Raw genomic sequence first — 119,513 nt, 5'->3', positions numbered from 1 at the left:
CTGTGATTGGTCGTTCAGCAAAGCGACACAGTGTTGATTTTTTAAAACTCTTGCAATTCCTGCGAAATGTTTAACAAAAACTGTCACCAAATTGTAGCAGCATCAGCAATAAATTTGTTTGCTTCTTTGTAAATCGGTAAATCCTCTGCAGGATAAAAGTCGTATAAATGGATCGTCAGAGTATTTCCGAGGGTGCGGCGTTTAATTTATTTTAATTACTTAATAAATTTGATTTATTTTAATTAATAATTTTAATTTAATTTATTATTATCAATGGGAGGAGCAGCAAGAATGGTAAATTTAATCAAATTAATTAGTTCATATTATTTATACGAGTACAATGGTAAAACATTAATGCCTGAAGCGATTCTATTTTATAAATTCGTGCATATTTTGTCAAACGTTGCATATACAGGCTGTTCTCAAAATACTGATTCTGAGCGTAAATCTGCAAAAAAAAATTCAATCCTGTCATTAGATCTTAAATTAGAGCAATTCAGAGTTTACCTACCACAATTGTTTATTACACAACTTTCTTTTGGCGACATTTTCAGATAAAAAATAGTCCAACCTGTAAGTTTTCTGGTGCGTCGTTTTTGGGAATTTTGTAGCTTCTTTCCTCGAGGTTTTAGGTCTTTAATTCGATTCTGTTATTTCTGTCATCTGGTGAACACACTGATGAACAGGAAATCTAGTAGAAATTGGCACTATTAACCGCATCTGTGAGCAGAACCGGCGACTCCACACTTTTTCATTTTGATTAAAATGTTTGTGCATTTGGAGTGATGCCCTTACAAGTTTCCCCCTTTGAGAAAATCTCGGAGTTGTCTCGCATGAATACGTCGTTAGTCTGCGATATATCCTTCTTTTCCTTTGCTCTTGAATTTCTCGAGATATTGACACTTCACACGTGCTGGTATGCTAAAGTGCACTTGACCCTTTTACGTCTTAGTAGGTTCTAATATGAACCCTACAATTTATTTAATTAAAATACATTTCGAGCAATAATTCCACGTCGCAATAAATGATAAATTTCAGCTCGCTACTACAAATGGTGACATTCTCCCTCGAAATGAGGTCATTTCGAGTCATAAAATATCATAGATTTTATGACGTACGTCACAATGAATTAATACCAGACGAATTTCATTTATTCTCAACAGGCTCTTGGTGCAACGATGACAGCTTTGCAACCTCCACACTTTCCAAAATAAACGCTCTTAGAATTCTAGAGAGCAAGAAGGCTTTACGTGGAACGATTTCAGAAATTATGCTGATTCTCAAGCTGATGCCAAAGTTTCACTCACTGTGTAACATTTAAATCGGAAACTTAATATCGATCTTCGATTTTATGATGAAAAGGGCGTTTCCGCAAATCTTATAATTTTAGATTCAAGACAGTTTGCATTCGCGTCTCTGTCACATTTAATTTTAAACCTAACTTATGTAACGTCGTAATCTCGGCCCGAGAAATGTTTTTGGAAATTATTCAGACGTCGACGGGAATTCGGATTTGGTGCGCAAATGTGAGATTTATTTTAAAATCACAAAGAAAGTTAATTCGTGGCTGTTTGAACTAAAAAACGTTATATTGGGTTCCACCCTGTATATGTAATTTTTGTCAGGTCCGTGCTTGGCAACAGGTTCACAAAAGGTCTCTTATTTCTACAAGAACTTCCAAGTCATCTGTCGCGGCAATCGAACTTCTTGCCCTCCAAACTTCTCCAAGTAAATTGCCTGGAGATACTTGTCAATGGAAGCAAACAATACGCATTCCGGAAAGTTGATCCAGGCGCTGTGGCTTGCGGATCCCATAATTTGAAACATAATCTATTCATTAAAACACCGCTTTCCCAGTTGCGTGTTTCAGTTACCATATTTCGTGTATATTTCACATGGTTGATGCATGATAATGTGGAGTTTCAAGGAATTCACTTACATTAGACGCAGTTTTCTAAGACAGAAAAAAAGAGTTCTTTTTTGTTCCATTCGTGGAGTTTGCAGGGAGTTGTAGGCAACCAACATTTTCTAGGCGTTTGCTCTGAAAAAATAATCCGAAGTTATTATAGCAATCAGAGTTGTATAAGACAGATTTCCCGAATTTTATTTCAATTCCTGGGAAAAAATGGGGCTATTGGACGACTTCCCATTTATTTTCCCAAGCGCATCTTGTAAATATTTATTACCGGCGCGATTATTTCCTTCAAAACGTCGTAAGCAAGCAAAGAATACTTCCCAGAGAACTCAAATCATTTTAAGCTAATTAGGTGGAGAAATTAGAGCCCGCTTTTAATGAATTCTTGAGGGTTTAACTTGGCAATTTGCGAGTTTTTAAGTAAATGTATTTTGAGGGCTTGTTTATTGGAATTGTGACGAGAAGTAATTATAAATCCCAGGGCCAAACAAAAAATGGAGTTTCTAACATAAACTCGGTCGGAAAAATATGCAAAGCACATAAAAACGGCTGAATTATCGTATCTCTCTGGATAAAATCCTAATAAACATAAACCTTTATTTGATCATGTTTACAAAGACCACGGTAAAACTGTTATCTCCTCAACTTTGCAGGAACATCGATCAGCAGAATTTAACTTTAGCAAGTAAATAGGGTCTTTATGTAAAGTGCGTCTCTAATATTTTGGCTTTTCGAGGAGATAAAGAATGATGTTTCCTTTGTTCGCCTTTTAATCAATCATTTCACAGATCAAACAACCTAATTTAACTTTGACCGAGATTTTTGGCTCGCGGAGAAGATGTCTTATAATATCTTTAAGTGACATTTCCTTTGATTAGTAAAGTTGGACGTTAAACTCGTTTAAACTTGGAGTAATCGAATGGTATGAGTGACTTGTATGCGGTTAGAATGAAGTGTATAATCATCAGCAGCCATCTTGGTCACAAATGATCCAAGGGAACTGATTTGATCAGATTTAGCCCTTGGGGGAGTTAGTCCCTTGCTGAAAGACCCTCTAGAATAGAAATATTCTTCGATTAACCTTTCGATATCTCCAGACGTTAATAACAGAACTGATGGTGTAAGCTTCTTTTCTCCTCCTTTTATTCCCTGCTAAATTAATAACTGTCCCAAAGCAAAATTTATAAACATTCGGCAGAAGATGAACTCATCGAACTTTAAAAGAGCCGTTTAATTGGGTTTCCTGGCTCTTTTTATTATTTAAAAGCACGCAAGGCGTATTGATTAGAATGGTAATTATCAGTATCTATCAATTATGCGGTGGAGTTAATTTTAATTAATTAATTTGCGACGGTATTAACCCAGCGGGTAACCACGTCAATGGAGGAAGATAACAATCAACGGACTTTTTTATCGATTTTTTCGCCTGGGACGAAAAAGTGCACATTTCAAACCCGTCAAATAAAGTTCGTGTACGATTTGTTGAGTTTAAATCTTCCTTTGTATAAATATTGAAGCACAGAGCGGTTATTTTAAGATTCGCCAACACAAAACATTTCATGCACAATTGCTTGGTTTCCTGAGCGCGGTGGTTTTTTTCAAGCTCTGTTTTTGTGGAATTCCGAAATATCGATTTTATCGCGGGCTTATCTCGTGTAATTTTCAAATCTGCAACATTGCAATATTGTCGAATCGTAAAAATGTTATGAATGTGTTTCAATAAATTTATTGGAATGAATAAAACGGTTGTCATACGACAAATTTTGATAAATCGCCGGTTGTAAATCAATATTTTGTTGTTTTACAGTTGTAATTTCTGGTGTGAAACAGAAATCGCTTCCACTGAAATTGGAGTGGAAGTTGAAAGCCGATTTTAAGAAGACGACGTCGCGTCCAGATCTAAAGGTTTAAAAAGATGACCTGCTTAAAAGGGTTTCAGACTTCAAACTTTTAAGCTATAAAACACTCTTCTTTAGTTACCGGAAATCATTTACTTTTTCCTTTCACTGAAATATTTGATTTGGTAATGGAGGCTTTTGTTCGAACGAGACTTAATATTTCTTCCTGGAAATTGGATTAATGCTTCTAAATGGAGATTTTAACGTCGTCATTTTGGAACTTTTGTGACTTGACCCTAATTAATGTTTTGTTTTTGACACTTTGTGTTTCTAACCAGATTGTGTTTACTTAAACCCAACAACCAGAGTAATTGGTCAAAGCTGGCCACAAAAATAATTTCTCTAAATTTATGCGACCTCTTCCTGAAATTCGCAATTTAATTACGGATTTTACTCATTGCCCAAAGCTGACATCCTACCATGAAATTGTGATGTTTATTAAAAAGAATGTTGCGGCCATATTTCTTTAGTATCAGCCCAACTCGTGCAATCATCATAGAGGGAAAGTCGCTGTAAATTGGAGTTTTTATCAGAAAAGCGACATCCATATCGCAATAAATTAATAATTATTATAGGCCATAAGCGCCCGAATATCAGAGCGGGCGCCGTCAAACGAAGCGTGAAGATGCCGTGATTCTTCGGGATGATTTCTTTTCTTCTTCTTTGTTCACATTTAGAGGGCTGATTTTATAAACACCATATTGGCCGTCTCATTGTTATTCCAGGCTGCTTGACGAAATTATTTCGTAGTTGAGAATAAATTATGCATTTATAAATTCATGTATTATAAATTTATGGAGGGTTATAATGGAATATGCAAAATGTGGATTTTCTGGCAAATTACTGACGGTTTACATGTTCAAACTTTGAAAGGGATACTAAATAGCCAAGGTTATTCGCCTATTCAATTCAAATCGGCGCGATTATTCGCCGATAGTTTTAGGTTTCGGGTTTAAATTCGTTGAATTATAAATGCAATTACGATGTTGTCTTTTTTTAAACAAATGCAAATTTTAAATTACTGCTCGTTGTTTTAAAACTGTGGAAAGCAATTTTCTTTGGAAAAACGAACACAAAGTGCGCTCGTTTCGGTTGTCTATTATTACGGTAGTTTTAATGCAATTCTATTCATTTCTGTTATTGTTATCTCCCCAATTTTATGTAGTCTAGGGCAATTTTTTCAAAAATGGTGGAGGCGCCGGGAGTATAAATTAAAAAACTACATCTGTTGTTACGAGTTTTTTTTTAAACCTCTACGGCCCTGGAGAAAAGCTCAAATTGCTCGTGCGGAAACTAATTTTCTTGAGAAAAATGAAAACAAATTCGTATTATATTACAGACTTTCATAATGACATTCTATTCATTTGTGTTAAGCATTAACGTGCCTGTTGAATTTTGCTGGAAACGAAAAACCGGGGAAATGTTCCAATATTAAACATTCTGTTCTATTCGATGGTTTTCACTAAAAACAATATTTTACGTTTAGATCACACGTGCCTTGGTGTTATTATCGGCACTATTCCGTCTTTATCAGGTAATTCCATGTGAAACGTGAACAGAATTCATAAAGCAACCCTCAAGATATTTGCTCGCATATCATTTGATGTGTACACACACGCACCTATTTGTACGTGCTTTGCAAACTCGGAGTCCGAAATCTCCAACAAAATATATTTAAAACTGTTTTATTCTATAATTGAAAAGCCTACCCTTTTGTGGTTGTTTGATTAAGGGGGTGGCAAATTTCGTGAATGATTTATGAGGAGTTCTATTCAGAGAGTTAAAGAAAAAAGTTTACGAGGTGGAGTAGTTCGTGCGGAAAATCTGGGGATTTTTTAAATTAACCGTTTGTAGGTTAAAACATTCTTTTCTGTTTCAGATGTGGGGGCACAGAACCTGGGAAAGTTCAATTTGGGTGAGTACCTAACTTTTTTTGCGGTTCATGTAACCCAGTATTCGTGAATTTTGAGGAATTGAAAGAATTTCTCACATCTGTTTAATCTCCTTCGATTAAAACCTCGAGACGACGCGCAGTGAATTTTTATCCCCCGAGCTCTGAACTTGCTCGGTTTAATTATTTTGTCTTCGACGTCACTTTGACAGTTCCCTGTAATTAATAGCTTTTCTTGTGGGAAAGCTTTTCCGGGCACTTGTCCCAAAAAAATCATTACGATTCGATGTAAACAAGAACTGATGTAAATTTCTAATGAAATCGCCCGTCAACTGCACTTTACACTGAAAAATATTGAAACTGAAAGGCAAAAAGCAATTTATCTTTGAAAAGCTTTGCACCTAAAGCTTCTACGACACTGTCAAGTTAAAAATAAATCGCCCTTTATAAAATCAGTAGAAACAGTTATTTGCTGAATGTAACGATAACGCACTCAATAAAACACAACGTGCATTTGGAGATACACCTTTTACAAATGGGTTTTAGCGAGCGGAATGCAGATTAGGTAACAGCAGTATTGAATCAGTTTTTTTTGTGGATATTCTAGATGAATGCCAGGCTATACGTTCTCGAACAATTCAAATACGGACGTATCTGACCCGGCAGTTTCGACGGCAAAGCCTTAATCCGACGTATCAACTTCAGGGCGTTATTGGAAACTCCTCGCTCATTTCAATTCAACAAAAATTAGACAGACGAATCGAATACTGTTTTTAGGAGAGCATCGTGTTTCTCGTACAAAAGCCAGACGTTGGCAACTCTAATCGAATTCGAATAAATAACAGCAAAAATACAACTGGTTATCTTAATTTTGAAGCGTTTGCTTACTTAACTATTTATTTATAAACGGGTTCGTACCAATTGGGCATTATAAGAGGGCGACATGACAAGAATACCCGCAAATTTTATTTACTAATTTTTAATAATACTTAGAAGTGTCTCACCGACGGTTTCAACTGAATTTTTGATTCTTCCGCATTTAAAGGTCTTTTTACACGCTCAAGCCGTTTGCGCATTTAAATTGACTTAGTGAAGTTGATAAACGACTTTAGAGTCGTAACTTTCTCAAATTTCAAAGCTGTAGCTCTAAAATTACCAACTTTAAGAATTATAGTCAAAAATTTTGGAAATTTGCTCAGTCAAAAAAATAAAAATTTCCAAAATTTGAGTCTTTCGCTCTGCAATTTTTGCAATTTGGTAGAGTTAATATACAACTCAAGAGTAGTAACTTCCCTAAATTTCAAAGCTGTAGCACTAAAATTATCAAAATTACGAATTTTAGTAGAGGATATCGGATATTTATGCTTGGTCTTAAAAAATAAAATTTCTAAAATTTGAGTCTATCGCTTTAGAATTTTACAATTTGGTAGAGTTAATACACGACTCAAAAGTAGTAACTTTTACAAATTTCAAAGTTGTAGCTCCAAAATTATCAAAATTACGAATTTTAGTGGAGGATATCGGAAATTCTAGCTTCATTTTAAAAATAAAAATTTCTAAAATTTGAGTTTGTCGCTTTATAATTTTACAATTTGGTGGAGTTGATAAGCGACTCTAAAGTAGTAATTTCCCTAAATTTCAAAACTGTAGCTCTAAAATTACCAAAATCACGAATTTTAGTCAAAAATGTTGGAAATGTTTGGTTAGTCTTAAAATTGAAAATTTCTAAAATTTGAGTCTTTTGCTCTACAATTTTGCAATTCGGAGGACTTAATAAAAGACTCAAATGTAGTAACTTCCCCAAATTTCAAAGTTGTAGCACCAAAATTATTAAAATTACGAATTTTTGTGGAGGATATCGGAAATTCTGGCTTCATCTTAAAAATAAAAATATCTAAAATTTGAGTCTGTGGCTTTATAATTTTACAATTTGGTGGAGTTAATAAGCGACTCTAAAGTAGTAATTTCCCTAAATTTCAAAACTGTAGCTCTAAAATTACCAAAATCACGAATTTTAGTCAAAAATGTTGGAAATTTTTGGTTAGTCTTAAAATTGAAAATTTCTAAAATTTGAGTCTCTTGCTCTACAATTTTGCAATTCGGAGGACTTAATAAAAGACTCAAATGTAGTAACTTCCCCAAATTTCAAAGTTGTAGCACCAAAATTATTAAAATTACGAATTTAATGGAGGATATCGGAAATTCTGGCTTCATCTTAAAAATAAAAATTTCTAAAATTTGAGTCTGTGGCTTTATAATTTTACAATTTGGTGAAGTTAATAAGCAACTCTAAAGTAGTAATTTCCCTAAATTTCAAAACTGTAGCTCTAAAATTACCAAAATCACGAATTTTAGTCAAAAATGTTGGAAATTTTTGGTTAGTCTTAAAATTGAAAATTTCTAAAATTTGAGTCTCTTGCTCTACAATTTTGCAGTTCGGAGGACTTAATAAAAGACTCAAATGTAGTAACTTCCCCAAATTTCAAAGTTGTAGCACCAAAATTATTAAAATTACGAATTTAATGGAGGATATCGGAAATTCTGGCTTCATCTTAAAAATAAAAATTTCTAAAATTTGAGTCTGTGGCTTTATAATTTTACAATTTGGTGGAGTTAATAAGCAACTCTAAAGTAGTAATTTCCCTAAATTTCAAAACTGTAGCTCTAAAATTACCAAAATCACGAATTTTAGTCAAAAATGTTGGAAATGTTTGGTTAGTCTTAAAATTGAAAATTTCTAAAATTTGAGTCTCTTGCTCTACAATTTTGCAATTCGGAGGACTTAATAAAAGACTCAAATGTAGTAACTTCCCCAAATTTCAAAGTTGTAGCACCAAAATTATTAAAATTACGAATTTTTGTGGAGGATATCGGAAATTCTGGCTTCATCTTAAAAATAAAAATATCTAAAATTTGAGTCTGTGGCTTTATAATTTTACAATTTGGTGGAGTTAATAAGCGACTCTAAAGTAGTAATTTCCCTAAATTTCAAAACTGTAGCTCTAAAATTACCAAAATCACGAATTTTAGTCAAAAATGTTGGAAATTTTTGGTTAGTCTTAAAATTGAAAATTTCTAAAATTTGAGTCTCTTGCTCTACAATTTTGCAATTCGGAGGACTTAATAAAAGACTCAAATGTAGTAACTTCCCCAAATTTCAAAGTTGTAGCACCAAAATTATTAAAATTACGAATTTAATGGAGGATATCGGAAATTCTGGCTTCATCTTAAAAATAAAAATTTCTAAAATTTGAGTCTGTGGCTTTATAATTTTACAATTTGGTGAAGTTAATAAGCAACTCTAAAGTAGTAATTTCCCTAAATTTCAAAACTGTAGCTCTAAAATTACCAAAATCACGAATTTTAGTCAAAAATGTTGGAAATTTTTGGTTAGTCTTAAAATTGAAAATTTCTAAAATTTGAGTCTCTTGCTCTACAATTTTGCAGTTCGGAGGACTTAATAAAAGACTCAAATGTAGTAACTTCCCCAAATTTCAAAGTTGTAGCACCAAAATTATTAAAATTACGAATTTAATGGAGGATATCGGAAATTCTGGCTTCATCTTAAAAATAAAAATATCTAAAATTTGAGTCTGTGGCTTTATAATTTTACAATTTGGTGGAGTTAATAAGCGACTCTAAAGTAGTAATTTCCCTAAATTTCAAAACTGTAGCTCTAAAATTACCAAAATCACGAATTTTAGTCAAAAATGTTGGAAATTTTTGGTTAGTCTTAAAATTGAAAATTTCTAAAATTTGAGTCTCTTGCTCTACAATTTTGCAATTCGGAGGACTTAATAAAAGACTCAAATGTAGTAACTTCCCCAAATTTCAAAGTTGTAGCACCAAAATTATTAAAATTACGAATTTAATGGAGGATATCGGAAATTCTGGCTTCATCTTAAAAATAAAAATTTCTAAAATTTGAGTCTGTGGCTTTATAATTTTACAATTTGGTGGAGTTGATAAGCGACTCTAAAGTAGTAATTTCCCTAAATTTCAAAACTGTAGCTCTAAAATTACCAAAATCACGAATTTTAGTCAAAAATGTTGGAAATGTTTGGTTAGTCTTAAAATTGAAAATTTCTAAAATTTGAGTCTTTTGCTCTACAATTTTGCAATTCGGAGGACTTAATAAAAGACTCAAATGTAGTAACTTCCCCAAATTTCAAAGTTGTAGCACCAAAATTATTAAAATTACGAATTTTAGTGGAGGATATTGGAAATTCTGGCTTCATCTTAAAAATAAAAATTTCTAAAATTTGAGCCTATTGCTTTACAATTTTGCAATTTGGTGGAGTTAATAAACGACTCTAGAGTAGTAACTTCTTTAAACTTTAAAGCTGTAGCACTTAAATTACAAAAATTACGAATTTAAGTGGGGAAAATCGGAAATTTTTGCTTCATCTTAAAAATAAAAATTTCTAAAATTTAAGTCTTTTGTTGCCATGAAGACCGAAATTATGTTACTAAGTAACTGTCAATCAGGGCTATTCTAAATGGAGTTGCTTTAAAACTAAAGATATCGTTAATTTTATCTGTCTTTAACAAAATTAAAGCTTTATTTGTTTATCATTGATTCTTATCATTGAGGACACGTTCTTTAAGTTTTGCGTTAAATTTGATAACTTTATCTAATGTCCTTAAATGCGATTGTGAACAAACCCGATGTGCTTTAATCTGACTGTAATTTTTAAAGAGAGTTGGCTGCAATCACACTCATGTCATAAATTTGACGACAAATAAATTAGTCCTTTGCTGTGACGAGTAAGTTTGGTCAAAGAACCACTAAGCAACAATTTGAATTTCTAATTAATTACCTAGAGAAAGACAGGTCTCACCCTCTTAAAGAAAATACGTACAACGAAAAGTGGAATACGCTTGTGCGGGAGCTTAACAGTTGCGGCATGGGCCCAGCGACGTCCCTAGCTCAGTGGAAGAAAGTCTTCACCGAGCTTAAAAATAATACGAAAAAAAATGATCGGCAAATAAAAGAAGACCTAAACGCAACTGGCGGAGGAGAAAAAAAACAAAAATCCTTACTGGACTACGAACAGCGATTACTTGGGCTTTTAAAAAAAGTCACAATTGAAGGAGCAGACCTTCTGGAACCTGGAATCCCGACTTCACCCCCAAACATACCGCAAGACGAAAATTTAGAGTTAGAACGGGAAATAGAGGAAGCTGAATTGGTACTTTTTGATCATCAGCCGAAGGCTCCCGAAATAACGCAGCTACCAAAAAATATTCAACCTCTAAGAAAATTGAAAACAAAAATTATTAAAAACAAAATCAGAAAAAATAATAGAACTTCAACTTTAGAAAAAGCAGTAAGCGAATATAGTTCAGCCGTCGTGAGAATAGTTGAATCCAATAAAGAAGTTGCTAACGCTATTGGGGCACTTTCTAAAAATTTAGAAAAACTAACAAACGTGTTAGATAATAAATTTAATTTAATAATTTAATGCTGTTACACATTCTGTGAAATTAATTAGTTTAAATAAATTATATTATGTTACCAAAATAATTTCTAACAACGTGTTCCCTTAACTAATCTGCCTTCAGCTAAAACATTAATACGTCGAACAGGATGTTGAACGACAAGTGCATTGTCGTCGTTGATTTCCTCTTCTTCGTAGTCTTCTTCTTCTAGTTCTAAATTAAATTTGACGGCAAAATTATGAAGAATCATACATGAATATATGATTTTTCCTGCACGAATTGGGTGGTAATGCAGACATCTGGCTTTAGTTAAGCATCTAAACTTCAATTTCAAAATTCCAATACAGCGTTCAACTGTATTTCTTATACGAGCATGATGGTGTGTGTACTGATATTCAGCAGTACCTGGTACAGTACCTTCAATGGGTGTCAATAACCAGGGTTCAACAGGGTATCCTGAATCACCCTAAAGCCACATATTACGTACCCCATGTCGATATTTGTTAGACATGTATCTTCTAATAACAGATGAGCCCCATATTGCCGAGTCATGATTTGCACCAGGAAATCTTACATTTGCTGATAAGATTTTCATATCAGAATCACAAATAATTTGGGTATTGATGCTGTAAAATCCTTTTCTGTTGTAATATACTACAGCAGGATATATTTCATCTTGAGTTGGGGGAGCATTAATAGCAATATGCGTTCCATCGATGGTGCCAATAATACCACCCATATTAAATTTTTCAAAGAAACCAATTTTTATACGGTCAAACTCTTGATTGTTTTGGGGAAACTTGATATGTTCATTTAATAAGTGGTTAACAAAAAGGTACATCTGTGATTTCTGCAATAGATTTACTTATCATCGGTTGACTCATACCAAATGTAAAATCTTGTCCAACCAAAAAGCTTATTGTTGTTAATATTTTAAGTTCGTTAGGTACCTGCAGTTGACGTATATCTGCGATTTTGCATAAAAGGTAGAACTTCATCTATTATCTGCCTCATCATGTCTTTCGTAAATCTAAAGAGTTGTTTAAAGTGGTAATCTGGAGTATCAAAAGCATCATAATGATCTCGAATACGACGTCTATGTACATTCAATCTGTGTCTGCAAAATGCATTATTATAAATATTAGGCAGAATAGTGCAAAAATTTTTGTTTACCTTCGTTCTAATTCTTCCACTTCTTCCACAATTAGCGCATCTAAAACTCCAAATCCATTCATTGTGACTTTTCAAAATGCCAAATATTAAAGCAATACCTTTTAACCATATTAAAGCCACTATTTCAGACAGCCTTAATATTAGAGTATTTATCTTTAAAATTAAAGACCTCTTCATCAATTTTAAAGCATTTGGTGTAAAATAAAATTGACTTTATTGGTTGTGTCGTTAAATATGCAGTTAACGATGTCGCTAATTTTAACGAAATGAATTGGAATACTGCTGATATGTTAAAAAATAATTAAATAAAACGTTAGCAATTCGTAAACTTTAAATTGCTCTAATTTAAAATCTAACGAGTTTAGATTTCACAGTTTTATTAACGAACCTGTTCTTCTGAGACACCCGTATAAATGAGTCTATTACGTCTTTTCTGATGAGAATTGTTCATCAAAGGAACAAATAATACCAGAATTTTTGAAGGCGCAAACTGCACGTCGTAAATTTTCAAAAAATTGTCAATAACCAGTTACAAAACGAAATAAAAGCTTTTCAGTATCTCCGTTTTTCCGTTAACAATGTACGTGAAAACGCTTTTCACAGCGGCGATTTTCCCGTGATGATTTATAACTATTTGTTTCGAAAATTTTAACTTGGTCATGGTGTAAAAAGAAGTTTTATCATCTCGGGTATATCTAGCTTGCACAGCTTCTCCCTTTTTCATGTACCGATATTAAATCCCACCACTGCGACTTGGAACGAAGAAAGATAACAATTTCATGATTCGAAATGAAATCGAAAAATTTTCTCCACCCGTTCCGATATTGTTCGTGAATTTTTAATATTGTTATATTGCGACGCAAAACTATAAAATATAAACAACGCGTAATCCTTCAAGACCTTGAATTATCCAACGTCAGACGTATCCTTCTTGCATGATCATGTTGACACGGCGAGAGCCTCGAGGGGAAGTAATCAATTCGCATGTTCATATAAAAATGAGAACCTCTAACCCCCCGGATATTTATTCAATAAGGGTGAAGGTTGAACGTTTGATCAGCTGACTACGGAATATTGTCTTCCAGATATAACCGACACTGATAGCCGCAGCACTGCAAATAAGAGGCGAAGGCGATGTTGAATTTTTCGTGTTATTAATAAATCATTTTATAGATATGCATGTAAAATGGGAAAATAAGACCAAAGAGACTGTCGATAAATGAAATTCAAATTAGAATTTTTTAAGATCGCGGATAAACTTAATGGATGTTTTGTGGAGATTTTTATGTTGAGTGCTTCAATTGGGATTTGGCTGGTCTTTGATTTAAGTGGTGTGGAAGACCTTGGGGTAAAAAACGCAGGACACGCCACCGAATACAAGCAACCAGGTCAGATTCTGGATTTCTCTCCAGTTATCCCAACTAATCCATTTTTTTTGTGGGGAAAAAAGTAGGCACTGGGGTATAAAAACCCATTATTGTTTGCCCTCTGGTTAGATTATTTAAATATAAATTAATTAAAAAAAAAGAACTGTGAAACTGTGACGTCACCGTACCGAAACAAAGAAAAACCAATTTCCTTTGTTTGATATTCATTTAAACCAGACACATGACCGAGTTTGTAATGAATGAACAGAGGATCGAATGTAACAAAAATTTTGGTTTTGATAGCGTACGTGGGTCGTTAAATCTACGTGTTGATGGCCCTCAAGTATTGATTCTACTAATGAAGGCGTTGTTGTTTTAAACAAAATAGTTTCGTTTTCTTGGAGCTAAAAATTCCGCTTTTCTCTCGGGAATTCCACGTTCTAATTTCTTCTAATTCCACCGGTTCAAGTGGGTACAAGTTTAGAAGTTGGTGAAAAACTTTATCACTCTACATATTTAAGTCACGGAAAGTGCAAATAGGAAGCTTGTTTCTTGCGCGAATTTTTTTATTACCTCAAGAAGTACGTGGCGTGAATAAGTTTCAACGTCCATTCCGAACGGTTTTGGTTCAATCTCCCTAAGGGACGCCTGTCTGATATGAACTCGTTCGTCCTTGATAAAAAATTAATTCATCCTTCAATCAATCGGAAAGATTTGTGCGGAGATTCGGGAATTTCATATTCAGGAGTTGTTATAATTAATTAGTTAAATGAACCTTATAACATCAAGGATGGTCTAATCTGGCTATAAATAAAGTCCTCGAGGATTATGCGCTATAAATATAACCACGAAGGTATATTGGAGTTTATGGACACCTTTCGCGGAGCAGAATTTAATTTTTTATGGAAGGGACAAAATTAAGTGTTTTCCATAAAAATCTCTGCGTGAGCATCAACAATTCCAATATGAGTTTTTGTAAAGACGGAATGTAAAATTTTCCTCTAAATAAGATGCGAAATATTGCTTTTCGAGAATATCTTCGCCGGAGTATAAATTTTTATCCTATATTTCTCACAAAATGTTTGGGTCTATATCAGTTACAAGAGGCTGAACCAGCTCATAATAGGCTCTCTTTCAAACGTATTTACTTCTTTCATAAATCGAAATCGAATTTTTGTGGGCCGCGATTTAACAAGTCAAAGCTTGGATGACGTCATTTTAGGGACATTTCGTTCAATTACTTGATTTCTGAGCACAGTCTTTCATAAAACCCGCGAGGATAATTTGGAACTTAACATTGAAAATCGCATCGTAGTCAGAGAGCTCCAAACCCACATCTGACATTTGACATAGGAAACTCGAAATCCCATTTTCGCCACTATTCTCCACATTACACAACTGATGGTCTTTTGTGCGTATCTGTTGCATACATCCCCATGTATTATTATCATTAATTTCCTGCAGAGACATATTTCGATGTCTGGAAGCGGTGCAGCACGTTCATTCGCGATAAATTAGATTTTAATACAGTAAGTTGGTAAGAGAGCCAGAACGCAAATAGGAGAAGTTTGCTTGCTTCAGATGATGCATTGCCTATCGTGTTGTGCTCAGCAAGAGCTCGACAAGAACGTCGGCCGTTTTTTTAAGCTACCATAAATCACAATTTGTGCAATAAAGGTGGAGCATTTTGATTTTTTGGTGGTGGTCGCGCGTCGCTAAAAGACTCTGAAAAATGCTTTGAATTACGAATGTCGACGAGGCGATACAAGCGCCGCAGGGGCGAAAATACTCTCACCATTAATTCCTGCTGACAAGTAGGGGACGGCGGGGAAAGAACGGAAAATGGAATCGAATCATTCTTTTAGTATTCAATCGGAAATGAACATGTGACGCCGCTGTTGGTAATAATTGAGTTAGAAGGATACCAATGCGACATATTTAATTCACATTTCAATATTTCTAATCGATAAATGCTTTCAATTTAGTGAAACAATCGCGTCATTTTCGGCGTAACTTTTAATGAAACTAGTATTTTCGATGCTTTGGTGTTAAATACTAAAATATTATCGTTTTAGGAAGTTCGTATTTCAGTTTATCTTTGATATTGGATACTGCAGCGCAATTTTCGCCAATTGAGAGGTGCCATTAAAAATAACGACGCTAAATTCAAACAATGTTTAAAATTCGAAAAACAATTAAAAAGTTGAGCACCTTTTCACGGTCTCGAATTACAGTTTTACATGTTATTAGAGTTGTACGGAAAGTTTCTGATATAAAGAGCTTTTCACTGTAACACAACAAGCAACTAACTTCCCGTCTAACTTCTCTGCAATTTCATTAAAAAAACTATATTTATTCTCAGTGGAATTTTCCGCGCCAAACTACCCCATCTACTCGTTTTGTTAAGTAACTTTAGTTATCAATTTATTTTATAGTCCACCAGATAACTGGTTAATCACGAGCAATTTCCTCTATCAGCAGGATAAAATCGAAGCGATAGAAATCCATCAGCTCACTACCCCGTCGGAAAATTCTCCCTCTATATTTCGTAATTTTGCGGTCGTGTAAAGTTTTTGTGGGAACGACGTAACCGAACATGTTCAACATAGTTGGACGAAACTATTATCGTGCGTGCAAGTAATTAAAACAAGATCTTGGATGGAGATAGGGACAAAAAAGGGACGAAAAAATTTATATTAACAATAATTGGAACCCGAAAATGTCATTTCGTTTAATATCTGGAAACTCATATTTTTCAGCGATTTTCTGGTCAATCTATAGCAACGTTTATTGATTTAGGGTATGTTTTTCAGTTTTGACCTCTGCGGGCAGTTTTCGTGTCGTTCGTGTTTCACTTATTTGATTTAAAAATAATTACTTTTTAAAATTAACCGCAATGTACTTTTTAATCAAATAACGCAGTAAATTCAGTTATGCACAAACTACTTACTTTCCAAGGTTGAAATTGAAAGGTGTTAAAACCATCGCAATAAATTTTGTTTGTTTGTTTATAATTTTATGAGCACGCTAAAACTAAAAATTAATTTTAATGAAATTTTATTTTTCACGCGCTCACAGACTATGCAAAATTGCAAATTTCTAGAGCAAGAAAAAATTCTTTCAGATATTTTTATTTGTGAAATTTTGTATTTTTTTTATAATATTTTGTACTTTGACAGTTTTAATGTCAAATTTTTAAAATTTCGAGGTCAGTTTTATCAGTTGTACAAAATTACAAAATTAAAAAAAAATTGAGACGAAGCAGATATTTTAAAATTTGGAACTGTGGCAGTTTTAATGTTAACTGCATCAAATTTTAAGGATTTATTATTTTAATCAGGTCTATCAACTGTAGAAAATTACAAAATTTTTGAGCAAAAAAAACAGATTAAATTTTTTTTTATTTTTGGGACAAACCAGAAATTTCACAGAAAAAAATTCAAAAATTTTCTAAAATTATGTAACTGTGGGAGTTTTATTATTTATTTATTATTTTAGTCAGGTTTTCAAACTGTACAAAATTAGAAAATTTTACAGCAAGAAACAACAATTTTAGAAATGTTTATTTTAAATATTTTTCAACATATTTTAATTAAATTTTATAGCCCTGGCAGTTTTGATGTTAAGTCCGTAAAATTTTGTGGACTTATTATTTTAGTCAGTTATACAAACTGTTCGAAATTACAAAATTTTAGAGCAAGAATCAACAATTTTAGAACAGTTTATTTTCTAATTGAATTCGATATTTTCAAAATTTTTTATAAAATCATGTAACTTTGACAGTAATGTAAGAACCGTAAAATTTAGAGAATGACGTGTTTTTGACACGCCTAACAAATTACAGCAAAGAAGAACACTAAAAACAGTTGTACAAATGTTTATTTTCCAAATTTCATTTTTTTTATAAAATTTTGATTTTTAATATCAAGACGATAAAATTTTAAGGAATAATTAGAAAATTAAAATTTATACTTTGAAGCAGTTCCCGAAAACTGTTGCGAACGTTCCGTCCTATTCAAAAGCAAATAAAGACTTATTTCGCATTAACTGCAGGTGCCCTTAGATTTACGCCTTTTTTATCCTTGAAAAATTTAATAAAGTCAAGCACTAAACTTTCTAGAAGTATTGAAGATTAAAATTTATAGGCCAGAAACTAGCTCGGACTTTCGGGGCCCTAAATGCAGATGTCAAAAGGAACGAAAGCAGTAAATCACCTCATAGTTACAATTCCCGTAATTTGTTCATGAAAACAAGAGTTTGAGAAACTCCTCCCAATAGGGAATTTCCTCAAGTCCGAAGTAATATGAATTTAATTTCGGGCTTAATTGGAGCATGTTTCGTACGTAGATCGCGGACTTGGTAGTTTTTAATTATGCACTACTTAAGGGTTGAGTAAACTTGAACTTAGAAACCTATTAATTGGAGGAGCACACATTCACTTTAAAATGATTAATCTCTTGTTTAACTTTAAAACATGATGGTAGTTGGCTGAAATTAATTAATTCCAAAACTTGCCTACGCCTAAATAAAATACTTTTAAACGGTTTAATTAAACAACCAGAATAATTATATTTTCAAAAGAAAATGAATGGAACTGGGTTTCATTAAAATTCAACGTTCTTTTCGAATTATCCGATTTAGAGACCTGTAATCGGATGAATCCGCATAATTAAAACTCCATATAGAAAAGTCACCGGCTCTAACGAGAAATTTCGACGACTTTGGAAGTTAACGAGCTTAATGACGGCTTCGTTTGAACTTTTAAAGTCAAGTTTAACTTATAAACATTTTTTTTAAACCGCTAGTTTGGTTTGCGTCAACGATTGAACTTTTCCACGTCAAGAAATCCAATAAAAGTTTATTAACGTTCAAAAATGACATGATTGTTGTCCTTACTTTATGAAGTTATCAAGAACTGAAATGCTTCTATTCAAACAAACAGTCAGAAAAAATAAGCAAAACCGCCGAGTTTGGTGGCAGTTCTAAATTAAAACGATGATTAATAGTACATTGGAACAGCGGTATAATAAACTTTCAAATATCCATCTAGAATTCCCTGTTTTATATAAACAGTAATTTCTGGAGGATCCACTCCATTATCCCGGTTTTCGCAATTTATACAGTTACATTAAATAAAAACTTGCGCAATCAATAATCTCGTTATGGGTTCTTTCGGCGGTGCATCTAATTCTCTTCGCAAGTGATTGTTAATAGAAATAGAGGCGTGTAATTAGCAGGAGACTTCTTTTAAGAAGTTAAAATCTACTTAATCTAGAAGTCAGTAGGGCTAAATATTCGCTGGAGTGACTTTCAACATTTTTAAAGCCGGTGAGTTAAAAACTCCTCTTTAAACACTCGGTATTTTTGTATTTACACGCCATTAACTCGCAACCTAAGACGTTAAAATTAACGTTTCAGATTAGAGTGCCACTTACCATTGTTTACGTGAGTTTGTTTACTCAGATTCTCCCAAAGTCGCGTCGTCTCATAAATAATGAACACTAAATTGATTCAATCTCAATTACCAAAATAAAGAATTAATAATCAAACGTAACGTAACGCAAACGTATACCAGTTGCTCGTACGTTTGGATGCTGGGCAGGGCCGTATCGCTGCGCTTGCGTTAACCAATCTTATCTTTCAGACGCGCGGGTTGCCTGTTTTCAGTAGTTTTCAGGATGCGAGACGAGCTTTCGAATTGTTGCATTTGGCGCTCAACTTTCTCGCAACTGTATAACTGAGCTTTGAAAACTTTTTTCGATTTAATTTCTAGTGTAGTCGATGTAAATAGGTTGTAGTGAAAACTCTGAATGGATGTGTGGAAATTTTATTCAAATCGTCGAAATATATTAGTGCATAAACATGTGACTTGTATTGATACGTGAATCATTTCTTCTTTCACAAACTTTGCACAAACTTCCTTTTCCTGTTCACCGGACATGGAAACAAGGTGAGTGGAAAATTGTGACTTGAAAAAATTGTAATTAATGTTTTGTTAACTACCGACTCCATTATCTCGGATGATTTATCTATAAAGCGGAGGTAAATATTATTGGCACCCGGTTGATTCAGACGAGACAGAAAAACGTGTTGATTGATTTTAGTTTTTTAAGTGAAGATACACCCGTCATGTTCAATTTCGAACAAAATTAATTTAATATCGACCTCATTTTCTGAAAATTGTTTCTGAATTTAAAAGCTTTTCGGGCTCAAATATGGCTGAAATTATGAAGGGAATTTGAAGGGGAATTTTAAATTATTTACAACCTAAGCAATTTACTTCTATTTTACATAAATTTTAATAAGGCTAAGCTAATTAAATTAAGTCGTTTGACTCGAAAGAAAAGTTATTAATGTCAGATGAAATATCGCACGATTAATTCGCTTCAGTTTTATATGTACTCGAAGTTAAAAATCGCTCTATTCTCCCTCTGTTAATTAAATCTGAGTAGAGTCTGACAGGACGACTTAAATTACAGTAATTACTTCGGGAATTGAAACTTTTTACAGGAATTCCTGCGAAAGCTCGTTGTCATTTTAGCGTCAAAAGCGCGTAAAATGCAGGATGTATGTCGCTTTAAAGCAAAATACGCTGTTTCGTCACAATTGCATTTCAGACATCTGATGCTTGACGAAATTTATTATACAGGAAGCCAATTTCTTCACTCTGATTGTGTGGCAATTTAAATGTAAATGATTTACAACGCAGCAATTCGAGCGAATTACAACGGAAAATTTAAATCTCGTGTGAATTTAAAGCAGAAGTGACAAAATTTTCTCCCATTAATAATGAAAGGATTTTTAAACTCGCTTCTGCGACGGAAAGTTTGGGGCAGTCAGACTTAGACATTATACCGATTCAAATATTTAAACTCTATCGATCATCGAATGAGGCGATTTGAGGGGTTAATAATTTAAATGCGTATTGGATATTAGAGGTTCCTTGAGGGGAAGAACATGCATTTTTAAACCGCGTCCTTGGAGCTGCTTGTGAATTTTTAAACGAGTTGATTTTTGGGACACAAAAAATTTGTTAACTACAATTTAAATTAATGAAGGTGACTTGTCTTCTACGTTTTAAATTATTAAGTTGGATCGGGTAGCGTCGCAGCCAGATGGAAAAAAAACACGATAAGTTTGGATAAGCATGATTTGCAGAGCAACTGTAATTAAAGGTTTCTAAAAGGGATATCTTTGCATTTGTTTAATGAGTAGTGCATGCAAATTGTAAAAATTTGCATTTTGTTTCATTTAGATGGAAATAGCTGATGTGTGCGGTTTCGAAAATGTGCACAATAATTTAAATAAAGTAGGGATTTTGCCTGCAGACTATCTGGAGTGTTATATTTTATTTCAAAATGTATAGTGCAGGTTGGGGTATAAATAAGGTGAAGTGGCTCATAGAATTCCGAACTTGTGTCGTAGCTCATCTCGTTTCATTCCGCCAATTGATGAGTTCACGTTGAGTTAATTTAATATCAAAATGTGTATTGCAGTAGGTCATAGAAACCCGAACTTGTGTCGTAGCTTATCGTTTGAGTTAATTTACGTCCGTTTAAATATGTTAAAGTTCCGAAATCGAACGCTCCGCCCCAAACCCGTGATAAATAACCGAAATACGTTGACAAGTCCCTCGTTTCCTCGCAGCAAAAAAATGTAAAGTAGCAGTTTGAGCGTAACTCGCGTGAATGAGTGACGTTCGACTTTTTGTTTTTTGATGATTTTTCTTACTTTGATGTATTATGTACAGGAATTGGGTCCGCCGATCAGGTGGTCCATAAAGCGTTGGTATTTGTTGGGAGATTGAGTTGAATCAGGAAAAGCTCCGGCAGCGGCATTTTCATCATCACAGTAAATTTCGATGAAATTTATCGATGATTTGCGTGACCTGTATGAAGAACGTCCCGTGAAAATTTGTAGCTTTTATTACTGGCCGCAGATGGGGTGTGTTTGTGAATTATTCGGGGATTGGATTGAAGGGTTCGGTAATATTTTAGGGCAAGAAGCAAAGACCATGGGTGTTTTTAGTTGGTTATTACCGTTTCATGAACTAGCCAGGATGTGTTTGTGGATAGATACCCGCCCGAATTAATTATGGAAATGTTGGTTTAATTGCCTTAATTTACCCTAAACCCGAACGTGGAAGTCGGTCGTGCCAGCATGAAGACAATAAACACATATTGTATCTATAAACAACAGGAGATACAATCCTGGGGAAATTTAATCGCCTTTTTTAAGCACCTCGCTAATTACGGTTTAAAACAAAATTATGAATCTGAGCTGAGTTTAATAAGCTCCAAATTAACGTTTCTGCAGAAATGTTTTTCGATGTGGAATATTTCCAGTATCAATGGTTAAACGTGTTGTTTACTACCTACGACCGAAAAATCGCGTGGGTCCCACTGTATAATCGGTCCAATTAAAAGTCCATTTGAATTTCGCGACGTGAATTACCGGTATAAATATTCTTAACCGCAACAAAGTTACAGTTTTTCGTTATTAGATGGAACAATTTTATATCGCATCCTGATTTATGAGTCGTTAAAAATTATGATCGCTAAAATATGTGAATGTGATTTTTTACTACGCACTGCTTATTTTCCTCCGAATATATTAAGTTTTCACCTCGAGATTTTCACGGTGTGTTATTCTTATTTGATTGCTTTTTCGCTACCGAAATGTTTAATTTCTTTACTCCCATAAATCAAACAATAACATAAACATGACACCGTGAAAACGCACGAATGATATTGTTTTCTTTTATTATTCAACCGAAATAAAGCCCGCAATTTGGGTTTGTGTCTCGTATACGCATATTCCCATCGAGCCAACTTCACGGGTTCATCTTCTGAAATGGCTTTAAAATCTTCCCCGCAATAACGGATAAAATTTCGAGTACATCTAAAAGTATTTACCGACAACGAACCAATCGGGTTTTAATTCTGGCTTTATCCTCGTTAATTTATTTTTATTTCGTTTTCTAGTGTAAAGGTCTGGTTTAATATTTCAAGGTTTAGCGTCATGGTGACGCGGGTTTTCGAGGACAAAAAATTGCGGTTTGTGTATGAAAATACTCCTTTCACTCTCGGGGTGTTTATTTTTTCTTGTCCGTTATTTCCCGCTTTGTTTCAACGTGATTTCCAAGAAATTTAAAATTCGTGTGATTGGTTTTTGTGATTGCTTTCCTTCATTTTTAAAGGGGTCAAATTTCGGGTACGTTTTTTGTTAGAACGATGTTATCACTATAAATTACGTTTCTTGTTGAAGAAATGATAAATCCCTCCACGTTTTAGGATAGCAACAAATTCTTGTAACTGAAATTTTCCGGCCGTCGCAGTCATTAATTTCCCCGAAACTTTGTTATCCTTAACAATTTAATGTTAAAATAGTGTTCAGAATGGGTCAGCTGCTGCCAAAAGAATCCATCACAAACCGCATCATAAAATCATGTCATGTTCAGCCCGTTTTCCGTGAGTTGTATATAAAGATTTCTCAAAGAAAGATAAACGCAATATTAACTGAAACAAGATAAATTTCTCAATCTGAAGAAAATCGCCGCTACCTCTCGATACGATGGGTATATTGCTGGAGGTGCATCACCCGATTAAATCTAATGAACTAATCACCATGAAGTTCATCAGATTCAATATTCCCGAAGTTGAAGATGCAATATGCGCTTCGGGTGCATTTCATAGTGGAGTTGTACGGTTAATTAGGCAAAGAAGAGTGAAGAGTCTGTGCTTTTATCGAAGAGGTTTTACGTGTTGTAGTTTTCGCGATATCTACCTACCTCACAAGTCACTCCGAGAGTCATTAGCAAATGGGTAAACTTTCCGTGAAGACAGTATGGTCTAACTCTCAAATGCTTGGCGCTCACTTTAACCCTCTTGTCAGCCACACCAATCTCGGTTAGCTTAGCAAGCTGTGTGGATCAAATTACACTTTTACTTCCGTGCCGCCCTCCAGCAAACATCCTTCGTCTGTCTCTATTGTTATAATAAACTTCCGCGTCGATATGTTGGGAAATTTTTCTAGTTGAAAGTATTTTTTTTACCATGTTGACGGAAAATCCGCAACTATTGACTGCCTTTCTACAAGATTAAAATCCATAAATCTGTCAGAAAATATTTTGTTGATTTGTGGCGAAAATGCGACATTTCTGGCTTCCTCCGTCAATAAAATAACTCGTGAAGCAAAATCAATACAGCGGACAAGAGCTTAATCATGTAAATATTAGGATTTCGTTAAAATGTTTTATTGGCATGTTTATGGGGTAAAATGGGCCAATTATCGATGATGTCTCCAAAGATTAGTTTTTGATACAAATATTGGCTTTAGGCGGTGCCTTTATTCATTCATTCAAATGTCAATTTTATTGGGGATTTTAATATAGGTATCTAAAGACCTTTATTGGTGAACTATTTCAATCGAAAATGTAGACTTAATTACGCTTTGAATCCAAACAATACACACATTTGATGCGTATTTAGTTTGCAGATGAATTGCGCATTGTTTGTTATCCCTTTCCGCAGTGAAGCGTGGCCAATGCTTTGTTGTAAAAATATATGAATTATGTAACTTTTTGCTAAAGTTATATTTGTTTTACATTAACAAACCAAAAATAATCATTGATATAAATGAGGATTTACCCAACAAAATAAAAAGTTATTTACATGTAACTAAAACCCATAAACGTATAATCAAAGGTTTTTTAATTTTTTTTTTAATTACGTTGGAGTAAATAGCCCAGAGATTTTGTTGTTGATTTTAAAACATTTGTTTGAGCTGTACATATGTAAAATTTTAAAAATAATTCGTTCCCTTTAAAACATACACTTTTGGAAAGTATAAATTATATCTGCCATTATAAAATTCTCATATTTTCCAACAACGTTGCTATGTTATATGAAACTGTGTTATTGTTCTAAGCAACTGATATTTCACTTACGTGTTACGTGTTCCACCACATTTTATCAAGTTGTGTGATAAGAATTTCTATTTCAGTTTTTGCCATCAAAATATTTGTTATCTTCGCACCTAAAGCTTCCAATATGTTTATATTAGTCGCGGAATTTATTAATCGAGTTTATTTGGGAATTTGCGAATTAAGTGCTTAATGGTGTGTAGATAACGAAATATGTTGATGTTTTCCATATTTTCGTCTCAATCCTCAACCAGTAGCACGTGTCAAAACAATTCAGAAAAATATTTCTTGCAGCAAATTTTCGGATTTAAATTAGATAAGAACCTCTTTTTGATGTTTAAAGATTTTTCTTCTGTTAGATTTTGTACTCAACTCCTAAGCCATGACTAAAAAGGCAAACTGGAAGATTTGATGAAATGGAATTTTTTCAGTCAGCTAGAAATTCAATGCGACGTCAATTTTAAGTTTGGTATTTTGCAACTTTCATCTGATGCGAATTTTACGAATCACAATTCAAAAACTGGGAAATGTAAAGACATTTTTCTCAGATAAAATTTTTAATACTTGTACTGATAATATTTTGATGAAATGACTTTTTTTGGAAATGAGTAACGTCAAAAGAGTGACGCTAGACTAACTTATCGGTCAGAAATTTGATGTTTTAAAAAAGTATTGTCGAGAAAGGATATCAATACGAAGTTTTGTACTTTTAAAATTATATCAGATGAGATTTTTGTACGCGACTAGCCCAAATTTGAAAAATGAGATTTCGAAAATACGACACGACAGCGTTGGCAAGCTATAAATAATGCCAAAGCTTTAGACGAGCTTTTTTTCAAATTTAATCGTAGATAAAACGCTGTACGAAATTTTTTTCGCAACATTCGTGGCTTTTAAACGAGTTTTATGTTAATTACGGAATCAAGTTCATTAATTTTCTAAGTACTTTACTCTGCGACAGGTAATGGGTATTTGATAAATGTAAGAGTTCCGTGTGACATGTCGCAGGATTTGCAGGATTTAAAAATGAGCATTGTGTAAATCGCTTTGCTGAGTTCCACCAATCACAATCTGCATTTTAAATTTGGCAAAAAGTCCGCTGCACGATCAATGGACTAGAGCTATCTAATTTAATTTGCGTTGAAAAATGTTAGTGATTTGTCTCAATATCCCAGTACTGATAATACTGTCGCAAAATAAAGTGACAATCGTCGGCAGTCAACTGCTAAATAAATAAGTCTTTTACTTACAAGTTGGTCTGTTATTAATGACCGTCTGAGTCGAGTCTGTGATTTATTCCCAGCTGGTAACGTTAAGTTTTCCTGAGAAATTGATTGAATTACCGGTTGGGATAAACTATTCAAGTGGTATCTAGCATCAGTTGGTTTGTGAGGAATGTAATATTTCAGAAGGACATTAACTTTTTACTGCATCTTTCGAGCACACGTTATGATTCTGTGATCAATACAATAGTAGAGTGCAGAGTTCCGGCGTGGATAAATGCTAAGTAAAAAGATTTAGAGCACTCCCATTCGTTAGCAAGGCAATGAAGGAGTTAAAAAAACGACTGAGTATTTATCACGAAACCCCACATTATGTTTCCGGTAAACACAAAACCGGGATATTTCAGCTAATTAGACACAGACTGATCTCTTTCAGAAAACGATCAATGAGGAATACGGATTGCTCACCTATTTCACTACGTTTTCAAAAGCAGTCATTGATTTATGTTGAAAATTTCACGACTTGGCCAAACAAGACGTTGATGAATCCGCAAAGTTCGCGACTCTATTAAAGTGGGCAATATTATTCCGGAGACTGCTTAATTCGTTCACTAATCATTAAAGAAACATCCACAAATCACAACATGTTAATAACCCCGACAGTGATGGAATCTAAGAGTAATGTGTGTTTAGGATCCAGTTGCTTGCTAAGCTGGAAACTTCAGACTCCATCAACTCGTCGATAACGAGTTCCTTCATCGTGACCAACCGGTGGTTGAGCCATTTTGCTATTCTTCCGCTTTTTTGTATTTTTCGTGTCTTTTGACGCTTTTCAAACAATGCACGAAAAAGAACTAGAAACCCTTTTTAATTCGGGCACAAATTTATTCGTCCTGGCTCCGACACCATTGTTATAAAGAAACTATTAAAATTTACTGGCTACAATATTACACTTTTACCCGAGAGTTTGAAAAAACATGAGAAATAGGAGAAATAACTTGGGTGAGAAACCGTTAGTGTTTTTATATTGTCTTGCTCTTTGTTTTCGCAAGCTTAATGTCTCGAACGTTTTGCTATCGTAAATCATGAGGGATCGTATTTGTCCATTTTGTGCTTTCAAATAAATTTTTTCGAAAAGCTACTCACTGACGGCTCCTTACAGTTAACATACAGTGTGGAAATTTTAACTTCACACTTAATAATTTAATTGTGACCCTTTCCTAATTTAGATCTGACTTCTCTGGGATCTTTCTTTTCGTTTCTGGTAAAAAAAAGACTGAATACCTAATCAAAATGTTAAATTCGGGTTCCCTGTCAACTGGCGACATTCATTGCATATTAATCTTCGTAAAAGTAGCAGTTTTAGTTTAAGAAGCGATGGGTTCACTGTTTCATATCAATTTGTAACTCTAATTAGGTGCGAATAAAGACCATAACTTGAAAGTGTAGTACTATGCTTTATCTACGACCATTTAGTGAAATAAAAGGGCAAAGATGACAAATTTTATTAAGGAAAAATGTATTTAAAAAATAAAAGATTCAAGTTACGAGACTGTGATTAAGTTGATAATGATAATGATGGTGTTTTTTGTGTTAAACCTACAAAATCAAATAAATTAAAAAATTAAAATCACAAAATTGTTTTAATTTTTCCAGAGAGCGAAACAAGTGCAAACATTTTCAACATGTTTACTCATGAAATTTTAATATGTGCGTTGTTTAAGGTAAATACACAAAGATTGACCGAATGGAATGATTGTCCAATATAAATTGACATTTCTTTTCATGACTCACTTCGCCCTTTTTGTACCGATGTACTCTGGTCAATATTAAATAATTTTAGTCAATCAGATCTGACGATTTTATTATTACGTCGGACGTAATTACGAATTATTAAGTGGTAGTAGATAAAACAACTGTAAATCACGAAAGAAGGCGCCTACTTCAATTAAGAATTAAGAGAAGACGAACGTCATTGCCTTGACGTTGTGAGCTGGAAAAGGAGATTTAAAAAAAGTACGTCTAAACGTCATAAACCAGATCATTTTGATTGACAACGTCGGCGCCTTCTCTTGTGATTAAGAGTTCATTCTTGTAGATTTAAGTTAAAAGAAAATTGGGACCAAACTTTCGCGTGACTGCTCACAAACTTTGCTGTGTAATAAAGGGAAACATGATGGTGTGTCACTGTCCAAAACCAAACAGCTGCAATATGGATAATTAATTAAGAAAAGTCTGGCTTTGACTTTGCTGTCATTAAAAAAAACTGGTTAAGGTAATGATTTGTGGACGAGCAAGGACAAATTCTGGTTTTTTAAATGTCTCCTTTTGGAGTGATCAAATTACTTCGTGATTAATTGAAATTAGGTCAGTTCAATTGTTCCTAAAAACATTGGAAACGAAAATTATGCAATGAAGTCATAGAATTAGCGATTTGATTAAAATATTGATATAACCATAGCAACCGCAAAAAATGGTGGATGCGCGGGGCTAAATTGTAATATATAGGTGCATAATAATAATAATTAGGTTGTAATTATTACATAGATTTGAATCAGGCGAGGAGTAAATGGATGTACTCAGCAGCAGAAGATGAGTTCTTAGAGGATTGTCTTGTTGGTTTCTTGTCGTTTTTGTTTTCTATTGTGAAGGTTTACTTACGTAGCACATCCGGTTTTTGAGTTCGCTGAGGGCTTGTTGCAGCTCTGTATTATTACATTAGCATTTGTAATACGTTGATGATAAGTTTTTGCGCCGTCCTCGGCACATTTCCTGTATTGTTGAAAGTGACAATACATCCAAAGTAGATGGAATTTCGCATGACGAGATTCGCGGACCTAAAACACAAATAAATGCCATTGTCAGCGAATAAGAGAAAAAAGGGCCAGTATAATCCTGTAAAATGAAACCCTAACATTTTGTAAGCGCCTTGAAAACTTATGAAAGATGTAACGTGTCACTCTTCCCTGACAGATAGTTTTGCTGGAGGCGGCGGCCCGTATCATTCTTCACCATCACGTGTGTCTGTCCATCCTTACTTCCCCGAGCTCCCTTTTTCCCAATTCAATTAGCCGCTTCGTCTTTGTTGTTTTTTCCAAGGAGGAACCTCTTTTATTTTACGCTCTATGTAAAAATGTGACGGAAAGTGTCGAATTACTGCTGCTTTTAAAAATAATGGGGACATCTGTCATCGGTGTCAACGCCATCGGTCTTGAATAATGGCGTTAGCCAGCCATTAGTCCTATTAAAGTATGATAAACCACAGACTGATCATTCATCACAACGAGAACAGTGAGAACAATACGTACTGATTTTTTAGCGAAAGCAAGTCTCTGATCAAACACAATAAATAACGTGTAGCGTGGAAGAATGGACAGCGTGCTTTTGACAGAGAGGGCGAGAGTCACGTTTACTGTTTTTTTCGAACTCATCACGCGCGTACGTTTTCGTCTCCATGGTTTACTCGACCTCCAATTTATGCACTCTTTTGCATGCTTCACTAAAAGAACCCTTATTTGGCCACTTGCCACCGACTTTTTTCCTCAACAAGTTGTCTTTCATTCATAACATCGTAATTCAAGCTCCAGTTGGAAGATCGGACGGATTCTGCTTTAATTAAGCATACGGCTACTGAATAGCAAATATAATTTACGATATGTTGCTAAATTGGCTGCCGAGGCGGTTTTATGTGTTTGCATATATTATCCAAGTTACTAATTATCACGGGACAATAGTGATAATGGTAGGTAACCACAAATTTTAATTAGAATATATTTCAACCTGACAATCTCCAAGAGATTATGTAATTCAAATCAATGGTTTGTTCGGGTATTAGTTTATAGATAGCTAAAATAAGAGAAACATCGAAAATTGCTACAACAGTTGGAGCATTACTTTCCGCAGCAAATTGCAATCCAATTAATGAAATTATAGTCTTGGCATTCCAGTAGTTGATCGCATCAAATTTAGATGATTTCTCTGTTCTCATTGTTTTAATACTTTGACCGTTTTTTAGGCTTTGGGAGTTTTCCTCAAACGGAATGTTTAGTCAAGTTGCGGTGGGGCATTTATTTGATCTTTCGGTCGTCTGCTTCTTGAAATCTCACTCCGTATACTTGTATTTGTTTTTGTGAGGACGTCTCGTCTAAGCTGCTTTTCAAGGTGCCTTTCAACCAAGGAATTATGATGACTTTTCGGTAGTTTGTATTAACTAAGAGGACGACAAGAGAGTTGAAAACCACATCAAGTGTAGAGTTTCACTTGAAATATTATTACAACTCGGCAAATATTTGCAAAATACATTTTAGAGGCAGACGGATGAAAACCTCATTGCAGTAAATTGAAAGTGGTGTATTCCCCGATGCAAATTATATGCACGCGTAGGTATTAAACTTTCGAACAAATACCAAATGTTTACATTAGCTTCGACGATTGTTGAAGTTGTTGTTTATGGAGTATGAGATGATGTTAACAACTTTTTATACAGGGTGATGCATGATGGTATGCAAATGTTTAAATGGGGGGAAGTTTATGCTAAACGGGTACTTTTTATTTGCGGTATTAACTTGCTACAGGCGTGGAATAATAAGGTGCCCAAAAAAGAGCAAAATGAAGTCTATAACTAGAAATTTGGAAAATAATAAGTCGTCTGCTTCGGCACTCTGAAATTAAATTTCGCTCCTTCAAGTAAATAAAGAAAAGCGTATTTTGGGTTGTTTGTATTTAACTAAATAGTTAATATTAATAGAAATTATTGTTCAACAAATGCAAATGACGATATTTATACTTTAAGGCTTCTCTGTTTTACTTCAAAATACACGAGCAGGATATTTCACTTTTCTGGTTCTCGTTTTCTAATATTGTTAAAAAAAATAGTTACTGATTGGACTATAACTTTCAACTTTATGGAGGTTACTTTCTTGAATGCCCTTGTTAAATCTCCCAAATTACCAAATTTTTGAATGAGCGATAGAGATTTTGAAATTTTTTTTATTGAAGTAACCGGAATTTCGAAATTTAAAATATAAAATAAGTTACTTACTGAACTATAACCTTTAAGTTAATGGAGGTTACTGCCTTAAACGTGGTTGTTAAATCTTTTTACAAAATTCTTGAATGTGCGAGAAAGTTTTTTTATGAAAATTTCTAAAATTTTGAAAATGAAAAATATAAAAATAAGTTTATGATTGGACTATAATCTTCAAATTTATGGAGGTTACTGCCTTAAACGTGTTTGTAAAATCTACCACATTACAAAATTTTTGAATAAGCAATAGAAATTTTAGATTTTTTTTATAAAAAAAGCAAAATTTTGAAATAAAAATTTGTTTCTGATTCGACAATAACCTTCAAATTTATGGAGTTTAATGCCTTAAATGTGCTTGTTAAATCTACCAAATTACAAAATTTTTGAATGAGCGAGGCAGATTTTAGAATTTTTTTTTGTAAAAGTAAATAAAATTTTGAAATTATTTAAAAAAAAATAAATATTGGTTATTGATTGGACTATAACCTTGAAATTTTTGGAGGTTACTACCATAAACGGGTTTGTTAATTTTACTAAATTAAGAAATTTTTGAATGAGCGAGACAAATTTCACAAATTTTTAATTATGATTTCAAGCAAAATTTCGAAATTAAAGCGCTCGGACCAGAAAAGTGTCTTCTCTCCCTTCGTATATAATTTACTATTCTAAAACTTTTGACGACCTATGTCTATTAATTTCTAAATCTCTGTTTACAACCCTGTCTGTATATTTATTACCCTCAAAATTAGTAAAATAGTTCGTAAACATTCCCGTCCAAATGAACATACCTATTTTAGTTTTATTTGTTTGTTAGCATGCTTCCATTGTTGTCCAGTTACCAACTTCTGTGATAACTGTATTTAATACGGGATTTGGTGTTTATTTTGTCAATATGTTGTTTCAGGACAAAACAAATTTACGTCACATGCAACCAATCCCCGACATAAATTCGCAAGGTGATGGTTTCTTTACAAAATCCTTCTCCAAAACATTTGTTCCTTTAATTACTTATTTCCACACCACTTTGAGACTTTGAGAATGAACTCATTAGTTGTACGAGTGTGTTTGGTTAATTTTCAGGACTGTTGTAATTTTCTAAATGTGTAGCTGAGGCAGCTTTTTATTAATTACGGTTCCGTCGGGTTCACCACGTTCATTCTTCACCGAATGGATTAAATTTAAATAAATTATATTTATCCAAGTAATGTATAAAATAGAAAAAGCGGCTTCTCCCATGAAAATATTAGTCGAAAACGGGCGAAAGGATTCAAATCACGTACAACATAAAGATCCATAAAAACTTTATTTTATCTGGAACGAAATAAAAGAAGAATATTTCGAGCGTTTCACGTCATCCTTAAACTCAGCTGTCATTACCTCTTCTAAAAAATTGAGGAAAGGTGACTCGACGTTTATTATGACAAATTACGGACCGCGACATCTTCGCCGTTTAATGAAGCACGTACTTTCGTGTTGTTTCATTGTCTTTTTGGCAAAAGCATTCTCGTTTAAGGACCATTTTCTAACAAAGTTACAAACTACGTTTGTGTGAAATGAATAAATTACAAAGTTTTTTTTTTGAATAATTACGCAACGCTGCTCCGAAGTTTCATCGGTCTGTAAAGTAATTCAGAATTGCATCGTTCAGGTCATAAAATAAATTCGCTTCTTTATTGCTTTAGTTCACGAATTTCCATATTTTAACAAAGATTTTGCCCAGAAGGGTTGGTCATTGCAATGTAGATTTTAGTGAAAACATTATTGTTGATAGTTTGAATTTTAATCTCATCAGGGGTGTCTCGATTTTTTGTCTCGCTAGTGAAGTTTTAATTAATGTTGTAAATTTCAGATTTAATTAAACGCGGCTTAAACTGACTTAATGATGAGGTGGTAACAAAAAATCTTAATTTTCCGGACGAAAAGGGTGAAATTTTTCCTGATTTTCCTCAATCAGTTTTGCGACATAACTCTGTGTGGGATAAGGAAATCGGGTGTTGGTTTTCTATTGTCTGATTCTTGTTGAAGTGAGCAGAACCCCATTAATATCGGCGATCGTTAGAAGGAAAATTCGCTAAAATATTCGGAATATTTCCTCCCCGAATTAATTATGCATTATCCTGATCAAATTGATCTGTAAAGTTTGGGGCACGTCTCCTAAGGTTAATTAGCCACTTGTTGTGTGATGCACCCTCATCACGATGATTAAAAATTAGCGGAACTGTGGAAATAAGGTGAGAAGGGTTAATTGGACACTTGTTGGTTGGAAAATGACCTCTTAACCTTGTCGAAGGTTCCTAATTTTCTTAATTACTTTTTTCCAATTCTTTATCATAGGACAATGCGGCTTTTCATTGTTAAAGAACAACAAGGCTTTGTCACTAGTACTTGATTGAAACGCTATTATCTCGTCCAGATATAGGCACTATGAGGGCTTCAATTTTCTCTCTAATTTGTAACTGTGTTTCGTGGATGTTAATATGTCACCTAGACTCGCGTAGTATAAGCTTTTCAGACACATTCTATTTAGAGATTTATGCGCCTAATTAGTGAAGTGCTTCCCCAGCTGTTAATTATATTATTCCATTTAATAAGCACCATTTAAATACATCAGGGAAGCTCTGGTCGCTTAATTGATCCAACAAGCCAACGGAGGACTTTGTAAAAACTCATTTCAGGGCTTTTAAGAAACTTTCATAAATTAGAGGCAAATGAATTTGCACGATTAAATATCACCACACCACATAAAAGCGTTGTTGGAAAGAAAAAATGGTGGATGCGCCGGGTTAAGATGATTTAAACGGTCGTTTTGATAAAAGTTTTCAACAATGTATAGAATTTCTAATTGAAAAAGTTGTTTTGAGCGGAAATTTAACAGTTGACATTTAATAAATTACAAAATTCTGGAATGAGCGAGACAGATTGAATTATGAATGTAACCAAAATTTTGAAATTAAAAAAAATATTAAATCTTGGTTACTGATTGGACTATAACCTTCAAATTTATGGAAGTTGCTGCCTTAAACGTGCTTGTTAAGTCTACCAAATTATAAAATTTTAGATTTTTTTTTATAAAAATAACCAAAATTTTAAAAATAAAAAATATATATAAATAAGTTATCAATTCGGCTATATTTTTTAAATTATGGAGGTTACTGCCCTAAACGTGTTTTGTTAAGTGTTCGAAGTTATAAAATTTTTAACGAGTGAGATAGATTGATTTTAAAATATCTTTTATGAAAGTGATCAAAATTTTGAAAAAAATGTTGGTTACTAATTGAATTATAACCTTCAACTTTATAGAGATTACGACGACTTTGAACGTGTTTGTTAAATCTATTAAATTACAAATTTTTTGAAGGAGCTCGCCAGATTATAGATTTTTTTTTAAAAGAAACCAAAACCTTGAAATTAAAAAAATATATATCTTGGTTACTGGTTGGACTATAGTCTTCAAATTTATGGAGGTTACTGCCTTAAACGGTGCTTGTTAAGTGTACCAAATTATAAAATTTTTGAATGAGCGAGGGAGATTTTATAATTTTTTTATGAAAGTGATCAAAATTTTGAAAATAAAAAAATAATTAAATTTTGTTTACTGATTGGACCATAACCTTCAAATTTATGGATATGACTGCTTGAACCTGTTTGTTAAATCTACAAAGTTACAAATTTTCTAACGAAATGTGCTTGATTTTAGGTTTTTTTTATGAAATTAAGCAACAATTTGAAACTCAAAAAAAAATAAATTTTGGTTACTGATTGGGCTATAACCCTTAAATTTATGGAGGTTTTTGGCCTAAACGTGCTTGTTAAGTCTACCAAATTACAAAATTTAAATTATTTTAATAAACTTTCATGAATTAGAGGCTTCCGTACACTAAATAGAAGCGTTGTTGGAAATAAGAAATGATGGATGCGCCGGGTTAAGATAATTTAAACGGTCTTTTTGATAAAACTTTAGAAGAATGCATAGAATTTCTAATTGAAAAATTTGTTTTGACTGGAATTTTAAAAGTGGACATTACCATCCGCCCGATTATTTTGCTTAACATTTCAAGATTATATTCGAAAGTTGTATTTCTTTGTTAATGAAGTTTCAAACTCTGTCTTTGAATTGATTCATTGCGTTGGTGGCAGATCTCTCTTTTGTTTGCCTTGAGTTCCAAGTTTTTTGGTAACTTCTCTAAATTATTCTCCATTGTTTAATTCAAACTCGCTTCAACTACTCAATGTATGTACGTCTATGCCCTGGGCCTTACTTAAGTAAATAAACTCAAACACAAAGTTATCACTTTGTTAGATAAATTCGAATCTTTTTAAGAGCTTCTTAACATTAATTAAACTGTGCGGTTTTGTGGTCACAGAAGTGCACTCGCAGGAAATACGCCGAGATAATGTCAGCCATTGCTGAAAATTGCACTTAAATCCTCCGCAGCTAACTATTTAATGGTTGTGTGGATTACTCTCACGTTTCCGGAAAAATTATAGTAGAGAAAAGGCGCCAATGAACAGTTTGAATGCTAAATCAGCGATTATCCGAACCGAAAAAATATCGTTCTGTTGACATTTTTCGTTGTCAGTGTTTACGTAAAATTTCGCAACGCAAACAATACAAATAAAAATCAACGAAATAAATTCGGTCCAGTGACCAGTCTGGATGCCATACGTGAACAATCCAGTTGTGTTATTATTGGGGTAAATCTCGTAAATTTTCGGTTGCTCCAAATTGGCTGCATTTAAACCGGTATTGATTCGAAAAGTTATAACGGAACTAACACTAATCAGGGGAATGAAGGAGCAAGTTTGATGGTTAGCAAAGAAATACGATGAGATGACAACGACAAGAGCAACATGTTCGCAAGTTGTTACACTGAATCGATACTCTTGTTTCAAGATAAGGTGGCAGACATAATATAAACGTTGGTGAAATGTTATACCACCACGCCTTCAATGGCCATTTTTCAATCTAAATTGGTAGACTCGACCAGAAATAGGTGTAGTAAAAATGTAAGTCGTGGACGAGGAACGCGCGTCCATTTTTGATTGGTAAAAAAGGGTAAAGACGTCAAAAAAGCATCGAGCTTTTATAACACAAATAAATGTGACGGCGGTTGCACGTATAAAGTCACTGAATTCCACGTATCAATATTCCTTATTGAGCTCTTAGTGTGCATAACCGAATTTATGCAATACCCGGAAAAGCCCCAATACACTTGTCGTGCATAACAAGACATGCCAGTGAAAACCACAAGAAATATTTTACTTAACGGATGCACTCACAACTTGCATTGGATTAGATGCAACGCACGTTCGCTTTTATTGGTAAACATTTCTCTTTATTCCGTATAGACCAGCAGCGACGTTTATTTGGTAACTCGACGGTTTTATTTTTCTATCTTTCGTTATCCATGTTGGAACGCACATAATTCGAAGAATTCTCTCATTCGCCTCGACTATGAGATTATTGGCAAATTATTTTGCTCGGTTTAATAAGCTTGATATTTAATAATTCAAATTTAATTTCGTGCAAGCGGCATTCTTCGTTTTAATGAAAATTGGAAAATTACTAATCACCTTAAAGTAAGCATGTTAAAATTTGATCGTGCTCAACGTAGCGATCGATTAAATTTGGTACACAACGCGACTCGCGACTAATTCTTTAATTCGTCCTTTTTAAGTCATTAAGTCACATTAAATTTCGTAATCCGCCTGGAGCATCATCAGGATTAAAGCGTTTTTTTTTGCGTGAAAAAATGTCCGAATGAATCGTCGTGTAATTGATAACCAGAGTGCAGTGTGAGATTTTTAATATTAAAGACGTGAAAATCTGTGGAATTTATAATGTCATTACAAAAATCGTCACGTTTTTCGAAAGTTTGCACGATTTAGCGACGCGACGGTGGAAAATCTGAAATTTAAAATCACGCCGAAAAGAAACGCGGGATTTCGCGCCGACTTTACACAAATTACAAGACATGATATAACGAACTTTAAGCTCTAATTACGTCGACGATAATAAGGTGCTTGGATTTATGATTTTTGAGTTCAACGAGCGATTATGCGGGGAATTACCCATTTCTTCCGGATCGTTATTATTACGCTTTATAACTTTTTGTTTAATTTTAACGTCATTTTCTGTCGCTTGTTTTTAATGGGGGTGTTTTCTAATTAGGACATTTTAATTAACCTTTCAATCGAGATTGCTATTTTAAGATGCGCTAAAAAACAAATAACAACAAATAACACTAGTGCTACATCAGGTCCGGTTTCAGAGATTTTTTTAGTTTATAATTTTAGTCCAAAACTTTCTTTTTAAACTCGTGTCTCGGGTACTTTTTATTTTACAACATTTATATTCGGCAGTTTTACTAACATTCTTATTAACTGTACGAAATAGCAGGAATTCAGAACAAGAAAGGGTAATTTTAGAATTTTTTATTTCAAAGAAGAACTAGAAACGTTCTAAATTGTCGATGAAAACTTGGTAGTTTTGAAGTTACAACACTCAAATTTAGATGTTTTACTGTCGCTGATACTCTTATTAGTTGTGCCAATTTGCAGTATTTTAGAACCAGAAAGAATTTTTTTAGAAATTTTTGTTTCAAGGATAAATCAGAAATATTCAATTTTTCTTTTCGAACATCTCGAGTAATTTTTCTTTTACAACATTCAAATTTAGCAGTTTTACTATTTCTATCACACTTATTAACTGTACGAAATAGCAGGAATTTAGAACAAGAAATAGTTATTTGTGTACCAAGGCCAAAAAGTGTTTCTTTCTGGCCAGAAAGAAGGCGAGGGCAAAATGGCACTTTTTGGCCGTGATACACACAAGATTTTTTAGGCGACATCATTAAATTTACTAGTTAATTAATTTTTACTTATGATTTATTGATTTAATCATTTATAACAACTAATAATTGGAAATATTTATGAATCCTTTAGAAAAGTTTATATTTTTTTTATTTACATTTGCAGTTTCGGCATGTGTAGCTTCACAATTTGTATGAATTAGATTTGATGTGGTTTTTGATGTTGTTGCAGCAGCACTGCTATCCATGTTCATTTTCAATAATTTAACACGTCTTTGTTGCATTTTACAGCAGTTTATCGATTTGATTTTACCCAAATAATTATAAAATTGAGGGTAATATCGGTATCTTGATGTAATATGCAAAACTGTGGATAGATGGCGCCACCATAGATCGGCCGAAAATGTTTGCGGCCAGAAAGACTCACTTTTAGGCCGCTTTTGAGGCCTAAAAATTTCATTTTCAGTTTAAGTCGCCTAAAAAGATAATTTTAGAATTTTTGATTTCAACGACGAACTAGAAATGTCTATGAAAACTTGTAATTCGGGTAGTTTTGAGGCTAAAACACTAATTTAGAGGTTATACTGTCTCGCATACTCATATCAGTTGTGCCAAATTGCAGAATTTTGGAACGAGAAAGACAAATTTTAGAATTTTTTTTAAGGACAAACCAGAAATGTTCAAAATTTACTGTACGAAATTGCAGAAATTTAGATCAAAATAGTGTAATTTGTTCATAATTTGTTGACTTGTAAAATTTAGTTACATATTCACACTGTGTCTACATATGAATAACAAACAAAAGCATTTATTTAAACATAATTGTAAAATTGCTGCAGATTAATTAAACATAAAACGTGAGTTATCTGAATATGCATAAAACAACACAATATATTTCAATATTATTCAGCATGTAACGACAGCTAGCGCTCGGCAAGCTTATTACTCCCTGAGAGCGATATTTCCCTCTTTTTATCGTTTTTATATTATTAAAAATTCAGCTTGAACATTGTAAGCGGAAAAAAATAAAAATTCATCATGTCAGAATGGGGTGGCAATGTACTAAGTACATGTAGTCATTTGTACAATTTGTTTTAATTTACACAGCAAGCAAATAATACCCGAATTTTAATTTGGTTATTTATGGAGCCATTCGTTTTATTTTTCTTTTTTAATTAGCGAAAACGTTTATAAAATGGAGACGAAGAGATCGTGGTTCATTTTCAAAACACATTTATGTATGTATTTTATTCCGAAAAAACACGAGCATTCATTTCCATATTACAAAAACATCTGCTTTTTGGTTGTAATAAATTTTTATGATTGATAGAATTAAAATTTTCGTGCGTTTTATAATATTCTCTTTACACGTCTGAACAAATAAACAGTTCTATTTATTCATGGTTTAAAATCACTAAAACTCGGTTGATATTCTGTAGCGTCGTAGTTGAGTAATCTACCGTGTGTTTATTTATTCAGCGTTTCCACAATACACGAGACATTGAAAGTGAATAAGGCATTCGATGATTACAGTGAATTAATGTTAGATAATGGGGTAGAATTTCTAATTACGAAAACATGAAGGTTTATTCGTTAAGTAAAGCGTGAAAGCATCCCATGGAAGTAATCAATTGAATTTTCCATTATCAAAATTTTGTGTTTATTTGAATTTAATTTAACTCTTCAACACTCTCTATTAAAAGTTTGTGTGGTGGGTGATTGACAGGCGCGGAACTAGAGCTAATTCGAAAAGTGATGGTTTGCTTTGAAAGCAATGTGATGCTTCCAAATTAAACATTATCAACGGAAGCATTAGGCTGTTATCTCGTACCCAATCAAATCAATCACTTCAGATATATTTTGAGTGGTTGTTCCCATACTGCAAACGTCTGTTACGACACTGATACCACAATTACAATGCAAATTTATGGCTAGAGCCCCACTTGCCCTCGGGACCCAAAATTATTGTTAACAGCGTTCAAATATTCAACATTGATGGAAAGCAAAATACTCTTGACATAAAACCAATTTCGATCCTAATTTGAATTTTTCTGTATCCGTGGGAACATTATTTCAAAGGGAGCGAACATTTTTAAAAACACAAACTGACCGTTGTCTTTGTGCAGCATATGAAGTTGATTTAATGTCGCCGGGTTGTGTCGTAATAAAGGAGAGATGAAGTTTCAACCGAAAAACGAGCAATGTAACATTCCCCGCCAAAGGACTGTTGGTTTTGCGGTTACTTACAAGGGAGTCCTTTGGGCGCCGTTATAGTTTCCCTCATGACCGACTGACCCGCCAGCTTGTTGTGGTCAGTTAAAAATATCCGAATTGCAAAAAAAACGTATTTATGACGGAGATGAGGTTTTAACGTAATAAGGGTTGTCTCCACGTGCGGCGCCTACGGAAAGGATTCTCGTCCTTCGTAATTACGCTTTTTTGGAATTCGTGACGGGTTACACTAATTTATCATTGGATAATTATAAATTATGGCGAGTTTTAGGTTTAGACACGTTATTATGCAATTAAAGCGACAGGAAATCGAATTTTTTCATATTCATGCGGGATGCAGCTGTGTCGTTTTGGTAGTAATCCATAATTTAGTTTTAATTAGTACTGATTGATGATGAAATGTTTTAATTAAAACTTAATGGAACACTGTGCTAGATGCAAAAACATTCTGTTTTGGGTTGTTTTGACGTCACGAGTGCCAACATTTTAACTTTACCTATTTTCAAAACAATTATGAATGACTGAATTTTTATTTAAAATATTTTTTGCGGGACAATTGAGCGCATTGGAAATTAATTTCCGGAAAGCAAAATGTAGTTTGTTAATTAGAGAATTTGTTGTTTTCGACAATAACTTAATTACATTTCGCGTGGTATTTTCCAGGAAATCGACCCAGAATGTTATAAAAGAGTTGACAACGAGAGGAGTTAATTTCGTTGATTACTGTTTAGCGCGGCGTTTATTCTTCGTCGGGATTTCCCCGTACATGTTCGAACCAAGGATGGAGAAACACTGATTAAATAGCGACAATCTGATTATTCCAATATTGGACGCGTCAAGGAAACGCTTTGTTTTTATCATCGCTTTATTTCGAGTTGATTCGAACTGCTGATGAGTGAGGAAATCGAATTAAAATCATTCAATTATAATAAACCAATTTCCTTAATTAATTTGCCATGTCTAGGAGGTTGTAAGGGAGGATTTTCCGAAGACGGGGACTTGAATTTTCATCGTATTATTCGCAATTTAAAACAAACAGACAATTAATTTTTCCACGAAATGCTTTTAGTTGAGGTTTTTCTTTGACAGACTATTAGCTTTTTAATTAAGTTTATCCGGCTTACGAACATACTTGAATATTTCAAGACGTCCTGCTGGCTACGGTTATTAAATGCGATCAATATATAAAAGTCAAGAGTTTTTTTAAAGTGCACATTTGTCTCTGGAAGACGTGTACAATCCAAAATCTTAAGCACTTTTCCTGCAGGAGCTTTATAAAATACAGTTTGCAACGGGAGCTTGCATGCAATTTCCACGTTTCTGCTCCCACACAACAAATTATAGGTGAATGAGCTCTGGGTTGCATCACTGTCTTATTGTAGAATTGGGAAAAAATTTTGTACGGAATCCGAGGCAGAAGGGAATGAATCACTTTCCCGGCTAGTTTCATAAATAGCCATTAATCGCGCCGCAATTACGTAAAAATTAACCGCCAGTTTTATCTACGTAAACCATCATTTGAAATTCACAAGCGCTTTTATGAAAAGCGATATGTATGAGCTTTTGTAGCAAAAACAGCTAGTTAATCTGTCAATTAAAATGCGAATATTCATGTCATATGACACAATTTTATTTAGGTTTTTGCTTTTTGTGGGCATTGAATTTTTTAATATTCAAATGACACTGTGAGCTATTCACAAGTCTTGGGCGTGTGTTCATAAATACAAATACCACTTCTAAATTAAATATTTGCAGGCATTGAATCGAAATTAATTTCAAATGAAATTTAATATTTAAATCGCGTCCCTAGAAATTTACTTTTAATTTTAAAAATTCCATAATTTGTGATGTTTGGCGCTGCGTTCGATAATGGTGTTTGATTTCTTGCTTCACCAACATTATCAGACTTCTAATCCGGTTATGTCAAGCTTCTCTCCCGTAACACATTTCCATTAAATAAGAAATGATTGAAAGCATAATAAGATCCAGATTAGAAAAACTTGATGAATAAGGAAAATTCGGGGAATGAAATCGAATTTTTCGAGTCCATCAATGAAAAATCGAGCGTAATTATTTTGTTCTAAGGCGTTCAGATGGCTTCGACTTCAACATTAGTTGATTGCTCGAAAACGTATGAGAGGGTTTTTGAAAAATTGAAAAAGAATGAGGCTTTTACATACGCTACATCAAGTGTGAAAGGCAGTCGAAGCGTGCAGAACCGCTAATGGCATTTTCCCATTTAGATTTATCGAAAAACTTTGGAGAAATTCAAACGGAAGCTGGTTTTAATAACGATAATGCGTTTGTCGTAAAGTTGTTAAAACTCCATCGTGTTGTACTTGTTTAGTAATCTGTCTTAGCGATTTTCACTCATAGTTGCTCCGAAAATTGAATAATTCACTGGCAAGCTGACAATGTCGCGACTCTCCGTGTAAATTACTGTGAGAATTAACATATCGTCTGTGTTAAATTGTTAAAGAAAGCGAGATATTTACACGAAACTTGAACTTGATTTAATATTTTACGACAGTTGAGTAGCGTGGACTCACTCTTTTATCTTTTAAGCTCAACGATGTAATTAAATATGCAAAGAAACTTAACAGGACCAACTTTATGAAAAACTTCTTTAAAGAACTCCGGTATAAATAGAAGCTCAATTCCTGGAGAGGTTAGAATTATTAAAAACCCTTCATCCGATTATGGTTCCTCTTTGAGATTCATTTCGAGCTCACATATTCGAGAGATTCTTCTATTTAGGACAAACACGACAATATGCAACATTTTAGTATTATTCTGGCGTGCATTCAAGTACATGTTGGATTTAAAATAAACGATGACTTTTCTTTGACGTGATAAATTTTGCGCCGTTGGTACGAATATCGAAAACACGAAAACTTTAAATCTGCAACATTTCTCTTTGAAATAGGCTGAAAAAGTTCTAAATAAATAATATCTATACTGGAGATACATTTTTCTACAATCGCTAGATGAAGCCGACGTTTTGGTTGTCAATTTAATTTCGAAATGACACTCTTTTAGACACTAGTGCGTAAAAGTGACATTTGAGTGCGTAAATAGTATATTACAGAACGTGTTTTATAATGGCCAACTTGGTGCACGAGGTCCCGGTGTACAAAACCAGCCGTAGGCGTGCATCAATGCGAGGAGTGCACCAATGCCATTATAAAACAAGTCCTTTATACTATTTTTTCGAATTTGCACCCCTTTTTTAATAATAAAATTAAATTTTAGAATTCTAAGAGTTTTCGTGTTACACAATTGGTAATGGTTTTGTAACCACGCCTTGCCACTTGATTTTCAAATTCAATTTAAAATTTGACATTTATTGAGTTTCACTGTCACTGAATTTTGACATAACGTAACCTAACCTCACAGCCAGTATTCATATCTATTATATTTAGGTACAATTATTGTTGGCCGCAAAGGACAGTACAATTATATTCATACATTTTTATTCACGCAGCAATTTATTAAACACAAATCGTAAAAACCAAATTGACCAAGAACTTGACAGGAGACAGGTGACAGTTAGACTAATTAGTTCTGCCAATTCTTAAAAAACAAAATTTCCCACTTTGAGTTCTTTTATAGATACCTATAAACGACTCCAAATTGAGTACTCTAATGGACCTATTAAAGCGGCAAATTCGAAAAAGTGATATTAAGGGTGGAACACAGTAAAGCAAAATTTCAGTTTTCGTAACTATGCAACCCAACTTGCAGTCGAACTGACACCTGTCAATCATCAATAAGGGTGCAAATCCTCTGTTAAAATTTTCTTTTGGAATGTTGTTTTGGGATCCAAATTTTCTACCTAAAACTGCCCTGTCCCGCACCCACCATTTTACACAATAGAGTAAATGCTGTAAAAAATCGTTAACTAGCCGCAAGTGTGTCGTTCAATGCCAGATGTTTGTATCTCTTTGGCTTTTAAATAACTACGAAAGATTTGATGTGTTAATGAATACATAATACATAGATATTTCGCGAGCTGAGAATTACATATAAGGTTCTCATATATCGTCACCTGAGAACTATAAGTTTCTAACTAACATTTGCATTAAATTGATCAGTGTTCACGTTATCCGTGATATCTTTTTACTTTATTAAGCATTTATTTAAAAAAATGGCTGGATCTATTTAAGTCATTTTGGCTTGTTAAAATATTAACTCACTTCTTTTTTATACATGATAGAAAATGTTTAAAAAATTGCAAAACAGACAATTTAAATTTTCACAAAAAATCACTTAGAACCTTATAATTCTCACGCCGCGATATTTTTAATTTATTAACTATTTAATTAAAAACGACTGAATCTATTACATAATATCATTTTGGCTGATTAAAGTATTAACTTACTTCTTTTTTATACTTGATAGAAAATGTTAAACAAAATCGCAAAACAAACAATTTAAATTACATATTACAAAAAATCACTTAGAACTTTATAAAGCCCGTTTTTTTATTAAAAAACCACCAACACCGCACTCTCCCACCACTTTACAACCGGCAACATTGTCGATGGTGACTTTTTGGTGATAAAATCAAATAGGTTAGCTGCTTAATTGACAATTTGATTACACACACATAAATCCTTTGATTTGCAATTCAACAGGCTGCAAAAGAAACGTTTTTAACGGAAACACTGCCTAATTTTCAGAAATGTCAAAAATTTGACAACTATTTTCTCACCAAAAATCTCCCTAGGCAACGTTGCCGGTTGTAATGCAGGAGAAAATTGCGGTGTTGGTGGTTTTTAAAAAAAATCGGACTTTAGTTCTCAGATCGCGAATTATGTAACCAGTGGGATAGAGACATCATTATAATTATGAGTGTGGTGAGTTACTAAACCTTCTAAATTTCATTACAATCGCCTTAAAAATACCTAAATTACGAATTTTGTTGAAAAATATTGAAAATTTTTGATTGCTACTAGAAATTTTTTTTCTAAAACTTGTGTTTTTTATGGGAAAATTTTAAAATTTTGCACAGTGAATAAGCAAGCTAAAAAACAAAAAGCGTCCCAAATTTCATTACAATAGCTTTAAAAATGCTAAAATTACAAATTTTGTTAAAAAATATTGAACATTTTGTATTGCTTCTTAAAGTTTGTTTTTTTATGGGAAAAATTGGAAATTTTGTCCAGTTAATAAGCAAGCTAAAAACTGTAGACCTCTCAAATTTCATTGCAATCGCCTTAAAAATGCCGAAATTACGAATTTAACCTAACTTACAATATTTATGTTTAAATTTTGCATTTTGTTGCGATTGAAAAAAAATTTTGTCGTAAAATATTACCATTTCGCAAGTTGTTGCAAAATAGCCATTTTGTGTGTTCACAAATCGTTTAGTAATAAAAAATCGTGTCAGTTTGTCTGCGACAGTTCTTTTTAATTTCGTTCCTTTGCGGGCCGTCTCAAAGTCAAAAAGACGAACGTGCGACCTGAGCTCAAACTTTCCTCATAATTATTAATTAATTTAAATCGACGTTCTCAAGAATTCTGCTGAAGTATTCAATTTCGCTGCTAATCAACGAATTTAACTACTAGGTCACGCAAACGTGTTCACTCCGATCTTAAATTAATGATCTTGGCGTTAATTTAGATGATAAATTTTCTTCTTGTGGCTGCACGATGGATGTGCTTGGCAATTTCCAGCAATTAGTTTGATATCTTTTCGAGTCAGCTCGGTGATATAACGCAAAGTTTTTAATAAAAGGCGATCGCCGAAAATTTATATCACTGAGAGGGGATTTTCAGTTCAAAGGTTGACTATCCGGTATTTGCGAAGAAATTAAAATCCGGCGCTCGAGATCTAAAGAAAGGAGCGGCATTGTTCTTTGATATCGTGGTTTTATTGTAGATTTTTTCAGATTGTCGGGATTTAAATTAATCAGTTTGTAGCTGCGGTAATTAATCGTGGACGAATATTTGACCCAGACTTAAATAAATAAAGAGAGTTCGATATGTGGCCGCCGGAAACTTAATCAATAACTTATCTCGGGGAAATATTTGATTGCTTTCTGGAGCACAAGCGAATTAATTTCGAGTGTCGTTGGAGCGATAGAGTCAATTTTTGCAGACTCGGTCCATCTTGGAGGTTTTAGTCGCAATTTAAATGAAATTTCCTGTGTATTTTCAGTGACAAGTAAATATTTGCCAAGTTTTTGTCAATAAATGCGAGCTCCGTGATTTATGTGGAAAACCATCGCAATTCCGCAATTCCACTTTGTCTTTGATGTGAAGGTCCTTTCACAATAACGTTTGCATTAGCGTATGCACGTAGGTTCTTTCGAACTGAAATGAGCGAATTTTTCTTATGTTACGCTTCTTCTTTTGAGTTAGCGAGGTCATCCTTGGCGCAGGAAACTAACAGGAACAGAATTTTGTCCTTTTGTCGTCGCATCATTAGTGCCCTAATGACACCTCCGGCATCTTGACGCTGAAAAAAGAAAAAAGCTCGCGATAACGAGAACTGCCAATACCAACTCACACAACAAGTGTTGTTATAAACCTAAAATAGGTCGTATAATGGAAGATAAGCCCAAAAAATGATTGAACCATCACATCTTTTGCTCTTTAGTCTCACGTTAAACTTGTTAAGCCTAATGAGGATGCGACTAACAAAGTGAATTGGCAAATAACTTTCCCGTTCGAGTTGGAATCATTTTAATTAGGACGTTGTTCAAACTAACTTTGAATCTATATTTTGATTCCATCGCATTTGTATTCGTTATGTTTGAGGTAAAATTGACAAGGTCGCTAGCTCTCGACCTTATGACTTGGTTAATGCCTCCCAATCAGGCGGTCATAAAACCCCGTTCGCCACATAACCCCACAAATGCGAATCAATTAATCAGTGGAATGGAAACGTTAGCAATTTGAAACGTTTATGGGATCTGGAACGTATAATTCAGTTGGTTTATGTAGTTTGACTGTTTGAGTAAATACTTCAAAGATGAGAATATCGGATGTTTTTGTTCGAGCCATCGGCGGAGGTATTGAGAAAACAAAGGACATTCCAAAATTGTGAATGTTTTCGGTCTTATTTTTCGAGGCCCTAGACACTTTCATTTATAAGTAAAATTGATCGGAAACGGTGTGCGTCCATCACCTTTAATATTCATTTTATGACCTTCAAAGTTACAACTCCGTTCCCATTAGACATTGGAAATTTATCTGAATTACAAAGCTAAATTAAATATTTATCGATTTCTGAAAGCAGCGTTCAGAATTAACAGATTGCCGTCATTTTTTAATTATAAGAGGCACTTTTTTGCCCGCTTTAGCATCGGGAAACTTGGAGGGCATCAAAGAGCCAAAATTTTGAAGCTCCAGAAACGATTTTGCTCGATATCTTATATTAAGAAACGGTTTTGCCATTGTTTTTCTCGTAATTTTGTAGCTCAAAATGTGTTCTTAGATTTTCCGAAAGTTGAAAATTTGATTCCGCGAAATAAAAAATTTATGACTAAAACTACAGGGTGAAGAACCGATTTTAAAAATTTAAAAAACAAATTAAATGGTTTTTAATTTACTAAAACAGATGATTTTAGAATTTTTCTAATCGTCTTGACATCTTTTGGGCAATATTCAACTTTCTTATTTTAAATTGGCACCCATATTTTTTTTTTCGTAATTTGAAAGATATTAATTTTCTCGATTTAGAAATATGTAGTATTTCCTACTTTTACAAAAAATATTTTTAAAAAAATTATCAAAAATGAAGAAATTTAGGCAATAAAAGTTAATAAAATCTAGGTGCGTGCTGTCAAATAACACAATACCATTTTTGTAATGTCCAAAAGCAGCAAATAACAGAAAGGATTGGCAATCTTTTTTGAAATTATTGATAACAAAAGACAATAATAACTACAAATCAGAAAAAACGTCTACCTAATTTAATTAAAAAGCACTTAGATTTTATTAACTTGTATTGCCTATTTTTTTCAATTTTGATAATTTTTTTAAAAATAATTTTTGTTAAAAGTAAAACATATTACACATTTCTGAATCAAGAAAATTAATATCTTCCAAATCATGCAAAAAAAATATAAGTGCCAATTTAAAATAAGAAAGTTGAATATCGCCCAAAAAATACTAAGACATTTAGAAAAATTCTAAATTCTTATAAAATCAGTTTATAGTAAACTATTTAATTTGTTTTTTTAATTTTTGAAATCGGTTTATAAACAAAAATTCTACAACGCCTGCCGTTTTTAAAAATCACCCTGTATATGTCAAACTTCTAGGTTCGATATCTCGCTTTTTTTGGAGCTTAAATTAAGGAGTTGAAAATTTAGCATGGTAATCTCTGTGGCTAAGAATAAAAAAGAGCACCACAGAGTTAAATTTGTATTTCACATTTTTGAAGTTTGCAAAATGATCAAAATTTGGTCTCGCCAAAGAGGTTGTCTTCCATTAGAAGAATTACGGTAAAATAGAGAGCATTTATCAGAAAGACACAAAATGTGGTAATCGAGGACTTTCAATTTAGGCCTCTTTGACATAGTTTCTCTTCTAAACTAAGGATGTTCTTGCTTAGTTCGTCTCTAATTTACTCGAAACTCAGGAGGACTAGGTAAATTTCGCTTGATGTTACTTGACCTCTCAATATTTGCACAAACTTCCAACTCCTTAAATGTTCACAGTATCAAAGGTCGAAACAGCAAAAGGAAAGTAAAGTCGTTTACTTTATAAATGTACCCAAGTACTCATGTCAAAAATGCTTTCTCACTACAAACATTCGTGGCGTCGTAATTTACTGCACGCTCCTTTATTTGAATAAGTCGTTGTGTTTTTAAATTTCCCGAATTTTTCTCTTCGACCAAAATCAACAAAAATGCGCATCGTTCCTTCATGCAAATATTTTTCGAACAAATTGAAAGAAAGTTAGGAGCGGTTTTAATTAAAGATTCTTAATTTACTTAAAATATTTGAGAGAAAAAATACACCTTAATTAAACTAAAAAGAAAGTCAAGAAAACGCTCGAGTTGGAATCCTTGATAGTTCTTAAGCTATGCGAATTTTAGTTCCAAGTGAAATTTTCAAGTCTGTATAGTAAGAGCTTTATTTCATATTCGTGTGAGGCACGAGATTTCATTTACATCTAAAAGGGCGCCGGCATGCGGCAGCGTTGCTACATAAGTTTTTACTGTTTACGGAAAGAATTACATCGGGCATAATGTCAGCGGTGCATCTCTCTGAATGCCGAGGGAAAAAAAGGATTGAAACTCATGAATACCTGAAGAGAGTTTGAAACAAGTTGGGGAGTAGCGAAAACTTGAAATCGCACTCAATTACTGGAGATATTAACGACTGACTTCTCAAAATTCTCCTCCAGTGACCTTTGCGCTTTAAAACTCTGTTTGCGTTTAGGATTTACATCTCCTTCTTTGTGAGTTCACAAAGGTTTAATTCCGACGAACTGCAATCTCTCTTGCTGCCATTTTCAAGTACTGTATTTTTCAGTCATAAACCCCTCAACGTTATTCGCAAAGTAAACAAGTACACAATCGATCCAAAAGTTAATTACGGGCTGATCCGGTGTCACTTCAATCCTTTGGACATTTACATGCGGGGTGCACATTTAAACCGAATCAAATCAAAATATGTCAATTTATAGAACGGACGCCTTCCAATTAGCAGCGAACGAACAATGCTGTCTGGAGGATGATGCGACATGCGTTCATTTGACTGGGTTTCTTTCGGAAAATAATGAGACGAATCTCTATGATTTTGTACACAGGTACCTAAAAATGCGCCGTGTTTGCCTTAAGCGAAATGAGAGGTTGTTATTTCTATTGTACAATTCCGAGTGAAATGTACTTCACGGAAGGAGTTTCAAGTAATTTCTTGAGAGGTTTTCTATTAGTGCAAGGCTCATTCTATTATACAGCATGAACGAGTTTCAAAATTAACTCTTTAAAGAACACGATTGTCTTGCTATGCATTATTGAATAGCGGACAGTTTGTCCCTGGCAATTGGTCCCTAATCTTTTTGTCCCCGACTTTTTTGTCGCCGGTCAATTTGTCCCCTTGAAAATTCGTCTCCTGCAAATTTGTCCCTGAAAGCTTTGTTTACATGCGCTGTTATAATAATAAGAGCATCAACTGCACGTATTTGCGGTCACAATAAAAATGTAACAATTGTAGCCACCCCTAAAATTGTCGTTAATAAAAATAATTTATTTTTTGTCTGGTGAGAGTTTAAACAACCATTTATTTTATTGTAAACTAATTTGCGGTGGTGTTTAGAACTATTCCCTTAAGTAAAAAATTTCGGGAATTTACAAAAAATTTATTCAAAAAATTCATAACAGGGTGTTATGAAATTAAATACACAAAATTTAACCGGTTAGATATTTTCCTTTTCCTTTTCTAGATATTTTTTTTCCGTCAACGCATTTTGATTTTCGATTTTTTCCACCCTTAATTTGGCGAGCCGTTCGATGTCTCTAAACAAATTCACTTTTATTTCCGCAACGAGTTTTTTTGACTTAAATCTTATCACAACTTCCTACAAATCAATGGTTTTTGTTTTTTTCGCATAGATTAAGGTTAGTATCCTTGATGCACAGGCGGGTAACGATTTTCACTGCAAATTTTGATTGATTTAGTTCGAAAACGAAAGCATTTTGGATTTTTTTTATTAAGAAAAGTTGTTGGATATGGTGAGTTCTATTACCAGTTTAATTTTTCGCACTCATTTCCATAACACTCTGTATTGTGTTGCAGCTATCAATTTTAAGAAAAATTTTATAAATCACATTTTTTAATTATTATCAAAGATCACACCAGGACGAATTAAACTGGATGCAAATTGCATTGGGGACGAAAGAGCCCGGGACGAATTGACGGGGGCAAACTGTCGGCGACGAACTGGTCGTACTTCAGCAACAAATACTGAGCTGGCCACTATACATCTCGATGGCAATACATTTACTTTACGACCAAGTTGTGACTGTACATAATGTGTCGATTACTATTTGTTTTACGAGTGGTGGAAATCGATTGAGTCTGCTCCACTAACCTTGTATCTTTTTTCTGAATAAAATATTTAATAATAGAGGATTTTCCAGCTAGTCGGACATCAAACGGAGAGCTCGCTTATTTTAATTACACTTTTAACTAGTAAAAATAAGTAGCGTGACCGTGGCACATCAACATTAAAAAATTGCGACTTTTTAACGGCCACAAATAGAACGTCCTGTCTAAAAAAGTGAAGTGAAAATTAAACTGAATTATGAACCCTTTGATTTTCCGCAGTGTTTCTCGCTGATTTTCACAAAGCGGAATTTTCCACTAGTATTACAAGCTTTGAAAATCAATTCGGAAAAACCCGTAGAAGCATGGTTCGAATTATTTCAAGTGGCAGTTTTTCATTCTTAATTTGTCTAATATTAAGTGGGTGAAACCGAGAATAAATGTAATAAAAAGCTAAGTCGAAGGGTTGTACTCCGAACACGTTTCGCCGCTTACAACACTAACTTCTTATAAACACACGAGGCTTAACCTTCTTATATCACGCGCGCATTTGAGGAACATTGTTGTAATTTTTTCTTGTCATCGGCGCCCAAATAAGGAGATAAAGTATAACTGTCACAGTTTATCACTATTTCTCGGAATTACTTTCAAATTTCTTTCATCTTCCTCGACCGCAGAGAGCCTCCAACATTAATCATACTTCTTTGCATTTCTTCTTGATTTAAATGCTTAATTTTCCTTATCATTTTCTCCATTGTTGGCGCGGATAACATTAGCTTAATGGGTGGGTTGTTTCGCACATTTTTTTCCATTTTAATTAAAATTACTGATGATCGTCATTTTGCAAAAAGTGCTCGTTGTGTACATGCGATCTTTTATTTTATTGTGTTTAATAACTCAAAAGCGCTGATATTAATTCATTGACTTAATCTCCGCTAGCCATTTTTCATGTTTAACATCGTTTTTTTTACTTGAGATTCATTTATCAGCATGATAAATGCTTCAACAGTCTTGGGTACATATCGATAAGTCAATAACGTGTGATCGAATGATTTTTAATATCGATACTTCGTTCGGTTGTCTTGTATAATCTGACTGTATCTTTATCACTGTAATTACAGTTAAGAATATTGCTAATAAAAACACAATCAAGTCTCAAGTGTACTGTGGCTACTACAATGTTTTCTATCCTTCTAGCTAAAATCAGTTTCATCTCTCCATTTTTATATGATCCTTCATTATATACTGTCGTATATTTTACGGGCGGTCTTTTATGACATTCACATTTACTAGGTGTATAAAATAAATATGCTTTTATTAGTTCACACTTTATAAAAATTGTCAATGATAATGCGTTCAGCAGCAAACTTCACTACATTGCAAATTTTATTACAGAATAAACTAGTTAGTATAAGTTAAACGTGAAAGCTTTCGCAAAGGTAAATGCGAAATATTTATCGGTGAAACTAAATTTCAATAGCTGAAGTTGGGAAACCGTGTCCATATTTTCGCTAAAAGTTGAATAGAGTTGACAATGAATATTTTATTAAAAAATTCCAAACAGAAAACAGGGAAAGCTTCAAACTTTTCCATTAAACTATGTATTGGGCGAACGAAGTTAATGGATGCATTTTTTAGATCCTGGGTTAGCACTTTTGTGTACCCACCGAAGAGATTAACCTGATTAGCAAATGTGGAGAGTAATCGTAACTTCAACGGGCCCAGTTTGATGAAAAAACAGGTGTCAAATAAATGATTTTAAAAATTCGAAATTTTATATATGTAAGTTTGCATTATTCTCAAAAATTAATGACTAAAACTATGCCAAACTTAAGTTATTATACATCAGTGTACGCAGAATTTTCCGCAGATTCCAAATCTGGGATTTAAGTTTCGGAAAGTTGTTTTTTATTTTTCCTCATTTTTCGTAATTTTTAAAGTTAAATATCTCGGAAACTATTTGAGATATTGAGATGCGGTTTGCGGCATTTTTTTCTCGGCTCATTTTTCGTTAAAAAATGTTCTCAAAAGCCCAAAATTCGATGAAAATAGAAAACGATGAAAATTTTTAATTTTTTTTTTGCCGTAGCTTGCAAACTATTTGTTCGATCGATTTCAAATTTGGCCACTAAATAGATTTTGAGCTTCTCTTTCAACTGATGCTTAATTCAAAGCTATTAAACCTCGTTTTCATTTTGAAAACTTTGATTGAACATCTCTAAAATGACGTTTTTGGCCAATGCCTCGTTTATTTATTAAGCAAACTCAACAAATTTGGGTCTCATTTTACGCAGAATGTCACGCTGGATCCAAAAACATGAGAATTTTTGAATTTTTGTCAACGAATAACTGAGTTATGGCCGTTTGAATTTTTGGATTGTCGCCAGAGGGCCAAATTTTTGACGGTTCGAAACAATTCGTGCTCGATATCTCAGAAACTATTACAGATATTGAGATGCGGTTTGGGCCATCGTTTTTCTCGCGAATTTTAAGTTAAGAAAACGTTTTTAGATTTTTCGAAAGTCGCAAAACCTATTTTTTTCAAGTTTGTTTAATTTTAGATTTTGATGATTTTTATCTATTTTAATAAAAAAGTATAAATGGGAATGAGAATTAAGCTTTAAAAATTCAAATGTTGACCTGAAAATTTCCAAACAACTGTGCATCCAATTCAATTTTTTTAACAATATGTGCATCAAATAAACGGATTATTATACAGCAACGAGAATCACTGAATGTTTGATTATCCCCATTTTTACCCTGATTTCCATCATAAGTTTTAATAATTCAAATGAAATCAATGTATTTCGTTGTTACCGTGAGAATCGAACATAACTGGGTCAACTTGCATGGACACACGAATCATCATTTTCTGTAACATTCGTGTCAGTATTACAGGAAGATTATCGTTGAAGATCCAAGGCTTAGATTTGTCACGCTTGTTATATTTTTCACGGTTTGTGTGCTTTTCTAACTCACCACTTTTCCCAACCATTGTCGACTTTGGTTTTCGCTCAATTTATTCCGCGCCGACGATGTTTAATTTGTTCTTGGTGGAAGAAAACTCGATAAGAATGCCTTTCCATCCAAACGGTTCGATAAAGTAAACCATAAAGGAAAACATGGAGACTAAGAAATGACTTTGCTTGGTAAATAGTTGGGAGAATGAGAGATGTGGTATAATTTAATAACAATTAACTGCGATATACAGAGTTTACAGAGATACAAACTCATTTCTGTTGAAGAGCTGCGTAAACAACATTGGCGAATTCTTTATCATTAATTTTCTACGTTTTGGTTCCCATTTATTAATTTCCCAATTCGTTTACGGTCGAGAGTACTTGAAGAAAGTTGAAAATAAATTATTGCAATGAGAAGAAAATAACATTTCTGAATGAGTGAACAATATCAGGTTTTTTGGAAAAGTGATACTGACGCCAGAACGTGATATTGATTCTAGGAAATTCCGGTTTAAAGTATTAATTACACGGAAGTGAGCGAAAGAAGCGTAGATTTTATTTTCTTGAGAACAGAAATCGCAACGCTAATTGGCTCAAGTTTCAAGAAAAGGTGTATAGAAATAGACAATGCAGCTTTCATGCAATTGACTCGATAGAACGGTTTAATAACCATTACAAAGGACATCGCTGCAACTTTATCTAATGATAACACGACAAAGGGATGAGTTCGTTATTGCACTACTTAATGCACTTTGGCCCGCTGAGTATTATTTACTTTACTGCGATTATTACTTTAATTTAATTATGCATGCCCGTGAGCTCTTGACAGAATTTTGTTCCTCTTCAGTGCATTAATGTCTCGGATTTAAGTTGGCTTTTGTCGCTTTAATTGCAGCAAGAATTTGCATAATCGCTGCAAACCTGCGGTAAACAAGATATTACAAACACAGAAGGGCCGCGTGCGGAATTATTATCAAATTGTTAATTAATACACAACATAGGCAGCACATAATACCTGCCCAACTTCAAGGTAAATAACAACAGAAAATTGTGGGCGTTTTTATGAGGGGGTTGACGAATGCGCCACAAACCCCTGAAATTTAATTTTCGTAATTCGTTGAGATAAAGCGGTTGCAATGGTTTTATTTTTATTCTGAGTTTTTTCTCGGGAGGCAAGTTACATAAACCGAGCACGGACTCATGCCGCAACTACTCTCTAGCGAGAACAACCCGAATATCGGAAAGTTAAGGAAAACCTAAAACGGCCTCGGGGCGACGAGTTCGTAATACGAATCAAGGGATTTACCTTCAATTAGAAAAACCGTCAGAACAAACAAATTTGTAACGCAAAGACCGAACGACACACATAAAACAATTAGGGGGGAATCTAATTTGTCGTGCGATAGTGCAGGCAAACCTTTATTTTGCGATAATTCGGTTTGGCGCACACACAAAACAGTCGATGTTGAAATGTTCTTAATTAAGGAACACGTCATAATATAGGTACACCGGAGCGCAAATGCGATCTTAAAACGATAACCTTTAGTTGGGTTCCGAAAATATTTACGTTTCCTCGGATGCTTTTGTTAGTAATAATTTTAACTCGCTTAGGCATGCTATGATCTGGTTATGTTATTTGAGTAAATCTTCGTGTATATATGGCTTACGTGCCGGGATCATGTTTTATTTTTGAAAAAGGACTGTGTAAATAGACGTGACCAACAATGCACGAAAGAGCCTACGGAGGATTTATATTCGGCAGGTTGTCTTAGATAAATACATCTAATTACTTAGGAAGAATGGAAATGAGACGCTGGGAAATTGCATGCCAGCGAGATATAAAATTTAATGACGAATTTTCATCTTCTGCTTAGATTATTACAAAATTCATGTCACGTCAACATGCTCTATTAAATTGTTGGTATTCTATTGGGGTCAATACTGTATAGAGATTTCCATATAAATATTTATCGACTGTTCATTTCGGATGCATTTATGGTTTTTCAAATGTGACGAAAATACACACATTCGCGTCACTCGGCGAAGTTTATACAGGCTGGTTCACGAAAAGCTTCTCTCATAAAGTACAAACGATGACTGAATTATGGTCGTTTGAAGTTTTGGGTTGTCGCCAGAAGGTCAAATTTTTGATGGTTTGAAACAATTCGTGCTCAATATCATTTCGTGCTCGGAAACTATTACAGATATTGAGATGCGGTTTGCGCCATCCTTTTTCTCGCGATTTTTTACGTAAGAAATAGTTCTTAGATTTTTCAAATGTCGAAAGTTGCAGTTTTTTTGCGAAAATTTATGCCTAAAACTATGTCAAATTTCTGATATCGATATCTCGTCTATTTTTTGGAGTAAACTTGAGTTATTATACATCAGTGTACGCAGAATTTTACGCAGATTCCAAATCTAGGGCTTAAATTTAGATTCGACAACAGATAACTGAGTTATGGCCGATCAAATTTTCGGAAAGTTGATTTTCATTTTTCCTCATTTTTCGTAATTTTTAAACTATTTGAGATATTGAGATGCGGTTTGCGCCATTCTTTTTCTCGGCTAATTTTACGTTGGAAAATGTTCTCAAAAGCCCAAAATTTGATAGTCGATTTTTCGCGAAAAAAAATTCCGACTCAATCGATAAAAATTTTACAATTTTTTTAATATTGGCCGCAACTCGTAAACTATTTGTCCGATCGATTTCAAATTTGGCCAGTAGTTAGATTTCGAGCTCCTCTTTCGACTGATGTATAATTCAAAACTACTAAACGTCGTTTTCATTTTGAAAACATTGATTGAAAATCACCTTAAAATGACGTTTTCAAAACAGTTTTTGGCCAATGCCTCGTTTATTTATTAAGCATACTCAACAAATTTCGGTCTTATTTTACGTAGAATATCACGCTGTATCAAAAAACATAAGAATTTTTGAATTTTTGTCAACAAATAACTGAGTTATGTCCGTTTGAAGTTTTGAGTTGTCGCCAGAGAACTAAATTTTTGAAGGTTTGAAACAATTTGTGCTCAATATCTCGGAAACTATTACAGATAATGAGATGCGGTTTGCGCATCGTTTTTCTCGCGATTTTTTAGTTAAGAAAACGTTCTTAGATTTTTCGAAAGTCCAAAAACCTATTTTTTCTATTTCGCGTTCGTATTGAAGATATTTCGATACGCGTTTTTCGTATTTTACCTGCCGTCAACGTTGACAATTTAGATTTTGGTTTTGATATAGTATATTATGAAACGCGTTTCATAATGAACATTTTGCCGCACGCACGTTTGTAGGACACAATCATAAAGTATCATCATAAAGTAGTAAGTGCGGCAAAATGCATTATGAACAAGTATCATACGCTATTTTTTCTATTTTGCCTTATTTTAAACGAAAAAACTTGATTTCGAAATCTAGGGAATTTTAGAGTAGTTGGGCATTTGCAAAATGTTCGGGAAAAAATTCGAAGTAGCCAAATCCAATTTCAGTCAGTTTGACAGGTGTGACGTTTTGAGGTTACTAGATGTTGATTATGATCATGATGGTTCTCTTACAACCAAAGAGTTTTTCTCATATGAATTATTAAGCCAAGTACAACAAGAAATAATATTTGATAATATTTCACAATATTATATTGAGATTATAATAATTGATCGATTTATCAAGGTTTTACAAAACCAAAATCTAAATTGTCAACGTTGACGGCAGGTTGACGGTTTGTCTGCTACAAACCTAAGAAAAATATATGTTCCTGGGAATATTGGCATGGGATTGGTTCATTACGATACCGAAATACGCTCAAACGCGTATCGAAATATCTTCATTATGAACGCGAAATAGAAAAAACCATTATCAAAATTACAATTTATTCCCAAACACCAAATTTGTGACAAAAAATGTTGACGCGCGTTTCGATAGCAATGCTATCATCATCAGAGCGATGATTAAACTTCCAGTTTTTTTTTTGGCAAAAATTTGTGTTTGGGAATAAATTGTAATTTTGATAATTTGTCAACACCAAGAACTGATCCAATAAATTTTCTTTGTTGATAAACCATGATAAATCGATCAATACACTATTATTTCTTGTTGTACTTGGGTTAATAATTCATCGGAGAAAAACTCTTTGGATGCAAGAGAACCATCATGATCATGATCAACATCTTCGCTCTCTTGGCTCCCTTGCGCTCCGGTAACCTCAAAACGTCACACCTGTCAAACTGACTGAAATTGGATTTGGCTACTTCGAATTTTTTTCCTAAACATTTTGCAAATGCCAACTACCCTACAATTCCCTAGAGTTCCAAATCAAGCTTTTTCGTTCAAAATACGGCGAAATAGAAAAAATAGCGTATGATACTTGTTCATAATGCATTTTGCCGCACTTACTACTTAAAAACGTGCGTGCGGCAAAATCTTCATTATGAAACGCCAAAATTGCTACCAGCTTGTATGAACTGAATATGGAAAGTTGTTATTTTTTTAGGGCTTGTTGACTACCCCTCTCACTTGCTGCTAAAACCATTTAAAAAACATTTAAGGTATAAATCAAACGGTAAGATTGCAATTACAACGCCACATTCATTTCTGGCCCGTAATGAGTTTTATAATGGTCGAATTCAATTGACACAAACCAAAATGTAACAAACTTCCAGTAGTCTTAACATTTCTATCTGAACCTTTCATGGTCATAGCTCCAAAGTAAAAAGACAAACAAAAAGAATTGTAATTTGGAATCTTTCGGATTTAATTATATCTACAAAGAAACGACAAGAGAAGACAAAGGAAATCAGTCTTTATTTGAAAATACACAGAAGTTGGGAAGATGTTATAAAATGCTCGTTAGAAGCCGAAACATATTCGTAGGATTTTTCCGTTTGGAGTTATCATGTCGGGTCAAAATTATGCTTTTGGGTTTAATTGAGTTTATATTAAAAGCAGAGGTCCCCGGAGCTAAAGCGATTAAAATCAGAACGTGGGCACGTGTAATTCCTATTTTGAAACAGATAAATACGTCAAATTTAAGGGCGGAAAATTAAAACACGACACAATTCCGTGCAATCGAGCGAATTGAACACGAGCTTCTGGTAATGGTTTATGATTCCTACGCCAAAGCGGTGCAACAAGCACCATATATGTGTAAAAGACATTTACGATCAATTCGAGGCTTGAATTATAGGAGCATTGTTAAATTTCAATAGTTTAAGTTGGATGGTGTCATACACGAGCGAGTTTCAGTGTGCGTGAAATCCGTCGTATTGTTCTTTGATTAATTGGAAATTGTTTCGTGTCATTAAGTTTATCACTTTTTGAGGTATTGTTTCAATATGTTAAGCTGTCACCAAACTGATTCATTACGTTTGCTTCCACTTCCTCGGTGAAATTTCGCCATGTCGGCAAGATTCTTGATTTCCACAATCGAATAAGAGGCGGGACGCTCGTTCGTCTATATAACTCATCTATAATTCAGGAAGGGGAAGCGACTTCGTCAAAATTAGCGTTACCTCAAACTGGGGAGATTCTTCTCACTTGTATTATTTTAGATTCAAACTCGAAGGAGGAGGGATATTTTTGATGTTAAATCATATTAATATTAAACTTTCCATCGCTAGAAGGCTTATACCGGTTTGTCAAATCCCAGCCTCCTTAATTTGAAACTGAAGCTTCCATCTGACATCTTTCCCGTTTCAGTCCTCAATATCAATGACTCATCTATAATTCAACACGTAGAAACCACTTCATCAACATTCTTAATAAAACACGATGCAACTCGATAAAGGCTCACGTATCCGTAAGCAAACTTGATCATTACCAAACCTCTGTCATCGTGTATTATTATGAGAGAAACCCCGTCTGAATTTTATTGCGTCTTTATGAAACTCAAAGCATCGCCTTTCATTCTGCGATACCAAATAAGAATAGGCATTTCCATTATTTACTTCTTGTTTCCTTTCAATAATTCACGTTCGTCATTGTTCATCACCCGGAGTCCGGGACCGCCTCTGAATTTATCTACCCTCTCGTCAATGACGAATTGAAAGCTGCTACTCTGTTTTGCTTTAATGAAGTTATTGCTTATTATGTGCGATTCGCAAGCTGTTCGCGGGACAGAATACATAAAAACAGCGATGATAGGGAGCGAAATGTACCCATAATCAAAATCAGAAAGATGGAAATGTGGATGTTTCAAATTTTATTTCTAGCAGCACTAATAACACTAGTCGCTAGAGCAGTGGAATTTGTAAAATAGAATTGCCTGCTAAGCGCTGCATGGGTGAGCGAGCTTTTGCTATGAGCTTTTGGCGAGAGTACTGTTTGATTGTTTTGGTCATCTCAGATCAACGAAAATTTCAACAATTTGTATTTTTTGTTCTAAAATTTAGAAATTGAGTACAGTTGATAAGTAGCTCAAATGGAGAAACTCCCCCGAATTTTATTAGCATTAGCCCGAAAACTACACAATTTTCAAATTTTTTATTCGTACAAAATATAAAATTTTCTAGAATATAACTCTTTTGCTCTATACTTTTGAGTTTTGGCTCAGCTGACAAGCGACTCAAAAATAGTCCTTTGGGCAAATTTCGTCGCTGTACCGTTTAAATTACCAAAATTACACCCGTTTAAAGATTTTTGGAAATTTTTCTTTGTTTGAAAATTTCAAAAAAAATTTTCTTTCGCTTTATAACTTTGCGATGACAGTCGTTAAGCTACTCAAAAGTAGCAACTTCACCAAATTTTATTACCGCATTGTTAAAATTACCAAAATTAAACGCTGTCAAATTTTCTTTCGAATGTTTTGGTCCTTCTATACCAATGAAAAATTCTAAAATTTGTTTTTTTTTTCTAAAATTTAGAAATTTACAACAGTTGATCAGTAGCTCAAATGGAAGAACTAGTCGCTAGAGCAGTAGAATTTGTAAAATAGAATTGCCTGCTAAGCGCTGCATGGGTGAGCGAGCTTTTGCTATGGGCTTTTGGCGAGAGTACTGTTTGATTGTTTTGTTTTGTTTTGTTTTATCAACAAAAATTTCAACAATTTGTATTTTTTGTTCTAAAATTTAGAAATTGAGTACAGTTGATAAGTAGCTCAAATGGAGAAACTCCCCCGAATTTTATTATCATTAGCCCGAAAACTACCAAAATTACAAATCTGAAGTCACAACTTTCAAATTTTTTATTCGTACAAAATATAAAATTTTCTAGAATATAACTCTTTTGCTCTATACTTTTGAGTTTTGGCTCAGCTGACAAGCGACTCAAAAATAGTCCTTTGGGCAAATTTCGTCGCGGTACCGTTTAAATTACCAAAATTACACCCGTTTAAAGAGTTTTGGAAATTTTTCTTTGTTTGAAAATTTCAAAAAAAATTTTCTTTCGCTTTATAACTTTGCGATGACAGTCGTTAAGCTACTCAAAAGTAGCAACTTCACCAAATTTTATTACCGCATTGTTAAAATTACCAAAATTAAACGCTGTCAAATTTTCTTTCGAATGTTTTGGTCCTTCTAAACCAATGAAAAATTCTAAAATTTGTTTTTTTTTTCTAAAATTTAGAAATTTACAACAGTTGATAAGTAGCTCAAATGGAAGAACTCCCCCAAATTGTATTAGCATAGCCCGAAAACTACCAACATTACAAATTTAAATTCAAAATTTTTAATTTTATTCGTACAAATTTAAAAATTTTTAGAATTACTTTCATTAACTCTACAATTTTGAGTTAGGGCACAGCTGATAAGCGAAACAAAAGTAAAAATTTCGTCGTGGTTGGTTCAAATTGTCAAAATTAGACGCATTTAAAAAAAAATTAAATTTTCGTTCGTTCTGTCAATAAAATTTTCTCTTCCGCTCTCGAATTTTGGGATTTGGCACAGTTGTTAAGCTACTTGAAAATAGCAACTCTTCCAAACTTTATTACAGTATCGTTCAAATTATCAAAAGTACGCGTCCTCAAATTTTTTTTGGATGTTTTGGTCGTCCTTTATAAACAAAAAATTTTCTTGTGGAATTTATGATAAATTCTCTCACTTTATTTGCAGTTTTCTTCCTTTTACTATGTCTAGATAAGAATAATCGGTTGTTTTGATTTTCCAAACACGTCCCGGATAGACAAAATACCCTTCATAATTTTCTAATCCTATCACGATAGTTTTTCCTCTCGTTCAATTTTTCATATAAAAATTAATTCCCTCAAAAATTCAACCATCGCTTGTTTGTGATCTCCAGTCTGGACATGACAGCATTGTTTATTCATCTTTGAGCAGATCGTTTCTTCGATAATTTGCTACTTAAAATAACACAATGGCAATATCGCCGATCCATTTTAACAAAAAGTCAACGACTTTGATGATATTTTCAATTTAAAACGAATAATAGACGCGAACAAACAGAACATTCACCAACTAATTGATTTTCTTTTGCCGCAGATTTTCAAGCGACCAGGATGTCCTTCCGGAAGAGATATGAAAGAAATGTAAGTACCTACCCCATAATTACGTTTCTTTGAACCATAATCTGAATACGCCTGAAAACTTCAATAAACGAGAACTGGGTCACACTTTTGATGTGCCACTATTTCTTTTTAAGAGACAATGTCATTAAAACTTTTGTTTGAAAACATCAAATCTGAATAATTTCAGAGATCAGAAAGCACAATCAGCGTTTTCAGGGCTTTTTAACAAAGGAAATTAAATACAAAACATTGTGAAGAACGCTGATCATTAGTAGACGCAAAGCCCAAAACATCCACTAATCAAAGACGTACGGTTTTTCACAACGGCTCACTTCATCGTGTAATTTTCTAGATCGCGCGTTATTTTGTTCGATTTTCGAGCACCCTCTAGAAAGATAACATGTGCAACGTACGTATATTGGGGCGGTATTTATCTTAGTCTTTAATAACACATCGTGTATCTACGGAAAATATAAAACCATCATTAATCACGCTCGATAATACTCCACAGATCCACTAATACCTATGAAAAATGATTGTAGAGCCGGCGTTACGCTGCGAGAACATTAACTGAAATTTTCATTTGGTTATATCAGTAGAAATGGGTCGTCTGTTAACTGTTAACTCTCCAATGTTCATCTGAAATGTGAATGGATCAAATTATTATAACAATTATCGACTGTTTATGTCGTGGAAATGATTTTAATGACCTGTGCTCTCATATTAGTTCGCGAATAATTAAGCAGGACGACGTAATTAAATTTAATTCCAAATTTGAAAATGATTAGTCCGGCGCATCCACCATTTTTGCTCGGCAATGAATTTGAATCTAAGTATATTCATAGTCTTGTGATCTGAAAGTGTAAACTTCTCTTTGAAACGCGCTCCTCAGTTGTGGCTGTTATAGAACTTTGTGCATTTATCTTTGTTCCGGTGGTAAAGACAAAAAGTTCTGTATATAACATTCAGGAATGTTAGAAATCTTCGAGTTTGCCAAGAGTTTCCTCCAACCTGTTGTTTTTCCTTGTAGTACACAAAAGATCAATCCACGTCAATTGGACCACGTGGGAAAACATTTATCTGTTTAAAATTATACTTTAAAATGCGCTATCCATTATCGGTGGCTCGGTTTTCCCTTCTTAATTTATTCGCATTACATAATACATTGGAAACGTGGAACGGAACCGATAAGAGCAAGTAGCGCTATAAATTCCACTCTGGTCATATTCGTTTCATTTTAACACATTTTTAATGCATACGAGATTTAATGCAGCACAACACAGTCGCGCTATAAAATTGTTTCAATGCCCGTAAAAATCTCCTCTTTATGGACGTTACTAATACGAACGTGTAACAACGTTTTGACAATGACAATCTCTCGTTAATGTCTCAAACACTTAGCCGGGTTGCTATTTAACAGATACCAAGTCTTTGTTTCCGGTCAATCCATTAACTTCTCATAGATTAGATAAGTCTACAACTAAGCGGACTTGCAGAGCTTGAAGGCATCACAAAGTCTTTGTAGTTTCACGTCCGACTGTAATTCTCAGTGAGCGCGTTAATCTACAATTTACATACAGGGTGTTTTACTCAAACCCGACTATTTGCACTAATTAATCGCACTCTGTCGAAATAAAACGATTAAAACGCTCCCGACAAATAAATTAACGACGAATGGGGTCTGTACACACAACGGTCGTTTCACTTGAAAAGGACACTGATTGTCGACGCGTTTTACCTACACCAACATGTTTAATTCGAGGATTTTGATCTGTGTTTTAATATGTTTTTCAAAATATACGATCAAACCGATCAAGTCTGTTTATCGTTCTACTGTATGTTATTATCACTAAGTGTTTGTATATTTTGTTTTTCACCGACCACTTGAGTTTGTTTTTAAATGTAATATAACAGGAAATTTCACTGAGTGCTGTATAAACGAACACTGGGAGATTAATATGACGGAGGCTAAATTTAAATGCGGTTCGAGAGATCCTAGAAAGTTTTTCGTACGAATCCAAAAATAGTTTTGATGATACTATTTTAATGTCAATATTGTAGGCAACTCTAAAGTAATATGAGCGTGTTAAAAAAACTGCCTATAGCTTATTTTCCTGCAGAGAATTTTAAGGATCGGCAGGATTTGAAAGGACTAAGTAATGGACGCATGTGTCAAGTTTATTAATAATCGCAAAATATGTCGATGAAAAGCATAAAGTTATAATAAGATACCTGCTAATCTGCACTCAAAATAACAAAACAGAAACTGATATGACAGTTCTTGTTTGACATTCCGCAGGAATTCTCTGCTCTTCGAAACGACCAATCATAAGGTTGCTACAAAAAATCTCTGCAGAAAAAATTGCCATTTATTATTTTGTCAAAATTATTTGAGATTTTAGTTGATTTAAAAGATTTATGGGTATTTTTGATTGCTGAGTGGAAAGATTTAGCGATTTTTCCATTGGATTTAAAGGATTAAAGATGATTTATGTAAATTTAAAGTAAATTGAGAAAGAAATTTATATGGATTTAAACGGATTTATGTTAAAACGAAATTAAAAATTATTACTCATATAGTAGCTGGTTCTCGGTTTTCAGTGGGTTTCACACTTTGCTTTTTTCGTTTCCTTGGATTTTCGTTTGTGATGTGATTATTTATTTGTTATGTTATGAAACATAAGGGAGCATTTTTCCTTCGACGGTGTTTTAGGTGATAAAAATTGGTCAAAAGGGAAGTTATTTAAAGTGATTTAAACTGATTTATCTTGATGCATACGTATGTATTTTTTGGCAAATTCTATGGTTTTATGTATGTAGAAACAATCGCCAACTTAAATTTATTCAATTTAACTATAATAAAAAAATTTCAGTTTGATTTTAAATTAATTGCAAAAGTGTGTTAAAAATTTGAGGAAAAAACGCTCATTTATCTATTTAGTTAGAAAGTAGTCCAGTCACAATATACAGGGTCCGGCAACACTTGTGTCCACCCCCAAAATCGTCTTTAATTTTAAAGTTACAATTTTGAAAATTTGCATACGCTCATAGTTGACAAAGCTCTAGAAACTGACGCAAAAATTTGTTTTTTTATCACAGTTTGGTTGGCGTCGCGACGCCTAAGTATAATTTTTAGCGATTTTTGGGTTTTTGCAGAAATATTCGCGAATTCAATTTTTTTTCAACGTAACTGTGATACAAATATCTGAGTTTTTATTTTAAATCTAATGCAAATTGTGTTTAAAATTTGCGAAAAAAACGTTGTTTTATCAAGTTAGTTTTCAAAATTATGACAACGCAGCGGCAAACTACGTTTACACCAAAATTTCACAAGTCACTTCATTCACTCTTATAAAGATTAATTTTGATTAACACGGGCATGTTGCACTTTATGGACACCAAAAATCGTTAATTAACATCGACAAAGCGACAATTTCACCAAGTAAGACTTTTGTTACAATCTAAAACGAGCCAAAGGATAGATGTCATTATTGACACAAGATCTTGATAGATGGGTGTAAACGTAGTTCCCAATTTTGACGTAATGAAATTGGAAACTAACTTGATAAAACAGCATTTTTTTCTCAAATTTTGAAGACGATTTGCATTGAATCTAAAATAACAACTAAGATATTTTTAACACGTTTATATTGAAAAATAAATAAATTAGAGGTTGATATCACAAACCCTCACAATTAACTAAAAATTACATTTTTAAGGCGTCGCGACGCCAAAACTATCGGTGATAAAAAACAAATTTTTGCGTCAGCTTCTACAGCTTTGTCAACTGTGAGCGTATGCAAATTTTCAAAATTTTATCTTTAAAATTAATGACGATTTTGGGGGTGGACACAAGTGTTGCCGGACCCTGTATAGGTAAAAGCAGCTTTTCGAATCAAAGTTTTAGAAGGACCATCCTGTACAATTTTGTTTAATATATTAATTAAAAGCTAATATAATATTAAAGATGAAACAAACCGCGCAGTTAAATTGATGGAATATTTAAACCGATAAATCCTACATCTGATATTTACGCACGCTGATATAATAATTGAAAATAGTGATTGCGTATTTGATTGTCAGTCCAATAAAAATGTTATATTTAGTAGAGCACGAGTCGCTTTGGCGTTAATTTAATCACAACATTGATGTTGGTATTTATTAATAATTTCCACACTAATGGAAGTTGAATTCTAGCAGTCCACATTATAACTTTTAGTGCATCTACACAGCTTACCGCTCCAATCAGAGGGGGATTATAGTAGTAACTTCCCGAAATTTACATTTTCGTCCAACTTATAGTAACTTCATTGTAAGGATTACTGTTTATGAATTCTTGCAATTAACAATTTCCGCAACATTAACTTTCTCAAATTCAAATATTGGTGAAGACACCTCCGTTATTCCATTATCTAGTATTTAGTATAAAGAGGATTCCACTGCTCACATTTTGTTTATTTTAATCTGGCAGGTTTCTGGAAGATTACAAATTCACTAGTTTTACTTGTGTTAATTATCTTATCGCAGAGACATATTGCAGGCCTTCATTTCCATTAGTCTACATAGTTTAAGTGTCATGCTATCGGTATGTTTGTGTAGCTCTTAAGAGATGACATATGCTTCTGTTTTGAGCACTTTTTTGATCATTTCCTGTGAAGCTTTATGATCCATCAGTCTAAAGTTAAATTGAGGTACCTAAGCGACAATAGCAAACAACTTGTATGTACAGTGGTTTCCAACTTACAAAGACACTTAACCAGAATTTCAAAGAGAGTGCCGTGAAGAAGTAATTCAATAGAAGACATTGGAATCGAGGAGAACACTTCAACATGTCAATTCCAACAGTCTGCACTGCATTGTGCAGCATCCACTTGCCTCGAAACGACCATAATAGCAAACTTTCACAATTATCGGGAAAGTCCGCACGAAAAACCTTCGCGTTTAAAGACGTTTTTATCTGAGTATTGCACCGTGAAAATGCATTCAGACCCATGAAGTCATAAAAAAGACAAAGTTTCGCCGAAACTCGAGATCCACTGTATTTATCTGTCAATTAGTCTCTTAGGACGGATCTCGAAGATAGCAAAGTTTTTATTGTCAACGGGAGACTATAAATTTCTCAACTCTAACGCTCAAACGTAAAAATATTAAACAAAGAGAATTGATGAATCTGCAGGATACTATCTTTTAAAGGATTTATTACTGCCGTGATTGGTCTTCATTTCCCGTGATAGAGAGAGACTAAAGGTTCCGATCATTTCGCCGATTTAAACGTTTATTTTACTGTTAAATCCGGTCGCTTTATGATCGCACAATGACGGACACGGTTGATTAAAAAAGACGAAATGGAAAAACGGCAAACGATGGAAACGCACTTTTGGCCTACAGAATTGTAAAACAGTTTTGCGTTGCACACATGACATTTGGGGTGGTTTGACTAATTCTTTTTCGGCTTTGACATTTAGGGCTTAGTGACAAAGTTAGTACCAACACGCATTTGGTAACATTACTAAACTATTTTTTAATAAAAACATTATAGAAAATGCAGACAAAACATCATGTACAGTACTCTCGCGAAAAGCTTATAGCGAAAGCGCTCACATTTCCGCTCGTTTCGTTTGTGGTTTTTTTCGGCGCTTATATTGTATCTAAAATTTGTCTTTTCGCGGTTTTATTTTGTAATTTGGAAGGAATTAAACTTTGAAAAAGAAAACTTAAATTTTTGGCAGGTTCAAAAATTGAAAATTTTTAAAATTTAGCTTTTTGGGTCTATAATTTTGAAATTTGGTGTTATTGTAAAACAGGTATCAAACAGTAACTCCGCAAAATTTCAAGTTTCAAGTTGCAAGAAACAAATTAGAAATTTTGATCTGTTTCTTTAAATGAAAATTTTCTAAATAATTATTAAAAAAAACGTTATTTGCTTTTTAAAATTTGGCAATTAGAGTACCCTCATTGTAATCGATGTCTTTTTGAGGCCCATTATAAGAAGATACAGGCCCCGCTCGGCGTTAAATCCCCAATTTATGAAAGCAGCAATAGAAAATCGGTTTCTCATGTCGTTCATTTTCCCAATACTGTCACAACATATTGAAACTTATCGCCAAGTGTAAGAAATAATTTTTCGATTATTTACGAGCTGCCGACTGCACGAATTAGGTTAAGAGGAATCGTCCATAAAACAATTTGCCGAGCGTGTTTAACACGGTTGTAAAAACAGTAGAGACAAACTATGTAGTCGCGGAATTTTATTGACACGATAAATTCGTGGGCATGATCGTAAAAATGTTCTAAGCAAAAATGATTTAAATAAACGACGGTTTAATTCCAAGTGAAGCTGGAATTCGGACTCATAAACGAGCGACACAAGTGTTTTTTGTGTTTGAGTTAATAGAGACATTTGATGCCAGATTTCATAATATGTAGGATTACAGGGGATGATGGCGAAGAGCAAAACTCTGCGAAATACAAAATGCAAGTAGGATGACCTACATTAACCCACAGCTAGGTAATCTCGGAGCGGACACGACCCTAGAAAATGTGGGATGATTTGCGAATAAAACCACAAGGGCTGATTTTGCAAAATTGTACAAGAAAGCGTGTTAAGTTTTTATGCGAAAATCCGGCTATTTGTCAGATTGTTGTCAGTAAACATAATAAAATTGCAGGTTCTCTTTGTGAGAACTGCACTTGTGCGTTTGCCCGTTCGGATTCCTGCTGGCGTAAAAAGATTTACTTTTCCAACTCCCTGATTTTATTATGTATCAGACATATTCTTCTCCACATTGTTGGCTTTATGATGGGTCGCATTTTATCTCAATGGAAATTTCCTCCGACTTAACGATGTCTCAATCAGATATTTGAAAAACTAACGAACTGACAAAAACTGTAACTTCTTATCTTGTTTAATGACATTATACCGTTTCAAAGATTTTACTGCTTCATAAAATCCCAACTTTATAACTCGGAGGCAAAATGAATTTATATGACCAGAGGAGAAAACCACTTTTTCCCACACGTGGAAGTTGCAAATTATTCGGCAAACGCAACTCACGGCCGTTTGAACTCGTCGAGATGTGTAATTTAACGAATCTTTGGGTATTTTCGAAACGTAATCGTTCGGAAATTCTTGTGTAAATCAAAAACATAATAAAATCCGAATTTCCGCCGGGCGCTATTATGCGACACGATTCAAAATAATTTATTTTTCTCAGGGGATTAGCGAACAACGGGGTGAGTTGTTTAGTAATTTCTTTGCCTGTTTCAGCGAAATCAGTTTGTCCCGGCACAGACTGCAAACAAAGATTTGATATTTGAATATTGGTACAGGGCTTCATATCAGATATAAGAAGCAAGTGAAGCGAAAAACGGGTCAAATTCGTTCAGGGATGAAACGAAATAAGATAAGATGCACCGCAGGTGCACTTTTAACTGGGTCACAATATAGAAACCGAAACGATTATAAGAATCCTTTTGAAATCTTAAACTTGTTCCGAACTGTCTTATCCAGCGAACGTTGCGGATTTTACCTCAAAAATGTTTTAACTTCTTATTAATTAAAATCAAGGAAAACTCACCTCGATTCGCTGTCATAATATTGATAAATTAAACCGTTCTGCCAAAGTTTCCGGAAATTCGCGGAATTTAATAAACTCGAACCGTATTTTTATCATACGAAACTAATCCGTAATTGGATTAATTTATTTCGTGGAAATCCCCTGCCATTGTGGCAACTCTTAATAATCTAATTTAGAATTCGATTTTAATTGCACGAAACAAGACAAATTGCCTTGAAGGCATTGAAAAGAACACTACGTTTCGATAAATGAATTATCCCATTTGTTCACTGGCGGTTAACTCTAAATTAATAGAAGCTACTCGTCGTTAATACAGGGTGTTCAAAAAATGGCGGACCAACTATTCACTACGTGAATCTTCAGATAATAACTAGTAGCTAAATTAAGTTTTTTCAATTATTGAGTGCTTCGTTGGAAATCTACAGCCACTTAATGGGGCGCTAATTATGGCACAAATTTTTTCTTATAATGAACTCAAGGTTTACAAAATTCTACTAGAGTTCATGTTTTTTAAATGCCTTAAATGTTGATGCAAAACGTTATTTTGTTGTGTTGTGTTGCTTTGGTCTCAAAATTATACTCCTAATAATTACCGAAAGAATTGAACACTGTTGCCGTTTTTCGCAATATTTAAAGTAATTTTGATCTCGTACAAAGCTTCAAATAAAAATTTTAAACAGCATTTTCATTACAGCGACTTAGAATTTGACGTTTTTATCAGTTGGTCCGCTATTTTTTGAACACCCTGTATGTGCGTGATTCTGCGGTAAGAGGTTTCGGTTTCTCCACAAATTCCAAAAAAAAAACGTTAAATTCTTGTGTATAAGGTCCATAATGTACGAGTGTAAAACTATGCTTTATTTACGACTATTCACTGCAATAAGTTTCCTTGTTGATTGTAAAATCTGCTTAAATTGTAAAACACTTTGGCGTGGCTCTATAATTTTGAAATTTAGTACACTTCTAAAACTGGTTTAAAACGCTTCTCAAAATTTCATTGTCGTTGCATCAAAACAGCCGGAATTAGAAGTTTTATGAAACAAAATAGAACTGATTCGAATGAAAATTTCTAAGATTTGTTGTTTTGGCTTTATAATTTTAAAATTTAGTACACTTATAAAGCAGGTCAAAAACAGTAGCTCTTCAAAGTTTCATTGTCGTAGGATCAAAACTACCGAAATTAGAAGCTTCAAGAAACAAAGTACAAAATTTTGACGGATTTTTCAAATCAAAATTTCTAATATTTTTTGATTCTACAATTTTGTAATTTTGCGTTTTTTAAAGGTCTTTGTGGAGTGTCAAATCTACTTAAACGTCCTCTGACTGCAATTATTATATGTTCGGCATTGTTATTCATGTAATAGAAATGACGTTATTAAACATGTCAAGTTTCATGAATGTAATAAAAATATAAAAAGCAGTGAAGGATGAATTGCAGTGGAACGGACAACCTAACATTGAATGTACAATGCCTTTTTTACTGTCTGTTACACATCATTCTGAATCCCATTTCCCTAAACGAAGGTCCGCTTTATATCTTCTACGATAAATTAAATCTTAAATATTTCCGAAAGAAAACGCTTGCTCCTGCGGCTAGTGGCACATGTTACAAAAAAAACTCCAATATCGCCCCCACAACTGTCACCCAATAAAAATTTCGAAAAGAACTGAATTAACAAAGTTTGCAAATCGATATTAAGTCGTTTCTGATAAATCCCCCGCTATGTACACTGCTCACCCCATCATAATTTCTCAGACGTTTACTAATTGCCTAGAGGGTTGCTACACCTGCGACACAAACCTATTTTCACACCTTGACAGAAAAATAAATTTTCTCCCCCGGAATAGAGTTGTTTACGAATGTGTGACATCACCGCGTTTATTTTTGAGGTTTTTAGTAAAGTTGTATTTTGCATTAATTACGATGACAAATTACGTTGAGTTTAACAATTCATTGTTTGGTCTGAAATGTGTCAGAGAAAAAGCGGCTCCGGTTTAAATAAAGAGAATATGTAATTACCATTATGAATAATGGTAATGATATGGTTCCGCTTCTTGCCCAAAAAATTACCAACCGAGAGGAAACAGACAGTCTGACCGTAATTAATTTAAATCCGAGATTAGTCAAATTGCACAATGAAGTAGATTAAAATAAAAATTGGTTAAAAACGCGTTATGACGGATTGATGGATGGTCTCGGCGGCAAAGAAAACACTCTCATAATGTAAAGAGAATTTTATTAACATAAAAATGAGATGTTTCATCATTATGAATAATTTATTCCCCAATTTCTGGAAGAGTCTGGAGAGCGCAAAAAGAAGCCCACAAAACATAGTTGTCTTTTACGCTTCCACAGCTCCCTGTTATTAAAACTGAGAAATACTTCATTTAAAAAATGGTGGATGCGCCATAATTAAAAGTCGCAATGTTGGTAAAATTTTTCGCCGCCCCTATTGAAAGGTTTATTTTAACAATAAAAATTGCTCCCTGAACCCGAACAAAAGTTCGACTTCGTCCTCTACCAGCACATTCGAAATCTTCGCAATTACGAAACCGGAATTGGATATTTTCAGAATTGTTCATTGTGTCACCAAACAACGGCGCTCATTGTAAACTACCGAACTAGTCCTCATTTTAACAAACCTCTGGTGCTTTTTTCCTCGTTCTGTCTGAAAGAAACCTAATAAACAGTTCATCGGAATTCGAAGCTTTTATCAATTGAACCCGACACAAAGAGAAATTTTATTAGAGAATGTTGTTTGTGCCAGATTGTACAATTAAGAACGATACAAAAAAAATATTCGATTTATTACATTCCGATGTGTTTGTCTTATGAGAAATACGACGCTATTTGAATGTGGGGTTTGTTTTTATTGTGCGGGCGGCGGCCATAAACCCGTTTAAAACACTAAACAATCCATGGGACTGCAATGGTTTTGAGCAGACAGTGAAAAAATCAGCATTAAAACATTTCCTGTAATTAAAAAGCGATTAAAGCCTTCATTTAACGCGGGGGAATTCCAAGGATTTTAAAAGTTAGTCGGTTTGAAGGTATTTAGACGAAAACGAAACATTTCCAAGTATTTGAGAACGAAATAACACGTTTTATTTTGTGCGAAAATGACTTGGTAGTACTTCGCCGGCGGGATTATTCGGTCTGTAATTTCCTGCTGAGGATTATCTTAGACATAGTTTTCAGAGGGCTTTAATGAATCATTAATTTCTTTTTCGTTGACTCGAAATTTCTTCAAACGTTTAATTTATTCCAGATTATGAATGTTAAAAACGCGACTTGAATAAATTGTGAATGCATGAAGTCGACCTCTTCATAATTTTTATCCAGCTTCGCTCGGCGCAGTAAATAAATATGCAGTTTCAGCTTTTAACGTTTCTTTGAAAGCCACAATTTCCCTGTGAAATAATGAAGAGAAACGCTGGCCTTTACAATCTGTTAACGAAATGGGAGGTGCCGAAATAGTCAATTACGAGCGAGCTTTTGCTATGAGCTTTTCGCGAGAGTGCTGTACAGCTTTTTTGACATTTATGCCAACTAGCAAACCGAAACAGAACAGCGAGTGATTTTGTTGTAATAAAAACCAGAATAATGAAGGAAAATCGGCTTAACAGTATGTAGTTGACAGTTTTCTAATTTAATCCAGAAAGAAAATGATAATTTAAAAGCAATTCTCAAAGACTAAGAAGCTTATTCTTGGTCTCAAGAAGGTGAGGATAATGACAAGCAGCTTTCGTCGAGATCAAAGTGATTTTCTTATCCCCGTCGTCTCCACGTCGGAAGAAAAAAATCTCGAATTCGAGTTGGAATTTCGCGCTAATTAACTGATTAACATTATCAAGCTATCAATTTCATACATTCAACAATCAGCAGCAATCTCGAAATTGCTAAAATACGATAATTTTATGCATTACTCCGACAGTATAATTAACGTTATCTGTTTCGAAAACAGAAACCAATAACAGGCGTTTGTAAATGCGCCACATAAACTGCAGTAAATCTTGTTTATTGTCCTCATTTATTTAGCGCAAGGTTTGATTTGTTGCAGACGTGTCCTTAACGAGAACCGCATCTGAGCTGCATGATGGGGTCACGAACTAAGCCCAGCTGCAGTTGGAGCGGCTCAGCAGGAGCCACCATCTTCGTTATCATCCTGCCAGCGGCCACTTCCGCCGCCTCTTTAAAAGGTGCGCAAAGTAGAGCGAATCGCGATTTCCTTCGTTAAAGATGGGCGAGATTAACAATTTTTTTTCTTTGCAGTCCTCTACCTTTTCTCACACGCTGCCAAGGCCACTCCACTTGAAAACTACGTCGACGGGGAAAACTGCACAGACCAATGTAATTGGGAAAATGACACCTCAAGTCGTAACAACACCATCAACGGCACCAGCACTGACGGCGGCGGCGGCGAGCCTCTGGCGGATCTCATTCTTATGGGAGTCTTGTCAGTTGTGCTGGGGCTCATGATCCTAGTGACGGTGATAGGTACGTACTTTTTGTAAGAAGAGAAAAATTCGTTTGATGGAATTACTTCGTGTTTAAAGCTCCACGTTTTTTCGAATTTTGTGGAATTAGGCGTCGAGAGTGTTCATTACGCGTATTGATAAAAGGAAGATTTTAAACGAAGCAATTTCGGTAGATCAGATTCCGTTTGAATAAATTGATCCAATTACGAAATATTTCTGCGTATTTTTTAAGAATGACGAGGCAAAAGATAAAAGAATCCCATCTGTCGCATTTTGAATAAACAATACCGACGCAGTTTGATCAAAAAACACATTTTTATTATTCAATATTTTTTTATTCAGTTGGCAAGCGTTGAATCAACTATGGTATTTAGTTTTTGTCAAACAAAAACCGGAAAACTGTATTTTTCGTTACTTAGGACAATATTTTTTCTACAAATGTAATTCTGATTTAGCAATGATTTGAAAACAAACTCCGGTGTGCTGGGAATAATATTACGTGCATGACGAGTCTCGGACATTACAAATCCGTCGACATTAAATCTGGTTATTACGCCGCTTCTCCTTTAGCTTCTTTTAATTAAAAATGTCTCGAGTGGCTCTAGAGAAAATCATTATTTATCCCAGAGTATGATTACTACACAACAACGCTAACGTTACTGAGATTCTAACCGAAAAACGCTAACAAGGGAAAGCGTACATGATGCAATAACAAAACGCAAATGAGAACTTCTGGCGAGACACTAAAAGAGACCGTAAAATGTGAAGAGGTACGTAAATGAAAGATCTCGGATTATTCGGAAATTTAACACTGAATGCATGGAGGAATTTACGACTTAAATAACTGAGAATTAGCGATTTATCACGAACACTGAAATTAAACGTTTTCATTTGTATCTTTCAAGTTCTTTTTCTGTTTCCGTGCAAATAACATCTCTTATTAGAGATTATTTCCAACATTAACATGGTTTGCGTTTGTTGGAGATGCGCTCAAGCAAAAAACCTCGAGTTTCGTCATTTTAGTGCTATGCAAATGAGAAGGCTTTTATAAAATACTTTCACGAGCAATTGCATTTCGCCGGGAGGAATTTCCTCATCGAAAAAACGAAACATCTTTTTAAAAATGTATAACTCTGTAATTCGTCGTTAAAAACGGGAACAGTTTCTTAATGAATCCGACGGATTTCTCCTCAGCTCAGTCATGATCATGAATATTGACTCTATAGATGATCGATGAGAAAGCATTGTCACAGCGTTCCTCCCCCGGGGATGTGAGCGGTTTATTTAGTTTATTTGTTGTACGTATTTGCATCGGGTTGAATCAAACTAAGGGAAGGAGGGGCCACTGGGAATCGATCGACGTTGAAATCGAGTAATTAACTGTTCCAGGTGGAAGATCAAAGAAAAAAACAATTGTTCATTTTACGCTTTGTACAAAAAATTGCCATTTAGGACCATTTTATGTTCATCTCAGTTTCTAAAAGACGATTTACATGAACATAAAAGCCCATGTCTGGATATCTTAAATTGAGTTTACTGCCCCGGCGCATCCACCATTTTTGAATATCGGGGGAAAATCTCGGTTTCGGGAACGTGTCTCACTTATTTCCGGTGTTAGTATTACCAGTGATCGTTTTCAAGTCGCGAAAACGATTTAATGTTTCTGCGTTTCCGAATCTATTTACATCGACGTAACTTTTTAAGTAAGAGACGAGGGAGGTTTGCTCACTTTCTTCTCAAAACCGTGTTTCCGAAAGACTTCAATTGAGTTGTGATGCTCCGGTATTTGTAAGACAAAATTGCTTTTATTCACAATTAGGCGATATGTGATTTCCAACTTTTTAAAAGGAAAGAGTTTCGAGGACTTCGCGACTTCCAAATGTCATATAACTAGATTTTGATGAAAAACGGAGGCGAAATCGTCCAAAAATTGCAGAGGTTCGTCGATTAATTTATTGCTAAAATGGCCCTTGGAAATGGGTGGATCTCACTTTTTTCGTGGACCTCGCTTTTTCGTGACGTGGAATTGCTGGTTCGTTCAGGAACACGAATTTTCCCCAGTGGTGCGTCCATCAATCGATTAATAAACTTAATTAGTTCATAAAACAGATGAAAAATTGGTGTATTTGCTCAGTCGCTATAAAATTCAGGAATCGTCGGAGTGACTCCTCGGAAACGAAATTAAATCTTTAGTTCAGGATGATCCAAATCAATAAAAAGTTGATTACATTTCGGCCCGAACAATAAGTGAACGAACGACAACAATTAAAGAAAATGTGTCTCTGCAGACCGTTTACAGGAGTTGGGATCATTAAATCGTATTTAACTCTTACTTTGTAAATTTTATTAGATTTGCGAAGAAGGAATTTAAAACTTCCATGTTTAGAAGAGTTCTATTAGTCTAACAGTACACTTTGCAGCTTGCTTTGCATATTACGCTTCCATGTTGAGTTCGTTTTTGATGCACTTTATGTAGTGAGTGCCTGAGAGTGTCGTTTGTTAAGATTTTGTTATGTTTTGTTACAGTGTCTATCCTTTTGTTTCAGGTAATGTGTTCGTGATAGCTGCGATATTGCTGGAGCGAAACCTGCAGAACGTGGCGAATTACCTGATCGTGTCTTTGGCTGTGGCTGACTTGATGGTGGCGTGTCTTGTTATGCCTTTAGGTGCCGTCTATGCGGTGAGTGAAACGTTGTCATTTATTTATTACTCTACATCCCTTGAAGACGATTATTGGTTGTGCTGAAACGGCGAAATCCCCCTATTTACCGGATATTACGATGTATTACGACACCTTTTTCAGCTCAGCGTATATCTTGTTCATAATTCAGGCCTTTGGAAGCACATATTTACACCCGCTTAAATTCGAATGGGACATACATAATACATGAAAATTGTTAATCGCGTCATATTCTACGTCTCTTCGGCCCAACCGCAGATTATTCCGTCCCTTCCACCGGCGAAAATTAAATTTCTCCCTTAATAAAAAAATCCACAGCGTCCATAGAGCCGCTCCAAATTCGTAAATACAGAGCTCCCTCTGCTAATAAAATAATCTTGAATTTCCCCATTCTGTTTTAAACTGATTGTTCTTGGAGTTTGAAAAGAGGTGCTTTGAAGGTAGCTAGTTCGACTCTCGTCAACGGACTTTATCGCGAAACGAATCTCTCTCTGGATCTCCGGATTCTTCGTGAAAACTTTCCGGATTGATTGGAATCTCCCAGTTTGAAATTAAAATTGTTACAACGTTACCTTCTTCATTAATCAATTGATCGCTGGATTTAAACCGCCCGGATTTTTACCATTCGTTGACGCTATGATGAATTAACCGCTCGTATTTCAACGTGACGTGAATGCATGGCTTTTACATCCGAACAATTCGATGACAATTACGCCACATTAATAGAGACAAAGCTACAAGACTCGACCAAATTGACGAAAGCAGCTGTTGGATGTTAAATTTAATTTCGCGGAAGGGACTAAAAAACAATGCCAGAAACCGAGGATAAATATCAATTCTAGTCGACAGACGATTCTGTACACGGTTGACCCTTTTCTCTAGCGAGCGATAGATTCACCTCCTAAATTCTTCACATTATTTCGACGACCGAGCGCGATTGGATAAGCGAAATTGCAATAGTTGGTACGGTAATGTCGTAAAACGCAAATCGGCGCTGATACGTTGATTGGGGAAATTGCGATTTAAGGTTGCTTGTCCTGGAGAAACTGCTTATTTACATTACACGATATTGCGAAAACTAAAGACCCATTAAATTTCCATTTCTAACCAGACCCTGCGTTTTGAACGTATGTCGGCTTCTTACTCAAAACCCGTCAAATTTCTAAATCTCGCAATTTGACAAATGTGACAGTTCTTGTTTGACGGTCCGGAAGAACAGATTTTCGGAATAACCAAACACAGAGTCGTATTTTAAATTTGGCACCTAAAAACAATTCTCTGAAAAACGCTTAATATAGGCAACCCAAAATCCGCCTTTTTGTCTACTTGTAGGAGCGAAATTTAATTTATCAGTTCGGACGCGGCCGCCATAATGACATGTTCTCAAGCCAGTGAAAAACAATGTTAACGTTGATACAGATGCTTCGTCATCAGGAGCAGAGTCGTTATAGAGCGGACTGGGATAAAAGAGCGCATTCGACTAACATGTCTCTTAAAACGGCATCATTCTTTCCAAGTTGGCTGAAATGGCATATTTGCGAAGTTTTATTGCACGAGAGATGCGCATGATACACAAAACGGACAAAACTAACATTTATCACCAATTAAAAACTAGGTCATGTCATGAATTTTTTTCCATCTCTGCGCTAAATCTTAATATTCTCGCATCAAATGTGAAGATGCATCGTAACGTTGTGCTGCACGTAATAAAATGCACGCGACAAATGAATTTTTTATGGTCGCATAACAGTCTGTGAGCGATAAGTAATGTATTAGCATCAAAATTTAAGTGGCTATTTGCACAGAATTCACTTTATCGTCGAGTTTATTTTTTCGCATGAGAGATAGATTCGTTCGTTCGAAAACTGAATATTTACTTAAGCTGACGTTACGATTAACGCATTCGTCTGATGATTGGAGTTTATTTTAGATGCACAGAAATGGGATTGAATATCTCCCTACAAAGTAAAAGATAGCTTATAAGTTGAACTAACTTTGCGGTTGGAAGGTATAAGTTTGGGCTTTATGAGATTTAGTAGAATTCAAAGTTGAACAGAGCTTACGTCTCTTGAAATGCTCGAAACAAGTGGAAAACGTCTCCACCAAGCGGGATTTTAATACAATTTCCGCCGATAAACGCCTCGAACTTAATTTTGCTCGTTTGTCATTGGTACGAATTGACAAGACCAAAAACGTTCGGTAAAGGAGCTTAAAATGCGAAAGGGCCGTGTTTGCAGACAACTCAGCTGTCCAAAAGTGCAGAGCCTGTGTCCAATTATTACGGGATTATCCCGCACACCAGAACGAACCTTCCGGAACGGTAATCCTTTGCCCATGGAAGCTTTTACGTTCTTACTTAACCGACCGCGATCAAATTTGACAACGACACTTGTTAGACGCGAGTTATGGCCACTTTACCACGACTGCCAAACTTTTATTTATCCGATTCTTATGTAAACAATGGATTAAAAATTGAGGAGAAAAAAAGGAATCTCTGAGGGTGGTTCGTGTTTAAATAAAAATGAATGCGCCGTCAGCAATGGGAAGTTTTAAGCTGTCTAATTAAGACATATAGCGCCATCCCCTGGAAGACGTCCTCAAGTTGTAAATAAAGTTAGAGCTTACACACAGCGAGCGTCCCTGAATAATTTAGGAACAATGCACAATTTTTAGAACGAGCCCCCTGTATTTTTTATAAAGTGATGTATTTTCATTTACGGTTTCACGGGGATATGAAGTTTAATCCTTTGATTTATTTCTTTATGATGTTTTGAAAATTTATCGGAGATTTTTAACAGAAATTTAGGTTAAGTCCATTGACATCGTAAACAAGGTTTATAGGGAGCGAGCGCAGCGAGTATTAATTTATCGCACCCCGGTCTAAAGCAGATGCTTTATGGAGTAAATAGGCGTTCGATTGCTACGGTTCCAACAGGTGCGTTTCCATTTAATGTAGCATATTGATCTATTGTTTACAATCTATTACGTATTCTAATGTTGCTGCAGTAAATTTGACCGAGACAGCGAACGGAATAATGGGAACGGAAGCGAAACAAAGAGATGCGAGGACAGCCTTTGAACAAAACTAATTTTCTGACTATAAACTTCAACATTTAAATTTTTGCTGGCTGGTGGTCAAACGACGTCAAAAAGCGGCTTTGGCTTCTCCATTTATCATTTCTTAAAGCCCATAACTGATTTATTTCGTTAGGATTCTTGAAGTGACAAAGGCTGGCTTTAGATGCATCTCAAGAGTGACATTCATTAACTCGATTTCATCTTTCTCTTCTCGCACAATATCATAGAATAAATCCGGAACTGTTGAGAGTTTTCATTTCACATCTCTTTCCGTCCTCGGACAGAAAGCTTTATTTCGTCAGATGAAAGTGAACTTTTATTCCGAAATACGAGACAACGCATTATCCTTTCAACTCGAGTGGCAGTTATGGCACGTCGCCTCGACGCGACTCTTAAATACGCAAGCATCTTCATTACATTAAAAGAGTCGCAAGAAAGCATGTTGTATCAATTATACGAAAAGTTTATCAACTGAGAGAAGAAAGCCAGTGCAAACAAGGACGTTGAATAAAAGCAAACACGTGTGAAGGAGAAACGAGAAACGGTAGAAAGATCGGACTTTATGCAGGATAAATGCGTCCTATAAAACTGATAAAGGTTAAACCAAGAATCAGAAAAATGTTCTTTAATTCAGGACGGATAGAATAATAGGTATCGACTGGAGTTCTACAGTTCCGGCTCACGCTAAATTCCATTAGCAAAATGGACTTTTAAAACAGAAGAAGCTGCTCGCTAGATCAGGATATTAAGGAAAAACGAGAGAGAATCCACAAGACGACCCCTTCTAGCCCTAGGACAATACGATAGCCGCCTTTATACCACTTTCCCGCGCTTGTTTGCCTTCACGCACGCAACACCGATGGAAAATCAACTTGTTACAGCCCCTTCAATTAAGCCAAATAAATAAAAACCGAAGAGGAAAAACTTTGCTTTTGCGCCAAGAATCAACCAAATAAATGGGGACATTTCAACTCGCATTTTAGTGCAGTTGTAAATTTTCCATGATTTTTTTTCATTCCACCGTTTGATGGATTGTATAATGAAATTTCATTTTATTGCAGCTGTAACGGCAATATTGCAGTAAATGATAACAAAAGGAGTACAAAGTCTGACACATTGATTCGCGTTTACACAACTTTAAAGACTTTAAAACGACGCTATGTCAGAGCTGTCTCAGAATGGAAGACATTAAGGTTCCACTTTCCAACTATTGAAGTTTAAACTGCATACATTCGATAAAATAGTTGCAAAGTTTTCCACCGGAATGGCTGTCATTTACAAAAATTGCTAAATCTTCTAGTTGTTTATGGAGAATTGTATTCACAACTTGTTCCCAGCTCTATTGATTTTGTTCCTACAACTAATAACGTTACATAATTACACCACTCATTTTAGTTGTTTAATGAACTCTATTACATAACTAGTGGTATAATGAAAAAATGCGTTCGCTAGAGAATGGCGCTAGTTTACCAGAAGATGGCCGTTTCGTAAAATTGCTAGAATACGTAAATTAGGGAGAACTGTCATCCATTTGTTAGGCCAACATTACATTCTTCGTGCCTAGCAAATTGAAGTGGCTCTTTATTTCACCGCAATTTTGCTTACACAAAAGCTTTCGGGATTGGTTTTCACTTTTGTATTTTACTCGGAAAATATTAAATTTAGGCAATTTTTATTTTCGAATTCAATTACATGTATTGCCATCAACACCTTCCCTTGTTTTCTGGACCACCCTGTATAATTATATTACTCATTTTTCTCTATTTTGGTGACATTTGACTTGCCAAAAAAAATTATGTAGTTTTGACTGTTAAATCTGCAAGTTAGATAAAACGTAGATTAAAAGTTGTACTTCACGCGTGAGCTATAGCACATTAACATTACAATACTCGTAAAGTAATATAAATAACTAAATATTATATGCACAGGATGTTATGGAAATAAATACACAAAATTAAACTGCTCATAGAACTTACCATTTGCAATAACTTTTCTTAATGAAAAAAATCCGAAAAGCTTTCGTTTTCAATTAAAAATTATTGAAAATTTGCTGTGAAAACCTTTTCGCGCTCATGGATAAACAGACGCAGATAAAAAACTTCCGCAAAAACCAGTAAACAAACCGCATTATCTTTTGCGGTAGGTCAGCCCAAATATTATGTTTTTTGTTCTTTAATTTTATAGCTCTTCAGTGGTAAGTGGGCGACTCGTCAAAATATGGGGTGGAAATAAGTTTATTAAAATGCGATTTCGTAAAATTGTTACGAAAATTTGTTGCAAGTTGGTGAGTTCTCTTCCCAGTTTAATTGTGTGTATTCATTTCCATAACATCCTGTATACAGGGTGTCCCAGAACTCATGCCTAGCCGAAAACCGGGGATATCGGGAAAAGATGTGAATGTGTAAATTGCTGAAAAAAAAGTTCCAGCTCCAACAGAAACTGAGAAAAGACATGACAAAGTTGACCAATCACAAGGCTGCGTGGAGATGGTCTGGAGGATACACTGGCGTGTTGCTAAGAAACCAGTTTAAATTTTCTCCTTTGAATTTTGTATGAACAATCTGGTCCACTATAAATTTCACTGACGTTAGAATGACAGGCTTCAATAAATCTAACTCATATTGAACTTAGTGTGCAGAAACGGCTCAGCGTACTTTAGAAATTGACTAGAGGGTTGAAGACTACTGGTTGACGAGCGTTGAATGACAAGAGACACACCTGGAGGACAAGTGACACAGTGAAAATCCAAGTGGAGTGTGAAACGGCGTTTCTTTTGGTTTCCCTTGCTTGCTGGTTTCCTAGTTGATGTTTGGTGGTAACAAATATCCTAAAACTGCTCAGGAGTACTCGGCGGCAGAATGTCTCGAAATGCGTCTTATTTTTGAAGAGTGCTATCGAAATTAGTATTAGCAGCAAGAACGTACCGAGGACGTTTTCCAGGTGGTGATTATTATCCGGACAACAAAACGATTCTTAGTGTTGTTTCTCGAGCTGGACACACTGATCAGTTATTAACAGATCGGCGCGAAGTTGGTGGAGCACCAAGACAGGCCAGAACTGTTGAAAATGAAGAAGCCGTTTTGGAAGCGGTTAATGAACGAACACTCCACGCAAAGTATCTCAACTGTGGCACGCCAGTTAGAAATCGGAAAACCTTCTGTACAAAAAATTCTCGCGACAGATCACCGGCACCCGTACCGTGTCAAAGTTTGGTTAGAAGAGCTCATCTGTGTGTCCAAAATAATGGTGGTTTGTTCAAACATTTGATTTAACTATTACATCATGTGTCTTGTTCTGTTTCTTGTTGTAATAAAAGGGTTCTTTTTAGAATCGTCATTGTGTGGTTTTGATCTGTCAAATTGACATTAAATGTCAGTTATAAAAATGTAGTGGACCAAATCAATTTTCCTTTTTAGGATTTAATTATGAAACCTAGCAACGTTAATATTATTTGTGCTTGAGCGTCTGGGATTGGTCAGTTTCGTTAAGCAATTTCTCAATTTTAATGCACATCAGGACAAAACAAATTGCATTTTTGGCGTCCTGATTGCTGTCGGCATCCGCCCTTTTTCGGCTAGGCGTGAGTTCTGGGACACCCTGTAGAAACCGAAATTCTTCGAATATTCGGGATGCAAAAATGGATTAGAAATTGGTTTATCTGTAGCCGAAGTTTACATATTAATTTTTTCAAGATGTTTCTAAATTCTTTAATATGCAATTTTAATTTGAACTTGAACTCTAAAATGTCGAAACGTCAGCGTTAATAAGTTGTGAATAAAACAGAATAGTTTAATAGTTTAAAATTGTTTCAAATTTAATCTCATACATTCGAGAAAATTGATGAATGAGCTATTATAACTTGTGATTATGATTATGAATAAAATAGTTTAGAAACCGAGGCGTAGCCGAGGTTTACATTTTTATTTTTAATATATTATTCAAAATTGTTTTATCTTTTTCATTTCATTATCAATTTTTGTCACAATTGTGAATAAAATAGTATACAAACCGAGGCGTAGCCGAGGTGTACATTAAATTTTTTTGAAAGTTTATGAAAATGGCTAGATATTGGAAAGTTGTGAATTTTAAACATGATTATTTAAGTAAAAATAATAAATATTCCGCATTAGAATAGTAGAATAGAAAATCCCCCATGTTGAGCTTCGATTTAAGCCATTTTATAGTCCTGGAGGAAATTCGCCGCGTTGACCCAAGCATCTGATGGAAAAATGGGGAAAGTGATTGTGGTCTTATCAGATTGGAGAAAAACTACAGGATGAGGGAACAGTTGGGAGTAACACCTGCCTCCGAGGATTAAGAGGATTGCACCCTCGACATAGGTCACTTTCTAGTGCTATTTTCTAGACGTTGAAATCCTTTAAGGATACCCGAGAAGGCTGGTTTTGGGGTTGCCTTGCTTACTTGATGTGGTTTTAGTGACTGACATGAATTTACTTAGTTGCCAAATTTAACAATCGATGTCCTAGACTTGGGAGTTAATCACGTTTAAGCTGAGGATCGCCGTGATGGATGTGGAGAAAATTGCTCGAAGAATGAGATAATTGCAAAAATTGAGATAATTAGTTGGTTCAAAAAAAAACCTTCGCTCCCAATTAAATAATACGAGTAGAATAAATTTCATGTTAAAAGCCAGTTCTGGGGGAAATTGCTTTAATTGCAACACTAAGACCTTGTTTAAACCTGAAATAGCTGTTTTCTGTCAACATTTAATTTCCCTGAAAACAGTTTAGAAAATTCACGAATTCTCTGGGAATTAAACACACAGAATAAGAGATAAAACTAATCTCTCCAGAACAATAAGCAAAGATCATCTTTTTGATTCGGGAACAAAGTCGGCGCGTAGATCTAACAAGATAAAACTATACACTTCAGCGAGTTTATCTGGTATGATATATTTGACGGAACAAATTAGTATCTAATGCCGAAAGATAGTGATATGTTTGGAGTTTAAGTACCCTTAAGGAAAGGATGGGTCTGAACATCGGCGATTTTTGGGCCAAACAAAATTATTATTACTATTATTAGTAGAATTACATTGTGGCATTAGCTACGTTTCACGCGCTCGAAATCATAGTTTAAATTGAAGAAATGTTTTAATAAATTGGTTGAATATTATAAAAACACCAAAATTAATGACTTTTGTAAATACTTGTAAGTTTAAATTAAAAGAAAAGTGATAAAATCTTTTTAAAAAACATGTTTTTAACTAGAGACTTAAAATTTTACATGATGTGTTTATTTTAATTGCGTAGCAAAAATGGCCATAAACACCGCAAAATATCTAAGACATTCTTATGGATTATAAAATTCTCTACAAAAAAGTCCGCGATGGACCTACTCCAAAATGCATGGTTTAGGAATAAGAGAAGTGAAAAATATGACATTGTTGCAGAGCCTCTTTTGGATTTCGCGCTGGCTTATCTACTCAACTAAAAGTGAAAAATCACACTTTTTAATAGGAATGGTCAAAAACATTTTGCCCATAAATTGAATAGCTACATCAATTAAAAGAATATTCTAACTAATTTCAGTTTTAAGAGTTTTTTGATCGTTTTTTTTTTAAATTATACAATAGAGATTTGAAGATGTTTAGATATAACACCTAATTATTATTATCATTATAACTGAATTTAGTTTTATAATCTTTATTTTAATGTGGCTTGAAGACAATAATCAGTGTCATAATTACGCCATTTTAAAATTGCTAAAATATGATTCAATGCTTCTAATGCAAGCGCGCGCACAACAAACTATTTTTGCAAATTATAACATTGCAGTAGAGTCCAGGGTTAAACCATCATTGGGTTACGAGAAGCATTAAACTGAATCCTACTCTGAACACGAAATGAGTTTTAATTTATGATTGTGGTCTCACTTTTTTTGAGTGATTGCCGGAATACCTACAATTTTATGTGAAGACAAAGATACTGAACTCACTATACACATATCTATGTTAAAGTCATGTCCTGGCCAGAAAAGAGCGCACAGTCCATTGCTATGTAGGTGAAAAAAAAACAACAAAATTTTTTAAAATGTTTTTAAAAACATACAAATAATAAAAAAATTATGGTGACAGATGGGAGAATATAGAAATAGATTTATTCTTCTAAAAGATTGTTAAATAATTAAACATAAATATTATTTCTAATTCTAATCTGGGTGATTTTAGAACAGAGTATTCACAGTTAAACAGCCTACCTTTAGTAACAAATATAATATACATAGTGATTTTTTAAAAAACGGCAGGCGTTGTAGAATTTTTATTTATGAACCGATTTCAAAAAATAAAATAGTATATTAAAACACCGAGTTTCATAAGGCAATTTATTAGGCACGAATCCAATTATAATGGATGGGTGCCTAAATGGCCTTATGAACGAGGTTTTTATATTATTTTTCCTAATTTGTTCTTGTAACAGAGCTATTTTCGCTATTTTCCAATTCGTTTTCAGTGCTAGAATATCCATTTCGATACGGAATGTCAGAATAGCTTTGTTTCCATAGCAACTTGGGAATGTTTAAAGTACAAATTAAGAAAAAAAAGATTAAATGGTTTTTAATTTACTGTAAACTGATGAATTTAGAATATTTCTAAATGTCTTAGAATCTTTTGGGCGATATTCAACTTTCTTATTTTAAATTGGCACCCATATTTTTTTTTGCATAATTTGGAAGATATTAATTTTTTTGATGCAGAAATGTGAAATATGTTCTACTTTTACAAAAAATATTTTTAAAAAATTATCAAAATTAAAAAAAAATAGGCAATAAAAGTTAATAAAATCTAAATGCATGGTGTCAATTGTGCAATGAAAAAAACGGAATGGCGTTTCAACAGTATTTTAATTAAATTAGGTAGATGTTTTTTCTGATTTGTAATTATTATTGTCTTTTGTTATTAATAATTTCAAAAAAGATTGCCAATCCTTTCTGTTATTTGCTGCTTTTTGACATTACAATAATGGTATTGTGTTATTTGACACCAAGCACCTAGATTTTATTAACTTTTATTGCCTAAATTTTTTCAATATTGATATTTTTTTTTTAATATTTTTTGTAAAAGTAGAACATACTACACATTTTTGAATCAAGAAAATTAATATCTTCAAAATTATGCAAACAAAAATATGGGTGCCAATTTAAAATAAGAAAGTTGAATATCGCCCACAAGATACTAAGACATTTAAAAAAAATCTAAAATCATCAGTTTATAGTAAATTAAAAACCATTTAATTTGTTCTTTAAATTTTTGAAATCGGTTCATAAATAAAAATTCTACAACGCCTGCCGTTTTTTAAAAATCACCCTGTGTAACATATACTTGAATATTTTTATAGGATTTAGCAGATTTTACTGTTTTTATAAAAATATTTCAGAATTTTTCTTTAGTCGTAAATAGTAGAAATTAAAAACTGTTTACTCTGAAAACCTTCGAAACTTCATTTGCCATGTGTCACTCAAATGCATATTATTTTAAGCACAAAATTATAAAGCACTTTTGTGTTTGCTGAACGTATTTTATCTATCAATGAATAAAACGTTGTTACAATTTACAGCATTACCTTGCATGCCGTTGTTATTGTCTATCTAATTATTCTATTGCAATTAACAAATAATGTTTGTTGATATAGTCGTATGCGTCGGTTAAATTATGGTGTGAAAAGTTATTACAAATCTTATTTCAAAGCAGAATCCATTTATTTATATGAAATCTTTGAAGAGTTCGTTGTTATTAGTTGCGTACGATAGCGCGCGTTCATGGCATATTGGATTAGTCGCACGATACGCGATGTAGGTGATTAACGCTTGGCCCACGGCACGACGAAAAGTGCTCAAGAAAAGCTAATTGTGCTTAATTTTTAGAAAAGCATTTTGGAGACCATTTTGTAAACGATTTATCTTTACAAATGTGTGTTTATATTTTAGTTTTAGAGTTTGCTTATAGGTGATCTCGAGTTATACCCAAAATCTCACTTTACAAAAAAAATTAATCCGTTGTAAAATCAACAAAAATATTGAAGAGGACCATTTTCTATGTTGAATATGAAGCGTCAGGGAGTATTATTTATATAATTTAAGGACTGGAAATACTAGATCTCGAGTTATAAATTTTGCGCATTTATACCACCATATTTAAGGTAAAGAAAAAATTCTGATATCGATTTATAGATGTTATTGGTACTTTACTAAGCAAAGGTACATCATTACACAAAATTGATGTAAGAAATAATTATCCAAACCTAAACGAAAGTTCAGAACCAATCTTTCCCGTGCAGCCGTAACTAGAACAAAAATTAAAAATCGACTGCGGATAATGTCTAGATTTCCAAAATTGATAACTGAATGAGCTATGGCAATTTGAAAATTCTTGATTCTTGCGCTGTAATTTGCCAAACTAGAATGTTTGTAAGACAAGAACTATAAATACTTGAACACTGTTAAGATTTTGACAAAAATTTAGAATTTGGAAAATTAATTATTATTCTTATTGATAATGCATTTCTGTATTTTTTCGCCTTCTTAAAAACAGCAACATGCAGTTCAAATTTTTTTAGTAAAAGTTACCATTCGTATTTGTTTAACTTCCAGTCACCTATTAACTGTAAGCATTCTTTGTTTCCATTTTCAACAATTTATCGATAAACTCTACAATATATTGTGCCTAATATTATACGTATAGAAAAGTAACAAATTATGATTACAGACATCAATTTTAAAAATTCAAAATTCGCGCCAAAATGTTTACTGTTCGAAAGGTGTTTCTACAATATGTCCCTACACAAAAACAATATTTTCCATCTTTTCACATTACAAGTGCTATCAAAAACCTCAATGTATTATTAGCACGCTTAACAAACGTCCTTAAAGCTGTGACACTGACAGTGTCAGTGTCTTGAAGCCCGACATTCGGATTTTCAAAGCATACTGGCCAACAATCGACATTTTCGAGTTCGTCCTTGGGCCCACGGACTAATCGTCGCGGCACGGCGCCACCAAATAAAATTCAAAAAAAATTAAAAACGCTACATTATTTAAAATCTACATCTGTCACAACTTTTGATAAAGGTTTCTCTTTCTAATTATGTATAAATATACAATTTTTGGCGGTTTTTTACATTTGTTCAAGTTTTAAAGCCGAAATTAATTTTTGCTCAAAAAGCAAAATTGCGTTCAAAATTGAGGAAACTAAAAGATGGGACCATTTTGTACGACTAAATGGTTTTAGTAAACGGTATTACTTGAACATTTTAAGGTTCGGAAATAGTAGATCTCGAGTTACAGTTTAAAATTTTATTTTGTCAAAAACGACAAATCGGCTTGAAAATCGAGAAAACTAAAAGAGGGGACCATTTTGTATGAGTAAAACGAAGTAATGTGTGGTTTCGTTAATTTTTTTTAAAGTGCGGAAATAGTAGATCTCGAGTTATAAATCTTGGGTATTGCGGATGCCGTGTACAAATCACAAGGTAATGTTGAAAATGCAAACTTCTTTTAATATCTATGTAAGACTACATAAACAGTCATTATATAGCCTTTGGAAGTAAAAAAAATTATAACCCAAATCTACCTGGAAGTTCAGACCTAGCCTTTTCTATTAAGGCCTCCCTGTACCTTCATAATTAACTCTGCCGTTGTTATGGAGTGTCTAAACTAAATTAACTCTCAAGGAAATCCAATTGCCATAAGTATAAAGACAATAAACTTTACGGTGCACTGTTAAACTATCTATTTTCAGTTTTAATTAACCCTTTTGAAGACAGTTAACTAAATTAGTTGGTGAAATTTATTATCAATAAAATAAATTCTACCTAAATTGGCGTAATAAAGAGAGCGTAAATGAAAAATCTCGATTCCATGCAATTCTCTAATTAATACCTGCGGTTACATTCCTGACTCTGCCGACAATGTGCAGCAGCCGACCTGCTGGTATTTACATGGCAAGTCAATTACTCAAAGCAATCCATCATAGTTGATCGAAGTGACAGTTGGTAGGATGGGACTAGGATAGTGGCAAGCCTTATTAGGATATATAAGGGGTGTAAAAACAAGCTCCTTTCAAAAATGATAAATTTGTTATCAAGAAATTCCATCCGCTATCATCGCATAAAATTAATAACCACATTTGCGTATAATTTGCGGTTCGGCGTTTCCTCTTAAACACTCCAGCGAAAAAATTTGCATGTTGAAAAGCCTCTGCGGGCTTTGTTAGTCTCGTGGTCGTTAGCAACCATTGTAAAAGTCTAATTAGAAGTTTAATGCGTATTTGGTAGTTGGGAAAAAGAAGAAGGAAATTCAGTCGTGTTGTGGAAATTTGCATAAACACCAAGACTTGAAATCTCATCCACGTTTCTCATTTTCGCTCGAATCCTATGGTAGTAATTTCGTTGCGAAGAACAAGCATCAATTTAATTACATGTTTGCCGAAGTCGCTATTTGAATGCTCTCCACCTGAGTTATCACCCTTCTAATATCAGAATCTACATAATTAGAGTCACGCGAACGATATTGGGTGACGGAATAATTTACAGCTGCGGTCTATGCGCCGATCAATTATTAATAATACAATATTGGCCCTTTAATATGGGGCAGTAAACGACAACTATTCAATAATCCGCCGCCCTTCGCTTAGTCGTTATTAATATAAAGTTTCTGTCATATAGGTGCGATTTTCGCTCTATCATTATTTATCTCTAGACCGGTATTCCGAGCTTTTATATTCGACCATAACATTTAATACATAACCACGATATGTCATTTATCAAGACTCGGTTTTATTATTGCTCAACTCCATCTCGATTTATTTTTTTCGCTCATATTCATCAAAATTCTTCCTCCACGCAAAGCCCTCATGACAGCACCACATCAATTTTTATCTCTTAGAGCGTATGTAAATGCATATTTATACTTGTTTATTCGGAAAATTGCTTCTCGTTTTTTTCTTTACTTCACGTCAAATATTGAACAATTTAATCTTACAAAATGACTCGGTGGCTTTCACAGATATGAGCCATCAATTACCAAATGCGATTTTTATTCCTCACATTCGAGGTAGCTGTTACTTTGATTTTGACGAAGTATGGCTCTATAAATGCTGGGCGATAGGAGAGAGCGGTTCAAATTTGACTGCTGGTGATTTATGGCACCGTGTTGCGCTGAGAGTATCCAATTTTAGAAAGAAAAATTTATCTACACTTTTTACACCAAAAGACAACGAGAAAAATTGACAAGTCCTCCTTCAATATCAACATTTTAAATTATTTTTTACACGATCAGCCATTTTCCGGGCGGTAATACTTTATTAAAACACTAGTATTATAAGACACAGGCTGTCATTTTTTGGCGTTTTTTAGAAAAACAATTTGAAGTCTCCATTTATGGACATTTCCTCGAACGGTTATACAGGGTGATTTTTTTAAAACGGCAGGCGTTGTAGAATTTTTATTTATGAACCGATTTCAAAAATTTAAAAAACAAATTAAATGGTTTATAATTTACTATAAACTGATGATTTTAATTTTTTTCTAAATGTCTTAGTATCTTTTGGGCGATACTCAACTTTCTAATTTTAAATTGGAACCCATATTTTTTTTTTCATAATTTGGAAGATATTAATTTTCTTGATTCAAAAATGTGTAATATGTTCTACTTTTAACCAAAAATATTTTTAAAAAAATTATCAAAATTGAAAAAAAAACAAGCAATAAAAGTTAATAAAATCTAGGTGCATGGTGTCAAATAAAAGAATGCCGTTATTGTAATGTCAAAAAGCAGCAAATAATAGAAAAGATCGGCATTTTTTTTTTTAAATTACTAATAACAAAAGACAATAATAATTACAAATCAGAAAAAACAACTACCTAATTTAATTAAAATACTGTTGAAACGCCATCCCGTTTTTTTTATTGCACAATTGACACCTACGAGAAATGCATTGTGCATTGTAAGGTGTAGCCCCATCTTGTTGAAAGAAAACTTGTTCTTTCTGTTATTTACTGCTTTTTGACATTACAATAACGATATTGTGTTATTTGACACCACGCAACTGAATCAAGAAAATTAATATCTTCTAAATTATGAAAAAAAAAATATGGGTGTCAATTTAAAATAAGAAAGTTGAGTATCGCCCAAAAGAAACTAAGACATTTAGAAAAATTTTAAAATCATCAGTTTATAGTAAATTAAAAACCATTTAATTTGTTTTTTAAATTTTTGAAATTGGTTCATAAAAATTCTACAACGCCTGCCGTTTTAAAAAAAATCACCCTGTATTATTCTTTTATTATTCTTCTTGATTATTAGATTGATTACGTAGTTTTGACAAGTAATTGACAGCAGTTCCAACTCACAAAACAGTGCTTTAACGAGTTTTTTAAAACATCGAAAACATTTGTAGAAAAAGCAGGATAAAATATGGTGTACATTACTCTCGCGATAAGCTTATAGCGAAAGCTCGCTCGTTTCGCTATGAATTTTTTCGGCTCTTGTACTGTAATAACTATTGAACTTAAACTCTAGATTGTGGGAATACGAGCCATCATCGTGAATAAAATTGTATACAAACCGAGGCGTAGCCGAGGTATACCTAGGGTATTCCTTACCTAATCGACTACTTTTGACTTCGACTTTTTTTGATTTGACTGAAACTTTTTTATCCTTTTCTACCCTGTGAGAAACGGTTCTCTGAATTTTTTCAAATTTTTGTTCTCAACCCAAAAAAAGTTATGAATTTTTTCAAAAAGTAGTTTTTATACTTTTTTAAAAAATTAACTTGTTGATACTTTTTTCAAAATTTTTGTTTTAAAATGTATTTTCAGAAATAAATACAAAATGAGATTTTCGCCGTTAAGAAAGTTCGTAATTTTTTATTTTATTTTCTCAAAAAAATGTTTAATTATTTATAATTAATGATGATTAATTCAACGATCATTCCCGCGTACCCAGAGAGGGCCGTTTTTTTTTCTATTTTTTTATTTAAATGTAAAAAAAAGTTTTAATTTTTGGGTTGGGTAAAAAAAATTGAAACTGTTTCATAGAGAAGAAAAATTTGAAAAACTTTCAGCCAAATCGAAAAGGATCGGGGTCAAAAGTGGTCAATTTGGTATGGAATACCCCACTTACTTTTTATTTTTTTAATTTTTAAGAAAATACTCTGGACTTTAAAGATTAAACTGCAACTCGACAAACGGTGACAATTTTCCAAGTCCCAAATGGGAAACCCTTTATCGTCAATTTGTTTAAAATATCGTTATCCGGTTAACATTAAACCCGACGATAATTTTGTACTGCAAACTAGAATCTCCAGTACGACGTTAAACAATGAGATAAATTATTGCCCATATGCCGTATAATTAAACTGCGCAATTACCTGAGTTTATTACGAACAACGCTGAGCTCCTTCTCTTAAAAGTACTGTCATAAATACCGGAATCTGAAATTTTAATGTTCCTACTTTATTTGTCTCGCTCCTTTTGGCATAAAACGTTAATATTTTAACACAGACACAATAAATAACTTGTAATTTTCCACTGACAATTCAAATCCTAAATAATATGAAGATAATTTGTTGAATTCAACGTCGGAACATAATATGTTTATTAATTTGAAAATGAATTTATGAATAGGTAGCTGCTGTTTGTTTTGTTTAGTAACAAGAGCCGGGGTTAATTTGCGACCGGAGTGGTGGTAGGAAACGGAAAGTCACGTCTGAACTCAGGTCGTACTAAGTTATTGTGTTTTGAAATAGATATTTGATTAATGATAATTTCCCGTGTCTTAATTGCTGGCGCGATCTACATTAAAATGCAAATTTGTTTATATTACTTTATTGTTTACATCGCAAAAGTTGGAGAAGAAAGTTAAAATTTCGCGTTATTATCCGCCAGGGAGCGATTAAAAAGCGCCGTAACGCATCCGTTCTATAAAAATGATCTGAAGGCGAGTTGTTTGCCCGTAAACAGGATAATACGAAATCCGTAATTTCCAAGTTTTAAAACTCGATTTGCATTGCGAAAATGAAGCCTTGAATCAGGCGTCATGGAAATGAAATTTCGGCGAATGTAACCGATATAAAATCCTCGTCTTTAGTTCTGTTTTACTTCCCATTTGCCTTAACCGAATTATAACGATACCGTCTTATTTCGTTTAACTTTGAGAAGGCTAATGATATTAGGGATATTCGCGGATTAAGTTCATCCGCGCTTCTGCAACTAACACAATAAATGGATTGATTTATTCAAATCGAAGCGTGAATTTTCAAAGGTCCAATTTGCGTGAGCTAAACTTTCCAATTATATTACACAAGTCTGGAGATCGGGGAATAATCCGGTAGAGTCCGTCGTAACGTGAGGAGGTTACTACTCACTCGAAGTCGACATGGTAACTGCACATTACGATTTACATAATGCCTTAATTGCTGCAAATATTCGAGCAGTGTAAGTAGAGTGGGTCTATCATATATGCTAATTCTAACGCGATTTTCGGTCTTGTTTGACTATAAAGACAAGATTCGCGTCGGCACATGCGAACGAAACAGAATTAAACGACGAGTTACACATGTTACGACAGACTCAAAGCGAACGAAATCACACAGAATACGAATTCTTAATGAATAACGCTCACACATCGCGAAGTGACAGCATCGAACTTGTAATTCTAGATCTTTAATTATCTCCGTTCATCATCACTACATGTGTTTTCCCTTTTAGAGTGTTACAGCAACAATAAACTAGTTCTTTTGTGTCGACTACTCCCACAGTAAATTTATAGCGAGTCATGTTTTGTTTATGCTGTTTATGAAATTTTGTAAACACAGACAGAGTACACTCCACGTGTAATAAAGAAAAGAGTTCTGGCTTTCACAGTTAATGGAAAACCTTTTTCGTGCTTCGGTTGCCATTGTTGTTACGGAGGCACAACGCTGGATTTTTTTTTAACTGAAGCATTTAATGTGCCTATTTTTTCATTGTCCGTGATTTGGTTTTCAAATCTGACTTGAAGCCTATAAATCATCATTCTTGAATTTGTCCGATGCATATCAATATTCTTTCAAAGCATGCAAAGCATCCATTATGCATATAATCTATTATAATAGCATTACCATCAATACTATGTCATTAATTAATTAATCTAAAAGCCACAGATTTTCTGATTAATTCCAGAAGAGGATTTGCTAATTACCAACATCAAGGCCATTTTTTGGACTCTCTTTACAGAGGATTCGAACTAAAAATAAATGGCGGCGGAATTTAATTCCCAATTTCCCAACGCCAACACAATTTTAAAAATATTCCCCGCATCGTGTAATTGTATCGATAAAAAGTTTGTATTACCACCGGCAGAATGCATTAATTTGATCTTGATAAATATGGAAAAAGCGCCGGTATAAATAAATTTTGCGCTAAACATGACATTTTTTGCATGCGTGTATTCGAAAGGCTGCACACAGCGAAATTATGATGAATTATACCAGTAAAAAAGTATGTAATTTGGAAAAATTCGATACGAAAACCATCAAGACCACGGTATTGTGCGGTATTTAATTTGTTAACACTTATTTGCGTCATTTTTATACTCATTTTAACAAAATTATTAACATTCGAGCCTAGGTTTGGTTGGTCTAAAATCGTTTATTAATGATATCTATTAATAAACGATTTTAATCCATTGCGTTAAATTTAGGTAAATAACTAACTTGATTGGTACAATAATGGGCAAAAAATAATAATCTCATTTATTAACGCACAATGATCTATATTTTCCTTCAGAGAATTTAGTTAGACATCTGCATGTCAATTTTGTTTAATAGATGGCGCCACAAACAACTGTCAAAATATAATGATGAGAAATATAAAGTTACAATTAAATATTGGCTGAACTACCAATCACAGCCTCGCATTTTTAATTTGACGCCCACAAAAAAAATGCTTGCAGAAAAAATTAACTTTTGTTTTGTTTCGTTTTTGACAGAAAATTATTGACGTGCTACTACCATGTTGCTATGGTAACGAAACATTATCGCATCGGGTGTTGAAATGGTCTATTAACGCAGTCAAAACGAATGCGGAAATGGTTCTGTTACAACAGCAAATTAGGAAATAGTCTATTAAAATACGAGTTATATAAAACACGGATTAAGCGACGAGTGTTAAATTTTGTATTACGCCGTTTTTATGTTATTTATGTTCGAGCAACTGTAAATAATGTAAGCGGCCACAAAAACTTGTTTTGTTTGTTTGCATGAAACAATTAAATAATTCGTAAACTAGTACTTTATTAATAAACTTGTTCGTTAATAACAATGGTTGTGTTTTGGGTGCAGGAGACTTTTTGTGGTCGCACGGGAAAAAGCGAGCCGCTATTTAATCCGTCTAAAAAAATTCAATTTCCTGAAAACCCAATTGGGAAAGTAATTAAAAGTTAAGAGCGAGTTTCTCAAATTCGGAGGGATATTTATTTTAATTCATGAGGAATTATCCTGTAGTTGTAGTTAACGTTTTGTTTGTAATGCAATGAGAAAGTCTTTAGTGGGGTTTTTTACGTCCCGGATGTGTGTTACTGGAGTAGAACCGCCCTCGGTCGAGGTTTACGATTGTCCCTTTCGCAAGTGTTTAGGGCGTGTTATTCGAGATTAAGTTTCTTTGACAAAGGACGTAAGGGTAAATGAATAATATGGTAATTTTCTATAGTTCACACCACAATCCTGCCCAAATGAGACCGCGATAATTCACTTAACAACAGTAATAATTTTGTTGCTCGTGCAGGCGCTCATTAACCCGAAGAAAATTACCATCACTAACGCAAACTCCCCGAAATTCAAATTTCAATATGTTCTGATAATTAATTTCATTTTGCTTGTTTGCATTGCTCAAAGAGGAAAACCGTTTTTCTCGTGGAAAAATTTTACGGCCGCAAAACAATTTAACTGTATAATAGCAGTTTGAATTGTCTTTGGTTCTAGAGCCAATTTATTAAATAAGGAGTGCAATTTGCGAGAATGCTGTTATTTATCGAATGAGATAGCGGTCGAGGAAGGAAAATAGAGTATAGTGCGGAGCAAAGGAGAACTTCATGAATAACACACTTTCGTTGAAATCCGCACGTCTCTCATGAATTCAATTTGTGTCCTCTTTGCTGGAGTGTTTCATCAATGCAATATTCATTGGACTACTTGAACAACGCCGCTTTTCACACAAGGACCAACTTGATCTTTCGACGATTTCATCTTGACAATGAACACAACACATGCTGAACTAATATTTTCCCACTTGGAACACGATATTTTTACGGAGATTTACTTTCCAATGCAAATTTTAATTTCACCTTCAAAGAGAAAAATATTCATGGAAACGTTAACATATTGATGGTTCTACATGTAAACAAAATCTGCACGCTGCATTTCGAATCACCGGAAACAAGAAATTTCGCGTTTGGTTCGTTTGATTCACCCGGCGCATCCACCATTTTTACCAACTATACATAAACTTTTATTTTGCCCTAAAGTTTTAATCAGGCAATCATAACACTTTGTCGACACTTTAGATACCTACATTTTTATAACCCCTTGTACTGAGGGATGATGTATTCTTTCAATTAACCACCAGCTGGGAAACTTTTCCAATTATAAAAGCCTAAAGTTTTAAGTATTTTCTAAAATTACGCAAACTTTATTGCCGGCTGTTTTGTTTGTACTCCAGTCAGTTAAACAATTCCGGATAAATCTGCAATCCAATTCACGCCACTGCTGCGGAATTATCCCAAGTTCTGTTTCGATCAAACTAGTTGCTAAATGACTCAAAAATTTTAATATCCCCAACATTCGACTTGAATATAGTTCACCCAAAGGGCCATTATTCCTAATTTCGTTAGGGTAGAATTCATTTCTGAAGTCCCAAACCGTCTCGAATTCATTACACGGAGATGCGAAAGGATATAAAAGCCATTAACTAATTTACGCAAGTTAGGATGCGAAATGACCATCTGCTTGTTAGTTACATGTTTATGGATGGCACGGAACGTATTAACATACAAACAATCAATTACCTTTATTAATTACCACTCGGGGAACGATGACAATACTTGCTGCGACATAATTACGCTAATTGTTCAATTAATTAAGCCGTGCATCGAATTAGACATAACGAAGAACTGTCACAACATATGCAGATTTCGCAGAAATGTTTTGGCAAAAGCAGAGTTTATTAAATCAAGATTATATTATAAAACGAGTTCAGCACTAGTTGCCGCACGAACGACTGTAGTGATTTCCTATTACAGCACGTTTTTTGGTGTCAGAATAAATGTCACTAAAAATCGTTTAATAATGAAGCTTGTTGTTTTTTTTTAATTTGACGCCTACAAAAGTTATTTTCTGTCGGAAAAATGAGTGTCTATTCTAATTAGTGTCTATTTTTAATTGGCACTTTGACAGCTGCCAATTTGCTATAGCACTAAAATTATAAAAGTTACAAATTTGAGTGGAGGATGCATGAAATTTTTTCTTCGATCTAAAAATAAAAATTTCCAAATTTTGTGTTATTTGCTTTACAATTTTGGAATTTCATAAAGCTAAAAGACATTTTCTAAGTAGTTACTTCCCCAAATTTTATTGCTATAGCGCTAAAATTACTAAAATTATGAATTCCATTGGGGGAAAAAGAAAAGTTAAAAAAAAAAGTTTCTGTTTTAATATGCAAAAAGTTAAAAGTGAAAATAAAAAAAGTGGTTTCTGATCTGTCTTTGAAATTTCGACAAAATTCTTATTTTGCAGAACCAAAAACGTGTTGCTTTAATCAAAGACTCGCCTTTAAATTTCGAAGTCAACTGCCGATGAGTTTTTTTCGCGCGATAGGAAACACATTTCGCCACGTTTTTATTAAGCAGTGTATACACTAAGCCCCATGGAAATCGAAAATAAACAAACTTCCTGGCGCTTGTTCTTCTGGAAATTCAATCTTTGTTGGTTTTCACTCTTTTTGTTTTAATAGCACTAAAGAATTAAGTTCTGCATTATAATTTCGTTATTCATTAAATTTTGCATAGGAGATTTGTTTAACTTCCCTTTTAATTTAAATGTAAATTTATTCGTCGAACAAAAGTGAACATACAAGTATGAAACCGAACCCCTGGCAACACATTAAAAAAGTTTCGCCCTTTTCAGAATTTTGCGCCCGAAACAAATGAGGTATTTAATATTGTTGGTGCCTATATTTTGAAAGGTTTAAAAATTATTATAATGTGTTTACTTGGGAAAAATATTTGTCTTTCGGAATGATAGACATTACAGTTTTATGGGCGGCATTTTCATCGATTTTTCAGTCACGACTACACCTGTCCAAATAATTCATGTGGAAGTCGAAGTAAAACCATAAAATCAAGAATTTAAATTTACAAGATACATGGTCGTGATTTTTATGAGCTCCTGTTGTAAATATTTTCATTGTTTTGTCACAGTCCGTGTTACATTTATGTTGCCAGTTTAATCTATAAATCATCTTTAATATACATAAAACCATCTAAAACGAACGGATTCCTGGTAACAACCATTAGGGTGGTTTATATTCAGTCCTCCGTGGAACCACTAACAGTGGGAGTCCTTTCGTTTTCATTAAAACTTAACTCGTTACCATTTTGTCTGATAAGCGAAGAAGTTACATTTCGATAGTTAAATTTTGTAGCGTTGGCGTTGTTGGAATAAAGGGTGAAGATAATCCACTTTTAAAACGCTCGTTTTACGTACATGTATCCGAGTGGCTTTGTTGGAAAATGGAAGAGACACCACCAATACATTTTCATTTTACTTTAGCATCAGGTCATCATCCAGTTTGCGGTTCATCACTTCCACCCCGAAATTCAAAAAGAAGAAAATAGCAAAGCATCGTAAAAACGAAATGTGAGAGCTTAAAGATACAATAAAAATATATACCCATTATAACAACGCCCTCTGAGCATAAAAGAAAGTAAAACTGATTCCTCCAACGTGATCGTTTTGACTCTGCATAATTCCGTAGCCGCTCCTGTATTAGTGCAAAATTACAGTTTTGAAATTGCCCGTTCGTGTATCCCAAGCGACGCCTCAAAATTGAAACCACAACCTAATGAAATTTTATAAACATCGAGTTATGATTGTCTGCGTTCCGGGGATTCGATTCGATTTCCTTTTATTTGAAATTCACTTCGACAAACAATCACATTAGTCCATATGTAGTGGCACGACACGTTAAAACTGCAACTGAATTTCCATTTCAACGGGCAGCGACGGTTTTATTGTAATATGCATAGTTGCAGGTTTAGCTATTACGACCTAATCTCCGTTATCACGGTAACGCATTTGACGTTTTTGAGCTTTATTTCTGGAACTACCTGTGGCATGTGGAATAACGCCGACTTGGCAGTTGTATCGTTTACACAAACATTAATTGTATATTTGCATCTATTGGAGTTGTTTAGAGGTGTAACAAGGATTTCGTTACCATTATCATCAACAAACAATGCACCGCTTTATTAAGAGCGTGGGATTATTTCGATTATTATTAAATGTGCTAACGAACATCAGGCAAAGCTAGGTTGCGATTGTAGCACTGGTCAACTCGAATTTTTGAACAAACCGGCATTGATTCGGCCGATATCTCGTTTATTTGCTGAGCAATCTTAAACTATTCGTGCTCATTTTACGCAGAATTCGCTGCCTTTCGATCTATTATTCAGACTCGGTTAGTATCTCGCTTAATTATAGAGCAATAATAAAGTATTGGTGCTCATTTTTCAGAAGAATCCAAAAAAAATCGTTTAGATCGGTCCAGAAACAACTGAGTTATGTGCGATCAAAGTTTCAGATATTGGATTTTGAGTTGAAAAATATTCAAAGCTCGATATCTCTGAAACTAAAAAAGATTTTGAGAAACAGTTTGCGCTAATGTTTTTTCGGCTCATTCTACTTTAGAATAAACCCTGAAGAGTCAAAAATTCGATGGTCAATTTTTTGGGCACAAAAATTTTGCGGCTCAATCGATAAAAAATTTTGAATTTTTCGTTTTTCGATCGCCTCTATTTGCCTTATTGATCTGAAATTTGGCCAGTTGATAGATCTCGCGCTTGTCTTTCAATCGATGTATAATTCAATTATACTAAACGCAGTTTTCGCCCGAAACAGCGTCTTGAAAATGACTCTAAAAACACCTTCTGAAAATTTAATTCAGTTGATCTCTCGTTTATTTGTTTAAAAATAATTGAGCTGCATGGGCTCAGTTTACGCAGAATTTCGCGCTGAATATAAAACTACTCTTGTTTTTCCTATCAATCAACAAATAACTGAATTAGAGGCGTTTGAAATTTAGAGTTCTCGCCAGAAGGTCAAAAATTTGGAGGTTCGAAAACGATTTTGCTTGATTGATATCTCCAGAATTAAGGCAATTATTAAAAAACTCTTTTCTCGCGATTTTTTAGCTTAGAAATCGATCTTCGATAGTTCGAATTCAAAATTTAATTTCTTGTTATGGAAGTTAGCTGTTTTTTGGTCTTTAATTTAGACACGGTCGATATTTCGCTTCTTTACTGAGCAATCTTTAACTGCTGATGCTCATTTTACGCAGAATTTTACCCAGAAACCAAAATTGAGCGAAATATTCAATTTTACCCAGAAACCAAAATTGAGCAAAATATTCACGTACGTGAAAAAAATAACCGTATTAGAAGCGTTTAAATTTGCAGATAGTAAATTTTTCGTTTTGCATCGAAATATGCGGATTTCTCTAAGAATTTTGATGATTTCGTGCAGGTTTCTGAATTTTTTTTGCAATTCAGCTGTTGAATCTTGATAAAAAGTGATGGTTTTGTAAATTTCGAGCCTTTCTTTGCGAATTGAAGCCAGAAAACATCGAAAATCAGCGAAAAATCGTCGTTTTGCATCGAAATATGCGGATTTCTCTAAGAATTTTGATGATTTCGTGCAGATTTCTGCATTTTTTTTGCAATTCAGCTGTTGAATCTTGATAAAAAGTGATGGTTTTGTAAATTTCGAGCCTTTCTTTGCAAATTGAAGCCAGAAAACATCGAAAATCAGCGAAAAATCATCGTTTTGCATCGAAATATGCGGATTTCTCTAAGAATTTTGATGATTTCGTGCAGATTTCTGCATTTTTTTTGCAATTCAGCTGTTGAATATTGATGAAAAATGATGGTTTTGTAAATTTCGAGCCTTTCTTTGCGAATTGAAGCCAGAAAACATCGAAAATCAGCGAAAAATCGTCGTTTTGCATCGAAATATGCGGATTTCTCTAAGAATTTTGATGATTTCCTGCAGATTTCTGCTGTTTTCTTGCAATTCAGCTGTTGAATCTTGATAAAAAGTGATGGTTTTGTAAATTTCGAGCCTTTCTTTGCAAATTCAAGCAAAAAACATCGAAAATCAGCGAGAAATCGTCGTTTTTCATCGAAATAAGCGGATTTCTCTAAGAATTTTGATGATTTCCTGCAGATTTCTGCTGTTTTCTTGCAATTCAGCTGTTGAATCTTGATAAAAAGTGATGGTTTTGTAAATTTCGAGCCTTTCTTTGCGAATTGAAGCCAGAAAACATCGAAAATCAGCGAAAAATCGTCGTTTTGCATTGAAATATGCGGATTTCTCTAAGAATTTTGATGATTTCCTGCAGATTTCTGCTGTTTTCTTGCAACTCAGCCGGTTAATCTTGATAAAAAATGATAGTTTTGTAGATTTCGAGCCTTCGTTTGCAAATTCAAGCCAGAAAACATCGAAAATCAGCGAGAAATCGTCGTTTTCCATCGAAATATGCAAATTTCTCTAAGAATTTTGATGATTTTGTGCAGATTTCTGCAGTTTTCTTGCAATTCAGCTGTTGAATCTTGATAAAAAGTGATGGTTTTGTAGATTTCGAGCCTTTCTTTGCGAATTCAAGCCAGAAAACATCTAAAATCAACGAGAAAAGACAGCGAAAGATGTCAATATATAACCATGCAAAGTTCATTAAGCGAGTATTTTTTGAACCACAATTTTTAAAGTGTTTTCTTCCTTTTCTTCTTTTTACCAGAATAATTAAAATAAAAATAGTGAAATTTATTGCTCGTTGTAATATATCGGTTAAATTTTAATGAAAGCACAACTTCCTGAAAAAAGGCGGTGGTTTTCCTTCCGCATTGAATTCGTCCATTTTAGAATAAAATATCGAATAAATTTAAAAATAATTTTCAATTGCAGATAAGCAACAATTGGATTATGGGTCCCGAGCTGTGCGACATGTGGACTTCTATCGACGTCTTGTGTTGCACCGCATCCATTTTGCATCTGGTCGCTATCGCAGTGGACAGGTGAGGTCAAGCCTATAAATTCCCATATGCAAAACTGAAAAACAAGTAAAAATTCATTCGTTTCTGTTGTGTTCCTCGCGCTCCAGCGGTTGTCTCTGGATATTTACTCGCAACGTTTACATTCCAGATACTGGGCCGTAACAAACGTAGATTATATCCACACAAGAAACAGCCACCGGATCGGCATCATGATCGTTGTTGTCTGGAGTATTGCTTTGGTGGTTTCTCTTGCTCCACAAATTCCGCAATTTAAAGACCCTGAATACTTGCACAGGATCCAAGTAAAAAAGCAATGTTTAGTTAGTCAGGATGTCAAGTATCAGATTTTCGCCACGAGTTCGACGTTTTACGTTCCTCTGTTAGTGATTTTCGTTTTGTACTGGAAAATTTTCCAAACTGCCCGAAAACGAATTCGAAGACGACGCGAGATGAAAGGTCAAGTCGTGCTGAAGGTGGAGAAAACGAACAATAACAGTAAGGTGTCGAAGAATTTCCTCACCAAAAGGAAATTCTTGAAGATGAAGAAGTGTAATAAGAAGTCTTCCGCCGCCGAAGCTCTCGTTTCTTCGCTCGTGATGATGGAAGGTCAGTCGACGACGACTATGGAGATTGTGGAAGAACAAGACGAACTCCAAAGCAACGGGAAACAAGAAGAAACGACCGCTTTCACAATAACGAAGCCGCAGACATCGACGCAGAGTAACGCGTTGGTTTCCAACAACGTCTCGCCGGAGAAGTCTTCGTCAGCGACCACAAACAACGGCTCGGCGAGCCATCAAAGTCACATCAGCGATATTAGTAGAGTAGAAATTCTAACGAAAGAGATTCCTCCATGTCCGGCGTCCGTAGACAAGTTGATACCGTCCAGGAGGGAGAAGAAGGAGAGTCTCGAAGCGAAAAGAGAACGAAAAGCGGCAAAAACTTTAGCCATCATTACGGGGGCGTTCGTGATGTGTTGGTTACCGTTTTTTATTTTAGCATTGCTAATGCCTTTGTGCGGGGAGGCTTGTACCATCAGCGATTACATAATGAGCTTCGCGTTGTGGTTAGGATACTTCAACTCGACGTTGAATCCGGTCATTTACACCATTTTCAATCCAGAGTTTCGACAAGCCTTCAAAAGGATTTTATGCGGGGCACACAGTCGCGGTCGTAACTTTCGCTCAGGCAAAATTAGATAAGAATTCAGTTCCTGATTGCTAGCGCAGGATTTTTGGTTCACATTTATTAGTCTTCCAATTGCTTTAATCAAAATACTTGTTCGGTTCAATGATGGCTGTGTCAAATTTGGATTAATGCGTTTTTATCTCGTACATATCTTTAAATTTCGATTCTGAGCATTCCACAATATTCAGGATTCTACACAGTTCGGCGGAAGAGAATTTTATTCGGAAAAAATTGCTCATGAAAACGAAAACCAACAATGTATTCTAGGGCACCTCCTTTAAAAAAACAGTCAAATTTTAAATCATTGTAGGTTGAATTAGTTTTATTTTGAAAAACTATGAAAACTTATGTATCAATATTTAAGTTTTCCTTATTTTTGTAATTTTTGAAGGCTAAGCCGTTCAAAATTCTATAATCGACAACAGTATGTTTCCTGTGAAAAGCATTTATGTCATACAACTCTAAAACCAAGGCAGATGGATAAAAAATTACAATGACGTGGTTATTACAATGTCATAACTAATTTTATAATAATTTTGGTAATTTTAGTGCTACGGCTATAAAATTTGGAGAAAATACAACTTTTGGGCCGTCATTAACTCTACCAAATTGCAAAACTATAGAGCAAAAAACCCAATTTTAAAAATTGTTAAGACGGAGCAACGGAGTTAAGACGGAAGACACAGACTTTAAAAATTTTATTTTAAAAACGAAGCAAAAATTTCCGACATCCACCATTAAAATTTTGGTAATTTTATTGCTTTAGGATGAACTTTGGGAAAACTACTACTTTTGAGCCGTGTATTAATTAATTCTAGCAAATTGCAAAATTATAGAGCAAAAAACACAATATTTGGAAATTTTAATTTTCAAGAGTAAGCAAAATGTTCTGACATCAGCACTAAAACTCGTAATTTTAGCAATTTTTGTGTTTCAGCTATGAAAATTGGAGAATTTTCTAATTTTCACTCGTATATTAACTTTAGCAAACTGGAAAATTGTTGAGAAAAAGGCGCACATTCTAGAGATTTTATCTATGTACACTACCCAGCAAAATTAACGCAAAATCGGCATATTAATTTTAAAAATAGCATTAAAAAAATTATTAACGATTCACACCAACTTACGATTACTTTAATTTGATTTAGGACAATCCAAAATTGCATATTAAATTTTTGCAATGCATTCAGAACTTAACAGTTTCATTAACTGATTGAACACAAATGAGACAAAAATCGTTAAGTAAGAATTCAGAAATGGCTTTATGTCACGAAGAATACTGATTGCTATTAAAAAATTCTGTCGAGACCAACTGTAAAACTCGAGGTAAAAATTACAGCGATTCCCACTTTGGATTTTTCCAACAATTTTGCAACAAGTGTTAATTATGTGGAAGAAATTTGATATTAAATTGTCAAAATAGCTTTAAAATGCATGTACATATTAAAAAATAGTTATTTGTGTACCAAGGCCAAAAAGTGTTTATTTTTGGCCGAACTTTTTTTTAATGGCCGAGACCAGAAAGAAGGTGAGGGCAAAATGGCACTTTTTGGCTTTGATACACACAAGATTTTTTAGGCGGCATCATTAAATTTACAAGTTAAAATTAATTTTTATTTATGATTTATTCATTTAATCATTTATAACAACTGAATAATTATAAATACTTATGAATCCTTCAGAAAAGTTCATATTTTCTTTATTTACATTTGCAGTTTCGGCATGTGTAGCTTCACAATTTGTATGAATTAGGTTTGATGTGCTTTTTGATGTTGTTGCAGCAGCACTGCTAGACATGTTCATTTGCAATAATTCAACACTTTACAGCAGTTTGTCGATTTGATTTTATCCAAATAATTATAAAATTGGGGGTAATATTGGTATCTTGATGTAATATGCAAAAAGACTTACTTTTGGCCGCTTTCAAGACTTTTAAGTCGCTTAAAAAATAAATTTTTAATATTTGCGTTAATTTTGCGGCGCAGTGTAGTTATAATATTTTGTCAATTACGTTATTGGAATTTTTTTACCGAGTTGGCTGTGTTTTAGAGTTGTATGACATAAATGCAGCAAATATTCTGTTGTCGAGCATAAAATTTTAACCAGTTAAACCATCAAAAAATAAAAAAATAAAAAAAAAATGCAATTATTAAAACATAAATTTTCAAAATGTAAGTAATTCAATCTACGATGATATAAAATTTGACTTCTTTTGAAATAGGGGGTGTTCTAGAACCCATTGTTGGTTTTCGTTTTCATGAGCAATTTTCTTCGAATAAAATTCTTTTCCGGCGAACGGTGGATACCAGACATTCTGCGCTCGGTTTTATCTTCATTTCTTGAAATATTCCTATCGTGTATATACATGCAGTAATTGTTGTTACTAAGGTAGAACATGCAATATTGTTCCCAATGACGCTACAATGTCTTTCTATATAATAGTCGTTGAAAGATGAGGCGTCCTGCAGAGCATCGAAATTGAAACTAGTTAAGAGACGCCTCTAGAATATCATCAAGTAGATATTTTATTCGGCTTTTATTTCCATTGCTGTGTCGCGCTTCATGTAACATATGCGTCATCAACCTCTTCGGAGAAACGGGATAAGTATTTTATTATTGTTATTTGTATCTATGTACATACGTTTTGGAGATGTCGTTTGAGTATCTAGATGTTAAGTGCACCCCACAATCCAAACAATTCAGCTCGAGCCGTGGCTTGGTTTGTGTCGTGCACGATTTGTTTTGTATTTTTATATCGAATACACCGACTAATAAATCGCTGTGCTGCAGTTGTAAAACTAAACAATTCGGGAACCATGGCCGTGAACATCCACGACGCATGCTGATGGGTATGGTTGGCCGAAGACGAATTGGGCTTCTGATACGTATACGATATATAATTGAGCCTCTATATCTGTATATTGCAGGAAGCAAACACACAATTTAAGCGAATCGCAGGGTGCGCATTTCTATGTAAAATAACATTGTGTAAGTTCGTATCAATCGCATTAATGTACTTACATAATAGCTGTAACCGTAGAATATGTGCTGTAAATATTCCACTTATATCAAAATGGAACGTACTTAGGAAGCTAATATTACTACGTGTTCTAGCAATTTAGGTATCTGTAAATTGCTTTGACTATTATCAATAATTGAACTCATATTGTGATAATGTGCGTCGCTAGTTTAAGATTTTAACATGAGTTATTATTTTAGGTGTTATGTATATAATGCCCATGCCCATCTTTATTTATACACCACAACTGTACATACTATAACATTATTGTTCATCAAACTGTGTTAAAATGTATATTAAAAATAAATTAAACTTGTTTAAAAACACTCTCTTTCTCTATCGCCTCTTTTTTTATTACATTCAAAGGCACCAGAGCGAATACAATGTGACACTTTATTCATCTCCCATCTCATTTAGATAACAGTATAAAGTGATCATCACATTTCGGTTTCGCGACGTCCCATTTCAGTTTTACACAAACCAATTCATTCCCGTTTTTAAATTTTATTTTCCCATGTTGGGTTAATTAAGCTTCGGAAACGATTTTACCTACCCGATATCTTCGGAATTATGGCAAATATAAAAAAAAATCTTTTCGGATTTGTTTATCTCGCAATTTTTTACCTTAGAAATCGATCTTCGATAGTTCGAATTCAAAATTTTCCTTTTTTCAATGTAGAAGTTATATGCTTTTCAGTCTTTAATTCAGACTCGGTCGCTATCTCGCTTATTTATGAAGCAATCTTAAATTATTGGAGATAATTTTACGCAGAATTTCATGCAAAATCCAAAAATGTGAAATTTGTTAAGATCGGTCTAGAAATAACTGAGTTATGCGCGATCAAAATTTCGGATATTGGATTCAATATCTCCCAAACTAAAAATGATTTTAAGAAACGGTTTTTACCATCGTTTTTCTTGGCTCATTTTACTTTAGAATCAGCCCTCAAAAGACGAAAATTCAAACAACTTGGGCGATAATCGATAAAATTAAACGGCGTAAAATATGAGAATGAACGAGCTAAAATGAAGTTTACATCGGACAATTAAAAAAGTCGTTGGGTGTCGCTTATTAGAATGTTACAGTCCGATTTATGTATTGTCACCTTTTAATTCGATTCCTGCGCGATTTGTAAAAGCGACCGTTTTCTGTCGTTGCAAAATATTGGAAACCCGTGGAGATTTGTTACAAATGAAGTTATTATCTCCGACAAATTGGTGGATTTATTCCAGAAATGCACCAGCTTTTACACTTTATGAAACTCTATTAAGCACGATTGAGTTTTGGTCGTACATCATCGAATGTCGGACTTTTAAACACCACAATGGTTTTAGTAATTACCGTCGAATATATCTAACTGAAAATGGTGGATGCGCCGGGCAACTAAAATTTATTTTCTATTTTCAGTTTTTGATAACAAAACCAATGATCAGTTCATAGAAGCAACCGCAAATAAAGTCGGAAAGGACATTCAGTAAAATGAAATTTAGCGTCAAAGTGCATATGCAAATTTTCGCCTATAAAGGAGTGTATTGAGATGGAAAAACGTCAATAGCAGGAGAAATAAAAAGTTGAATCGGATCTCTCGAACTAAATTGTACACTTTACTACTTTAATAAATTGCAAAGTGTACAAGCAGCGCGCACGTGTTCAAAATGGGTTGCATAATCTCGTCGTATCGTAATATTACGTCACTAGCAGATTTTTCGCGCGCATTTGAATAATGATAACGATAAAATCAGTTTATTTTCGGATTTCTCTACACAAAAAATTGGGCGCTTTTGGTTTATTCTTTCGGGCTTTTAGTGTTAATAAAATTGAGTATACAAAAGAAGTACAGAAACTTGGGCGCGTTGGGTCAGAGGGCGATTAAGGTCGGGTAAGGCCCTGGGCGCGGGAGAAAATATTGGGACGCTTAAAAAAATTAATAGATACCAGCATCTTAAGAGTCATCTTGATGCTTTTACGGTGTTTCAGTTTTCCCTTTAGATTTATTTATATTCTATGAATTTACTTTATTCTCTTTGAATTTTTCTAAAATTTTCTATTGATTCTTTTAAATTTATTTCTAGTGTCTTGAAGTCTTATTTTGAATGATTCTTACTTTAAATTAATTTTTTTCTAGACTGTGCATAATTTTTTGTTGATTTTTCATTAGTTTCCATAGATTTACTTTATTTTTTTTATATCTTTTTCAGGTTCTCCTTCGATTTTACCTAAATTTACTTTATATTCTTTCTGGTATCTTTATATTTCCTAAATTCTAAATTATTTTTAGATTCTCTCTAATAATTAATCATACTTTCTTCGGCATTTTCTTGGATTCGTCTTTGGATGTTTGAATTTTCAAAAATTAGTTATCGTTACATTTTATATGCATTGATTTGATTTTTTATGATTGTAATATTTTATAGCTTCTTTAAACTCACCTTACAATTGGTTTCTTTAAATTTACTCCCAAAAATACCTATTTTACGGACTTATTTGAGTCTCTAAAATGAATATTTTTCGGACCCAATCTCAATAAGTTAACATTACAACTAATAAAGCACAGTGGTGCAATTCAACAATCTACCTAAACAGTTTTTACGAACTTATCTGCAACGGCTAGTTCGCAAATACTGTATTTTAGGTGCTTTTAACAAAAATAAATATTAGTTTTCTTTAAACCCTATAAATATTTTCTTATTTTACTCATATACTTCAGATCAGATTAAATTTTGTAGATTCTTTCTGGATATTCAAAATTTTTTTAGACTGCAAAATTATCATTGAATTTACGATGGATTCCCACAATTTTCACTAAATTTTCCTTAGATTTTATCATGGTTTTTATTAAATTTTCAAGATTTTCTATAATTCTGTTTTTTTATTCATCGTAAATCGTCTTTAGAGCCTTTTTAGATTAAATTTAAATTATCTCTAATTTCCTCTGGATCTTATTTAGTTTTGGTTTAATTTTACTTACATTCTCCCTAAAATTTCCAACAAATTCTGTTTGTGTTTGCATTATTCACATTCTTTTATATTGATTTTCTTTAAATTGTACATAGATCTTTTGCATAATTTTTCGATTGTGTTAAATCTCTAGACTTTTTTTAAAAACTCTAAACTCTTTAAATTCGCCTTGAATTTTCTTTAGATTTTGTTGAGTCTAAGTTTCTTTAAATTTGTTTTCAGTTCTTCCAAGTTTTTTCCATATTTTCCTCTGATAGTTTAGATATTCTCCAGAGTCTGTTTAAATTTCCTATGTTCTTCTACAATTCTTAAGATTTTCTTCACTTTGTTTAAATCCTATTAACTTTCTTTCGATTTCTTTAAATGTCTAAATTCTCTGTAAATTTTATTTTCATTCTCTTTAAAAGTGTTTAAATTTTCTTTATTTCTAACTTTGGAGATTTTTCTTACGTTCTCCAGATTTTCGTTAAGTTATTAAATTCTTTTCAATTTTACTTACAATCCCTAATTTTTTCTACATTTTCTTAAGCTTCGCCCTAAATTCGACTCTCTGAATTATCGTTGAAACTCATAAATTTCGTTTTTATTTTTCTAGCCTGTCTTAAAGTCCCCATTTTTGTAAAGATTCTGTTTTAGATGCTCATTAAATTTTCCGTACATTTGAATTTTTTTAGTTGCAAAATATGTTTCAATTCATGGACAGCGGTGGTAAAATTCACCTTGATAAATAACTTTCTTACTTTCCCCATGACACAAACGACGACAAGCATTTTTCACGAAAATGCCCGTGTTTTGACTTTCCCACTGCCTCAATCGGTGCCCTCCAACTAAAATGTCCGAAAACTAATGAATTCAAGCGAACATTTCGACGTGATAATCGTAGAGCATTTCCTGAACGACACGATAATAGGCCTTCGTCATCATTTTAAAGCTCCGGTGATCCTCTTATCCTTTCAAGTGTTACGCACAACTTCATCTTTGCAATAATATCGTATTCACCCGAAATTTCACGTTCCATAAAATCAAGAATGTATTAAACTTCACCAGCCAGAAGTTTGATTGAATATATTTAAACTGACGACTTCAAAGTGGTTAACAAAAAATAGTTGGTAAGAAAGAAAATTTTGCAATATTGTGGATGACAAAAACATGACTTCTTGTCTGTGCCTTTGGAGCGCCTTTATACCCGCAGTGTTCAATCTCATAATGAAATTCCACCATCCACCGATTCAACGTGAAATTTTTAAGAAATACATCGACGTCGATGTTTTATACAACAAGTTTGATGGCTACAAATTCGCACGGTGGCGGCGGCGGAGCCGCCGCTCCCCTTGTCCGGAGTATAATAGAAATTGGCGGTTATCACGTAACACCGCCTCAAAAATTACCGCCCGATTTACAAAATTATCTCGATCGCGCCATTGTGCTTTTTCCATGAACCCAAACCGTGGATGATCGATATCCCAAAGCTTTCACTCCAATCACAAGTTCGACGAAGACACGGAAAGTAAACTAAGGTAAATAAGCTAATTAAATTATAACAAAATCGGCGTTTTCCCTTTTTAAAGCCCGAGCTTTCATAACGGTGCGTCGAGACGGTGTATCATGGAGTTCCAGTAATTGGTATTCCCGTGTTTGGAGACTAGAAATATAACATCGCAGCAGCTGTCAGCAACGGTTATGCTGTCAGCATAGCTTTAAACGAACTGACGGAGGAAAAGCTCTCCTGGGCTTTAAACGAGATATTAAATAATCCCAAGTAAGTTTTTATTCGGGCGGAGTTTCAGAGTTCAATTGAACTTTTGTGCCTCGCACGAATTTCCCTGGATCAGTTGCAGCGGAAATGCAAAACCGGGGAAATCTGGCCTGTTGGCTTGAAAAAATATTGTTCAATGACGATGGAGACTGATGCACGATCAACCCCTAAAAGCAATCGATGCGGCTGTCTATTGGGTAGAGCACGTAATTCGTCATAAGGAGCACCTCATTTCAGGTCTGCCGGGCTCGATTTGAAATGGTACCAAAGAGAAATGATCGACATTTTTCTCTCCCTTTTACTCTCCCTTACAGCAACATTAACGTTGTTATTTATAACCGGGAAAAAGGTCAAGTATCCCCGAATAAAACTGAGGGACAACTCAAATTGATTTTTGAATTTTATCGACAGTTTCTGTCACTTTTACTATCAGTTAAAAACGTTTTAAATTTCACTTGTGATGTTGAGTTGCAATAATAAAATAAAATTATCTAACTTAGGTTAGTAAACTAAACGTAATTTGTCTTAAAAAGCACTTCATTTTATATCTGCCAGGCTGTTGAGTTTCCGACGAATTTTGCGAATTTTATACAGATTTCAGCCGATTTCTCCAGAATTAACCATTGGATCTTGATAAAAATTTATTATTGTATTATTTTTTGACTGTACTTTGCAAATTCAACCCAGAAAACGGCCAGAATGTACGAAAAATAATCATTTAGCTTCATGTTTAGTTAATTTTTCCACAAATTTTGCGAATTTCACGCAAATTCCAATCGATTTCTCTTGAATCACCTGTTTGATCTTGATAAAACTTCACCATATACTAAAAGCGTTTGTATATAAAAACACTTGTCATTTGGTTTCAATTTAAGACGATTTTTGACAAATTTTTTGCAAAAATTTATGACTAAAACTATGTCAAACTTCTGATATCGATATCTCGCTTATTTTTTAGAGTAAACTTAAGTTATTTACATCAGTGTACGCAGAATTTTACGCAGATTCCAAATCTGGGATTTAAATGCAGATTCGACAACAGATAACTGAGTTATGACCGATCAAAGTTTCGGAATGTTCCTCATTTTTCGAAATTTTTAAAGTTAAATATCTCGGAAACTATTTGAGATATTGAGATGCGGTTTGGGCCATTCTTTTTCTCGGCTCATTTTACGTTAGAAAATGTTTTTCCTAATTTGTATCTTAAACATTCCCAAGTTGTTATGGAAACAAAGCTATTCTAACATTCCGTATCGAAATGGATATTCTAGCACTGAAAACGAATTGGAAAATAGCGAAAATAGCTCTGTTACAAAAACAAATTAGGAAAAATAATATAAAAACCTCGTTCATAAGGCCATTTAGGCACGAATCCAAATTTATAAAACGAGCGGCAAAGCCAATAAACAATTGCCTTATGAAACTCGGTGTTTTAATATACTATTGCAATTTTGGTTTGTTATGAAAAGAAAAAATGGTAATTCTTGGTAGGATATAACTGCTAATAGTCATTTTCAGGATTCAGGAATCAAAAACGTAAAATTTCTAACTTGCCGCTCGAAATTTCGAGGTTGGTACTACTGAAACCTGGAGAGCATTCACGTTGTCTAAACTAACCCCACTTTTTAAACTTACTAAAAAGTAGTAATAGTAATAGTATTAATAGTAATACATGTCGACTCCTTTAATATTCCCGTTTAAGAATAACAGTACTTTAAGTAGGTCAGACATAAGTCGCAAATCAGGTTCACTTACCCTTTCTCCCAGTGATGACGTCACACCTGCACCGACTAGACCAGACATGGTGTTCCGTTATGTGCCGAAATTGACGGTAATTCTTCAAAATCTGCAACTCCCAACTGAATCCTTCAATTCCAGAACCTCCGGAAGAGATTTACCTGTAATAAAACACTTCCACTTTCCTGTTTTACCTGAAAAACTTTCGCGCAAAACACTTGTGAAAATTCGAGCACTAAAGTGGTAAAACTGATAAAACTGGGGTTTTCACACGACACCTTCACTCTTATCACAAAAACGGCACTAAATAACACTCATTTGAGGGTGAAAACTCGGAAAAACTTGCAAAAATTGGAAATTTGAACACGAGGGACGCGCAGATGCGCAGTAGGAAATCCAAACGTCATAGACTGTCGGGGAGTCTCGGAAACGTTCGGTGTTTGAAGTCGTGACGTTGCTGGGTCTAGGGTTTTTGAACTATTGGAGGGACAAATGGATTTTTTTCAATTTTTGTGTTAAACTATAACTCAAATTTCGAAAGTTGCAGATTTTCGCAAAATTTTATGACTAAAAACTATGCCAAACTTCTGATATGGATATCTCTTGTATTTTTATTAGGAAATTTGCGTTATTATATATCATTTCACGCAGATAGATAGCCCAATTTAGCGTCAAATTTAATAGAGTTTTCAATGAATTTTGCGGAATTTATTATGCTACTACACAGAGAACTACGACATTTTTCTCGCCCTTAAAACTCTCCCTTATAGCAACAATAACGTTGTTATTGGTAATTGTAAAAAAGACCGTCAAGCGAGCCCCAAATGGAAGAAAAATAACTAAAATTATTTTTTGTCTTGTCATGATTTTGAGTCACTTTTACTATAAGATAAAATAGTCTTACTCTCAAGTGTGACGTGACTTTCTATAACAAAATTATCTACAATGAGATAAGAGCCGGTAATTTAACTACACCAGTTGCCAGTGTCACCATGAAAACATCACTTCTTCTTCTGGTGGTCGTTTTGGCCAAAACCGCCGAAAATGCAAAAATTTTGCTAGTCGACCCCACACCGAGTTACAGTCATTTTATTACCCCCTTCAGACTGGCTGAAGAATTGGCCAAACGAGGACACCAAATCACTGCGATCACGTCGTATCCACAGAAAACCAAAATCCAAAACTACATTGATATTCCCGTTGTAGAAAACGTCGCACTGATAGAAGGTAAATAACACAATTGAATAAAACGAGTTAATTTATTTTTCTAGACCTCAGAAGCAAACTTTTCCACCATAACGATCAAGGCGTCATCAGGAGTTTGACGAGTTTAATGGACATGATGACAATGCTCACCAATGCCACAATTCAACACAAAAACGTGCAGAAACTGTTGCAATCTAACGAAGAATTTGATCTTGTGATTGTGGAAAATTTCCTCAACGAAGCGTTTGTGGGCTTCGGACACCGTTTTAAAGCCCCGGTAGTGTTCGTTCATCCTAATCCATCAAACATGATGAACAATTATATTTTTGCTAATCCTCCAGGATTAGCTTACATTCCTGGAATGGGAGAAGGCAACACGAAGTTTATGAATTTTAGGCAAAGACTTCAAAATTTCTTCGCGAGCGCTTTATTTGGTGCTATTCAAGAATTTTACCAACTCCCTCAACAACGGGAAATCTTCAAGAGTTACGTGAAGGATGCCGATTTTGATGACGTTCTTTATAACACCAGTTTGATGTTAACTAACTCTCATGTTAGTTTTTCCGATGCGATTCCACACGTTCCTAACATTATTGAAGTTGGAGGTTTTTATATCACCAATAAGCCGCTTCCGGCGGACTTGCAGAAGTTCCTTGACGATGCTAAAGAAGGCGTCGTTTTATTTTCCATGGGGTCAAACTTGAGAAGTCAGGATTTGGAACCGGAAGTCCGACACGGCATTCTTCGGGCTTTTTCCAAAATCAAAGAAAAAGTTCTCTGGAAGTTCGAGACAGAACTGCCCAACGCCCCTTCTAATGTTAAAATCGCGCCTTGGTTACCACAGGCTGATATCTTAAGTAAGTACCAAATAATCCCACGAAATTTTATGACCATTTTATTGACAGATCACCCAAACGTGCGCGCTTTTATTACCCACGGAGGTCGTTTGAGCACCGTCGAAGCCGTGTACTTTGGAGTACCCATCATCGGAATTCCAATTTTTGGAGACCAACCCAGCAATGTCGCAACTGCAGTCAATGCAGGTTACGCCATTCAGTTAGACGTGAAGAAACTGTCTGAAGAAGCTCTAAGCGCGGCGCTGAATGAAATCCTCACCAACCCGAAGTAAGTTTGGTGTTGTTAAAACAGTTTTGACCAAATTTGTTGATAGGTACAGGGAAAACGCCCAACAGCGCTCGAAACTCATGCACGATCAACCCATCAAACCTTTGGATGCCGCCATTTTCTGGGTAGAACACGTGATTCGGCATAAGGGGGCGCCTCATTTAAGGTCCGCAGGAGTCAGTTTGAAGTGGTACCAAAGGGAACTGCTTGATATTTACGCATTTATCGCCGCGGTTTTAGGCGCAGTATTGTATCTAATTTGTAAAGTAGTCAAAAAAGTGTGTAGTTTCTTCGATAAGACGAGTGTCAAACCCAAAAAACTGAAGAAACAGTAATTTTAAGTACCGATTTCTTCAATAAAGACTGCCGAATGATATTTCTAATTTTTTACGATTAGCCAAGTCTTCTGATAGTGTTATCACCCCGAAACAAGATAAGTAGCTAATGTGAATCTCTAAAAGTGCCGATTCCAGTCAGAAGTTTGCTTAGAAATGAAAGCCTCGTGGTTATTTCTGCTCGTGGCCCTTTTGGCCCACAATGTAAAAACCGCGAGAATATTGCTCGTAGACCCTATGCCCTCACACAGTCATTTCATCATCCCTTTTCGACTAGCTGAAGAACTAGCAAGTCGAGGACACCACGTCACTGCCATAACGTCGTACCCCCAAAAAACGCAAATAAAAAATTACGTCGATGTTCCGGTGGTTGAAAACATTCCACTCTTAGCAGGTACGTCACTAATTACTACTTAATAATAAAATTTAACTAAATTTTTCAGATTTGCGCCGACAGATGTTCAATCAAAACAGTCAAGGTATTGTCGAAAACCTCTCATTTCTAATTGATACGATGGCTGTTATAACTAATGAAACAATCCATCATAAGAACGTCCAAGAACTCCTCGAGTCCAAGCAACACTTCGATGTTGTAATAATTGAGAACTTCTTCAACGAGGCTTTTGTGGGTTTCGGTCATCGGTTTAACGCTCCGGTGGTTCTAGTTCACGCCAAAGCGTCTAGCACTGTTAATAATTTTATTTTTGCTAACCCTGCGCCGCTTTCTTACATCCCCAGTATTGGAAGCAGTTTAACTCGAGGAATGGATTTCTGGAAACGTCTCGAGAATCTTATAACTGACGCTGTTTTTGTGTTTTTCCGGCAGTGGTACCATCTTCCGGTGCAGAAAAAGATCTTTGAAGGGTTTGTGAAGAACGCTGCGTTCGATGATGTTCTTTTCAACACGAGTTTGTTGTTAACAAATTCGCATGTTAGTATTTCTGATGCTGTTCCTCACGTTCCAAGCATTGTGGAGGTTGGAGGATTTTATATCACCATCAAGCCGCTACCGGAAGACTTACAGAACTTCCTTGATGGTGCTGAAGAAGGCGTCGTCTTATTTTCCATGGGCTCTAATTTAAAGAGCGAGAATTTAAAACCGGAGGTGAGGGATGGGATTCTTCGAGCGTTCTCTAAGATCAAAGAAAAAGTGCTTTGGAAGTTCGAAGCAGACCTGCCCAATCTTCCAGGGAATGTTAAAATTGCCCCTTGGCTACCACAAGCTGATATTCTAAGTGAGTTTCCAAAGTGTGAATTACAGTAATAAAAAATAATTACAGATCACCCTAATGTTCGCGCGTTTATTACCCACGGCGGACGTTTGAGCACTGTGGAAGCCGTCCACTTCGGAGTGCCCATTATAGGCATCCCTGTCTTCGCCGAGCAACCTTTGAACATCGCCAACGCGGTCAATGATGGTTACGCTGTTAAACTGGAGTTGAAAGAACTATCTGAAGAAACTTTAACTTGGGCTTTAGATGAAATACTTAGAAATCCCAAGTATGTTAAAACGACGACTTGGAGCACATCTCTACTTTTTATTGAAGACTGCAAGATCTAAACGATTTTTTTTCAGGTATAGAGAGAATGCTCAACACAGATCCAGATTAATGCACGATCAACCAATCAAACCTTTGGACGCTGCCGTATTTTGGGTGGAACATGTCATTCGTCATCAAGGCGCACCACATTTGAGATCCGCTGGACTTGATTTGAAGTGGTACCAAAGAGAATTAATTGATGTTTTCGCTTTTCTCGCTGCAGTTTTTGGACTCGTATTTTGTATTATTTATAAATTGGTGAAGTTGCTAGTAAATTTAGTTTTTAGTAAATCAAATGTCAATAGAAGTAGGAAAGTTAAAAGACAGTAGCTTAATTTGTGTGGTCATATAGAAACATTGTGAAAATAAAAATTTCGACTTTTTGTTTTGAGTTCAGAATCCAAAGTCACAAAATTGTAGTTTTTCGATAAATCTCGCGTTTTTAAAATAATGGTTTCACAAACCGGAATAAAAATCATAGATACAATAAATTTAGTTAAATTTACGAAAAATTCCACTAAACTAATTTCATTAAATTTCTTCAAATACGAACAATTTCTAACAGACATCTAACTGAATTTCATTACTTGAAGTGGTTCACCGTTGTGTCCGTAATTAAGGGCATTTGATTAAATTTAGTCAAGTGATAATCAATTAACTTGATTAAATTATTGCAATTTGATTTAATTTAGTCGAATTTATACACAAAACTTTAGAACTTTTCACTTTTATGGCAATTCTAGAAGTATTAAATGATCAACATTTAAAATAAAAATTTGTATCTTTAGTTGTGTTAGAACCACAGAGACGAAATTTGGAGAGGTTGCCACTCCTGACCCATTTTATTTAATTTATTAATTTCAAAATTCGGGCACAACAACAAATTTTAGAAATTTTTATTTTTAGGGTGGTTCCAATAGTATAAAACTCTAAAATAAAAATTTGTATCTTTGGCTGTATTAGAGCCACAGCAACGAAATTTGGGAAGGTTGCTACTTTTGACCCATTTATTAACTGTGACAAATTTCAAAATTTTGGGACAACAGACGCAGATTTTAGAAATTTTTATTTTTCGAGCGGTCCTAAGATATGAACATTCAAAATAAAAATTTGTATCTTTGGTTGTGTTAGAGGCACTGCGATGAAATTAGGGCAGTTTACTACTTTTGACCCATTTATTAACTGGGACAA

General features: G+C 34.2%; 3 protein-coding genes and 1 pseudogene across 4 annotated transcripts; all 4 read left to right on the top strand.

The window, feature by feature from the left end:
• Nucleotides 1–5,701: 5,701 nt before the first annotated feature.
• LOC148169047 (5-hydroxytryptamine receptor-like) lies at nt 5,702–106,259 on the top strand. Of its 2 annotated transcripts, none has more exons than XM_088045639.1 (7): nt 5,702–5,728; nt 62,298–62,344; nt 73,962–74,100; nt 74,174–74,398; nt 76,926–77,059; nt 103,368–103,477; nt 103,605–106,259. In XM_088045639.1, exons 3-7 carry the CDS (start codon nt 73,995–73,997, stop codon nt 104,656–104,658), a joined length of 1,629 nt encoding a protein of 542 aa, XP_087901765.1. In that variant the 5' UTR covers nt 5,702–5,728; nt 62,298–62,344; nt 73,962–73,994; the 3' UTR covers nt 104,659–106,259. The 2 variants fall into 2 exon arrangements, with proteins under 2 accessions (XP_087901765.1, XP_087901764.1); XM_088045638.1 differs by lacking the exon at nt 5,702–5,728 and adding an exon at nt 17,255–19,636.
• Nucleotides 106,260–111,258: 4,999 nt separating this feature from the next.
• LOC148169046 (UDP-glycosyltransferase UGT5-like) lies at nt 111,259–112,769 on the top strand (annotated as a pseudogene).
• Nucleotides 112,770–115,046: 2,277 nt separating this feature from the next.
• LOC148169045 (UDP-glucosyltransferase 2-like) lies at nt 115,047–116,822 on the top strand. Its single transcript, XM_088046060.1, has 4 exons — nt 115,047–115,342; nt 115,387–116,178; nt 116,227–116,446; nt 116,493–116,822. The coding sequence occupies exons 1-4, from the start codon at nt 115,108–115,110 to the stop codon at nt 116,779–116,781; spliced, it is 1,536 nt and encodes a 511-aa protein (XP_087902186.1). The 5' UTR covers nt 115,047–115,107; the 3' UTR covers nt 116,782–116,822.
• A 39-nt stretch (nt 116,823–116,861) lies between these two features.
• Nucleotides 116,862–118,705, top strand: LOC148169044 (UDP-glucosyltransferase 2-like). Its single transcript, XM_088046059.1, has 4 exons — nt 116,862–117,175; nt 117,225–118,016; nt 118,062–118,281; nt 118,358–118,705. Exons 1-4 carry the CDS (start codon nt 116,938–116,940, stop codon nt 118,650–118,652), a joined length of 1,545 nt encoding a protein of 514 aa, XP_087902185.1. The 5' UTR covers nt 116,862–116,937; the 3' UTR covers nt 118,653–118,705.
• The last annotated feature ends 808 nt before the right edge of the window (nt 118,706–119,513 follow it).

Source organism: Gnatocerus cornutus, chromosome 9 (assembly GCF_029298725.1).
Source record: "Gnatocerus cornutus isolate USDA-ARS CGAHR chromosome 9, icGnaCorn1.1, whole genome shotgun sequence".
NCBI lineage: Eukaryota > Metazoa > Arthropoda > Insecta > Coleoptera > Tenebrionidae > Gnatocerus > Gnatocerus cornutus.
Note: the sequence above shows the minus strand (reverse complement) of the source record. Positions and strands in the feature narration are given on the sequence as shown.

What these genes read in the sequence shown, in the direction of transcription:
- LOC148169044 (XM_088046059.1), top strand. Translation starts at nt 116,938, where the DNA reads ATGAAAGCCTCGTGGTTATTTCTGCTCGTGGCCCTTTTGGCCCACAAT. An exon ending in ACCACAAGCTGATATTCTAA is followed by an intron (nt 118,017 to 118,061) that starts GTGAGTTTCCAA and finishes AAATAATTACAG; the next exon opens with ATCACCCTAATGTTCGCGCG. An exon ending in GAAATACTTAGAAATCCCAA is followed by an intron (nt 118,282 to 118,357) that starts GTATGTTAAAAC and finishes ATTTTTTTTCAG; the next exon opens with GTATAGAGAGAATGCTCAAC.
- LOC148169045 (XM_088046060.1), top strand. Translation starts at nt 115,108, where the DNA reads ATGAAAACATCACTTCTTCTTCTGGTGGTCGTTTTGGCCAAAACCGCC. An exon ending in ACCACAGGCTGATATCTTAA is followed by an intron (nt 116,179 to 116,226) that starts GTAAGTACCAAA and finishes TTTTATTGACAG; the next exon opens with ATCACCCAAACGTGCGCGCT. An exon ending in GAAATCCTCACCAACCCGAA is followed by an intron (nt 116,447 to 116,492) that starts GTAAGTTTGGTG and finishes ATTTGTTGATAG; the next exon opens with GTACAGGGAAAACGCCCAAC.
- LOC148169047 (XM_088045639.1), top strand. Translation starts at nt 73,995, where the DNA reads ATGATGGGGTCACGAACTAAGCCCAGCTGCAGTTGGAGCGGCTCAGCA. An exon ending in GATCCTAGTGACGGTGATAG is followed by an intron (nt 74,399 to 76,925) that starts GTACGTACTTTT and finishes CTTTTGTTTCAG; the next exon opens with GTAATGTGTTCGTGATAGCT. An exon ending in CTTTAGGTGCCGTCTATGCG is followed by an intron (nt 77,060 to 103,367) that starts GTGAGTGAAACG and finishes TTTCAATTGCAG; the next exon opens with ATAAGCAACAATTGGATTAT.